The sequence below is a fragment of the Nomascus leucogenys genome, chromosome 5 (assembly GCF_006542625.1).
Source record: "Nomascus leucogenys isolate Asia chromosome 5, Asia_NLE_v1, whole genome shotgun sequence".
NCBI lineage: Eukaryota > Metazoa > Chordata > Mammalia > Primates > Hylobatidae > Nomascus > Nomascus leucogenys.
This window is the reverse complement of record NC_044385.1, coordinates 17,613,784-17,750,857: the sequence shown is the minus strand read 5'-3', so window position 1 is coordinate 17,750,857 and position 137,074 is coordinate 17,613,784. Positions and strand designations below refer to the sequence as shown.

Here is a 137,074-nt window from a genome sequence, read left to right as displayed (position 1 = left end):
AAATCAACTCGGGGGGGCCATACTTAGAGCTCTGTGCTCTCTCAATTCAAATTGCACTTTTAAGAAGGGACAACGACCTCTGAATTTCACGTTGCCTTGTGTATTTTCTAAGTGGTTCCATAGAATGAAAGCAGGTTTTTCCAGGTTGGCTAAAATCTACCTGCAGCCACATCTTAGCCATGTGGTGTAATAACTATAAGTATGGGCCATGGAATCAGGCTGCTTGGATTCACATCCTGGCTTGATCACTTATGAGCTGTGTGGTTTTGAGCAAGTTACTTAACCTCTCTGTGCTTCAGTTTGCCATCTGCCAATTAGTGATAATAAGAGTGCCTACCTCAAAGGGTTGTTGTTAGGATTAAAAAGAAATAACGTGGCCGGGCGCAGTGGCTCACACCTGTAATCCCAGCACTTTGGGAGGCCGAGGCGGGCGGATCACGAGATCAGGAGATCGAGACCATCCTGGCGAGCATGGTGAAACCCCGTCTCTACTAAAAATACAAAAAATTAGCCAGGTGCGGTGGCCGGCGCCTGTAGTCCCAGCTACTCGGGAGGCTGAGGCAGGATAATGGCGTGAACCCAGGAGGCGGAGCTTGCAGTGAGCGGAGATCACGCCACTGCATTCCAGCCTGGGAGACAGAGCGAGATTCTGTCTCAAAAAAAAAAAAAAAAGAATTAATGTGTGTTAAAGCCTTTAGTAGAATGTGTGGTTCTTAATAAGTGGCATTAAAACAATGTCAGCTGTTGTTATCTTTAAGCTTCTCTGCAACCCCAGAGTACCCAGAACTGTGTTGAGCACCCACTGTCTCCCAATCAGTAATCATTAACAGGTCCAGATACTGTAGCACCATGTGAAAGCATTCAGGTATCTTAATACAGTATCTAGTCTCAACTTTCATCCTAAGGATGGTGAGTCTGGGGTCACAGTAGACCTCACCATCCATCAAGTTGGCCATCACTTCCTTTGAGGGCAGCCCCTCTAAAACACACTGACAGCTCACCATCTGGTGAACAGATTCACAGCTGCTGGAGTGGTAAAGCTCATTGCAGATTGTTCAGACCATTAGACAAAATTTTCTTGTATGGATCCCAAATCTGCCTCTTGTATGGATCCCAAATTCTGACCACTAAACTGTATATTCAATTAGTCCAAGTCCTCTCCTCATGGAAGGTTCAAATCTTTGACACTGAGGAACTCTTCTAAAAGCCCTCGGTGGTGCTCTAAGTGACAAGGCAAGACGAAGTGACTTAAATAAGAGTAAAGGACATTGTGCCACTCTGGAAGTGAGGGACTCAGCTTCTGACCCCAGCCTGCGCAGACTCCCTAAGGCCTGAGAATTGCCCTTTCTTACTCTTTCCTACGAAATAGATCCTAGTTTATGAGTTTCCCCCTATCTTCCTCAGTGAGTCCAGACCCGGCGCTGGCCTTCTCATGCCTGGTGGGAGCAAGTTGGGTTTTCTGCAGCCACACTTGCCTCTGTTCCATACGTTCTCCACCTAAGAGTTAAAGTAAGGTTTGTTTGTTTGTTTCAGGTGGGGTCTTGCTATGTAGCCCAGGCTGGCCTTGAACTCCTGGGCTCAAGTGGTCTTCCCGAGTAGCTCAGACTACAGGGATGCACCCTGCACCAGGCTTAAAGTGAGTTTTTGAAAAGAGATCTCACATGAAAAGATGCTTGACATCATTAGTCATCAGAGAAGCGCGAATTGAAACCACAGTGAGGCACCACTTCATACCCACTCAGAATCAAAGGGACAATAACAACTGTTGGCGAAGATGAGGAGCAATTGGAACCCTCATTCGTTGCTGGTGAGATTGTGAAACAGTGCAGCCGCTTTGGAAAACAGTCTGGCAGTTCCTCAAAAGATTAGCTGTGGAGTCACCACATGACCCAGAGATTCCACTCCTGGCCGTCTACCAAGAGAAATGAAAATATATTAAATCCACACAAAAACTTGTACACAAATCCCATAGCAGCACTATTTGTGATAGCCAAAATGTGAAAATCAACCAAATGTTTATCAACTGATGATGGGTGGACAAATAAAATGTGGTGTATGCTTACATGGGAATATTATTCAGCCACAAGACTGAAGTACTGATGCACGCCACAGCATGGAAGAATCTAAGCGAAAGTAGCCAGCCATGAAAGGCCACATGTTATACAATATCACATATACGAAATGTCCAGGGTAAGCAAATCTGCAGGGACAGAAAGTGGATGAGCTCTTCCCAAGGGTTAGAGGGTGAGGGAATGAGGGGTGAGGAGTGGCTGCTGACGGGGATTATTTGGGGAATAAAAAAAGATGTTCTAAGATTAGATTATGGTGATGATTGCACAACCTCGTAAATATACTAAAAACCACTGAATCTTACACTTCAAGTGGGTAGGCTTTTTGGCTTCTAAATCATGTCTCAATAAAGCTATTATGTAAAAGTGAATTTTTAAGCTATTTTTTATTTTACGGTTTATACGTTTGATAGTACAATTTACACAATTTATCATACATGTTTATATCTTAATAAAAAGATGAAAGAAGAATATATTGGGCCAGGCTATTAAGGAGCAGCATAAGGGAGTTTCTTTGGGAAGATAAGACAGTTTCGCATCCTGACTGAGGTGGTGATTACTGGAGTCTACATATGTGATTAAATGTCATAGATCTATACACCAAGAGGAAGGGACAGAGTCACTTGAACCCAGGAGACGGAGGTTGCAGTGAGCTGAGATTGTGCCACTGCACTCCAGCCTGGAGACAGAGCGACACTCCATCTAAAAAAAAAAAAAAAGCCAGACATTCTAAAAGCTTATCAATGGGGGAATCATTTTGTTATCTTTGTACATATATACTATGGCATATATTACATCATTTAAAAATAGCATAGACACATATAAATAAAGATCAATGATAAGAGAAAAAGTGGCAAATACGTATAATCTGACCCAATTAATGTTTTAAAAAAAGAAAAAGGCTGCGTGTATGTAAAAAGGCCTAGAAAGAACTCTGTATGAATCTATTTTGTATTGCTATAAAGGAGTATCGGACACTGGGTAATTTATCAGTAAAAGAGGTTTATTTGGCTCACAGTTCTGCAGGCTGCCGAGAAGCATGGCACCAGCATCTGCTTCTGCTGAGGGCCTCAGGGAGCTTCCAATCATGGCGGGAGGGGAAGGGGAGCTGTCATGTCACATGGCAAGAGAAAGGGAGCAAGAGAGAGGGGGCAGGACATGCCAGGCTCTCTTTATTTTATTTACTTGTTTTTGAGATGGAGTCTCACTCTTTCACCCAGGCTGGGGTGCAATGGCGTGATCTTGGTCCAGTGCAACCTTTGCCTCCCAGGTTTAAGAGATTCTCAGGTCTTGGCTTCCCAAGTAGCTGGGATCACAGGCACCCACCAAGAAGCCCAGCTAATTTTTGTATTTTTAGTAGAGAGAGGGTTTCACCATGTTGGCCAGGCTGGTTTTGAACCCTTGACCTCAAGTGATCCACCTGGCTGGGTCTCCCAAAGTGCTGGGATTGCAGGCATGAGCTGCCAAGCCTGGCCCCAAGCTCTTGTTTTTTGAGACAGAGTCTCGCTTAGTCACCCAGGCTGGAGTGCAGTGGTGCAATCTTGGCTCACTGCAACCTCTGCCTCCTGGGTTCAAGCGATTCTTGTTCCTCAGTCTCTTGAGTAGCTGGGGTCACAGGCACCTGCCACCAAGCCCAGCTAATTCTTGTATTTTTAGTAGAGATGGGGTTTCACGATGTTGGCCAGGCTGGTCTTGATCTCCTGACCTCAAGTGATCCTCCTGCCTTGGCCTCCCAAAGTGCTGGGATTACAGGCGTGAGCCTCCACACCCGGCCTTGGTAATTAAAAAAAAAACAAAAAAAAAAACAGGTTGTGCCAACAGCAAAATGGGGAAGGCAAGGATGTTTATTGACAGTCATCTACAATGACAGGAGTTTAATTTGTTGGTCTCATGGGGACATCAAAAGCATCTCTAAGTAGAGGTGATGTAGCCTTCCAAGTGTGTATCCCCAAACCTCACCTGTAGCCCAACATGAAGCGTCACAAACAAGTCAGTGCTTTTACAGTAAACATCCCTTAGTTTACTGAGAAAAAAAATTCAAAGTCTGGGGCAAGGACACTTAAGCTTAAACAGTTGCAGGGTGATGGAACCTTTGTAACTCTGATGAAATCGATGGACTTCTTCCCAGAAAGAAAAAAAAGGTCACATGTACATACACAAAACAATATCTTCCTTACAAGTGGAGCCCTGAATTCCCGCCCTACAGAAGAAATAATGATTTTCCTGCCCATGAGGCCCTTCGGCACTGGGGCTTAATCCACTTTTTTGACTCGTATCCAACTACTCCCCCAACCCCCAACCCCATTCATTCACTGGCTCCCTCCCGACACCTTCGCTCACTCCCTGTCTGTGTCCAAGGCCTTCCCTCCCTCCACTTTCCTGGCTGGCTCAGCTTCCCTCAAGTCCTAGTTTTCTTCTGGTCACTCCCCTGGAACTCACCACAGCACACTCTAGCCAATCATTTCTGCCTCTGCCTGGGTCTTACTGGTCATGGCATGCTGGCATTCAGGAAATAGTTAAAGCTGCTTCTTCCTTGAATGACTAACCAGGTGAATGAAAATGAATGACAGCAAGCAACTAGTTGTCATTAAACAGTTAATGGAAGAAAGTTCATCTGTGTTACCTTTGGGGATAGTTTTAAGTAAGAGAGGCTTAGAGAGTGAAAGCAGAGAGGATCTAAGGTGGGGGCAGTGGTGGTAAGTGTCTCTTTTGGGTAGAGAGGATGCTCAGGGTCCTTCAGATCCCATCAGGGGAAGCAGTGCCTACCGCCTGGGGTTCCTTCCAGCAGGCACTTGACCACAATGTCGATCAAGTCTACTGCCTGCAGGGGCAAAGGAAGAATCCATTATTTGTAACTCACTCCTCCTGTGGGAGCCAATCCTCAGATAATGGAGAAGCCCTGAGGTGTCCCTCTATCTGGGCTGCTATTTCTTGGCAAGATTCACCTGGACCATTCTGGAAAGAATGCTGTTTACCCTCGTACCAAAAAGACATTCAGAAAGAAAGATGCATCATCCTCCCTGCAAAGTCCTCTTGGGCTAACCACCCTTGGGCCTGTTCCTCGCTCTGTCTCCCTGGCGTTTAGACCTGTGCAAAGGCGGAAGAACCTTGCGATTTAGTTGCAAGAGCCAAGCGGTGACTGGAGGAGTCTAACATCCGGCTGCCAGGTGGCCGGCAGCCAGGTCCTGTTTCCTGATGTCCACTCCCTATTGTGGTACAATCTTAGTCATCACACCTAGTCAAAGCCTTCTGGTCTGACTTGGAGGCAGTGCCTCCTGGATAATCACTCGGACGCGGACAGTCAGCTTTGGGCCCGCTGGGTGTGCTGTATCCCTCTCTGGAATATCTAGCGAATTCTCAGCCCCTACTCTTGAACCAGGAGATTTTCAGGCATTAGTGAATCACTAAGTAGCAAGTGTCCCTTATTACCAAAAGGAAGGATGGACCCTCCACAAAGAGGGGCAGCTGGTGGCACACACAGATTTAAGAGGAGAGGGATTTCTTAGGATTCAAGTGATCTTGAACCCTGCAGGGCTAGGGGTGGGGAGGCGGGAGGAAGGAGGGATGCAGGACTGGCTCCCGAAATCTATTCTGCGCCTCCCAGCTCTCCCAGGCCCTAGAGGAGGTGCTTTCAGTGAGTACTCTAGTACCTGGGCACTCCAGTTCCTCATGTCTCACAAGGACCCTGGGAAGAAAGCTAGGCAGGTATTCTTATGCCCTCTGTATAGCGGGGGAAATGAGGTCCAGAAAGGCTGTTGACTCCTTTAGGGTGCAGAGCATGTGCGGTGAGGCGGAACCCGAACTCAGGGCTACAGATGCAGTCCTGAGCACTGCCACCTGCACGCCCAGGTCATCCAGGTATCGAAAGGCACGTGCGAAACCCTTGGGACACCACGAAACACTGGGAGTCAGCACTGTGGCTTGACAAGGCCCCAGGCCACCTGCACTCCATGCCCCACGGTTTCTTGTGCATGGCCAGAGGCACCAGAGGCGGTGCGGGTCCTCGGAGAGCCCTGCAGCCCCCAGCCCGGCTTTGCTTCTCCCTATCTCACAGCAGTTTGTGGGGGCCTCCAGTCTGTCTCCCGCACATGCCACCACATTGGCTAAGTAAAGGCTTGCAAGTGAGACGCGAATTCGCCAATTAAGCTTGCTGGAATTGTGCCCCAAAATAAAGAAATTAATTAAAGTCTTTTTGCCAACATCAACTGGGCTGGAGGTGGGCTTGGACGCCCCATCTTGGAGCTCACGCCTCCTTCTGAGAGCGCATCCTCAGCTCCCTGGCATCTTGTGCATTGGAGGCAATAAAGGTCCAAGGCAGGGAAGACCTCAGAAGCTTGGGTGGCCCCACTGTGTCCCTGCTGCCTGTTGGTGGCCCACAGTGTCCTATGGGTCGGGGGAAGGCTCAGCTGTCCCAAGTCAGGAGGCACAACCTCCTTACCACCTTCATTGTGTCCCTACAAGTTAACCAATGACACAGAACAATCCAGATGTTTGTTGGGTGTAGTGGCAGGAAGAGCCCTTTGCTCCTAGATATTTTCCAAAAGAGAGATGAGTCACGTGGTCTGGGAGAGGGTGTGATGCCGAGGAAACACGGAAGCTTTGGGTTCAAATAGTTCTGGGTTCAAATCCTGACCGCCCTTTACTTAGGGAGGTGTGAGCGTGTTTGAGCATCACTATTCTCATTTGTAAAAGGAGAGGAAGGCAGGAGGGATGAGAGACGGGGCTGCCCAGAAGCCTTGCTCTAGGCCAGAGGTCCTCAGCCTAGGCCTCGGGTGGAACCCAGGCACCCGCAGTGATTCCAATGTAGAACAGCTGAGGACCAGACTGTGGTGGGTCCTCGGAATCACCTGGCAGTCCCTCTTGTCAGACCTTGCTCCAATCTGGCCTCTCAGGGAGCCTGGCTACACCAGCCTGCTGCTCCCACTCCTTGACACTCCCCAAATCCTGCTCTATGCTTTCCTTTTCCGTAACACTCGATGTCCTTTAAAACACTCTGTTGAGGCCGGGCACGGTGGCTCACACCTGTAATCCCAGCACTTTGGGAGGCCAAGGTGGGTGGATCACCTGAGGTCAGGAATTCGAGACCAGCTTGGTGAACATGGTGAAACCCCGTCTCTACTAAAAATACAAAAATTAGCCGGGCGTGGTGGCATGTGCCTGTAATCCCAGCTACTCAGGAAGCTGAGGCAGGAGAATCACTTGACAGGAAGCCGAGGCAGGAGAATCACTTGAACCCTGGAGGTGGAGGTTGCAGTAAGCCGATATGGCGCCATTGCACTCCACCCGGGGGGACAAGAGCGAAACTGTCTCGAAAAAAAAAAGATTCTGTGACCCTTTTTGTGTTTATGGTGCTCTCTCCTCCTGCTGGAACGTAAGCTCCATGAAGGCAGGGGCCTCTGTGTTGGTGACTGTCCCCAGAAGTGCCTGGCCCCTAACAAGTACTGTAAACACTGGCTGGAAGCCAAAATGTGGAATCAGCAAGCCCCTTTTCCGTTCGTGTCCCCATCACTTTACGGTGCTATAGTCGCCGTGACTTTGCTTATTGTTCTCTCCCCTTGCTCTGGATCAGCAGAGACCTCGTCTGTCTTATTTAGGGCAGTGTCCACAGTGCCTGGAACACTGTCCACTCCAAACTCAGAACGAATGCGCTATTGTGTGCAGGGGGCGGAGGCTCATAAGGTGTCCTCTGCTGCCCTCTGCTGGGAAGCCATGGGAAAGGCTTCATCTCAAAGAAGGTGGACAGACTGAAAAGGTGGAAAGGTGGAGGGTGAAAACTTGGTTTGGGAGCCTGAAGAGCAGGTTGTTAATTACAAATTTTTTTTGTTTTAACACTGTTAAAATCAGACAAAGCTGCCTACATCTTTCCACTCTCCTAGGCCCTTCTTCATTCCATCCATGCCAGGACAACAATCCTGGATTTTTATTTTTATTTTTTTATTAAGACGATTTTTAATTGATAGCTAATAGATGTATATTTAGTTTCAGGGCATCCTGGATTTTGAAGTATTCCATCCTGCTAACTCCATGAATACACTTATTCCTGCAGGCACTGGCTGTCCGTTTTGGGGTTGGACTCCCCTCTCCTGGTCTCTTGACGTTTTGCTTTGCTGGAGGGTGAGTGTGAACAGAGCCACTGCCAGCATTGGGCCTCACTTAGGCCGCACAAGGTCAGACTGCTGCTAAGGCCTGAGGCAACTCGGGGAAGGACAACTCTCCATCTTTTTCTAGTTCTTGGGACTGGGAAGAGTGTGAGAGGGGGACAGAGAGGGCGAATCAGCCACAGCCTAACTGGGAAATTCTTGGCACAGAAAAATCCCGTGTCCAGTTACCTTTGGCTTCTTCAGGATCGAGAGCCTCTTCCCTCCAGACTGCTTACTGTTCCTTTAGGCAGATTTCTCTTTTAATTTTTAAGTTTTAGAGGCAGGGTCTCACTGTGTCTTATCTAGGCTGGAGTGCAGTGGCGTGACCATGGCTCACTGCAGCCTCGACTACCTGGGCTAAAATGATCCTCTTGCTCCAGCCTCCCCAGTAACTGGAACCAGAAATTTTTAAATGTGTATGGATTTCACATTCTCTTGCCTGGTACTGTCAGGGTGGTTTAACTAGGGCAGAATTTTCAGGCTCATATCAATTGGCCCAAGATCCTCCCAGTGACAAATTCCTGAGTTTTTTGGCCCTAAATCAGCTAGTGTCACATAGGTTTGTTCCAAAAAACGAGTCTACTCATTTTGTAGAATAACATCCACACCTGACCTCTCTCTGGCCATGTCAGTCTCCCATAACAATTACTTTTAAAATATTCTGCCCCAGAGAAAGAACACGATTCATGTATCCCCATTTGTGGTTGAGAAAATACGGGCTTTATTCCTTGATTAATTTTTACATACTACTATTACTCTGGCCACATGAGATACTGTGTTTGTGTCTCTCCCACTATTTGACAGCCCTCGATGGAAAAGACTGTCCTTGCTTATACCCTTAGTGTTTAGCATAATGCCTACTGATTTGGAAGAGCTCAATTAAATTTTTTTAAATGAATGACTTAGTCCACTTGCCCTGTACTATTCTTCTGCTCAAACTAGAACATATTTGTTTTTGTGTGTGTGTGTGCATTCCTGTGCATGTCCCCAAAGGCCCACACCCCTGGGAGATGGTTCTGTTTTTTTGTTTGTTTGTTTTTGTTGTTGTTGTTTTTAAACAAACAGGGTCTTGTTCTGTCACCCAAGCTGAAGTGCAGTGGTGCAGTCATCGCTCACTGCAGCCTTGAATTTCTGGGCTTGAGCGATCCTCTGCCTCAGCCTCCCAAGTAGCTGGGACTACAGGTGCATGCCACCATGCCCAGCTAATTTTTTTTTTTTTTTTTGGAGACGAAGTCTTGCTCTGTCACCCAGGCTGGAGTGGAATGGCGCTATCTCGGCTCACTGCAACCTTTACCTCCCAGGTGCAAGTGATTCTCCTGCCTCAGCCTCCCTAGTAGCTGGGATTACAGGCGTGTGCCACCACGCCCAGCTAATTTTTGTATTTTTAGTAGAGACAGGGTTTTGCCATGTTGGCCAGGCTGGTCTTGAGCTCCTGACCTCAAGCATTCCACCCACCTCAGACTCCCAAAGTGCTGGGGTTACAGGTGTGAGCCACAGCACCCAGCCCAGCTAATTTTTTAAATTCTTTTTTTAAAAGACAGGGTCTCACTATGTTTCCCAGGCTGGTTTGGAACTCCTGGCCCCACGTGATCCTCTTGCCTTGGCTTCCCAAAGTGCTGGGATTACAGGCATGAGCTACTGCGCCCCAGCACCACTGGGAGATGTGATCAGCATTCAGTCAATGTGGCAGGGAAGGCTGGGCCCTGGGATCAGTAAATTAAATCCCATCATCCTATTCATCTATGAACGGTCTTTTGAATCCTCCTTGTTGAAGTTTTTCCTCATTATAGATGTCTCTACCCTCAAAATGTCTTGGATACAAAAGGTTATGTCCTCACCCTACTGCTGTTGAGAGGGGAAGGTCCCTGTGCACTGTGGGAACCCTGAGGCTTGAGAACCTGTATGCCAGGTGAGGGACTGGGGGACAGGCATCCAGAGGGGGACATCTGGGGACATGGATTATCTGTGCTCAGCAAAGGAATGTGGGGGAGGGGAAGAGGGGAAGGGAAGAAGAGAGGGAGGAAGAGGAGGGAGGGAGAAAGAGAAGGTACAGATATTTGCAAAGGACAGAGTCAGAGGCCATGAAATGTGGAAAAGAAAATGAGGGGAAATCATATAAAAGATAGTGGTGAAGGGAAGGCTCTGATTTTATAAAATAAATCATTACATCAGGAATAAACACAACAAAAGTAAAGGTAAATTTAGTGCTTACTAAAGGGTCTGCAAAGATTTGAAATCATTAACATTTTAAGAGTGTTTGAAAATTATTTTTGGCTTGTAGAAAAACAAGGCCTAATGTTTGTTATAATGTGCTGTAAAAACACTTGAATTCCTATGTTAGATGGAGAAGCACAAGCTTCTCAAAATCTTCTCTGTTTTGTAGATATGGGGTCTCACTGTGTTGCCCAGGCTGGTCTCAAGCTCCTGGCCTCCAGCAGTCCTCCTGCCTTGGCCTCCTAAACTGCTGGGATTACAGCTGTGAGCCACTGTGCTCAGCCCTCAAAATCATGTGTGATTAAAAAAAAAACAAAAAAACCCTGGAAAGTGGGATCCGTCATCTCATTTTATATAGAGATTTTCTACGATAAGAAAAACAATGTCCACATTGTGACTGTCAGGATAACGCTGCTAAGGCCAATATCAGGCCCTTTGTGTTTTCGTTTTGAACTGCAATCATGAAAGCATCTGACTAGGTGGCATTTGCTGGCAGAGCCGGGGACATGGTGAACGTCCACAGTTACGAGCGGGCAGTTGCCGCTCTCCTGGGGTCCTTGGCATTCTGCGCACACCAGTGCTCTTGAACGTTGCTTCCTCCTGTTCCAGCTTCTGACAAGAGCGATCACCCCAGATTCTGGAACCTTTTGAGGAGTGGGAGGAGAACGGCGGAGGCCCATAGGGCCGTGGTAATGACAGCAGCCACAGGAGGTACAGGCTGCAGAATCCAGTCTGACGGTGGAGGGAAGATGGGAGGGGAGACGAGGAAGACCCCTGTGGGGATCCCCTCGACTTTTCCCAGGATCGGGGGCAGGGTTGAGGAAGCTAAGCTGTTAGCACAGGCCTGAACCCCCTGAAGACCCCCCTGCCCTGTCATTCCCTCTTCATCTTCCAGAGAGCCCGGGGGTGGGTTTCCCAGGCCTGGCCGACCTCCCTCGCTATTCATTTCCAGCAACAGACCCCATCATACGTTCATGAGCATCCTGTCCCGTATCCTCCCTCCCTCATTAGCCACCCACAAAGAAAAGCCACCAGAGAGAAGCAAACAGAATGTATTCGACTGTATTTCATAGGCAGTGACTGTAAACAAACTTGGTTGAAGAAATAAGAACCACATGACAAAATGCCTGAATTAAATCTTTTTTTTTTTGTGCCACATTTCACATTTGAGAACCCAGAATTCAGCTCCTGTTATACAAAATTTGTAAAAATGTATTGCCTTGGCATAAAGTCTAAAAAAATCATGCCTTGGTGTAAAGTCAAAATCTTCACAGAAGGGTATGCTTTGTGTCACCAAATGGGGGTGCAGCTGTGTGATATCTGTGCAGTTTTTGATAAAATTAAAAATTTTCTGTGAAAGATTCTTAACTGGAAATTGGAAGGGAAAACAAGAAGAAACAATGTAATGTAGCGGTGGAAACAAAATTCTCACAATGAATAGCAAGTCTTTCCAGCTTCTTTGACACGGATTTCCACATCGTGAATGGCGGCTCTCCTGAACTAGGAGCGAGTGTGAATCTCCATGTGAGGAAGGGGAAGAAGAGCTTGGAGGGTGACAGCCTCCCCTGAGAGAGCCAGTTGTGTTCATGATTTTGGTTCCTTCTTCCTCCTGATTAAGCATCTGCCCAGGAGCCCAGGAGCCAGGGCTTAGCTTCCTGGCTATTTTCAACTCTTCTTAGTGAAGATCAGCATTGCCAGCCCACTGACCCCAGTAGGGTCACCCCTGCCCACTGAGAACCAGCACCCCCCCACCCCCCACCAGAGTTCCCTGCAGGAACCAGCTGCCTCTAGTGGGAGACACTGAGTAAAGGCAGAGGGGCCCCTCCTTTCTCAGGTGCCTTGTACTAGTGTTAGGCAGCTATAAGGTTGGAAACTGCTTTCCCCACTGAGCTGAAGGCTGCCTCCCGGGATATGCACCCAGCGGTCCCCATTCAGCCCCGGGAGCCACTCGGATCAAGTCTGGCTGTATCCCGAGGGTGACGAGGACTGCCCTGTGAGTGGCAGGTCCCCTCCTGGAACACTGCTTTGCCAGCCCATCAGCCCAGTCCTGTGGACTGCTCCTCCCTCACCTGGTTTCTATGTGGACCCACTATCCTTGCCCTCCTGGACCCCTAAACTGGCCCATGTGTTTTATTGTAGAATGGGGGCCAGGACTGGATGTGTGGTTTGATTGCTAAGGACCCAGCAGAGGCTCATCGTGCGGTAGACTCTGTATTTTATCGTGTGTGTGTGTGTGTGTGTGTGTGTGTATATACACACACACACACACACACAAGATATATATATAAAGTGGACACTATGTATATATATGCATATATATGTACATACATATATATGTGCACACATTGCACGTGTATATATACACACACATGTATTATATATGTATATATGTATACATATGTGTGTATATGTATACATGTGTATATGTATGCATATGTGTGTATATATGTATGCATATGTCTGTATATATGTATTAAGTGGACATTGTACTTCTGACGTGGATAAGGTGATGAAGCTAAAAAGTCACACTATCCTATGACATTATGTTTAGATGGAGCAAAATAACTAAAAATTGCCTTAACCATCCTGCAACTCCAGATCTTCAATTTACACTGAACACTGTACGCAATTGTTCTGGGCCCATCTTTCTAATCTATTGAAATAATAGGGACTGCATCCCCTGCTTCCATTCCCTGTTCATTCTTTCTGTGGTCTACCCACTGGGAGGGAGCTCTCAAGGGGGACGCTAGAAGAAGTTTTAAAAAGACAGGAAAGTCTAGAGAAAGAACCAGTCAAAAAGCGAAAAATCCTCATCTGCCCAATTATTGTTTTTTTTCCTACCACGACTCTTGCCAAAATTTGGCTGTTTCTTAGTGGAGGAAGGTGGGACATGAGATTTGAGCTGGGAACAAGGAACCCTCACATGGATTGTCAGGCTGGAGGAGTAGGTGGGCACCATACTTCCTTGGAGAAAACAGAAGCAAGTATAAGACACTGTGGAAATGAAAGGGATAAACTTATTCGTGTTTAAGAGCTAGAGCCTTCCTTTTGGCTTGGGCAGGACCTCTCGGATAGCTGGGAACACTGTCCCTGCTCATGTTTGGGGCATGCTCCCCAGATACACACACACATACCTTGCTCTCAGGGCGAGTTGCAGGTTGGCAAGTCCTGGTCAAACGCAGTGTCACTGCAGCCTCTCAAGGAGGCTCAGACTCTTGTGTTTGCAGGGATGTGCTAAGCCAGGTGCATGTGACGCCTGCCAAGCAAGGTGGAGGGTCTGGGGGTTGCTGAGTCCAGCAGCAATGGCGACTGCGACCTCCCCCATACGGGGTCTCGGCCCCTGGTTGGAGCCTTCTTTCGGTGGAGAATCAGCTTGCTCTGTGCCCCCAGCGTGTTTCAGTCATGGCACCCTCAAGGGCACAGACCACATTGGGGTAACATGTGCCCAGTTCTTAGCACAATGCCTGGCCTGTAGCAGTTCAGAAGCAGCAGTGGCTGAGAATCAGGAAGCCCTGGAGCAGAGGGAGTGAGGGTCAACCTGGCTCCACACTCTGTAGAGTCACCACGGCTCTCAGAGTGCCACTTCCCCATCACAAAAGGCGGACTGATGGTTCTCAGCTTCCAGGGCAACGCTGAGGACTCAGCAAAGGAACCATACAGGGAGACGTGACCTGCTGGAACAGAAATGCTCCATGTGCATTAACCATCACTCTTGAGTCCAGCGAGGCCTGGGTGAAGATGGCAGAAGAATGAATCACAGACTAGCGAGACGCACCAAGAACAGAGGTGCAATGCCGGGGGGTGACACTTGGGGAGGGGAGGGCCAAGGCCGATTTCTCTGGCGGGCTCAGCCTCACCCTTCACTCCTTCACTCCTCACTGAACTTCCTTGGCCATAAAACGCCCCTTCCACCTGAGGGAGCCAGGAGGCTTGACACGGGAGCGAAGCCGCACACACTCCTCCATCGTCTTCCTAGGTGTTTCACACAAGCTGATGTCCTCCCTGCCCTGTTTTCATCTCCAAATACACGCACACAAGGTCAAGCTTACAAGCAACTAAGGAAGAAACCTGAAGAATGGTATCTGCTCGTAGAGTAGCTAGTGACACGGAGTGCACAATCAAACCTCCCGCAGGAGTCTCCTCATTACGACCTGAACATGGGTATACACCGAAGGGTGAAGGTGCCCCACCCCCGTGGAACACAGTTCACACAGAGCCGCCATCAGTGCCAGCACCACCGCCCTACACTCAAGAGAGGCTGCCCGGCCACCACCAAACAGGGGTCAGAGCCAGGAGAGTGTACCTGGGCTGCTGGAGAACTGGGGTGTGGACTGGGCACCCCAGGGAGGGAGGGACACAGAGATGGCTAAATGGCAGCGAGCTGCATGGCCAGAGGGCATGCTTACTCTCTGGTACCATTTTATGGCAACAGCTCTAAGTGCCACTTTGGTACCTGATACTCTTCATTTCTTTTTGGGAGAGAATGACATACCTGCAAAGGAGGCTGAGAAATACTCTCGAAGATGAGACACACAGAAGCCACGGAGAAAAAGGGATTAAGTGATGGAGTCAAAAGTGAGAAGCCTCAGTCATGTTCCTGATAAGGATGGAAGGTATTTGGGCAGACAGCCAAGCCCGCATTGATTGACACAGGGCCGTAACAGGAGAGATTTCTTCACAGACAGAACTGTTTTCCAAAGCAGGCTGCAGAGGCCATTGGTGGGGAGGGGGCACTGGGGACACGTTCCCTGGCCACTACCTTGTGAACTTCTGGGGGCTTCTTTCGTTTGGAACTCCCACTACACAAGGCTAAGGCTTTCCACAGCCAAGGCTTGGCAAGCCCTTGCTTAAGGAAGAGGGACCAGAACCACAAAGCTGGCATGTGGGTGAAGACGGCGCCTCTGGCCTAGATCCCAGGGCACTCTGATGAGACTCCATAGCTGGCTCCACTCCCCCACCTGATCCCACTCTCCCATGCTGTGAGCTGGGGCCGTCTGGGTGAGGAAAGTGCTGTGGTTCTGGCTCAGGGTCTGGCATGGCCAAGGACTCACCCTGTCCAAATGCCCCCCAGAATAGTGGCTCCCTACCAGGTGAACTTTAGCTTCAGTAGTTAAGCTCCAAAACACCCACCTCCATCTAGGACAAGAAAAGGACCCAGGCGGAGGGGGATGTCCCGGAGCTCATAATGATTGTTTTCAGTATTTGGATCAGCAGAGAGGATTGGATATGGAAAGGAGAAAATCCCCTAGAAAGTTGTCAGGTAAGTCAGGGATAAAATCCCCCGTCCTCGTGATGAATCGGGACAGCCAGTGCCCACAGCAGTTAGGACGCAGCCTCCTGCATCAGGCAAACCCGGGTCAGCTTACCTGGGCGAGCCATTGCACCTCTGCACCGGGGCGTGGTGACAGTCCATGCCTAACCCACAGGGATCCCTGTGAGGAGTAAGGCTCTGGGGCAGAGGGGCCACCCCAAGCCGCCTGGAAGTGTGCCTGCCTGTTAGCCACTGCTGTCACACCCTTCAGACACACCACCCTCGAGGATGCAGGAGACAGATCTGGGAAGTACCACACCCAAGGTCACCTTTCTACCCCATCAGTGTGTCATTGACTTGTTCTAGCCCCAATCCCAGGCCAGTGGGGAAATGTTTTTTTGCCATGAATGCAGACTGGAGGAGAATGTGTGAGGCTTGCCGAGTCGCAAGGCCCCATGGCCCTCCTGGGTCTGCCCTGCTTCCTCTCAGCCTGATGCTTGGCAACCCCCTTCACTGTTGGGGGCTGAGCCTGGGTCCCTGGGGAGGATGGTGACACACGGGCCACGCAGGAAGGATTCAGAACCTTCCAGGCTCTGTCCTGGGGGCCTGCGATCTTCTTGCCTCTTGCACGCGGCAGCGTTAACTCAATTTTGGTGACCAGGCCTCATCTGATTTAGTCAGTAAACTGGACGCGTTTGTTCAGAATGACCCAGCCACCAAGACTTTTCCATATGACTTGCCTGACTTTTGAAAGATGACCCTAGTATAATGTCCCATGGACCACGGGAAGACGTTGTTCAAACTCAAGGCTTTTTTTTTTTTTTTGAAATGGAGGCTCGCTCTGTCACCCAGGCTAGAGTGCAGTGGTGCCATCTTGGCTCACTGCAACCTCTGCCTCCCGGGTTCAAGCTATTCTCCTGCTCAGCCTCCCAAGTAGTTGGGACTACAGGCATCCACCACCACACCCGGCTAATTTTTGTATTTTTAGTAGAGACGGGATTTCACCATATTGGCCAGGCTGGTCTCAATCTCCTGACCTTGTGATCCGCCCGCCTCGGCCTCCCAAAGTGCTGGGATTACAGGCGTGAGCCATCGTGCCTGGCCAAAATCGAGGCTTTTTAGGGAGCAGAGTGTGGGGAAAGACAATGAAAGTCGAATATGAAACCTGATCAAGTAGGCACCAAACAGAAACATACATTCACTCAATGAAATTAAATTTGCCTAAGAAGGACCTCACCGGACCCCAAACACAACTACACTAATGGGAAGGTCTCATAAGCCCTGTGAAGCTCAGTGCAGGTTCAATTCCCTGTGAGTTGCAGGGAAATGCAGATTCTCTTTGGAGAAACTTGGAAGTTTTTGTGGGTGTTTTGTTTTGCATAAGGCTGGGAAGCTCATTGCTCCATCTTTTTTTTTTCCAGAGCCTATAGCAGAGACATCCTGCAGGGGATCGGCTTGGCTTAGTGGCTGGATCTGAGTGGAACGGGCTCTCACTTGCCATGTGTGCAGTGGTGCTTGCCAGCCCCATATACTCGGCCAGGGCCACGCTGGCTCCCTCTGTCATAAGACCACTTACGATGCTCTTTCCTGATCCCCAGGGATGGCCAGCTACTGAAAAGCCAATCAAGCATCAACCTGGGGGCTGTTGAACCCAGGGAGTTACTGGAACCAGATGCACTTCAACTACAGTCACTCCAAAAAGCCACTTTGAATCACATCTCTAAGGCAAGGTCCAGGTCCCTGGAGGTTCTGTCAGTCAGTCCTACATGCTATTCTGTCCTTCTGGATGGAGAAGAGAAACTCTTCTCAGTCAACACCATTCCTCCAGAGACCTGGAGTGGCCACTGCAGCCTCCACTAGACCTGGCTCAACAGCTGCCTTTTCCCATCATGTATGAGACAACAGGTGGCTGCCATTTTAGAAACAGAGCACTACAATGGTGCAATTATTCTCTCATGACTGGGGAATGCAGCCACCCACTGCCTGTCAGAATAGCACGTCTTCCTGCTCATTTGGAATGACACACGACACAAACTAGAAGAGGGAAAACCACCAGGCTGGAAGGCAGGCCTGCTAGTGTCTTCAATGAAACAGGCACCTCAAATACAACTGCACTCATACAACTGCAACATCAAGATGTATTTCTATTAGCCAAAGCTCAAAAAAATTTCTTTTATAAACTGCTCAGTGGCTTGAGACACCAAGAACAGTTAATATCATATACACCAGATTATATAACAAAAAAAAAATAAAGTCTTTAAAAAAGTAGCTTGTATTTTTGTTCCTTGACCTTGTTTTTTTTTCTTGTTACAGGGTCTGGCTCTGTCACCCAGGCTGGAGTGCAGTGGCTCAAGAGATCCTCCCACCTCAGCCTCCCGAGTAGCTGGGACTACAGGCATGTGCCACCACACCTAATTCTTGTATTTTTTGTAGAAATGGGCTTTCGCCATGTTGCCAATGCCGGTCTCAAACTCCTGGACTCAAGAGATCCGCCCGCTTCAGCCTCCAAAAGTGCTGGGATTACAAGCACGAGCCACCACACCCCGCCTGTTCCCTGACCTTTTAAACCAATTCACGTATTAACAGAGAATCGACATCTAAATAGACTTTTATTTTTATTTTACTTGTTTGGACAGAAAAGAAAATTCATCGGCTTTCATTAGAGTCTCCTTAAGTGTTGGAAACACATTAAACTCAGAAATAGTGGACCTTGTAGAAAAGCATCACAAATTAAAAATATATTTCTCCATGTGGTAAAAGTGCTTTCAATCCAATTAAAGGGCACGGCAAGGGTGTTTGGAAACACAATCTAAAATTTGGCCTGCAATCCGTGGCATCGAATTCCAACCACAGGGCGGGGGAGTCACCGTGATCTAGAGCACAGGAACCACGTGGGGCCCGGAGCATGCGGACAGCAACACTCGCAATAACTGAGTGGGGACGAGGAACAGAGTCCCATAGCCTGAGTAGAACAGATTCTGCATTTGTAAAAAATGAGGTGGTTACATCAACTGGGTTGAAGGGGGACCGGGTGATCCCAGAAATTCCTTGTCTCTGGTCTGTGGTGACAGTCAGATCCGCCCACCACTCTGGCACCGAGGCTTCCCTGGAGACGCATAAACCTGGGTTGGGAAAGAGCCCAGATCTGCCTGGGGGACACACGAGCCTCGCTGCCAGTGCCGGGCATGCAGCCTCTCCAGTCCTGCGGTCAGCAACCGCCTCTGACCCTCTCATGTCAAATCACACCTGACCAGGGTTGTCACCACAGTCCTGTTTTGGGGTTTTTCCAAGGCCAGCCCTGTTGTTCTGAGGGGCCACTCTGTGAAGGCAAACACTGCCAGGGTCACTCACTACACACAGAGAGGAAAGACAATGAGCAAATGGCCATCATAGAGAATTCGGCTGTGTGTTTCAGCAATGCTACTTATTTTTCAAGACAAGTAATTCTGCCAATGACGACATCTGCGACAAAGCTTAGGGCCCACGGGCTCCCCATGGGCCTCGTGGAGAGCAACCACATCTGTTTGGAAGCCAGCGGCCCTTCCCGGCCCTGCCACAGGCCAGAACACAGAACTGTGATCATGCAAGGAGGCGTGACTGAGGCCGGGGTTGGCGTTGGGGGTGGAGAGGAGGGGACATCTGCCTTTTACATTAGATCTGAAGCAACAGTAAGAAAATAACCTGAAGATATATTTAAAAATAAAAAATAGCATCATCCTTCACTCCAAGTTTTTGGCATTTCCCTTTCTCCCCTGCCCACCAGCTAAGCAGAGGGAATGAGCAGGAATGCCTCGTTTTTCAGAATGGGTACCCACTCCCCATTTCACTACTGTACTCCCAGGATGTGTCTTCTTCTAAGAGACCGGCTCAAAGGTGCTCGCATGAGGCAAATGCTGGAAAGCCCTCCGGCCTCCCCCGACACCCGAGCCATTGTAACCGTGCAGAGCATCTTTGCTTCCTTCAAGTCATGAACTTGAACCACGTCCCAGATTGCTGTAGATCTTTAGGAAGCAGGCATCTCTCTTAGAGCATGCTCCAGCTCATTCTACCATGGGGGCCTTCCTTCGCAGTCACCAGTCCACGCTGCCTCGCAAGCTCCATGGATGTCATGAGAGAATCTGCCCTTGAGAACGTGGATGTAGGTGCTCACCATGCCGGCGGCACTGTTTCTCGAGGGAGGACATGCTCTTCTTGGAATGCAAATGAGGACAGCAACCGTCCTGTGACCAGGTCCGTCCTGTCCCTCCAGAGGCCCTGTGCATCCCTCCCAGGCAGCAAGCCACACACCAGGCCGTGTCCGGGTCTCTGACGGGCAAGTTGGAACGGCAGGCTCTCCTCCTCCTCTCACCCCTCCCCAACCGAGTCCTGCACCCCCAGCATCAGTGGGTCGGAGAGGCGTCCTCCAAGCCCAGCAGCTCTCTGACGAGTCTCTCTCCAAACTGCGCCCGGCTGTACCTCTTCACGTGGTAGGCGTCTGACATTTTGTACAGGATGTAGGCATTGTTGATGGCGATGCTGATGGCGAACCAGAACACCTGCTGCCAGGTCTTGTTTGGTTTATGAGAAATGAAATACCTGAGGACAGAGGGAATAAGAACGGCTGACCCAATGGTTCATGGCACCCAGAGATGCATCCCAAAGGCCTCCCTCACCACGGCCCATGCGACGCTGCAGGTTCGCCCCCGACAGAAGCAGGAGGGCTGTGGGGGCAGGAGTCAGGCTTGGGATGTTTGGTGAGCTCTAGCTGGGGGCTTTGTCACAATGAACTTCATTTAAGACCAAGGAAGTGAAAACAACAAGGTTGCTGGAGGAGACCCCGAAAGCCAGGTGCTAGGTGTCCTGGGGTGGCGCACAGCCCTGGAGTGGACAGGCGCCTGCCAGCCCCTCCAGCTTCCCTGCTTGCTGAATGCTCCTTGCGAGGCTGTGTTCTGCGCGTGCTGTGCAGCTGGCACTCCCCCAAGGCCAAGCTTTTCCTCAGCTCCAGACCCCTGCAGGGCACTCCCCTGTTCCCGAGTGTACCTTTGCCATCCCTGCCATCCCTGCAGATGAAGGTACAGAGGTCGCCCCTCCGGGAAGCCCACCCGGACCCTGAGGACACTGGCCTTCTTGGGAGCCCCAGCCTCAGGCCTCACTCACTGCACTGTCTTCTCCATTTGTGAGTTTGCCTCTGCACCGTGTATGAAGTACGGGAGGATCGGTATCCTCAATATCTCACTATGACTGAAATGCCCAGCACAGAGCAGGCACCACAGACATCTACTCTACAAATGCCAGCTGCCTTAGAACAACCTCACAGAACACAGCAAGGTGCCAGTACATAGTAGGTGCTCAGTGAACTGAATGCCAATGTCTTCGTAACAACCTCATGGAATTTAGAAAGGTGCCCAGCAAATAGTAGGCGTTCAACAAGACTTGTTCAATGAATCCCTAAGGAGTGGGACTACCTTTCACACACAGGCTGAGTTTTCCACAGAGAACCAGGTCCTTGTTTTTCCCTCTTTATCATGAAAAAGGCCAGGAAGTACAGGTTACCCTCAAAGAGGGTTCGGTCAATATCCAATTTTGAGTTAGTCCAACTCTGTTCTAAGTGGTAAGGCTCAATCCCAGGAATTTAATAGTTTCAATGTTCAACAGCCGTCATTTTTTGAGTTCCCATCATGGTGGCTATAATGGCATGAGGTCACGGGTGGCATCGTGGGTGTCTGGACGTCCGCACATTGTGGCTCTTATCTACGCTGTGTGTGAACTATGCATACTATGTGTATATTGAACATGAGACCACATCTGGTGATCTAAACAGGCATCCATATTTGAGAAAATTAAGGCACCCGTGCTAGAACACATATGACTTGGGGTAGAAGTGCCCGAGCTGATGCCCAGTGTGTTAGGGATGTGGGGAAGGAGGACAGCAATTCAGGACAGAGGACTGGGGCAAGCGATGCCAACGGCTGGGGTCTGAGCTCACTGCTGAGGGACAGCTCGGTTCAGGTAAGCAAAGGAAAGGGTGCCTCTAGGCACAGGGAATGTGAACCCGGCATTGGGAGAGTGGAGGACGCAGAGTATCTGGGCAGAGGACTTCCAGGTAAAGCCAGGTGTGCACAGGCGAGGCCCAGAAGCCCAGGCTGAGGGCAGGATCTTACCTCTCAGGGTCTTCATCCTGCAGTTCTTACACTGGGGAAACTAGTGATCATCTGCCAATACATCTATTCCGAGATGGCACAACTACGAGAGCCCTTCTGTGGTGGAGGCGCCCGGCCACTTACTTGCTGTATTTGTCATCGTATCTGCAGATGTAGCTCAGGTGAGCAGCAAACGCCTCCACGGCCAAGGGGCATGGGATCTCCCCACTCTTCCTTTTGATGATGACTCCTGAAGGTGAGAGACAAGAGAAGCCCCTTCCTCAGCACCTTCTCCTAATGACAATTTGTAAATGTGCCTATCTTCGTCCAGCTTAGCTGCCCCCAACTTAATAAAGAGCAGAGGAGGAGGAAGACGAGGAGGAGGAGGGGAGGGAGAGTTGAAGAAGAACAATCAGCACCAACCACCAGATGCTTCAGAGGGATTGAGGAAAGCATCAGAGTCAGGTGAGTGCCATGGTATGTGCCGGCCCAGACACAGCACCCCAAGTCATGGGGGTTCACAGGCCTGTAGGACCCTGGCAGGCCTGAAGGGGCTCTAAGCAGCATGGGGAAGGGTGCGGCACCCGACTGGGCCCTGAAAGAGTGAAAGCGGGGGCAGGACTCATTCTTCCCTCCCTCCCCCTTCTGCCAGGCTGGGTGAGGGGGTGCTAGGAAGAAGAGGTGGTGGCTGAGGTCAGATAGCACCACAGAGCCCTTTCCACCTGCCTTCATCAAAGCCAAACGGTGTCGGCAACTCATCACCCCACATAGGGTGACTACAGAGTCACCCCGCACAGAGCACTAGACCTCACTCCTCCCATCTACGCTGTGGTTTCGCATCCTTTAATAAATCCCCCGATAAGTGTGTGAGATGATGGATATGCTAATTACCCTGATCTGATCACCATCTATTATATGTATCAGAACATCACTATGTGCCCCGTGAAAATGTATAATTATTGTTTGTCAATTTAGAAAAGCAAAAGGAGGCTGGGCACGGTGGCTCACGCCTGTAATCCCAGCACTTTGGGAGGCCAAGGCGGGGGCATCACCTGAGGTCAGTAGTTTGAGATTAGCCTGGCCAACATGGCAAAACCCAATCTCTATTAAAAACACAAAAATTAGCTGGGCATGGTGGCAGGCGCCTGTAATTCTAGCTACTCAGGAGGCTGAGGCAGGAGAATCGCTTGAACCCGGGAGGCAGAGGTGGTGGTTTGCTGAGATCACTGCCATTGTACTCCAGCCTGGGTGACAAGAGTGAAATTCCATCTCAAAATGAAATAAAAAATAAAAAAGCAAAAGAGTGGAATTATTATCATTATTTTTTAGATACGAGGACTTGCTCTGTCACTCAGGCTGAAGTGCAGTGTCATGATCATAGCTCACTGCAGCCTAAAATTCCTGGGCTCAAGGGATACTCCCACCTCAGCCACCCAAGGAGCTTGGACCACAGGTACATGCCACCACGCCCAGGTAATTAAAACAATTTTTTAAAATAGAGACTCACCATGTTGCCTAGGCTGGTCTCAAACTCCTGGCCTTATGTGATCCTCTGTCTGGGCCTCCCAAAACTCTGAGATTACGTGTGCGAGCCTCCACGCTCAGCCAAAAGGAATTAGAGGCTCAGAAGAAGGAGGCGGCTGTCCTTTTCAACCCTCCCATCCCCCAGCTCCATCCTTTCATGCCTCCTCGAACTTTGGGGGCCCTACACCCTCAAACACCTTTTCCTCTACTAAGTACAACTGGGAATGCATCCCAGAGGCACCACGAAGGTCATGGCAAGATGAACAAATCCTACCAGCAGGGCCTGAGAAGCACACGGAGACCCCTGAGCCCTCCTTGCCCCGCTGCCAAGCCACTGCTTGCCATTCTGGCTTCCCAGGCCTGCCATATGCGCCACCCACCGCAGACAACACGGAAGATGGGAAGGACGCGTTCTTCCTGACAGCCGCGGCCATTCAAGCGTGGTTGGAGTTGACCTACCGTTTCCTTGAACTGGCCTTCCCTCACAGCAGCAAGGGACTACGGGCACAGTGCTATTTTTCTGTATTTTTTTTTTAAGGGATTAGCTCACGGGATTGTGAAATTTTAGCAATACTTAAATGGACAAGGTCAAAGTCAAACGGGCATGTCCTTTGCAGGTCCACAGGAGCTTCGTCTGGGGCCAGCCCCCTCCCGCCCCCACAGCTCTCACTGAGGGACTGTGGCTGAGGAGACGAGGGCTGTGCGGATCTGCTTACATACCCTGAGCCGGGCTCTTTCCTTCTTTCCTCAGAAACAGCAGCATTTCACACGTAAGAAACACTGGCCAGCTTGTGGGAAATTGAGCTGCCAAGGCCTTCCCTAGAGATGCAGGACCGGGGAAGGGGCCCCGGCAACGCGTTTCCTAAAGCTCTCTCCAAGGGCCAGAAAACCATGGCAGCCCCCACACTGCAGCTTCCTCCTGGCCGGAAGACTATAGGCTCCTTCTCTTGCTGATGGAGCCCCTCCTCCTGAGAGACGTTCTGCTGTCGGGAGCCCGCAGTGGGGGCGTTCTCCAGGGCTCAGCGCACCAGGCGCCAGGAAGGGCGTGCGGGCCTGCAGTGCCCAAGGACTGCTGTCTCTCTCCAACGCCCCTCCTGAGGGTTCCTGTCCCCGGCCCCTTATCTCAGCTGCCTCCGCCTCCAAGACCGAGCGGGAGGAACCCCTTTTCACACTCGGGGCCCCAGCACATGGCCCGTGCCGGTCTCCCATCCCCAGCTCTGTTTTGGTTTGTGACCTCCAATGACAACCTTCTCTGGGTCTCAGGAGGCTCTGGCCTCTTTAGGGTTCCACGTGGATGTGAGCAGGTGAGATCTTCCCTATAAAGAAATGGAAATCCCCTTAGTTCTTTTCCCGGAACTCAGGATGCCCGGCTCTGAGTCATTAGTGTCTCCAGTGAGTCAGGGCCGCTCTCCGAAGATCTCGGGGTTTCCCATAGCCCCGTCCCCACAGCCACCGACCTTGCAGCTTTCCACCTCCTGATTTCAGCCCAGTAACAGCAGAGGCTCCTGGACTGTCACTGTCCCAATCTACCTCACCACGGGACATGGGAGACCTTCTTTAACTCTTCATTTTTTTTTTTTTTTTTTTGAGACGGGGTCTCGCTCTGTCGCCCAGGCTGGAGTGCAGTGGTGCAATCTCCGCTCACTGCAAGCTCCGCCTCCCGGGTTCACGCCATTCTCCTGCCTCAGCCTCTCCGAGTAGCTGGGACCATAGGCGCCCGCCACCACGCCCAGCTAATTTTTTTTTATATATATATTTTTAGTAGAGACGGGGTTTCACCGTGGTCTCGATCTCCTGACCTCGTGATCTGCCCGCCTCGGCCTCCCAAAGTGCTGGGATTACAAGCGTGAGCCACCGCGTCCGGCCTGCTTCCCATTCTTTTTCATAATTTTAAATTTAACATGGGGATTTCAGCTTGAAACTGAGCTGTTTCCACATCAGATCTGCATCCTCTCCTTGAGCATTTCCCCAGTTTATAAACCAGATCACCCTCCTCTCCCTGTGATATTTTGGATTCTGAGACAGTACTCCAGTTGAAAAAGGCAAGGCAGCTGTCCTGTGACATCTTCTGATTGCTAACATTGGCAATATTAGCAAGAGGGAATCTGATAGTGACTGTCTTGACTGAGTGAATCACTGAGAATGGCGTGTATGTCATGCACAGGCTTGTGGTGGACGCTGTATTCGAGCTATATGGGTCTGCACACAGTCTATCTTCTCCACGTCTGTCTCTGTGATGCTCAAGATCGACATGGCCCTGTCTTCCCATTCTAACAGCTGTTCTGTCTTAACACCTTCTTCGACTGTTAGCGGCTTGACTGACATTCCTGCTACCCTTCTGCAAATTTAAGTGAATGAATCAAGACCTGACTCATATTCATATGCAGACATTCTGCCTTCTCACTAGTCCTAGTGAATGTGAATCCTAAATGGGCAGACGCCAGGAGGAAAATGACAGACCCAGGGTGGATTTTGGAAGAAAAGCAAAAGGGTTTGGCTCACAATGGGAATATCCCTTGACATGTGACAGCTTTTAAAATGAGACAGTCTCACTCTGTTGCTCAGACTGAAGTGCAGTGTCACGATCTCGGCTCACTGCAGCCTCTACCTCCTGGGCTCAAGTGATCCTCCTGCCTCAGTGCCCCACCAACCCCCACCCCCAGTAGCTGGGACTATTACAGCTACGCCAAGCCCAGCTAATTTATTTTGGGGGGGTTGGTATTTTTTGCAGAGATGGGGTTCTGCCATGTTGCTCAGACTGGTCTTAAACTCCTGGACTCAAGTGATCCTCCCAACTTGGCCTCCAAAAGTGCTAGGATTATAGGCATAAGCCATTGTGCCTGGCCTGCATTTAACTTTTTAAAAAGCCTGTATGCTCATACTCTGTGACAAAAAGGTTCATGTTGCCTTAGAATCTGGAGTAAAAAATAATAAACCAATTCCTAAAATGTTCATACCTAGTTACATATTTCCTAAAACTGGAAATTCTGCTCAACTTCAACCAGAGTATATACGGTCATAATAGAACAGAATATAACATAGAGCTGAGAAGCAGTCTTTAGAATATATGATGTTTCAGTTTATCATCTGATAAATAAACATATATATATACACATGTTTGAGACAGAGTCTTTCTCTGTCGGCCAGGCTGGAGTGCAGTGGCACAATCGCGGCTCACTGCAACCTCTGTCTCCCAGGTTCAAGAGATTCTCCTGCCTCAGCCTCTTGAGTAGCTCGGATTATAGGCACGAGCCACCTGGCCCTGAGTGAGATTTAAAATAAATAGGAAAAGGATGAATTATTCAATAAATGGTTTAGGCACAGAGGTGCAGCTGCTGGGTCAACCCAGCCTGCCCACTAAACAACAACAACAAAATAGTAGAGGCCCACTTGATGCCATGCATCAAAATAAATTTGAAGTGGATTATGGTAAAGAGCACAAAATTACACCATGAAACAGCCAGGTGAACTTATACTTATCTGGCCTTGGGGCAGAGGAGAGACCTAAAGCATGAGAGCAGAGAAGATATCAACAGATCTGCCTATGGAGAAATGAAAACTCTTTTTTTATGTTAAATAATACTAATCATAAATAAAAACAAAAGGAAATGAAATACAGAAAACAATGTGCTATAGGCAGAAAACTTCCTTTCAAGTGAATGAGAACATGACAAATACCTCAAAAGGAAAATTGTAAGGAACATAAAGAAATCACTCGAAATTAGCCAATCAACACATGGAGAGATGTGCAACCTCTCCAGCAGTCAGAGTGATTGATATTTAAAATCTGGGGGCATCTTCACCTGTCAGAATGACAAATACAAAATAAAAAGTAGTGCTGGTAAAGCTGGAGGCACACCCTGTGCCCACTGCGATCGTAGAGAAGTACAGCCTGCGGCAACACATCACCAGAAACCTTGACATCATCCCACCCTTTGACCCAGCACTTCCGCTTTTGGATTTATCCTGAGGAAATGATCAAAGATGTGCCCAAATGTTTATGTATGAAGAGATCACTGTATCATTATTAATGTTGTGAAAAAGTGGATCATTGATGGGGGCTGAAGAAATTATGGCACATCCAAAGGGAAGGAATTCTGGGTACAGAAGACAATCTCTCTTCGTGAGAAAAAGAACTCTAAGATGTGAACCCCAAAACAGATTTCCTGGGGAGGAGCAGCTGCGAACCTAACCTTCCCCTGGGCAATTTCCCGCTCATTCCAGCTACACCCAGGTCTGTGCCCACCTGAAGCACCCACCTGAAGTGCTCACTGAGCAAGTGTGAACTTCCCTGGGAGTGCTTTCTAGAGGCACTGGGGAAGGGGACCAGGGCCCCCGGAGTGGGGAGGGGGGCTACAGTGATGCTGTGGTCATTCCTTGGGATTTTTAAGGGACACTAGGATTCTGAACTTTATGATGTAAAATAAAATACTTTGGATCCAGAAATTGTAAGTGCATTAAACACGAACACTAAATTTCAACAGATTCAAAAATCAATTGCCCCATCAATAACCTCCTTACATGCTCCTTTGGTGTCTGCTTTAAGAGCTCCAACCCTTAAAATTAGCCTTTTAAACATTTGTCATCTTAAATCCTGGAGAGGATTTTGAACCTCTCCAGCCGCATTCTTTTCTCTTCATTATCTCCTTTCACTGAGCTCAGATGAATGTGATGTCCTGCCTTGAGATACCTTTTCAGAGGTCATCACTTACAGTAATTTGGTGGGGCTGGGCATGGTGGCTCATGCCTGTAAACCCAGCACTTTGGGAGGCTGAGGCTAGAGGATCGCTTGAGGCCAGGAGTTTGACACCAGCCTGGGCAACATAGTGAGACCCTGTCTCACAAAAAATACAAAAAAAACATTAGCCGGGCGCAGTGGTATGCACCTGTAGTCCAAGCTACTTGGGAGGCTGAGGTGGGAGATTTGTTTGTGCTCAGGAATTGGAGGCTGCAGTGAGCTATGATAGCACCACTGCACTCCAGCCTGGGTGACAGAGTAACACCCTGTCCCAAAAATAAATAAATAAACAAAATAACTTGATAGGAAGCAGTTCCTGCCCCTGACTCTCAAACATGTTCCCTGGAAATTCCCTCATCCTACACCAAGACCCTAATCACTGGAGTCTGGGAGTTCAACCCAAACTCTAGCCTTCAGCTTGCAAGGCCAATTCCAAGCCTTTCTTTTTCTTCTTCATCTCCGTTCTTCTTCTACTTCCTCTTCCTCTTTCTTCTTCGTTCTCCCTCCTCCTCCTTTTTTTTTCTCTTGGTAGATAGGGGTCTTTCTATGTTGCCCAGGCTGGCTTTGAACTCCTTGGCTCAAGCAATGTCCTGCCACAGCCCCTTGAGTAGCTGGGACTCCAGGTGGGTGCCACCATGCCTGGCTCAAACCTTTCTTCAACTGATCCTAGACACAGCACTCAAGAGCACAGCTCCCTGCAACCCTCTACACCCAAATCGAGTATTGACGCCCATCTGCTGGGGTCCCTCGATCGCAATCTCCACTGAGGCATGATGCAACTTAAGCTGGCGGGAGGTGAAGGATGGGAATAAACTAGCAACATACATTAAACATAGATGCACAAACTGTACCGCAGAAACATACACACCACACACACAACACACACACACACCACACACACACCATACCCATAACATAGACATGCACGTGTATACACACCACACAAACATACAGACTACACACACCACACCATGTAAATATACATATACACACACCACACATACAGACCACACACAGCACACCATGCCCATAACATAGACAAACACGTGTATACACACACCACATCAACACACAGACCACACACCACACCATACAAACTTACACACCACACAACACACAAACAATACACACACCACATCCACCATACCACACATACCATACCACATACACACTCCACACCACAGTACACCCACACCAATATATATACACACACCACACCCACTATACCACAAATACATATCACATACACACTCCACACCACACAAATATATACACACACACGTCACAGAAACATACATATCACATACTCCACACCACAAACAACACACCAACATAGACACACACACCACACCCACCATACCACACATACCATAATACACACTCCACACCACAGTACGCCACACCAATATATACACACACCACACCCACCATACCACAAATACTTATCACATACACACTCCACACCACACACACAAATATATACACACACACGTCACAGAAATATACATATCACATACTCCACACCGCAAACAACACACCAACATAGACACACACACCACACCCACCATACCACACATACCATAATACACACTCCACACCACAGTACGCCACACCAATATATACACACACACCACACCCACCATACCACAAATACTTATCACATACACACTCCACACCACACACACAAATATATATACACACACGTCACAGAAACATACATATCACATACTCCACACTGCAAAGCCACACCAATATATACACACACACCACACCCACCATACCACAAATACTTATCACATACACACTCCACACCACACACACAAATATATATACACACACGTCACAGAAACATACATATCACATACTCCACACTGCAAACAACACACCAACATAGACACACACACCACACCCACCATACCACACATACCATACCACACACACACTCCACACAGCAGTACACCACACAAATATATACACACACACCACACCCACATACCACCAAAAATACATATCACATACACACTCCACACCACACACAACATGCCAGGCAAGCTTACACACCACACACACGTACATGAGAGCACAAATCCGCACACAAACACCTGGGCTCCTTAGCAGTGTTCCTTTACAAGTGAAGGTGAAAGAGGCCTTTGTTTTCTACCTCATTCATCGTCATTTGTCTTGAGGAAAGCCTCCGTGTGAAGGCAGGGGAGGCTGCCCCCAAGCACGGCACAGCTGGGAACGCTTGTGCAAGGGCCCCTTTGTCCTTTCAGTGTTCTTTTCAGTGGTTTAGTGATGATTTCACTGTACGTTACTTTAAGCATAGGCTCCTTGCTAAGTAAGTCCCTTTGTTAAGAATGGATTTTAAATCCTGAGTAAAATCAATGAAGAAATCAGGGAACAGCGGATGAACCAGACAGCGCACATGCTTAACTTCTTTTTTTTTTTTTTTTTTGAGACGGAGTCTCGCTCTGTCACCCAGGCTGGAGTGCGGTGGCGCGATCTCGGCTCACTGCAAGCTCCGCCTCCCGGGTTCACGCCATTCTCCTGCCTCAGCCTCCTGAGTAGCTGGGACTACAGGCGCCCGCCACCACGCCCGGCTAATTTTTTGTATTTTTAGTAGAGACGGGGTTTCACCGTGGTCTCGATCTCCTGACCTCGTGATCCGCCCGCCTCGGCCTCCCAAAGTGCTGGGATTACAAGCGTGAGCCACCGCGCCCGGCCCGCACATGCTTAACTTCTAAGGAAGACGTTGAAAGATAAGAACGGTGGATTTTTCCTTCCATCAGAACAGATTTTTCACAGAATCCCAGACGATAAAGTGAAATGCCATTCAAATGCAGCCCATTATCATACCCCGTGTACAACCTGGGGGCTTCCAGGGGCTGCTTGAGCCACCTGCAAACCCCGTCAGCCTGCACCGCTCAACAGCTTACAGCGAACGGAGAGCTCTTTCCTCGCTGCTTACCCGCTGCTTCCACACAGCCGCCACACTTAGGAGCGCGGCCCCAGACGCTGGGGAATAACCGAGGGTAGTCTGACCCCAGAGCAGCACAGCCCACAGTGGACGCCACATCCACTGCAGCGCTGGGCTCGGCCAAGCTCAACCAATCCCAGCACGCCCCGCTGTGTCAATGGCGGGCCTGCACTCACCCTGCTGCACCGGGGAGTAGGCGTTGGTCAGGAAGCGGAAGTGTCCTTTGTTGTACCAGCAGATCAAGGACATGTTCCCCTTCATCTTGATTTGGTACTGGCCCCGGGCCGGGGGCGTGGCTGGGTTGGTCAGCATGGACAGTGGGAGGCCGGTGCAGTCACTCTTCCGCGCGCTGAGCAAGCCGCAGCAGTAAATCCCTGGGGGGAGAGGGAGGAAGGATCACACACTCACCATCATCGGAGACGCCAGCGGCTCCTGCGCCCTGTGCATCCCCAAGGAAAGGACGGGACTGCCTGGTTCTGAGGCTGATGCTTGGGAGTCAGACCCTTTAGAGACCCCTCTAAAAGAGACTGCTGAAGTTTTGAGGTCTCATATCCCTCTGTTGTCTCTCCCCGTGACAATCTCCCCAGGCCCCTCCCTAAGAACATACAGTATGCTAAGACTGCATGTAGGGCTACAGCACAAGCAATGGATCGGCAGCAGCAGCAGGAGCTGTCACCTGAACCCTCACTTGGGTGTCCAGCACAGCACTACGCACGTGCACTCATCATCCCATCTACTTCAAGGAACTTCTGCACTCCATAGGTTATGGCACGCACATCAGAGAAGAAGAACTGAGACTCGACAAGGGCGAGGCCCCCAGACTCACAGCTGGGAGGGCAAAGACAGGCATGAAGCCCAGGACTGTCCAGCATCCCAACCTGGCCATGGTTACATCATCCTAATGGTCTCACTAGGACGTGGCTGAACGCGAGCCCAGTGCTGAGCCAGTCCACACTGCACCCCAGGAAGCTGTCAGACGGAGCCTCCATCTCCTTGGGAAGCTATATTTGATGCGAAGGAAAGAATAATCCAAGAATGTGAACTAAACCAAGTGTCCTTCCATGAGTGGGTGGAGAGCTTCCTGAGGGAGGAGCTTGCGCTTGGTCTCTCAGGCCTGGAAGATTGGCATGGGTGACTGGTGGGCGGTAGAGACCAGTATGAACAAACGCCCACCGCGGACTTGCTCACTTCCACCCTGGACTCAAGGCCTTTCAGGTCCTTCCGCTTCATGGGCCCGCCCCACCCTGCTGGGACAGAAGGCCACAGGGGCCACAAGCACTCAGCTGCTCCCCAGCAGCCTGGAGGGGACGCAGAGACCCTGGGAGCAGTCTCAGCCTTTACTCTCTGCTCTGCTCCCGGAGGACCGACAGTGCCATTGGTCACCTGAACACATCACATATCCCATGCATCTGCTTTCCTCATCCCCGCATCCCACCCTGCACTAGAAGAAGGACAGTTGAATGAATCTTTCACTCTTCTGAATTCCTTTCCTTGTGGCAGGTGGGAAGGAAGATGCACCCAGAGGTGCTTTTGAGTCTGGCTGCTGAAAAGAGGTGGGGTCTGCTGCTCGCAGCTCCATTCCTAGCAACTGCACGTGACCACTCAAGCTACTCTCATCTAGAGATGTAAAAAGGAGACTCTGTTCTTAAAAACAGGGAGGAGGATGACATGAACAAGGGTAAGGATGCCCAAAATCACCCATACGGGGCTCAATCTACACCACCAGCCAAAGAGAAGCTGCATGTTCGTAAGAGGGAAAGAAGAACATTTCAGCAGCACTCAAGTTTCCATGAATCTATCCCTTCATAAACACAGAAATTATTCTAGGAATGTCCTTTCTGGCTTTTATTTTACAACAGTCTGTGTGGCCCTAGGAGGGACAACCAGACTCTCAGCTCTGATGCTTCTCCTCAACCTTGGCTGCCTGTGAGAATCCCCAGGATGGCGGGACAGTGGCCCAGACCAATGCGATTTGTGTCCTGAGGAGGCGGGGTGCAGCCACTAGTGACCCTCCCCGTGGACACGCTGGAGGACACTGCCCTCAGTCACGGCAGAGGAGGTACATGATGACGCCCCAGGTGAAGAGCTCAGTCACTTTAGATGCTTCTAAAAATAGGCAAGGAGATCTTTTTTATCTCTTACCTAACCTTCTCTTGAAAAAAATCCAAATTCCGTATCTAAATATTTTCTTCCAGCTAGAAGATTCTTTTCCCGTCCTCCTAATTCTCTGAGCCAAGAGGCATCCCCTTCTCAGAACCACAGGAGCAGCACACTCAGCTCTTTGGGAACCATATCGATGTCCCGGGATAGTCCTCTAGCATCCCCACTCCACCTACCTTGTCTGCACGGCATCCACCCCACTCGACACAGACACACACACACACAGGTACACACACAGACACAAACACAGATGCACACACACAGGTACACACACAGACACAAACAGATGCACACACACAGGTACACACACAGACACAAACACAGATGCACACACACAGACACACACAGATACACGGATACAGACACATACACACACAGGTACACATACAGACACACACACACAGACACAGACACACAGACTTATACGCAGACACACACAGACACACACAGATACACAGATACAGACACAGACACACACACAGGTACACACACAGACACAAACACATGCACACACAGGTACACACACAGACACAAACATAGATGCACACACACAGACACACACAGATACACAGATACAGACATACACATACACACACAGGTACACAGACACACACACAGACACAGACTTACACGCAGACACACACAGACACACACAGATACACACAGATATACACATACACACACAGGTACACATACAGACACACACAGACACACAGACACACACAGACACACACAGCTACACAGATACAGACACAGACACATACACACATAGGCACACACACACAGACACACAGACACAGACGCACACACACAGATGCACACAGACCCACACATACAGACACAAACACAGATGCACAGACACACAGACACACACACACAGATACACAGACACACACAGAAGCACACACACATAGACACAAACACAGATGCACATATGGACACACACAGACACACACAGACACAGACACACACAGACACACACAGACACACAGACGCAGACACAGCCAACATAGACACACAGATGCACACATGGGCACACACACACGCAGATGCACACTGAGGCACAAAGATACACATAGACATACACATACACTGACACAGACATACACATACACACACAGACACACATAGACACACACACAGATACACAGACACACAGATGCATACACAGACACAAAGACACAGACACAGACACACAAAGACACAGAGACACACATACACCCCTTCTACTTTCAGTCCAGGTTGACGGTGTGAGGCAGGGAACAGGCCCTGGAACACACATAAACATCACACTAGCAGTACCCGCACTCGGCCTTGTACGAGTGGGCAGGAGAGATGGCAGTCCCGGTTCTCACCCTGTGCTCCAACAGAGAGCCCACCATTCTTCCAAAGCAGCTGGGTACTGTGCTCCAGGGCCAATTTTCTCTCACTTTACTTTCACAGCCCCACTTCATGTCATCGGATCTCTCTACCCTTGATTCTTCCAACAAATAACTATTAAGCCCTGGGCTTTGCAGATGAGTAAGATGCAGCTGAGGCCAGCAAAAAGTGAAGTCCAGGGCTGCGGCCTCACTGCAGCTGCCAGGGCTCCAGGATGTCAGCTGTCTACACCTCGTTACTGAAAAGGGTCTAGTTTTAAGGCCAGATATCTGACTGCTGCTGAGCAAACGGTCTGCAATTCTAGTCTAGTGGCTGCTGCAGGGGAGCAGGCACTTTTTGTGCTGCTTCTGAGTGGACCAGATCTAAATCCCCAAAGGCAGGACAAAGCGAAGGCCAAGGCAGCTTGCCACGGGGCTCCCTGAACTGGTCCAGATCTTCTTTTTCTATAGCCCCTGTTTCTTCCAGAGTCACGGAAGGCTTGCCCAGTCTTTGCCATGCATGCACCACGCACCTGAGCACCCGGAGTACCTAAGACTTTTCTGAGGCTCATTGTACTGTTCCCTGTCTTCACACAATTCTTGTCTGTCTCCTGGGAAGGGGCCACATTATAGATGATGGGTGAGTTCTGGAGACTTCCTAGAGCCTTACTAGAAGCTGTGTCCAGGGAACACAGGCTGTTGATGGCTGCAGATTTCCAACAGGGGGCACACAAAGAAATGCCCCGAAGACCAGACAGAGCTTTGCGCCGACATGTCCTCTAGACCTTGAGCCCATGGCTCACACACCTTGCAATCTCTAGTGCCCAGCGGGGTCCAGCCACGCAGGGTGGCTGAGATGCATCTGCTCCCTCAAGGAAGGGCCTCATCACCTGGCATCCTGTGGTTTGTGCTGGCCACCACGCATCTGTACCACCACCTGGACCTCTCCCACCACTTTCCCAGGGGAGGCTGGGCCGTGTCCCCACTGGCTCCCCACTTGACTAACCTTGCTTCTCAAACTCTTCAAACAGGGTCAGGCTGGTGATGCTGGGCCCCGTGAAAATGATGTAGTTCTTGCCTGCCGCATTCCGGCACAGGCTCCTGGCCACCATGCTGTGGAGCTGGGGCTTATTCTTCAGCGCGTCCAGGCCATCTGGGCCCCCGCCTTCCTTCAGGTGGACGTAAATCTTTAACAGAAACACCCAGAGGTTAGCATGCTCACAGCAGTGTCAGGCTGGGAGCCCGAGTATTCAGCATGCATGGGTCTCGTGGGTCTCAGTCACCCAGCTGGGAGCCCGTGGAAAAACCCCCATCATCTTTTCAGCTCACAGGGGCTCTAGGTCACCCCCAAGCACACCCCGTGGCCTTGGCGACTGGTGACTCAGCCCCAGATGCTTCAGTTTGGAAAGGTCAAGGCGGAGGAGGAAAAGAACAAGCAGCTGTGGGTAATGGGACCGTGCAAACACATTCCCTGGCTTTCAAACACAGGAATGATTTAAATTCACTATAAGTAAAATTAAAGGCAACCTCACCTGTTAGGAATACACGTATCTGTGTATTTTCCATTTGAATACAGCTTCTTAATTTACAAGGTATGTTCATAATGACTGTTTAATTTGTTCTTTACAGTAACCACCATCAGGCAGGCAGAATAGGTATGATTCCCCTCACGGTGCAGAGGAGACAGGTCTGAGGGCTAAACATTTGCCCAGGAGTCCAGGGCCAACAAAGAGGATGTGTGGGACTCAGGGAGCAATTTTTAAACATTGTTTCATGCTGCTTCCATGAACATCAACAAAGGCGTAGAGGCAGGAAAGTTAATGGATTGAAGAAGAGCATGTTCAAAAAATCAACTGCCTCCAGTACAGGTGCAAGAAATGTGACTTAGCGAGAATATCTTAAACAAACAAAACACAACACAAAATGTGCTGTTGGATGACAGTAAGTCACTGCAAACCAGAACTGCTAGAGAAGTTCATAGATCTGAGTCCACCACAGATTATTTTTACATTAACACACGCAGCTGCATGTTGCCTGTGGTTTCTATACAGATATCTACACTCAAATTTTTAAATGCTGCTTATTATGTTTTTTAAATTGCTGCGTCACAAATGACCACAAACTCAGTGGCTTCAACAGGGTCCATTTATGAGCTCATAGTTCTATAGGCTGGAGGTCTGAGCAGGGTACAGCTGCTCAGGGCAGCACAAGGCTCAGGGCTTTTCTGCTCAGGGCAGCACAAGGCTGCAATCAAAATGTTGACTGGTGGGTTCTCATCTGGTGCTTGGGATCTGCATTCACGTTGTTTCCTTACGGCTGCAGGACTGAGGTCCTGTGTCCCTGCCGGCTGTCAGCCAGGGACTGCGCTCAGCTCCTGGGGGCAACATGTAGTCCTTGCCACATGATCTCTTCCATTGTAAAAGCCAGCAATGATTGGCCAGGCACGGTGGCTCATGCCTGTAATCCCAGCACTTTGGGAGGCTGAGGCGGGTGATCACCTGAGGTCAGGAGTTCAAGACCAGCCTGACCAACATGGTGAAACCCCGTCTCTATTAAAAATGCAAAAAAGTAGCCAGGTATGGTGGCACGTGCCTGTAATCCCAGCTACCTGGGAGGCTGAGGCAGGAGAATCACTTGAACCCAGGAGGTGGAGGTTGCAGTGAGCCAAGATCATGCCATTGCACTCCAGCCTAGGTGACAAGAGCGAAACTCCATCTCAAAACAACAACAACAACCCCGCACTGGGGCCTCTTCCTGAAGCTGCGTCCCTCTCGTGCTTTCTGTCAGGAAGAGCCTGGTTCCTTTTCTAGGGCTTACTTGGGTAGGTTGGGCCCATGCAGGATAATTTCTCTTTAACAGATTTAGGACCATAATACATTTGCAAAATCCAAATTCCTTCTCATCAACAACCACATTAGTGTTTGAGCGAATAACGGGGAAGTATGTGCACACCAGGGGCAGGAAGCCTGTATCTTAGAGTTCTAACACACATTGGGGCACACTGCTTCCACACCAGGCACTTCTATGCATCTGAAGAACTGCAACGTGATAGCTGAGAAATGGAGTGCTTCCCCCACCTTATTTAAACCAGCAGAGTGGAGATGACGTCAGTTTTACTCCCTGGGAAATAGACTGATTCAATGTACTTTCATGAAGACCAACAGTGAACAACACCTTCCCCATCCAAACACTCAGCGTCAGTGAGGACGTGGGGAAATGAGCACTGTGTTGATTTGGTATAAATACACATAAACTTTCCGGAGGGAAATTTTGCCCATGAATCAAAGACCTTAAAGTATGGCTGTTACGGAAAACAGTATGGAAGTTCCTCAAAAAAATTAAAAATGGAACAACCATAGGATCCAGTAATCTTACCTCTGGGTACACACCTGAAGGAACTGAACTCAGGATCTCTAAGAGATACCTGCACTCCCACGTTCACTGCTGCATTATTCACAGTCGCCAAGATATGGAAACACAAGTGGCCATCAGTGGGTAAGTGGATAAAGGAAATGTGGCATATACACAAGATGAAATACTATTCTGCCTTTAAAAAGGAGGAAATCTTGCCATTTGCAACAACATGGACCTGGAGGGCATTAAGCTAAGTGAAATAAGCCGAGCACAGGAAGAGAAACACTGTATGATCCCACTTACATGTGAACTTCAAGGTGAACTAATAGGAGAGAGTGGAATGGTGGTTACCAGGGGCTGGCGGATGGAAGTGGGAGTTGGGAGGTATTGGTCAAAGAATTCAAAATCTGTTAGATAAGAGGAATAAGTTCAAGAGATCTATGGTACCACATGGTGACTACAGTTACTAACAATATATTCTTGGAAATTGCCAAGACGGTCGATTTTAAGTGTTCTCACCACAAAAAATGGTAACTATGTGATGTAATGCATATGTCAATTGGCTCGATTTGGCCATTTCTGTGTGTACATATTTCAAAATATGTTGTACACAATAAAGATATACTATTTTTATTTGTCAATTAAAAAATAAATTTTGTAAAAACCTTAAAAATATTCATGCTATTTTACTCATGAGTTTCACTTTTAGGAATTCAATCCAAGGTAACAATCAGAAATGTGTTAAAACGATTTATATATAAAATACCATGTCCATTTCAGGGTTTTTTATAATGGTAAAAAAAGTTAACAATGACCTAATTATCTTACATGAAGAAGAGACTGGTTAAAATTATATATGTAGGTATAATGGAATGTGGTACACTTTAAAAAATCATCATGTAGAAAAAATGTTTAATAACATAGAAAATGTTCACAATATCATTGCAGTAAAGTAGCCAGACTATCAAACAGTGCAAGTGTGTGTGTATGTGTGTGTTTATACAGATATGTTGACTATACACTCAAACGGCTATTTCTGTATAAAAAGTATTCATTAGAATGACAGCTATGCTGGACTTTTGATGTTTTCGATGCTAAATATGTAATACAAGCTTAATCAGAAAAAGACCCACTAAAAATAATTATAAAATAACTTCCTTATCAGGATTACCCAAGCATAAGAGTATCTGGAGTTTGCAGTGTCTGTTGGGTCTGAGTGAACGGTTATTCATCATCTCCACGCCTGGAGATGACGATGACTCTGAGAATCAGGGTAGCCTCTTGCTGTCTTGGAATTAACACATTTTCCCAAAAGCCAGTGATGTGCAGCTGAGATTTTACAACCCCTGGGTAGAATACGGAAGGCAGTCCTGCTGCAGGACTGTCTTGAAATTACTCAGCCTCGTGTCCACACATGCACCTCTGAAAACTGCCATTTTTCCAGACTCCAGCCAATCACTTCTGAAGAAGTGGACGCTTAACTGGGATGTCACAGGAGAAGGGGACAGGCACTGAGCCAAGGGCACTGCGCCAAAGGAGACAGGCACTGAGCTGAAGGTCAACGATTTCTTATTAGGAAATCTGGAAGAAGGATGCGGCCAAAAAGTGGCACCAATGAGAGTCCAAAGAGAGTCCCAAATGTGTGGCACTCATTGCTATAAAATAATGAGTTTCTAAAAGTGAATATAAAATAGGACCTTCATTTAAATAAATACAAAAAAAGGTAACCTTGAAAGTCGCAGTTAAGGGCATGATTTAGGAAAAACTGTTGGCAAGGCAGTCAAAATCTGGCCAGGAAAAGGCTCAGCCCAAGAGGTACTGCTTGGTCTGATGGCCAGGCAGGTCCGGTACCTGACTGGTCCTGGTGTGCTTTGACACAATAACGTCAGTGGTCAAAGGCAGTAACTTGTTTCCCTTAGCTGGATGAGCAACCTCCAGTGAAGTCTTATCCCATCCATGCTCTATTGCCACAAATGCTTAAGCTATACAAGCTATGCTAATGATTGCGTCCAGGTTTAAAAGACTATCCTAAGGAATCCTGCCAGTAATCTGAGAAACAGCAGAATCACTGGGAACCCACACATGTATTCAGACACTGGGTTGGGTACTTTCTACAAGAGCTCCCCAGACACAACACGGAAGGAAATACCATTCATTTAGATGTGTGACTACTTCCTGGTCTGCTTTTCAAAAAGTCAGGTATCTCCCCAGACATATCTAGAGAAAGCACTATCATACCAATATGGTTCCACCAACGTATGTAGACACAGGTGACTTCCTATCACTGTGCAAAATGCAGCCAGTTATAGACACTTCTGAGCTACAAGACTGTTTGACAAGTATCTCTAGGGCAGGAAAATGTACCATTTGGTGGTTGCCAAGCTTTTCACTTTTCCTAAACAGTTTTTTTTGCTCCTATGATTTATTAATTTTTAAATACATCTATTTAGGAAAGTAGGCATGCAAGTTTATTACTATATGGCATTATACTTTGCCCCAGGGTATTATTCCTAATGTTGCATATTTTATACTGACATTACAACAAAAAGGATCTTAGGAAATATGGATTATAGCAGTTAATACCCTGAGGGACACACACAGCACACGGCATTTATCTTAGCTCTCCTGAAATGCCCCCACGACCTCCAGAGGCAGGATCTAGTTCATCTTTTCCCTCAGCTTCTCAAAAGGACAGTAAGGCTGGTGGCAGTAGCTGCTGACTCGTGCCAGCTGATAGTTCCACTAAGCTATTGCTGGGATCAGGGCGCCCTCCTGCCTCTCTAACACCAAGAACTGGAGGAAGCCCAGTTCAGCTATACTAGTCTGGACCAATGAATGACCCTACTTCTTTTTCAGCACAGAAGAGAATCAGTTTTCTCAGTGAAGAGCATATTTGGGGGAAGGGTATCACATCGTAGGGACTGGTGATCCTTTGCTTGAGTCTTTTATCGCTATCGTGCAAGGAGCCATGAAGGTGGAAGTAATTCAGCTGTGGGGAAACAGCACAGCGGTGCCCGATCTGCACTCACTGAAGACGCAGAATGAGATCACCGGGTGTGTGCGGCTGTCACCTGGGACATCTGCACGGGACAGCCACTTGAGAGAGCTGTGAATTGTAAATGACAGTCACTTGTCATGAGAGGAACTGAGGCAGGGAGGGTGAGTGCCGGGATACATGGGCACGGGCTCTGTCATTCACTGGCTTGTGGGTTTTGGACAAGTTACTTAATTGCTCTGAGCCTTGCTTTCTTTATCTGTTAGGATAACACCGCCATATGCACCTTGCGAGGCCATTGTCTTTAAGTGAAAATTGTGCACATAGAAGTGATTTTTTAATATAGCAAAGCTCTGTAACTGTGCTCCCAATGTGGCTGCCTTCAGCCACATACGGCTGTTTTCATTTACCTTTAAATTAACTAAAATGAAAAATTCAGTCCCGTGGCCACACTGGTCACAATGCAAATAGTCAACAGTCACATGAGGCTAGCAACTGCCATCATGGAGAGCACAGATATGAAACATTTCCATCATTGCAGAGAGTCCTGCTGGACAATGCTGCTTGTGCCATCTCTGTGTATTAGCTGGGGCTTCCAGCAAAGTCTCTAAGCCATCAACGTACTGATGACTTTCATCTCTTATTGCCCAGTTTCTCTCTCAGGCCTCTCACCGTGACCATGCTCAGAAAGAGCTCATGTGCTGAGTCTGTTCTTGGTCCTTCTCCTCTCTGGCTGCACCTTCAGCATCACTGACCCCTGTGTGAGCCTTGCCTTCATCTCATCCCAAAGCTCAAAACCTGAGGTGGTTCTTTCAAAATGACAGGTTGGAGGAGGGATACGTATCAGCATGTGGGCTCTCTGTACACACTCATGTCTGTGCAGTTGAAGATTCTAAGTTCTTTAGGGAGAGGGTTGAATCTGATCCACACAGTACCTGGTGCACTTACCTGAGCACTTAATAAATACTTTATTGTCATCTTTGAAGTCCTATACAGTAAAGAGGTATGGGTGGATTAACTTCATTCAAAAGATGGAGAAAGAAGGTCGTTCTCAGCTACTTGCTCAAGGACACAAAGAGGTCCACGGTTATGTCTTCTACCTCAGCCAATCCCATCCTCAACTCACCGCATCCAACCTGGACAGGATCTCATGCCAGCATCCTCCTCACTGCACAGTTAAACAACTGGACACATGCCCTGCCCTGCCCAGCTTCTGAATCCACAAGCAAAATTCACTCTAGCCAATTAATTCCACGGTGGCCCTCACTTTTAGAGCCAATTCAATTAGTTATAGGTCAAGAGCAAAATATTTCACTTAGTATGTTAAAAGATTGAGTCAAATAAGGAAAAAAAATGCTTTAGTGCACATTCCTTAAATTCTTTCAACATAAATAGTATGTCTCAAAATATGGGAAATTAGTGACGTGGATGCTAGACCACTGTCCTACCAACAATCGAGTTGGATAAAAGATACTTGGCTTTTTGTCTAACTTGGGAAAAGTTCTCTCCTTGGGGGAGTCAACATAGCCTAGTGGTTAAGAAGGTGGGATCTAGAGCCAGAATGGCTGGGTTTAATCCCAGGTCTACTGCTTTACAGATGTAATTTTAGGCAAGGCAGCAAATCTCTCTGTGCCTCAGTTTCCTTACCGAGAAACAGTGGCAGTGACATTACTTGCCCCATAAGGCCCTTGTGGAGAAAAAATGAATCCTGCATGTGAAGTGCTTAAGCACAGAGCCTGGCCCACAACACACACTCTGTAAATGTTCGTCATTCTTTCCTGAACGCCAGAAGCAGCTGCCAGAATCCACAGATGAGACTGAGGGAGGGAAGTGGCTTCCAGGTCAGCAAGCTTAGCAGCACGGGGCACACGGACCTCATTCACAGTATCATGAGGACTCTGCCTGGGCAGATTCCATGATGTGTACAGGGGGTAGGAAGCAGGGCTCCTTTTGCTTGGGGGTTACCACCTTGAATTCTGGCTTCTAAAGCCCATCTCCTTCCAGAGTATGTCAATGCCCAGCGTGAACCTGAAGCCCTGCCTCCACTGAGCAGGGCTGTCATCCAGAATTGCCTCCCTGACATGACAGCAACCCAGCCCTCTGAAGACGGTCTGTCCTGTCTTCTTAAGGTGACACCTCCCTACGTCCCTCCAAGCCCACTCAGGACGCCACTCAGGACACTTCTCAGGCATCTGCTCCTCAGCCCCTCCTCAGTGTTCGTCCATCTGTCAACATCCCTCGCTGGGAACGTTGGTCTCATGCTGCAGAGGCAGGTGCCTGGCCCAACGCGTTCCAACAGGAGAAATCTGCTCTTTTAGACTATACCATTAAAAAAAAATATAGTGGACCTTTTTTATTTCTCCTCCAAAGAATCTTGGGGCTCCATTAATCACTAAAGGTCAATAGAACATTAACCTGTTGGCCAATTTTTCCCACTGGATCCTTGATCTTTTTGACATTGTGGAGCCTGAACAGCAGTCTCTGCAGAGAACTGCTGGAGAGTTTTCTTTCCACCCACAGAGAGGGCACAGGCTTCCAGGATGAGCAGCCTCAGCATCTTGGATCGAGGAACTCCAATCGCTCAATTAGGTGGCTTTCCCCTATACTGGAAGATTCCTCATCTATATAAATCTCTCCTTTTTCTCCTCCTTGGCTCACAGAGGAGCCTGCAGATGAGGGGAGAGGAGGGGAACCTTGGCTAGCTCCCATGCTTACACGCCCTCTGCAAACAGAGTAGGGGTGGAGGGTGTTTTGGGGTCTAGGTTAGTCCTTAGCAGACCTGTGACAGAGAATAAATACAGACAGTCTCCAATTTACACTGGTTTGACTTACGATTTTTTGACTTCATGATCATGTGAAAGCAATAGGCATTCAGTAGAAACTCCCTCAAATTTTGACCTTTTCCTCGGCTAGTGATATGCTGTGCAAAGCTGGGTGGTGGCAGTGAGCTGCAGCTCCCAGTCAGCCAGGCGATCACGAGGGTAAACAACCATGAAATATTCAACACTTTATTATAAAAGAGGCTTTGTGCTAATTTTGCCCAGCTGCAGGCTAATGTAAGTGTTCCTGGCATGTTTAAAGTAGACTAGGCTAAACTATGCTCTTTGGTAGGTTAGGTATATTAAATGCACTGTTTTTAGAGGCAGGGTCTCACTATGTTGTCCAGGCTGGTCTCAAACTCCTGGCCTCAAGTGGTCTCCATCCTCAGCCTCCTACATTGCTGATACTACAGGAACTCGCCACTGCACCCAGCTTTAAATGCATTTTTGACTTAAGATATTTTCTGTTTTTTGAGACAGGGTCTCGCTCTGACACCCAGGCTGGAGTGCAGTGGTGCAATCTTGGCTCACTGTAGCCTTGACCTCCCAGGCTCAAGGGAACCTTCCTCCTCAGCTACCCAACTAGCTGGGTCTACAGATGTGTGCGACCACACTCAGCTATTTTATATTTTTTGTGGAGACAGGGTTTTGCCATGTTGCCCAGGCTGGTCTTGAACTCCTGGGCTCAAGTGATCTGCCTACCTTGGCTTCCCAAAGTGCTGGGATTACAGGTGTGGGCCACTGTGCTTAACCTGACAAGATATTTTCAACTTACTAGGGGTTTATCACAGGGACATAACCCCATTATAAGTTGAGGAGCTTCTGCATGCTGTCTTAAGTGCACCATGGTATCTAGCAGTGGGTAAATAGCAGTGGGAAAGCCAAAAAAGAAGGCGTTGGCTGTGGCCTCATATATACCCAGCATTCTGGACCCAAGGAGCAAGCATATCGCAAGATTTCCTGAGCCCTACCTTATAAATAATTCCCTGCCTGCTTACTCTTGTCTTAAGTGCTGCTGTTAAAACGTTGGGTGTCTTGCTGCTTGGCCTGTGGCAAGAGCTCATGGCTACTCTCTTCTTTGCCACACCACATACCCTACTGTATATGCCTCTGGGGGTGTTTCTTACCCCTACAGGTGCCTTCCTGTAGCCCTGCGATGTACAGACACACCTCCAGTATTGCACTTGCCACGCTAGGTCGATGAATATTTTTAACTTGTCCATCTCTCCTACTGGAGAGGCAGTGAGGGCTCCCTCTATCTCTAGTTCTGAGGGGCCAAGCATGAAGCTCACTCTATGGTGGTATGGTTAACCAAACAGTCCATGCCTAGATTTGCATTGGTGCAGGTCTTATCTTCCCAACTCTTTATTGTAAAACTTCTTGAAAACAGGGACCTGTCCAACTCTTACCAATAAATAAATAAATAAAATAAAAATAAATAAGTATTCTTAGGATCTAGAAAAGCAACACTGAAGAAAGCATTGCCCCAGCCATCTAGTTCAGACTCCCAGGTGGTCAACAGCAGTGAGAATCAGAGAAGCAAACAGGCCTGAATAAACCAGGTGGGCCAGAGGAAACCCCCTGTGGTAACCAGGATTCTCCCGAGACACAGAAGCACTAGTGTGAGTGTAAAAACACAATTATCTATGGAAGATGGAAGGCGGGAGAGTGGGAGAGTGGGAGGAAGAGGCAGAGGTACTTATTTTAAGGAACTGGCTCATGCAAATTACAGAGGCTGGCAAGCCCCAAATCAGGGAAGCCCAGCAGGCTGGGCGCCCAGGGACAAGCGGCTGCTGAAGCCCAAAGGCCCTCTGCTGGCAGAATTCCCTTTTTCTCAGGGCACAGCAATCATTTTCATTTTCTTTTCTTTTTTTTTTTTTTTTTGAGATGGATTTCCACTCTTGTTGCCCAGGCTGGAGTACAGTGGCGCGATCTTGGCTCACTGCAACCTCCGCCTCCCAGGTTCAAGCAATTCTCTTGCCTCAGCCTCCCAAGTAGCTGGGATTACAGGCAAGTGCCACCATGCCCGGCTAATTTTTTTTTGTACAAAGCTGGGGCAACAATGTCTATGCATAATTTGGGCTCTCCTGGAACACACCTGGACCTCCACCATCCCTTCAACACCTTATCTCGGTCCACAGTAGATAGTGGCTGGAAGAAAGTTATCTGGTCAGCTGTGCAGACCTGATAGGCTCCTGGGTCAATTACAGTGAGTCTCAAACAACTACAAAATCAATGTGCCATATAATAAACCTTTACTAAGCTCCCAGGTTTTCAGGACTCAGGTGATCCATCCTGGTCATTTTCTCACGGCCAGGGCAGAGAAGCCAAAAAAGGAGAGGTATGCACTTGCCCCTTCAAATCTTTTCACATACCACAGCTGCCTGCATCCTACGGGCCAAAGCCAACCTCAGAAACAGGAGGGCGTGGGGCAGATGCTATGCTAACGAGCGGCACAGCACAACGGGAGAGGACCCTTAATACGGCCAGCTGCAACTGAGCTTCTCCGCTCAGGAGAGCTCAATGCATCTGAGGAACTACAATGAAGAAAATGTCCTGTGTACAGAACCCTACATATGACATTTACAAAGAAGAGAGTCATAGACTGGCAGTAGAAGGGACCTCACTGGTTACCTGATCCCATCTCTTTAGTTTCTAGATGACAACTCCATATTCCAGAGCAATGACTGAGCAGCTAGTTCACGTGGGAGGTAAATACAAGAGCAGGGGCTGCTGATGCCTTGGCGATGGACAAGGGAAGAGGCAGGTTGAGGCCCAGGGGAGAAGCCAGCTCTGTGCTGACCAGCTGTCTGGCAGGTAACCCCTGTGAGCCAAAGCCACCTCATGTAAGAAATAGGATCAATACTGCCTGCTCTCTATGTCTTACAAGGCTGTGGGGAGGATCAGGGAACTGCGGCGTGAAAGCTCTAACGGTGTAAGGTATTGCTCTGCCCCAGGGCTGTGCTTGCCCAGGCTACTGACCTTCAAAAGCTGTCAAACCAAGATTAGCATCTGGAAAACCAAGAAAAGGGGTGGTACACTAAAAAACAACTGTCCCTGGGCCATGTGGCTCCTCCTCTGCATCTCCTGGCTCCTCACAGGCAGAGATGTCCTTTCCCTGCTCTGTGCCTGCCACAGGCACCTTCAGTTGGACCTAAGAACAAAGAGAGGGACTGCGGGGGCTGAGAAAGCTCTCACGCCAGTCCTGTCACAGCACAGCCTGAAACTGAAGGGTAATTAATTGCCTCCTTGGCTCTGCATTTCTGAGCACATTTTGAGGGCTGCCCCGGCAATGGTGGAAGCTACACTGCTTTTGACTGGGAGTTGTCAGCTTCAATTCTGGCTTCTAAAAACAAACTTTCACGCTGCTGCAAAACCTCCTAGAATCAAGAGTTTTAGAAATGAAAGGAAACTTCAAGGTACCAACCCAAACTTCTTATATTATAGATGTGGGTTTTATAGATTTTATAAAATTGGGAACGAATCTGAACTGAGAGAGAGAGATCTGTGGCCTTGCCTGGTGACAGATGTGATTTCTAGCTCCTCACTAACTGTAGAGGGAGAAGGAAGTGGTGCCAGATGCACACAGGATCCGCATGTAAACATTTATTCCAAAGCTACACAGGGCCGGTATGGTGGCTTTTGCCTGTAATCCCAGCATTTTGGTAGGCTGAGGTGGGATGATCACTTGAGCCCATGAGTTCAAGATCAGCCTGGGCAACACAGTGAGACTCCATCTCTACCAAAATGAAAATAAAAATAAATTAGCCAGGAATGGTGTCACACATCCATGCTCCCAGCTACTTGAGAGGCTGAGGTGACTGGATCACTTGAGCCTGGGAGGTTGAGGGTGAAGTAAACTATGATCATGCTGCTTTACTTCAGCCTGGGTGACAGAGTCAGACCCTGTCTCAAAAAAAAAAAAAGCTACTTAGGCAGATCTCAAGGATGGCGGGACCATGTTTACATATCCCAGTGCCTGGCACAACGTGTGCAGGTAGCAGGTGCCCACTAAATATTTACTGAAAGAATAAATGAATGTCCCTTGGGAAGGTTTATATAAAATGAACCCAATGCACCTGTACCTGTGGAAGTATCATCACAAAAGGCACTATAGAGATGGCAGAGGACTCTGGAGAATGTGAGGGGACAAGGAGCTGAGGCTGCACCTCCAGGAGTGAGGGAATTCTGCTCTGGGATAGGTCCAGTCTGGCAAGACCCCAAACCATGCCTATGCACAAGAAGAGCCCCAGAGTCTGGCTGGAGATCCTGACCCCAGCTCAGAAGGAGTGCAGATGGTGCTTTGGAGGGAAGACATTTTCCCAGAGCAAGTGCACTTTCCCCACTGTGGTTCTGGAGTGGATGTGGGGAGGAGATGTTTGGCGGAATCTTTCTACGAATCCTGCTGTAGTTCAGGGAAAGATGGAAGCGCAAAAACCCTGTGCCTTGGGGCCTGGAGATGCGGTTAAGTGAGGGCAGCAAGTGAGCGTGCGGTCAGCTGTCACCACAGGGCTGGCCTGCCTGTCTGATGAGAGAAGGTGTCGCTGCGCAGCACGCATGAAAAACTAGACTAGGCAGGGAGATGTCACTTAGGAGCCACATTCTGGTGTTTATCTGTCCCCACCATCTCCCTTTGTGTACCCTACTGCTCCTGGCAGCTCAACCTTGGATGCTTTTCCTGGGAGTATCATCACAAAAAGCAGAGCTCAGGCACCTCTTGTGAAACATGCAGCCATGTTGGCCAAGCTGGCTCCAAGGGCCTATGACTCGGGCACGTGCTCCTGTTGAAGGCTATTCATAATTTCACCAGCGGGCTGTTGGTGGTGGTCTGTGAAGAAGGCATCCTGGAAACAGGAAGGTTGGGCAGATACCTGGTGGGAGTGGGGAGGCCTTCTGGGACAGCCTTAAGTTTCAAAGCCACAAGTCCAAAAGTCTTGAGGGACAGCCTCCAGGGAGATGGTAGAAACCTCGTATGACCCACTGTTTGGGTGACACTTCTAGCCAACATTGCTAGGGCCTGAGCCTTTATGAGTCATTTACCCAGATGGGCTTAAGTCTGGAGGAAGAATGTGCAGGGAACGGGGCCAGGTGTGGCAGCAGCCTCTCCAGGGCTGGCTACCCGCTGCCTCAGTGAGGAGGGGGCAGCCCAGTCCTGGCCTCTGCAGGAGCATCTGGGTGACTTGGACACACAGTGAAAAGAGTACGTGAACAAGTTCTTGGGTGCCAGATGAGCCCAAGTCCCCCCGATTTTCTTCCCCGATGCTCTTCGCCAACCCTCCCCGGGCTCAGCCCAGGGCTCACCTGGATGATGAAGCCAGTGGAAGAACATTGTCTGACCCAGAGGCTGAATTTCCGCTTTTTCCTCTTTCGCAGCTCCCGCTCTGTGCATGTGGCAATGAATACAGGATCCTCGTCAATCAGGGGTTCATGTAGCACCTGCCAGGAGGAAAAAAGCGGAGGCTCTCACGGAAGGCAGCATGAGCTTGAGGGCTCATCAGATTGGAGCTCAAATTCAGCCTCTGCCTTTGAGCAGCTCTGTGACCTTAACTAAGTTACTTTACCTCTCTGATCCTGACCCTTCTTATCTATAGGAGGGTAGTATCAATATCTATACTACTGTTTCCAGAAAGGGTGCAGTAAGAAAGGGTTCAGTAAGATTCATGCAAAATAGTTAGCACTGGCCCTGATACAGAGTAGATATTTCATCAATGGAATTTTTATTATTATTGGCCTTAGGTCCCTTGTCCCAATTCTCACTTGGTTGAGGGATCTCTGGCACGGGTCCTGTGTCCTCTGGCTGGACATGCCTGATGATGGGCACCCACTTCTTTTCACGGAAGCCCCTTCCACTCCTGGAAAGTTCCAATTGCTAAAAAAGTCTTTCACTGATCCACAATTTACCTATATTTAACTTAAACCTAGGGATGTGACTTCTGTCCAGTGAGAAACAAAGAAAAACATGCTATTTTTTTTTTGGATTTTCAAGACAGCCCTCGTGTTAGCCCACAACCTCCTTCTTCCAGGCTGAACCTCCTCTTTTTACAAATCATTCATCAAATGACCCAGTTCCCTGTTGGCCTGTTGCAACACACAGCCTCTGGTTCTCCTCTAGGTTGTCACGTCCTTTCTGACAAGATTCCCAAGGCAATTTTAAAACTTATTTCATCTATTTCAACTTTTTGATAACATGATTATATGACTTTTTCCAATGATAAGACGATAAAGAAAAAAGAAATGGCATAATAAAAATAGGCTCCAAGGAGTGGCCATAAATCTGCTTCTTCAAGGTAAAGCTCTTTTAGGAGGCTTTAGGATAAATTTCAGGAACATGCTACACTTCCCTCCCTGATCCCATCTCAAGCTTAATTATGAATTAGAGTGTGCATCTGTAGGGAACTGAAATGAAGAGTGCAGGCAATGATTCCCAGAACTCTACTCGATGCCCTAGATCAGGGGTCAGCAAAGTACTGCCTAGTCTGGCCCATGTCTGTTTTTGTAAATAAAGTTTTATTGGAACACTGCCATGCTCACTCATTTAAATATTGTCTGTGGCTGCTTTGGGGCTACAATATCAGAACTGACAACACGCAAGAGCGACCACACCCATACAAAGTCTAAATACTTACCATCTGGCTATTTACAGAAAAAGTTTGAACAAATTAGTCACCTGAAGATCCTGCTAAAATGTGGATTGTGATTCAGTGAGGCCGGGCCCGAGACTGTGCATTCCCAACAAGCTCCCAGGTGATGGCAGAAAAAGATCTTCCAAGGACGGAACGGAGGATGATACCACGTGTGATGTGGACAATAGCCTTCCATTCTTCTAGTAATGGAAGGTGGGCTGAGGTTGAATGCAAATTGAATGCAAGGTTACCTTGCATTCAATTTTCGAAAAGTGACAGCCCTGCACTGTTCAGTCTTAGCAGTGCATATCTGCCTCCTCAGCGTTTCTACTAATGGACACATGGGGACATCACATGTGGTCTCCCCTGTCTTGTGAAGGGGAAGGCTGGGAGGCTGGCCTGGCTGCAACGTCTCCCCTGGCCCTCACCCTGGCTTCTTGCACTCGCTGGCTCTTCGTAGCTCATAACACATTCAAAGCCCCATTTGGAACTATTCAAGTGCAACGGACAAGTCCCTCACACAGTGCGAGAATGGGAGGGGATGGAGAAGGGAACAGATGGCATAAAAAAGCCCTCTGCCTGTCCTTTCCCCACCCAATGATCCTTGCCGAAGACGTGCATCCTACTCTGTCCTCTGAGGCCACAGCAAATGAAAATTGCCCTCTCTCATTCTCTTCAGAAGGAAAGTGCACCTCTGTTCCACTTGCATTGAACATATGATCAGTTGCAAATTTATATTTAATCACATGCCTCATTAAAGCAAAAGGGCCAGCAAGAATTTCTGACCCTCAATTATCTTTTTCCTTTTCTATCATCATTAAATGAATTATGAATATGTCATTACTAAATGCAGCATGGAACAGCATGCTCCCCAAAGCTCCAAAAACTTTGCCTGCCAGAAAAACCACTGCTTCTCCTCCAGGCTACACATGGGTCAGCATTTCTCTGTTACACAACTGTATCTCCTGAGCCTCCTCCTGTGCTTGACAAGCTCGTTTTGAGGTGTGGAGCGTGGTATGTATGGTAGGGGAAAGACAAAACATCCATTTATTGATTTGCATAATCCCTCCCTGAAAATATTTCTGTAATTAATCTGGCTCCAGTTTTGAGGAGATGCTGTGTCTCCCCATTTTGTATTTGTGTAGAAACACACACACACACACACACACACACACACACCCCAGCTGCTTTGGTTATTGCTACATTCTGGGAATCCTCTGAAGACTCTAAGACCAAACTCGTACCAAAGGGTCACAGCTGCTGGAATAAAAAGGCTCCCAAGACTGCAGGCTGGAGGGTGCGAGTGAGCTGAGTGTGTGAGGTGAGTGTACTGTGTGTTTGGAGTGCAGCCCTGAAGGATGGTGTAAGGGACGGGTGCAGAGTGATTCCTGGGAATCTGCAGCAAATCCATCCACACACACACCTGATGAGGGCAACGGGAAAAGAACTGTTCCAACTGGTGTCTGCAGGCAGAGACGATGACCCTCCAAGAAAGCCCTGAGGCTTACAAGTAAATCATTGCCTCTCTGTGAGCTGAATGTTCCAGGGTCCAACAGGGATTTTCACAGAGCAGGAAAGCTGGGAATCCAAGCCTCCTTTAGAGCCTCCAGCTTCTCCAATCAAGCATCGGGAGAAGAACCCTCTTCCTTCTTTAAGTGGCAGATGTATCTCTGAGAAGAGCATAAATGCAGGGCGGGCCGATGCTGGCAACCCAGGGACCGGCAAGGCCTGCAAGCCCCTGGGAGAGCCAGGCCCACCCCAACTAGAAAGCCCAGGGCATCCTCAGCAGATGGGGCAGGCTGCTGCTCCAGGGAATGGAGGGGCACAGGTGACGTACAGGAAGCCCCAGGAAGCATGAGGTTCTGGTCATAGTAAACACCCAACCGTACTCTGCGGTTATGGCTTCATCTCCTTTGACTTACCTTGCTCTACACCTACTGACACAGAGCTGGTGCAACAGGCTGCGTGGCACCAGTCGGACCCTTTGACTCTCCTGGACCACATGCCCCAGGCTGTACGATGGAGTGTGCTGGGTGTTCTCTGTTTGCCCCCCAGGGTCACTTTCCACCCTGCAGACCCTGCACTGAGGCCTGGAGGTCAGCTTCTTATAAACTACCCCACCCAGCTTCTTTGCCCCTAGTTTCTGGCTTGTTCAGCCAAGTGGGAGTCATCAGCAAGAGGCCAGAGAGCAAGCGAGTCAGGGAAGGGACCTATGATCAGCCCCTTAAACTTATTTCGAACTTATTTCATCTATTCACTTTTTGATAACATGATTATATAACTTTTACCAATGATAAGACAATAAAGAAAAAAGAAATGGCATAATAAATAAATGGCATAATAAATACAATATATGTATTGTATTCATAAAATAAATGGCATAATAAATACAACATATAATAAATATATGGCTCCAAGGAGTGGCCATAGATCTGCTTCTTCAAGGTAAAGCTCTGCCCGCCTGCCCTGAGGCCTCTCCCTGGGCTACAGCCTTCTCTGCTCCCTTCGGGTCTCCCTTAACGCTGATCACACCCCTAGCAACAGTCCCTGCATCAACATCTCTTCGGCTGCCCTTCTAGATAGAGCTCAGCAGCTGTGTCCTGCTGGGATCCTCACTGCCACATACGGGCACTGAGTAGAAAACATAGCAAGAAGAAAATGTAATTTCCCAAACATAGTAAAATAAAAATGAAATACAAAGTAATAGAAAGAGAAGAGAATGAGCTGGAGGAGAGAGAGGAGGAAGAGGTGGAAAAGTGAAGGCAAAAGTAAAGGGGAAAAAGCCCCAAATATGATCTGAGAGCCCTTCCCCGGATTGAGCCTCATCTCAGGCCTTGCTTCTGCAAGCCTCATCACCTGGAAGCAAATACAAGAAGTGAGCGGCAGAATAACACGATCATCCTTCTAGGCTCTCCCTGTTCCTGGTACCCCGGTATTGCCCATCTGAGCCATGTGCTAAGGAGGGCAGAGTTGCTCCCTTGGACATCTGCCTACTTGTCCACCTGCAGTCCAGCCACTGCCCACCCAGCCAGGCTCAGCAATGCTGCTGGGCCTCCCCTCAGGGCACTTGTACCTGGGAGCTGCAGAAAGGCGAGCCCACAAATCTCAGAATTCCTAGTATGCGCTACAGTGTGCCAGAGAGGCTGGGCACTCACCCTGGACTTACATTGCAGATACCTCTTGAGAGATAGTTAGGCACAGTGAGCACAGAGCCTTCTGCAGCACCTCTCCAAATGTTTGACCCCAGCATGGTCTGAATGTGCTGTTTATTTTTCCCTTGCATCCAGGCAACTGTGTCTCATTTGCTTCATTTTCAACCAAGCAAGTATTTAGTGAAAGAAAAGATAATGTGCTCAGGCCCGTCCTTGGTACCACAGGGCCTGTTACAGGGCAGGGCTCATGTCCTCAAAAGTCTCCACTTCTTGTTAGGAAGGTAAATGACACACTGGAGGATGAGGCGCAGTGGCTTCTGGCTGCCCCATCAATAGTGGGGGGAATTCAGACAACAGGGAATCCACATGGGACTGTGGGCCTTACACTGGCCCTGGAGACTGGATGCATTTGCAAAGCAGAGAGAAGAAGGCAAGGCGTTCCAAGGGCCAGAAGGCACGCTGCAAACCCTCGGAAATCATAACGAGCCTGACATGTTCACCAGACAGTGGGGAGAACGATCCAGAGAGAATGTAAGGCTCCCACAGACACGAAATAGGGCACTGTCTTCCCCACAAAAACCCTGTGATTTTCAGCTGTGTGCGGGGAAGGCACACTATAGAGAGTTAGAGAGAGGACTTACAGGAGAATGTCAACAAGAATTGGAGATTTAGAAGAGCCTTAGAAGCAGCACAGGACAGAGAGATGTGCAATGGGTCTTTAAATATATACATAAAATTGAACTGAACTTCTGTTGCCACGCAGACCAAGTCAAAGGGAATGGGGCTCACATGGACCAAGAACTTCCTGGTTTGGGTTAGAGACATCTCTAGAAATTAGCCACCTCATTGGTTTGCTAGACCAGCAGGGCACGTTTTGAGGAAGACTCTGGCGTTCTATCTCCCCGGGGCCAGGTGCAAGTGGATACCAGCGGAAGGCAGGGAGGGGCTCGGGAGCCGAGAGTAGGCAGAACCTTTTTTTCTGGAATTGGTTGGGGAAGGTATTAGGGAATCAGACCAGTGATGCCTGGAGCTCTGCCAAACCCTAATCCAATGGCTCTGACTCTGCTCTGTGTGGGCATAAGTAACCCCCGATGATCCGAAGAATGGTCCTAATTCCAGGCTCACTCCCTCTGCCACCCAGGAGGCTTCTAGCCTCCTTTCTTCACCAATAGGTGAGGTCATACTCAGAGAATATGACAATAAAATTAATATTCACCTGAGCAAAATATCATTTGGAAAGTATAATTAAAGGAAAGGAAGGATGGGGAGAAATGAGGAGAAAGACTGCCTCTCAGAGCAAAAGACTGAATTCTGACTTGTCTGAGGGCTGGAGCTATTATTATTACTCCCCTCCGATCTCATTTGGATTATTGGAAGAATAGCAGAGGTGACCTTGAAGTGAACTCAGAGGGCAGGCAGGGCAGGAAGGACACCCCGAAGCCCTGCCAACAGACAAGGCTAGGCTGAGAGAGCGAGGACAACTGGCCGAGCTCTTACGTCCTGTGCGGGCCTCACCTGGGTTTGGGAAGGCCTGAAGGCAGAGTCGAAGCTGTTCTGCAGCGAGTCAAGGAAGGGCTGGACCTTGTAGAGCCCGTGCGTGGTCTGGCTGGAGCGGAAGGCCACGACGTGGAAGTACTTGAGGATCTTCTCGAAGCGGGCCTGGCTCATGACGAGAGCAAGGCTGCGGTTGCTGTAGAAGCCTCCGCTCCAGATGCTGAGGACGGACTCGCAGTGGGAGATGCTGGTGGAGATCATGTAGCCTAGGAACGCCTTCATCTCCGTCAGCGTCACCTCCACCCAGGCTCCGTCGCTCCCAAACCGCTCCTGGAACTTCTTGGCATACATGTTTGTCTGAACCACCATGTTCTTGAGGACGTTGTCTGGGACAAAGAGCTGGAAGAAGTCCACGGCACTGGCGCTGGGGGGCATCTTTCGGGTGGGACCTGAAACCCAAACACAGGTGGAGCGTTCCTTAGGACGGCCGCCACACCCTCACTCAACACGAGAATGGCTGCACTTCCAATCCCTGGGTCCCTGCCCAAGTGCCCCCGCTGCCTCCAGTGCTACCGCCTTCCCCTCCAACCTTCCAGAAGCTGCTGCAACTACCTGACAGTGCCGGCTCCCATAGCTTTTGCATGCCCCTTTGCTCCAAAACAGCCAGCTCTCCTGCTCTCTGTGTGTGGGAGCACAGCTCCTCCCAGACACCATGGGAACGAACAGCCCTGACACCTGGAGTGCAAGGTGCAGCCTGCATCTCCACACCAGACCAGAGGACAGCCCTCGGGGGGCACAGCTGTGTGGAATCCCTGCTCTCCAGAACCCGTGTGGCACAGGGTGTCGGCCTGGGGAGTTTCACACACTCGGGGCACAAGCCGAGTCTTAACTAGAGATGTACACACACATAAATGTATATGTTTAGATATATATCGTATAAATGTACACATCAACATGTAAGTTTTAAAATTAAAATATGCATATTTATACGTATAAATTAACAGCACTGTCTGCCAGTCTGGGGTACTTCTCTGTACAAGGAAGAAAGCATGCATATACATACATATATACACATACATATATACACATGCATACATACATATATACACAAGCATACACACATACACATACATACATTTAAAAATAAATACAGACATTACAAATATATCAATGTATAAATGTTTATATATATATGTATATATATTTAAAAACAAAAGGCACTCCAGCACTCCCCGCAGACAGCAGTGCACAGCCCCTCCTGTCTCCTGCCATGCCATCACACGGGGCTCCTCCCTCCCCTGCAGACCCCACTCTTTCCCTGGGAATGGGGGGCAGAATGCAAGTTCTTACAAATCTGGCACATTCGGTAAATACTGATCTGAAGAGAAAAGGACACATAAGTGGAGGGAGGAGACGCAAAGATACGTGGAGTTTCTAACACAGGGGCATGGCTACGGCTTTCTGGCTTTGGTTTTCTGGTAAGTTGAGGCGGTTTTGTAAGTAAAACGCTTTCACCACTTGGGGCTTGAAAAATTCCACCTAGGAAAAAGCAATTTTCATTAAGCATTCCCTATGTAGTCACGTTATGGTGACGGGACTAAATCTGAAGGGGCTTATTCATATAATTTCACATATAGGATAAAACCTCACAATTTTTGACTAATGCAGCCCTTTGAATACACACACACACACACACACACACACACACACACACCAGGATGTTTCAGTCAATAATGAACCACATATAGGATGGTGGTCCCATATAATTATAACACTGTATTTTTCCTGTACCTTTTCTATGTTTAGATATGTTTGGATGCACAAATACTTACCATTACGTTACACTTGCCTATTGTACTGTGTTCAGTACAGTCACATGCTGCACAGGTTTGTAGTCTAGGAGCCATAGGCTATGCCGTATAGCCTAGGTGTGTAGGAGGCTGTGCCATGTAGGTTTGTATAAGTATACTGCATGATGTCTGCACAACAAAATTACCTAATGATGCATTTCTCAGAATGTATCCCTGTCATTAAGTGAAGCATGACTCTGTGTGTGTGTGTATGCACATATATTTTTAAAGAGCTATGGCTTACAATTCTATGTAGTAACCTAAGATACACTAAGTACATGTATGTAGAGATTTGTGGGAGACAAAATTTGCTTCTATTGCATCTGTATATCGATTTTTCTTTTCTTCTTTTTTTTTTTTTTTTTTTTTTTTGAGATGGAGTCTGTCGCCCAGGCTAGAGTGCAGTGGTGCAATCTCAGCTCACTGAAACCTCAACCTTTCGGGTTCAAGCGATTCTCCTGCCTCAGCCTCTTGAGTAGCTGGGATTACAGATGTCCGCCACCACGCTTGGCCAATTTTTGTATTTTTAGTAGAGACGGGGTTTTGCCTATCTCTGGCCAGGCTGGTCTCGAACTTCTGACCTCCCTCAAGAGATTGGCCCGCCTTGGCCTCCCAAAGTGCTGGGATTACAGGTTTGAGCCACCGTGCCTGGCCTGTATATCGATTTCTAACAAAAGTTGTTCTCATTCTTCAGATTTTAATCATGACTCTCTCCAATCTTCCTTTATTACTGATTTAGACAGTTTCTGAAAAACAAGTTTCTGCAGAAAAATTAAGAGATAATGTGCATGAGACAGCCCAAGTTTTAGAATCAGATTGATGGATTTGGGGCTCTGACACCCTAAATTTACTTCTAGCTAACTGCACAGTCTTGGAGGAATTTCTTAATCCCTCCTAGCTCTAGTTTTCTTGTAAAAATGGACACAAATACCTACTTTGAAAGGTTGTCATGCAGCGTGAAATAAATAAGATCATGTGAATAATGCACCTCGACTGGTGCCTGGCCCTAAGGGAGGTTCCTGAGGCTTGGTAACTTTTACCGAGATATCATCAACAGAAATTCATTGACAGCCAGGCTGAGGGCTTTCCAAGGAAGATTCTAACTGTCTGCATTTTACAGAAGCAACAGAGGCCTGGAGGGCAAAGTGGCACCACATACGTCACTTTCACCAACCGTTTTTTGGGCATCAAACAAGTCTTGGAGGAAGAGGCCCTGGCTGGCATGATGATGAGGCCAGGAAGAACGAGGGCGGATTCCGCAGGTGTAGCCTGAAGCTCCACACCTATTCCTAATGAAAATCATTTTATTTCAGCACAGTCTTGCAGCCTCCGGTGGGTGTAGCCATCAATTATTCAAGGATAGTGCTCAAAGAGGAGGAAAACCAGCATTTTAATTGCTACATCATGCTGACGAAGCAGAATGGAATTTTCTCTGCTTAAAGTTATGTTTAAAGTAATTTTGCCCCCCAGTCCATTTCAAAATGAATTCACATGGAACCCCTGGCCTGGGCCAGCTGCTTCATGAAAGAACTGGGAAGCAGCCGGCTCCCTCTTAACCATTTGGTTTTGATTTACAAGCATTCTCTACGGCCTCTTTGAGTTGCTGAGATTACTGGGATCTGAGAAGTCCTGGCACAGGTGAATCATTGTGACCTGTGGAGGGAAGGAGGGAAGGAAGGAAAGAAGTGCTATTCAGGAATCAGTGATATGGTCTGGCTCTGTGTCCCCACCCAAATCTCATCTTGAATTGTAATCCCCATGTGTTGAGGAGGGACCTCATGGGAGGTGACTGGATCATGGGGGCGGGTCCCCCATGCTGTTCTTGTGATAGTGAGTGAATCTCACGAGATGTGATGGTTTTATAATCATCTGGCATTTCCCCTGCTTGCACTTCTCCTTCCTTCTGCTCTGTGAAGAAGGTGCCTTTCTTCCCCTTCTGCCATGATTGTAAGTTTCCTGAGGTCTTCCCAACCATGCGGAACTGTGAGTTAATTAAACCTCTTTTCTTTATAAATTATCCAGTCTCAGGTATTTCTTCATAGCAGCATGAGAACGGACTAATACAGTCAGTCCTTATCAACAACATGATTTAACAATATGGCCCTGGCATGGGCAGCACCCCCATTGAACAATATGGCCCTGGCATGGGCAGCACCCCCAGCCAAGATAAGACTCGGATCCGTTTATGAGAGCTTCCTAGATATTACCCATGTAATCCTCACAACATCTACGTGAGGCATCATCCCATTTGGCAACTGAGGAAACAGGACCTCAGAATTGGAAGGATGCAGCCCAAGGGCATCCACTCTAAGTGACTCACAGTTGGGGAGGCCTTCCTCCCAGGCCAGCCTGAGTGCACCTGCTGCGGTTATTAGCAGCAGCCCTTCTGTCCCTTCTACGTGGCTCTCCTACACATGGCACCTACATATGACTGAAGTCACGGGATCACTTCAGTCTTCCCATCACCTCCTCCCTCTTCCAAACACAAAACTTCCCTCCACCTCCACAGTGCTCATGTGTTGTGGGGGATAACGCAGGATGAAAATGCATAGCTACAGTAACTCTGAAGGGGAAGGGAGAACCTATGTGGGTTAAAAAAAAAAAAAAAAAAAGCAAAGGCAGAATGGAATTGGGAAGGAGGAGATGGGGGAGACCGAGAGGAGGAAGAGGAGGTGCTGCTTGGGTGTGCCTCGGTCTGGGCTAGGATGAAGGGTTGTGCGTGCTGATGGTGCATTGCCAGACAAAACTCATACTGCCATGTCCTTTCCTTCCCCCGCCGCACCAGGCCATTCATGTCAAGGCCCCCATCACACCACCTACCTGGGTTCCCCACTCCCTCAGACCCACGACAGCATGTATAGTGGCTTGGTAATGCCCAGTCCCACAAAGGGATCCCCTCTATCCCTGTTCCCAAGAGAGGAAACAGATTCCCTCTTCTCAGCAGTGACTAGAAAAGGAGATGATCAATTTATAAAGGGGATTGTAACACAAGGGCAATTAGGGAAACCACTCGTTCAATGGACATTTGATCCTGAAAGTTGAAAGGAGTAAGACTCGATATTCCCTCCCCAGGAGCTGACTGGGTAGTAAGAGGAGCAGGCAGCAGGAGCTGGGACCCAGTCTCGGAGGACAGCTGTGCCCACAAGAGGGGCCCCAAACCCAGGCCTCAGGGGAGGCAGGATCCTGAAGGCTTCCTGAAGGCCCTGTCTGAGATGGGCTTGAAAGGGTGACTGGTGAAAAGCCATCAGCCCCAGTGGGGAGTTGCAGGGCATTTCCAGCAGTGAGAGCATCTCATGCAAATGTCCTGTGGCCAGACAGACTGCCTTGAATTTAGTGCAACTGAGCAGGAAGGGGAGTGGGTGGGGCTGGAGGCATCAGCGGGGTGTGAGGGTCTGGTCGCTGTCACAGGGCTCTTGCCCAAGGGAGCGGGAAGCCAGTGAAGGGCTGTGAGCACCACGTGACCATGCTCTTGCAACTTCAGCAGGCTCGCTCTGCTGCACGAGGGGTCGGGGGAGGATCTGATGGCTGTTCCCCAAGTCAGGTGAGACCTGGCTGGGATTTAGCTTCCTCTACCGGCTCCTTCACCTCCATGCTCTGCACTAAGTTTCCCTACAGGTGTGCAGGGCACGAGGAATGGATTATAGGGCGGCCGAGTCAGGCCCGTTGCCTCCATCCACAGCTGTCCCTGCCTCTGGCCTGGATGACAGACAGTCGTGGAGGCTTGCCGGGGAAGCCTGTGTCAGACCTGGACCGTGGCAAGCTCTTTCCCACCTCAAGGCCTGATCCTCCTGGAAGGAAGCTCTCTTTGGGCTCCAGCTTCATGAAGCATCACCTTCTGGGGGACCCTCCTGACCCCCAGGCCAGCTTCTTCATCTCAGCCCCGACTCGGTGCCTCTCCTTGGGTTTAGCACAGTTCACAGCTGTCCCATCGGCCACTCATGCTCATTTTTGGTCTGCTTATGTGGCCTGTCCCCTGACCCCAGCTAAAGTGTGAAGGCAGAGGTCACGGTTGGTGTGTTCTGTGTCCTTGGAGCCTCGTATACAGCAAGTTTACCTCTTAAACCTGTTGACCGTTGGATAACAAAGGGGAGGGGAGAGGCCTTGGCCCACCCAAGGGGAGGAGCATCTTTTCTGTGTTCAGTGGGAAGCACTGGGTCTCTATGGCAACAGTCCCCGTGCTAATGCCTGGTGACAAGGTTAGGTCAGCCAGGGACACCTGTGTGTATGGGGAGGCCTGAGTGGATGCGCGGGATGAGGAGTGAAAGCACAGTGGGCACACCTCTCGGTCACATCCCTGAGGACGCCCACGCCATCTAGGAAATCAAGTGGAGGTGGGCCTACTGAGGCCCAGGTAAGAGACGGCCTGAGAATTCAGGACACACAACCTCTCTGCATCTGTTTCCTTATTGATCAAGTGGGAACCACCACCCCACAGCGGGTAAGAGGATCACATGACCTCGCACACATAGGCAAGACGGCAGCTCTGGGCCTTAGCGATGCAGGTCCTGGGGGCTGCTCCCGCTCTCTGCCTTCATTCAGATCTGGAGGCCAGCTGAGCACCCCACAGGTGGGACTAATCCCCACTCTCGCCCCTTTGGGAAGAAAAGGATGGCTTTGGCCAGGCGTGGTGGCTCACGCCTGTAATCCCAGTACTTTAGGAGGCCTAGGCAGGCAGATCACCTGAGGTCAGGAGTTCGAGACCAGCCTGGCCAATATGGTGAAACCCCGTCTCTACTAAAAATACAAGAATTAGCTGGGTGTGGTGGTGCATGCCTGTAGTCCCAGCTACTCGGGAGGCCGAGGAGAAGAACTGCTTGAACCTGGGAGGTGGAGGTTGCAGTGAGCCAAGATTGCACCACTGCACTCCAGCCTGGGTGACAGAGTGAGACTCCATCTCAGAAAAAAAAAAAAAAGTGGCTTTATGTGCCTTCTAAACTGCAACCTTTTAGAGCCTCAAGCACTGGTTTTGCAGGGGTCAGTGAAAAGGGCATTTTGCATACGCTGATATTTTTTGGTACAAACTGTCAGCCGTTTTGTGATACAGATAGAATCAATTAATATTTTAAATGAAGGGCTTAAGAGGATGGAATCATTTATCTCCAGGCTAAATCAAACAGGTACAAAAATATAACCAGAATGTCCTGCAACACCACAAAAATATTCCTATCATTTGAGACACGAAGTTACACTCCATAAAAGGGCAATGTAGGAAACAGCCAATCTCATTGTTTTCTCAATGCCAGCTGCAGCTGGTCCTTATCTTCAGCTAAAGTAATCACCATTTCTCTCGCATCCCTTTTTCCTTCCCCCATGTGGCTGAGATGAAGGACAAGCCTATTGTCTAGTTAGTAAACACCTGGGGTCCAAGTCTCAACTGTAGAATTCAGCCACTCAGTCACGAGTGCTTCAAAGACTTTTTCCCTTGTTCAATCTCTTTGTTCATGACTAAGGACCAAAGTGAACAAACTTGATTCTCAGCTCTATCTGGGTATTCCCACGGGGGTAGGTGCCCATGGGGTGAGTCCTGGCTCACTTCTGGACACCACTGGGTTTGGCGCCCTTTGATCTGGGTAGCCAGGTGAAATAACTTATACCTAATTCACTGGATGGCTGTGAGGAGTGTGAAGGCTTCCCCTTTCTGCATAGGTCTGACCTACATGCCTACCAGTATTCCAAAATTATGTTCAGATTAGTGTTAACCTCCTAAATGGTATCTTCCAGACAAGGACATCTGAAGCTGCTAACCATTCCGTACAGCCCTTAGAAAACATGCAGAAACTGCCAGAACACCCCAAGTACAGCTTCAGTTGCATAAATGTATCAAGCAGCAGGGCTTTCTTGTTAGGAATAGAGAAGATACACTCTGCGTGCATGTGCATGTGCACGTGTGTGTCTGTGCACTTGGAGGGTATTCCTCATGCTAACACAGTGGTGGGCAAAGAAGTTAGCAATAAAAAGAAAATAGCTTTAGAATCAGCATCTGAGCTGAAGTTGTTCACAGGAAATATGAACCATAGAATAGTTGCACATAGTCCCTAAAGGTTTAAATAAAAGCTGGCCAGGTGCAGTGGCTCACACCTGTAATCCCAGCACGTTGGGAGGCCAAGGTGGGCAGATCACCTGAGATCAGGAGTTCGAGACCAGCCTGGCCAACATGGTGAAACCCTGTCTGTAATAAAAATACAAAATTAGCTGGACGCAGTGGTGCGTGCCTGTAGTCCCAGCTACTCAGGAGGCTGAGGCTGGAGAATTGCTTGAACCCGGGAGGCAGAAATTGCAGTGAGCTGAGATCATGCCACTGTACTCCAGCCTGGGTGACAGAAAGAGACTCCATCTCAAAAAAAAAAAAAAAAAGGCCAGGCACGGTGGCTCACGCCTGTAATCCCAGCACTTTGGGAGGCCGAGGTGGGTGGATCACGAGGTCAGGAAATTGAGACCATCCTGGCTAACACGGTGAAACCCCATTTCTACGAAAAATACAAAAAATTAGCCGGGCGTGGTGGTGGGCACCTGTAGTCCCAGCTACTCAGGAGGCTGAGGCTGGAAAATTGCTTGAACCCGGGAGGCAGAAGTTGCAGTGAGCTGAGATCATGACACTGTACTCCAGCCTGGGCGACAGAAAGAGACTCCATCTCAAAAAAAAAAAAAGCTAATCAATTGGCTAATACAGATATTAAATCCATAACCTTGACTAGAGGTCATGTGACAAAGGGCTGGTGGACAGAAAAGGGGTGACAATGCCCCCAAAGCACAATGTACCAACGATTTAAAGGCAGCTAACCTTCAAAACCATTTATCATACAAGGAACCCATACACATAAAAGAGCCACTCTCACACGACACGTGAGATTTCATTTCTGTGTGATGGCCAGCTCAACTGCCTTCCACCTGCAGATAACCTACTTAAAAACATCTCTCGGGAGTGCTCTGCTAGGCAGAGGTGGGCTTGACCATCACTGAGGGCATGAAGTTAACCATGGAGCAGCGGAAAATAAAGGCTGGCTGAGTCTTCTCCAAGGTGAGGACTACACTGCCACATGTTCGGCCCGAGGGCCCTTCAGTCAAAATCCCCGTCACATGTACCTCCTCCCATGGGGGTCCCACGTCTATGTGGAGTAGCAGCATTTGACATTCTATGTCATGTGGATGAATCTTTGGATGTTGACAGTGGGCAGAGATCAGGTCATGTATGTTTATATATATGGAACAAAGGATTTTTACCCCTTCAGCCAGATCTGGGGCTCAATGTAAACAGCAAGATAACACAGGAAGGGCTGCAAACATTGTGCCTAGCACAGGGATGACAGCAGGGCAAATCCTGTAATGTCAAATGTCAGTCAAATGAATGAACACCTGCAAACAGAAAGCCCCACTGTGACTTGATTCCCTTAGCAGCAATAAACTAAAAGGCCAGGAGGGGACAGGGCTAATCTGTGGCAATTTGTGAGTCCTGCCATGCCTATGTGTGCTATGGTTCTCTTCAGTCCAGGCTGCTCATTAGAAAGCTCATCTGCTCTCCTCTTGACCAAGCTCATCCAGTAAGGTATTAATACTTTGCTACCCAAACCATAGATTTCACTCATCCTTAGTACAAAGCTAAAACATAGTGCTGTCTGTAGGGATGAGAGATGGATTACCTGCAGATGGGGCTGGGGGGTGGTGGGGCTGGATCCCGTTCCTGTTTTTTTTCCACTATCTGTCTGACTTCTGAGAAGCTGCAGTGTCTCTAGGTTTGTTTTTTCACTGGTAACTTGCCTATCTACCTAGCCTTATTTACCTTCTGAGACTAATTATAAGACAATCGTAAGTACTTTGAAGAATGTAAATTATTATGCAAAAGCCTCACATTATTATTCTGAACTAGTTGCTATCCAGCAAAGCTGAGGTCCTGGACCAGGCTCCAGCTCCTGGATTCATGAGATGTGTGACCTTGGCCAAGTTACTGTACCTCTTTCAGCCTTGGTCTCCTTGTTGGTAAAGTGAAGACAGCCATGGTGTGGAATTCACAGAGCTGGTGTGAGGATTAAGTGGAATGAGGGGGCTTGCATGGTGCCTGATTTCTAGTAATGCCCCGTAAATGGTATCTGATCACGCCCACGACAGAATTGCTAATCCCTCATCACAGGCTTCTGTCCCCCTTCCCGGGAGCCGACGTACAGATGGCTGTTACGAAACAGCAGCCGTAGCCACCACAGTTTATATTTCATTTAGGCACTGTGTCTACTTCTCACGAGTTTGTATTTTTAAAGCCTCTGCTTGGGTACCAAAAGGACGGCAGAAGTGTTTTTCCCACTTCCGTGGAACCTGACGAGGAGGAAGGTGGGGGTGAGGAGAGGCCCCATTTCACACACAGTGACCCGCTGGGATGGGAGGGACCACCCAGGTAACTTGCTAATTTCTTTCTCGACTTCACAGCTTTCTCCCTCCCCGCTTATTGCTCCAGCTACACCCTCTGTAGCTCTTCAGTCACAATCAAATTGGGTCTATTTCAGTTGTCCTTCTACTTGGGCTGCTGTTTCTTCAGGCTCCTTCCCCAGGCCTGCCTCCTTGTTCACTGGGCCCCAGCTGAGGCCACCGATGCCTCCAACTTGCCAAACCACATACCATGGCACACGTCCTCCTGCCCTCCAGGGACCACCCTAGTCCTTCCTCCATGAAAGGCAACAGAGAAAGGGACCATGTCACCAGCCATGTAGGGAGCAATCTGAGTGATAAAAAGGATGCTGGCCGGGCACAGTGGCTCAGGTTGTAATCCCAGCACTTTGAGAGTCCAAGGCAGGGGGGCTTCTTGAGCCCAGGAGTTTGAAACCAGCATGGGCAAGATAGTGAGACCCCATCTCTATAAAAAAAAAAAAAAATAGTCTGGTGTGGTGGCACACGCCTGTAGTCCCAGCTACTCGAGAGGCTGAGGTGGGAGGATTGCTCAAGCTCAGGAGGTTGAGGCTACAGTGAACCATGACTGTGTCACTGCACTCCAGCCTGGGCGACAGAGACCCTGTCTCTTAAAAAATAATAATAAAATTTCAAAAGGGTGCTCCGTCATCTAGGCTTCAAGAATTACACTCCAACAACGTCCTTGACAGAATAAAACACTCCGGCATACTCCATGGAGGCTCTTCATCATATCAACCACTACAAAGAGCATTCTCGCGTCCAATTTCATTCTCACAACAGCCAAGCACAGGGCTACCAGACTCCCGCTCTGCAGGTGAATGCAGAGGCTCGGGGAACAGAACTTGCTCAAGGTCACCCAAGCTGGCACACCAAGGAGCTCAAGGTCCTGCAAGCTGGGCGCCAAGGAGCTGGGGGGGTTCTCTTCACACCACACCCCACATAGGCAGGAATGAATACTCCCCGGAAGGCTGCGTCTTTTTAGCTCTCTGGTTGCTTCCGATTTTCCACAGATGTGCTCAAGTTCTGACCACGCAGATGGTGGTGGTGAGGAGGAGGCTGCAGAGGAGGAATAAGGTGGAGGAGAGAGAAGGCTTGGGGAGATGGAAAAAAGCTGAAAGCTGACCACTGAAATAGACATGGACTTGGGATTTTTTCCATGCCTAAAATAAATTCTTAGAAAGAAATGTGTGCTGCTGAGGCCAAGTGGCCCCTCCCCCAAAAGCAACCGGGAAGAGTGTGGGGCCTGGCAGGGCAGGACCAAGGAGTCTGACTGCTAAAGTATAAACATGAAATTCTGAATATTGTTAGAGGAAGTCAGCAGGGATTCTGTCATTTATGGTGAATCCCTAGGGAAGGGTTAAAAGAAAAAGTGTGTGTAAGGTCCACACTGTCTGTCCTGTTCCTGGCTGTATCTTCAGGGCTTAGAACAGTGTCTGGCCCCTGGGGCACTTCTTGCAGAGTGAGTGAGTGAATGAGTGGGGAAATGAAATGACGCAGGGGGATGACGACTCTTCAGAGCTTGAGCGTAGTCAGCAGCATCCCTGTAGCACACAGAGAAAGTCACAGGCATGAAGGTGCTTGCTAGAAAATGATGAGGGAGAGAAGAAAAAGACAGAGGGACAGGGTCCATAATGCCCGGGCCAGGTCTAGGGTGAGGAGCCCCTTCTGGCAGCCTGAGATACAGGCAGGTCCTGCCCTGGTGAGGCCGGGGGAACATGTGTGTGTGTGAGGGAGCATGCACGTGCAGAGGTAGGGTGTGCGCTGGGCCCAGGCCTCTTGATCCCCAAGATCTTGGAATGCAGGCCTTTGTTCTTATACACAAGTGAGGTTCAACACATAGTCTCAGGGATACACAGAATTGGTTGGACATAAAAATGTGCTACCATTTTTGTAACCCTATCTTAGCACTGAACAAATATTGGGAGCCCAAAGAAGCAAATGAACAAAAAGGAAGTGGCACAAGCCCTGTCTTGACCTCTGGAAGGCCTTGGCCACAGGCCAGACAGAATGAGAGTCTCATGTGAGGCCAGAAGACTGCAAGGCCCCAAAGGGTCTGGCTCTTTCGAACCCAAATGAAAAGGTATGTGTCACATCACGAGGTGAACCCAGACCATGCATGTGGAGGAGAGACCTGAAGACTTCCACCCCAGGACAGGAATTCCGCTTAAGCAGCAGCTCCTTGGGAGCAATGTCAAGGTTATACATTAGGACGATGAAGACATCAATGAAATCCACGTGGAGCCACACCTATAAGACAGACTCACGGGTCAGGGGGACTGCTTGTCCTCTGCTCACCCCTCCACGACCAGGGGCATGGGCCAGGTCACAGGCTCCCCTCCCCATCCTGGGCAGCTTGCGCTGCCTGGCAGGTGCATCACCCTCAGAAACACACTGCACAGGGCTGGAATCACTGGTGCAATCCATTACCTGCTTTTACAGGCATGCCAGTCACCTGCCGAAGTTGCGCAGCCCTGCTCTGATTGACCCCACACACCTGGCTCCATCTCTTCCCCCATCAGGCCCTCTGTGCTTACTCCGAGTGTGTGTGTGTGCTGGGGACAGGGAGAGAGTGTGTCACAATATATCTGGGGTCAGAGGCAGTAGGGAGGGTCCATGGGCAGGGTCCTGATCCCTTTCCACAACCCTGGGGTACTCATGGCATCCCATGGACAGACAGTGCTGGTCCTATCTCGGCACAACTGGTCCAAGAAAAAACGAAGGCAGGCTGGAGTTGCTTTCTCCCTGGCTACTAATTATATCCCTAGAATTCCCTGCATACCCACCCACACCAGGATGGAAGAAAGAATCAGAGAAAAGAAGGAGATAAGGAAAAGGGTAGCTAGGATGGAGACACAGATACCAGGATGATGGGAAGGAGAGAAATAATGCACCCCAGCCACTGTCCGCCCAGGGGCAAATAAGTGACAAGGGCACAGGGCTCAGCTTCCTCATCTCACAAGGAGAGTTAGGTTGATGACAGGGACGGGAGCCTCTGCAGATGCAGAACGTAACACGGAAAAGGAGACCAGAGGGAAAGGACGGGGATGGAGCTGCAGGGGAGCAGGAAAGATACTCTGCATTCCCCTCCAGCCACTGCAGTCAAGACGGGGCAGGGCGCTACCTGCCTTGCCCTGACACTGCTGGTCCCATCATGGCCTCCAGGCTGTTGGCACCATCCTCTTCATGTTCCCCGTGGAAATAAGGGAAAGGTCAGCGCTGCGGTTCGTGAGCTGTGGGGACTCTGCCCTTCAGGTCCCACTGTCCCCTCCCCTTTCTCAAGGTTACGCTTCCAGAGCCCAGCTCCAGAAGTGTTGCCAAGGGAAACATCCTATTTATTTATCAATAAATAGAAGCAAATCATGTGTATTTATTTTGTAGAACCAACATGCATATGGCTCTACGTGTTTATGTGCAGGCTTGTGTTCTGTCTGCTTTGCACATAACTTGATTCACTTATTCCTTGATGACAAACCTATGAGATCTACACTATTCTTAACACCCATTTATCCAAAGAGGAAACTGAGTCAGAGAGGTTAAGGGATGTGCCTTAACTCTTAGCCTCTAACAAGGTCACAGAACTAGTAAGTGGTAGAACTAGAAATAGCCCAGACGGTCCAGCTCTGGATTCTCTGCCCCTGACCACCACACTGTGGTCTTACTGGGAGACTGTGCTGTTCCAGTGCCCTCACAGCCTCAACGCACATGGCTAAGAACTGAAGGAGAACTCTATGGAAATGACACGGAAAGCCAAGAGCCCCTTTGGTGTTCACATATGCCTCTCGAAGCTGCCCGTCTGTGATCTGGTCCCATGTATTAGATAGAACGAAAGCCCTCAGGCACAGAGAGTAGTCACTCAAAACATGGTTGGCCGAATCACATTTCCTGGCGTGCCCTCAGGGCCTCCTTTTCTCTTCTGAGTCTGGACAGGACTGGGGCACTCACAGACTCTCTCCAGAGGCTCAGTCTGGTCCCTGCTCACTTCAAAAGGAAGACTGATTGTTATTTGTCTAAACTCACCTCAGCTCCCCAAGACTTCTGTTTGCAAGAGAACAAGCTCGGACAATTGTCTGTGCATACTTAAAATGAGTTTCAGCTTTCAAACACAAAAGCTATTCTAATTCTGCCCCATCTTATGGCAATTCTATTTTTTTTCTAAGCTTGAAATTATGCAGTTTCCGGATGGGGTTTTCATAAAAAGGAATGTAGCAATGGGACAAGGTGCCCTCGGATGAGAGCAGGCTGCTGGGCAGGAGGGGCAGCTTTCTTGAGATAGTTGGGCCAGGCCATCGAGCCAGTTCCAGGAGCCAGTTTCTGGCCAGTGGAAGGCAACCAGCTGGGACTTGAGTTCTAATTCAATCAGGGCTATTAAGAAACACCTATTCTTGGAAGAATTGAAGACACAAAGGTTACTGCCACTTGGCTCCTGGACACAAGCATTTCACTGCTTAAAAGAGCAGATGAGCATAAACCCAGCAGTTGTTTTGCTCCCAGTAAACTTGTTCAACTTGGACAAGAGTCAGATTATTCCTCTGGAAGGCAGCCTCCAAGGTGTATTCGTTAATTCTACAAGGTACTAATTTTGAGCTGTCCAGTATGTGAAGGGAACACTGACCTTAATTTGGAGCTGCCACACCACTGGGGATTTATGTAGGATAACATATTTTCAAGAGAAATTCTACATGTGAGGAAACAGGCACAGAGCTTGCACAAATCATTCAACATCATCCACCGAGTGACAGAGCCTGGGTTCGAATCGTGATTCCTTCCTGCATGATGCTGCCCTACCGCGGAAGCTCGCCACCTCAGTGCAGTACCTTAAGTGCTAATAAAACTTGTGGGCAAGCTACCTGAGCCCAGAGGATGAGGAGGCTAGTTGGGAATGGAAGAGGAGGGGATGGGAATATAAAAGGTTCCCGTGGACAGGAAGCCCTACCCAACCAACACTCAGCGGCCCGTATCTTCTAAGCGTTCCAATACAGCACAAGTGACAGCAAGCAGGTCTTCTAGGCAATGCCCAAGAGAACTGTCCATGACACACAAAGCAAATGCATTTCTAATGTCATCAGCCCAGAAACGAACAAGCTGAAGGCGTTTATGATTGAAAAAGCACGGTGCTCTGCAGCTCACTTTCACCTTCCAGCAAGTCAAATCACCCAAGTTGGATTGCACTGTGAGCCTGTTTACAGAGCAGTTTCGTTGCTGCTGAATTTTTCTGTATTCTCTTCCTGTTAAAGGGGATCCCACCTTAGACAGGTCAGTTGCAAAGCATAACACAACCGTTCTTGATCTTCATACAAAAAGACAAACAATCTAGAGTGAAAAATCGAAAGTGAAAGCTTTTGGATGCAGAACACTACAAACCATACCTAGCAACATGCAAGATAAATGTCCCCCCCGCCATCATCCCACGAATGCTCTCTGATCTGATAAAGAGCTGGCTCCTGGAGAGCATCCCCATGTAAATGCCAAGAACACAGAATACTCCTCTCCAATGGAAACCCTCCAACTGATGTGGATACAGTGGGAAAGGCTGCCCCACTTCTACATAAATCCTAATTATTTCACAGCCTCCTTAGATTTGTTCTCTGCTAACAGACTCCATGAGGGAAACAGTGACGGAGATGGAAGTTATTTACTCTACTTAACCCTCGTTGCGCCACGGACTCATTTCCTGGACAGAAGATGGTCAGAATAAATGATGTGTGAGTCCCTTCAGAGATCCTTGCTGTGGTCAACCTAGGTGCTGGGCAATGACGTTTCAGGGCCCTGCAGGTGGCCTTCTTCCTCCCACCTCCTGCCCTGGCCCAGCCTTCCTCTGTGGTGCGTCCCCCTCTGTACATATCGCCTCCTTCCAGTCTAACTCTGCAGCTCTGCCAAGATCTTGATGGAGAATGAAACACCAGTGGATAAAGCCTTCAGGTCCCTTCCCAAAGGAGTTTTCACTTTAATAAAGGCTTCATGAATATCAAAGTCTTCAGCTTCCTAAATCACTCCAGTGGTAGGGTGAGAATAGAGTGGCCACTAGGTATGGACAATGCCAATGAGTAGGGTTACAATTTGTGCATTTCGGCTTTTGCTCAGGTGCTCACAGGAGTATCACTCAGGGTGTTTCCAAAACCACTCTGTGCAGGTGCAACCCGTGTCACCCGCACCTCACACACTCACCTCTTCAGGAATGAGCACAGCAGGACTTTGCACATCACTACAGAATAGGTGTCAATCCCTGATCCAGAGATGGCAAATAGGTTTCGGGTCTTGTGTCGGCCCTAATAGTCAGTAGCTGCCTGTGCACGCTGTTGATGAGGGTTCTGAAGCCCTGCCTGGGGCCTGTGACTGCTGAGCAATGACTGCCATGGGTGAGGGGGACAAGGGTGCCAAGGGCCATGGAGCTGCCATGCTCAGTGGGGGAGGACAAACCAGGAAGACACTGTTTCTCCCCAAACATTTGAGCATGCTTAAAAGACCAGCTCCCAGTGTTATTTAGAGCTCAAGAAACATATTTTGTGTTTGTGGAAATATAAACAGGTACTAAATTTTTAAGGTGAAATATCACTTTGTAAAATGTTCATATTTTTTGAAGTTATTCTGAAGGAAATAATCAGCGATACATGTGAGGTTTTTTCTTTTTTGATTCAGTGTCTTGCTGTGTCACTCAGGCTGGAATACAGTGGCTCAATCATAGCTCGCTACAGCCTTAAACTCTGGGGCTCAAGCAATTCTCCCACCTCAGTCTCCTCAGTTGCCGGGACTACAGATGCACACCACCATACCTGGCTAATTTTTAGTTCAATTTTTCATAGAGATGGTGTCTCACTATGTTGCCCAGGCTGGTCTCTAACTCCCAGACTCAAGCAATCTTCCTGCCTCAACCTCACAGGTGTGAGCCACCACGCCTGGCCACATGTGAGTTTTATAATAGCAAAACAGTGCAAATAAATGAAATGCCCACAAATTGAGAATGAATAGAAAAAAGCCTGGAACATTCATGATATGGAACTCTCTTTACATTAAAAGGAATGTTCCTGAGGAATATCTAAGAATATAAAAACACTTTCAGCCAGGCAGGGTGGCTCACGCCTGTAATCCCAGCACTTTGGGAGGCTGAGGTGGGCACATCACAAGGTCAGGAGTTTGAGACCTGCCTGACCAACATGGTGAAACCCTGTCCCTACTAAAAATACAAAAATCAGTGGGGCATGGTGGCAGGCGCCTGTAACCCCAGCTACTCAGGAGGCTGAGGCAGGAGAACTGCTTGAACCCGGGCGGCAGAGGTTGCAGTGAGCAGAGTTCGCACCACTGCACTACAGCCTGGGCAACAGAGTAAGACTCCATCTCAAAAAGGAAAAAAAAAAATTTCATGAGAACACCTTTACAGAGATTACAGAGCAATACGAATCGTATGATCCAAACTTAAAACTTTTAAAAAGTGGGCATGCAATCAGAACGACTGGAAGAATCTAAAGCTAAGCATCAGCCATGAAACCCCTTCCTGTGGCAGGATTATCGGTGATCTCCGGTGTGTTCTTTATGCTTTTCTCAATACAATTTCTGGAAATAATTGATATCATGAAATATATGGCTTTTATGAGTAGAAAAAGAACAACAGGTGCTATTTTAAAGAAACAAGCACTAGAGGTCCCAACAGTCTTCTAACCTTTTTCCAGATAAAGGGCCAGTTTCATTTGCAAAACCAGAGAGCAGAATTAGGAAGTTTCTCTCCCTCCCACGGCTGATATTCTGTGTATTCCACCTTATCTGCCTCAGCGTCAACTTATACTCCTTAAACAACATTTAGTCCTTAAATAAGCTTTTTATTCCTTAAATAGGAGGCCACAAGAGCCCATGAGGAGAGAGCAGGCATGGGGGCCAGGCCGTGGCCCTCCTTGAGCCCGCAGCCCTCAACTGGAAGCAGCCCACTGCCCCGCTTAGGGGGTGAAATCTCTTCATACGTTTCCAAAGGATGCCAGGCCCTTTTCTTTGGACTTTCCCTCTTCCCTGACCAAAGTTTCCAAGGAGGAATAAGAGAGCAGACAAGCAAAAGCACCCACACTTGTGGAGACTGAAAGCAGCACAGATCTCTAATTTCTAACAAGGAATTCCTAATCAGGAGATGAATTTCTAATCAGGCTGCAAAAAATAAAAGAAACCCCCAAATGTTAACACCGTAGTCAAATACTTGTCCTTTCCACTGGTTGTAAATGCTTCCCTCTGTAACACAGGGTATTGCCTGTCAAGTCTCCGGGAAGGAAAAGCAGCTGTTGGCAAAACACAAGCAAGGTCCCCGATTAGACGGGAGTTTATACAGATGAGTTGCTGACGGAGGGCGGTGGGGGGACAGCAGCTAAATGCCAGACACACAAGGAAGTCACTCTCTCCTGCACTGCACTCTCGTCTTCCAATTAGTTGTGAGCTGGTCCTAAACCCAGAATGCAGTTGAAATTTCTGTTGGATTGGATGCTTCAGATGTACAAAGGAAAATAACTCAGCATCTTCCTAATCCCTTATATGCAAAATAAATAGATGGTCAGGTTAGATTTTGACTTTTTAAAGACACAAGCTCATCTGAGCTTCCTATTTGACTCTTTTTTTTTTAATACATGGAAGAACTTCACAAGGAAAGAGGAAAATATCCAGGAGGTCACTGGCAGACAGAAGAGAGCTTTTCTTCCCTCCCCTAGACACGTACCAGTGTCGGCAGCTGTCGGGAGCACTTCTACAGTTTTTTTTTTTTTTTTTTTTTTTTTTTAATCCTTCCACCCTCCCACACCAGCTAGAGCGGCTGAGAGTGGATTCTGGCACCAACAGCCGGGGTGTCAATCTGCCCTTTGTTGGTTGTGTGCCCTGTGTGAGATACCTCAGTCCGCCTACCTTGCAGAGCTGTAAGGACTGGGTGAGCGCTTATCAGCACATGCTTGGGAAACAGCAGCTATTCCTACCGTTGCTGCTGTTGCTATTTTCATGGTCAGCCCACAGCCTCTTTGTTTGACAGGGAGCAACAGAGAGAGCCGAGCATGGGCAGAGTGTCACAGGGTGTCCAAGCTGGGATGCGTGGAGTCCTTCCTTTCTATGCAGGCACAGTTCCAAGAATGCTTAAGAGAGCTGATGTGCTGTGTAATTTATTAGCACATTTCACTAAGAAGAGGACTCCAAGATGGCAAGAGGCTGCTCCCTGCCTCTCATCAAACCTGGAGCTTGTCTCACCTGTCTCAGAGGAGTCCTGTCTCTCTGGACTGAGCCGGCCTGACCTGCTCTATCCAAGCTCCAGAGTTCCACACTTGGAAGCCCAGAATTCTACAGAAAGTAGAATTATCATCCAACACCACCTCAGAATGATCCTCCCACACCAACTAGAGTGGCTGAGTGGATTCTGGCACCAACAGCCTGGGTGTCAATCTGCCCTTTGCTGGCTGTGTATCCTGCATGAGATGCCTGAGGTCCTGGCCTCCAGCTTCTTGTTGGATGGTTCCTGCCCTCTGCAGAGCTGCCCCCAGGGCAGTCGCTGTCACTGAATGGTCTGCTCCTATCACCATTGTTCAGGATGTTCATTCTACCCCAAGGATCACTGCAAACACACAACTCCAGGGTCAGATCCTGAATGCTGTGCCCGAGGCCTGGGGCTGAGCTGGGCAGCAGCGTTGTGTGCTCAGACAGCAGGTGGGCAGAGCAGAATGAAGGCAAGCACCAGATGGAGACAGGAGGGCTCAGGTCCAGCTTCACCTCCCATGAGCAGTGAGACACCGGGCAGATGACTCAGTTTTCTCCTCTACAGAATAAAGGGGTTGGACTAAGGATGTCTAAGGTTCTTTCTGGCTCTTTAAAAAAAACTAATTGCTTTCTCCAGGCAATAAGCAGGTCCTAACTTCATTGCTACTATTCCTACTGTAAGAAGGGTATAATCCTCCTTTGCTCACAAAACTGTCAGAAGGAGGCCCGGGATGGCATTTGTAAAGTGCTTAACACAGGGCCAGGCACTGACTAAGTGCTTAATAAACAGCAGCTACAATTATGGTCAGCTAGCAAGTAAGGGCCCACTCCTAGAGAAAGAGCACTTCTCTGGGCATAGAGCTTCCTGCCTTTGGTGCAAAGCAGAGGTCAGTCTGGCTGGGTGCAGAAAAAGGCCCTTCCTAACTCCAAGTGCATACAGCCCCTAGATGAATGAGCTCCTAAATGCACAAGTGTAAGGTGCTGAGTTTGACTCCCTTGAAGCAAATGCCTTGAGATAAGAGGGAATGGTGGTTTACCTCCAACAGCAGAGAGGGACAGATGTCCTGCAGATGACTTAATCCTGATTCCAACATTGTTTGCCACTGTGGTTTGCAGAATCAGAGAGGTGAGCAGTGACTGTCATAGGCACAAAGAAGCAATGGCCATCCAGGTGAAATGCTGACGTCAACACACGATAAATCCTTCATAAAGGCAGAAGCTGTGATGATGATGATGAAGATGCCAATAACACATGGATCAAAAGATCTCTTGCCCAGAGCTGGAAGGGCCTTACTAAGACAGCTGTACCCGTGAACGAATCGCTCGGCTGCAGATCCCGGCCGAGCACTATGCTGAGCAACTGCAGCTCAGGTCCTGCAGAATCCCCGAGAGTACTTTGCACGAAGAGAGCTCGAGTTCTGTAGTCAGGCATATCTGACCTACTGAACAGGTGCCCTGGTCAAGGTACATAATCCCACACAGCCTTCATTTCCCCATCTGTAAAATAGCAAAGATGAGAGTATCCACCTCAAAGAGTCATTGTGAGAATAAAATGAAATACTGTGCATAAAGCACAGTGCAGCATCCAGCTCATACATTTGGGATAAGCACTGGCCATCATTATGAATGCCATCAGATGCAATGCTAGCATTTTGGGCATGTGCCTCCCATTGCAGACATGGTAATCAGGCTCTTTCTTAAAGACCAGTGAGGCCAAATAAGAATGCACCTCTGGCTTGAGTTTGAGTCTGAGGAGGAGCAATGTGATATTTATACAGACTAAAAATAGAAAACATGCACTCCTCATTGAGATCTCTTTCTGGCTACTCCTTTGAGTCCAAGTACAGAAAGTTCAGCAGGTGAGATGTCACAGGTTAGCAGACAAATACCAAACACACTTTTACTTCTGGAATCAAGAGCAGCAGAAGTTATTCTGGGGATGTTCATGTTCCTCCTGGTTGTGATGAGGATTTTATTTTATTTTATTATTATTATTATTTTTATTTATTTATTTATTTATTTATTTTGAGACGGAGTCTCACTCTGTCGCCCAGGCTGGAGTGCAGTGGCGCAATCTCGGCTCACTGCAAGCTCCGCCTCCCGGGTTCACGCCATTCTCCTGCCTCAGCCTCTCCGAGTAGCTGGGACTACAGGCGCCCGCCACCACGCCCGGCTAATTTTTTTATATTTTTAGTAGAGACGGGGTTTCACCGTGGTCTCGATCTCCTGACCTCGTGATCCACCCGCCTCGGCCTCCCAAAGTGCTGGGATTACAAGCGTGAGCCACCGCGCCCGGTGAGGATTTTAAACTACCACATGGGACCTAGTATTGGACTGCGTCTATGCCCACCTTCCCTGGCCTCTCCGGTAGACACAGGATCTAACACAGCACAAAGAAATCACATCACTGCTGTTGCAGGGATTATAATGAAATGGTCATCAGGTGGTTTCTTCATAAACAGGATTTGCTGTCAAGTTAATGCTGAGTACAAAGATAAAATAGCCTCCTCCCATCTTCCATCCTCTAAGGTCATAACTCAATCCCTTTTCTCTCTGTATTCAGAGATCTCCCAGTTACCTGGAGCTACATGGCTAGTTCATATATGCTCACCTACAAGCACCTGGGCATGCCTTTAGGGTCTGGGAAGAAATGACATCAGTAGTACAGCTTGGAGATGGGGGCTGGGATTTCTCCTGATTGTGTGTAGTTCTCTGAAGGAAGGTGCCACCTCTCTCTCCATCTCGGTTTGAACCACCGCCTACTTCTTGCCTGTTCTCTGTAAACCCTGCAAGGACAAATGCCCCCGTAAAAGCTCTTCTCAGAGCTGCCATACAGCCCTGGGCATGGAGGCTTCCCTTGCAGCCTGCAGATCTCAGCATGACCAACATTTCCTGAAATGGGCAAAGACCATAATGTCTGGATGAGATAAGAAACCCTTTCACAGGCCTTCAGTCCTTCAGTCTTCTCAATAACCCTATGAATAGGGTTGGTATTACTGTCTTTCATTAAGACACTGATGAGTCAACCCAAAGAAAGCAGCCATTGCCTGAGGTCCCAAGGTGATGTATGTACAAGGTGAAAGGAGCTGATGGCCAAGTCATGAGCCTGCAGGGCTGCAGCCACCTTGAGGGGACCTTTTCTGCTCAACAAAGCCACCCCAAGGACTAGGGGGGGCCTAAGGGAACCCATCTGATGCCTCACAACCAACCATGGCCTCACTCACATGACTTCCGATTCTTATTCCCAGTCCAGCCGCTGTCCTGAGCCAATGCCTAGATGTCCAACTCTGGGGGAGGAAAGACTGCACCCAGCATGCCAAACCTCACCCACCTGCTGCCTGCCCAACCTGCTCTCCTGCTTTGTGACCGGCACCCCATTCACTTCGTAACTCATGCCACAACCCTGGAGACCTCCTTTCAACCCCTGCTCCTCACCTCCACTTCCACATCGCATCCATAAGCTCCACGTTCAAATTACTCTCTCCAAGTCCCATCTGCCCATTCCAGGATGCCGGCTCTCCACCAGGTCCCCTCAGCATCTCCTCAGGCTGACTGTAGTAGCCTGCTAATCAGACTCTGTTTCCATCATCATTAGAATTAACTTTCAAAAACACAATTATCATCATACCACAACCCTCACTGAAATGCCCCACTGACTCTTCACTGCCTACCTCCACTTTCTGTACCTTTTCAATTTCAGCTGTACTAAAATACTCATGTTCACCAGCATGCAATGCCCTTCAGGCCTCCTTGCTCTTGCATTGTTAACTGGTCATCTTCCACATACTCATTCCTACTTCAATATCCAGCTCAACTAGCCTGTCGGCACCCCATAGATAGTTCCTCCTTCCTTGGCACCCTTGTAGTGATCGATCCACCTCTCTGATTTGATAAACAGAGCCAACAGTTACCAAGCATGTCCTCTACAGTGCCAGGTGCTTTTCTAGGCACTGACACATGTTGGCTCATTTAATCTGCATCCTCCCCTCTGAAATCTTATCATCATCCCCATTTTACAGATGAAGAAAACTGAAGCCAGAGATTCAGGGACTTGCCCAAGTGGCGGGATTTGAACCCAGGAAGTCTGGCTCCTGCACCTCATTTCTTCATTACTACCCTCAGCATACTGGATTGTAATTACTGATTTCATGTTTATCTGTTGTGCAGAGCTGGACAGGGCTAGGCAATTCCACAGAGCAGGGGCCGTGTGCTACTTACATTTGCAGACCCAGAGCGCAGCAAATGTCACACACCTGGTAGGAGTTTGTGACGCATCTGTCCAAAGGCAGATGGGAGGCCAGCTCCAGATGAATGGGTCTGCTAGATACTTTCTAAGTTAATTAAGTCAAATGGACTTCCCTTGTAATCACAGGATAGAAAACAAAGCCCTGTGTGGAAGAGACAGGCAGTACTTTCGTGCCATTTTCCTTTACTTAATTACATACAGAAATTAATCCTACTGCGAGTTACTAATTCAGATGCCAGACCAGTGTCATTGGCAGCCACAGGGCGCTCTGCCTCCCTGTGCTGGGCCCTCTGGGCAGCGCATACCTAGGTGGGGCCCTGCAGGGTTCCTTCCAGGAGCTCACCCTAAAGGCTGGTCACTTGCGGAGGAAACTGACATCCACCACTACTGTCTTGGGCAGAACCAGCACCTCCTTCCCCTCCCGGCTCTCCAAGTCAACATAACCAACAGCCCCTCACTCTTGCTGCCAAGAATCTGTGCATCTGCAGGAAGGAGAAAGGTACTATTCATGCAAGGTACTATCCACGCCAAGCCCAGGTTATGGCTTTAGGATTTCTAAAGAAAACCCTGTAAGCAAATGCACACCTGGTGAAGAGGGACGCTGTGTAGGTCAGCACCCACACCTGTACTCAAGAACCAGGTGCATCAGTCTCTGCTTTCAAGACCATGTGTCTTGGGCTCAGTCACAGCTTGTGCAGGGCTCTGTCCACCAAAGGGCTCAACAGTCAAGAGAAAGCTTAAGTGGAATAAAGATAGGAGCAGCTGAAGTGGCCCAAGAGATGGCAATGGGTGGAATCAACCCAGAAACAGGAAAGGGAAGAGTCAGAGTGCTAGGCCCTGTGGACAAAGATGGCTCTGGGAGCCCAGCTCAGGAGTGGGTGGCCGTCTGCGGCCATGTTCTCCCTAGAGAGTGACAATGAGGCAAACACCATCCATGTGCACAGTGCTTACAGTTTATAAATCCGCTGCCACACACATTCCTGTCCTTCTCCCAGTGAACCTCTGAAATCCCTATTGTTTTGACCATGTTATAGATAAGGAAACTGAAAGCCAAACTAGGTTGCAAAATTTACTGGACTCTAAAGTTAGAGCCAGCACTGAACCCGAGCTCTGTCTCCAAGCCCAGAGCACTTCCTTTCTCAGCATGTCCCGCTACCAGCTTGTGAGCACACTCAGGTATAGTATAATCCTGGCACCAACAGACTGGCATCCCAGGCGACCAGCCTACTCTCTGGGTGTCCCTGGGGAACATGCACACGCTGCTGCTGCCTGCACTCTGGAGCAGCCTCCTTCCCGGACGGCATGCCGTGATGGAGCTGCACTTCTCAGTCTCAGCATCTTGGCCAGGGGCCGGCACTGGATGTCTCCTGCTGCAGTGGACCAGTTGTGCACCCCAACCCTGATCAGAGGCTGGACCCTCTGCCAGCCTAGGCTTACCGCATCCCTGCCTGAGCAGACTCCCTGGCTGGCCCAGGCACTTAGCAGTGGGATGAGAAAACCACCCACTACTTTCTTCTGTCCTATTAGTGTCCTTACTACTAACTTTGCTGAATTCCTTGTTCCATGAGCAGGGGAGGCCTTTTGTGCCTAGTCCAAGTCCCAGTCACCCTCCACGCCCAGGGTTCCCGGAGCCGCTGTCTGTGTTATCTTCCCTTGCAACTCTGCAGCTGGGCATCCGGGACAGAGTGTGAGCCGCCCCTCCCCTCATTTCCTTTCTTCCCTTCACCCCAGCATGCTGGGATCACGGCATGCTGTGCCCTCGGGCTACAGTACCCACTCCTGTCCCTCTTCCATCCCACATCCACTCTCACAGAGATTGCAAAATCTAGCTCAGCTGCAACCCTTTTCATGAAACTTTTGTCATCCACAGCTTTAAAAAAAATTGCTTCCTTCTTCTGGATTCTCAAAGACTTTACATCTTTCTCATGCAAAGTTTAACTTGCTACCGTGGACTACTGTTGAACGTTAGTACTGTAAGCTTTAGTCCTGCCCGATTCTTCCCTGTCAGCCCGGTGGTTACTTCCTACCGCAGTTCCTAGGCCAGCAGCAGCCCAGCATGTAACCACGGAGATCGGACATGCTCAGAGACAGCCCTGAGTGTCTCGCTGCAGAATCGCCTGTGGTTGTTGATGAAAGTACTCACTAATGATTTGTTCCTCTACCTGGGCATTTTGAAGTATTTTAATTTTTAACAGGACACAAGGGTCTTGTAAAGGAATGACATCCTAATGATGGAATTTCAGGAATGTCCACTCATGGGGACTTTATTTCCACAGTCATGTAAGGAGAAGAGCTGTTGAGTGCCAGGCCTGTAGCTGGCCAACTGTGAGCACCTGAACTGCACTGAACAGGCCACACTGATGACAGGCAAGGGAAGCTCTGGCTTTTGTATGCTGGCCACCCCGATCTCAGGGAACTGGCTCACTGATCCACTGGATATAGGGTGACCAGCTATTTAGGTTTACACAGAACAAAGGGGTTTCCTTAGGCCCTGGATTTTCAGCTCTGAAACCAGGGCAATCCTAGGTAAACTAGGGTGGTTGGTCACCTGACAGGAGGTGAGTCTGTTATGAAAACACTTGCAAGGTGTTCAGGCATCTTTAGATTTTATAGGAGAAAAAGCATACACATTTATTTAATGTATATACATGGGAGTCCAGAATGAAGACCCAACATTTCAATGAGTAACAGAAGCTTATATACTGTCTTGAGGTTACAGAAAGAATGGGGGCATGGGTCCTAGGAAAAGAGGTTATGGGAGGGGGGAGAAGAGGAATGCTCAGGGAGGGATCTTTAAATGTCAGATGTTACTACTTCATTGAAAGGATGCAGGCTCTCTATTTCAAACTTTCCCTGACTAGAATTTGGTGGGGCAGCTGTCCGGGCAATGGTTCTCTGCCATCTCGCTATTTATTTTCCCTGCCATCTCGCTGTCTCTATTTTATGTATGTATCATGTACATATGTATGTATGTAAATATTTGAGACAAGGTCTTGCTCTGTCACACAGGCCAGTGTGCAGTGGAGCAACCATGGCTCACTGCAACCTTGACCTCACAGGCTCGAGCAATCGTCCCACCTCAGCCTCCAGAGTAGCTGGGACCACAAGCATGCACCACCATGCCCAGCTAATTAAAAAAATGTTTTTTGTAGAGATGGGGTCTCACTATGGTGCCAAGGCTGGTCTCGAACTACTGAGCTCAAGCAATCCACCCACCTCAGCTTCCCAAAGTGCTGGGATTATAGGCCACCATGCCCAGCAATTTTTTTTTTAATTTTTGAGACAGAGTCTCACTCTGTCACCCAGGCTGGAGTGCAGTGGTGCAAACACACATCAGTGCAACCTCGAACTCCTGGGCTCAGGTGATCCTCTTACCTCAGCCTCCTAAATAGCTGGGACTATAGGTGTGCCACCAAGCCTGGCTTATTTTAAAATTTTTTCTATTTTTCGTAGAGACAGGGTCTCACTATGTTGCCCAGGCTGGTCTTGAACTCCTGGCTCAAGCGATCCTCCCACCCCGCCGCATCCCCTCGGCTTTCCAATGTGCTGGGATTACAGGTGTGAGCCACCGTGCCGACCCCACAGTCTCTCCAGAGACTTCCAGTGCCTCCAAGCTGGACAGCAGTGGAGACAGCACCGGGAGCCAGTGGCTTCTGAAGGGGCCTGAGCCCCATGAGCTTTGCCTGGCTTTTGTCTCTATTTCTGGCTTCCCAAACAAAACCTGTTCCAGCGAAAGTCACACTGTGCTGATGCCTTTGGACAAAGCTGTGTGGGTGGGCAGGGTGAGCAGAGGAGGAGATGAAGCCAGTGGCGAGAGAAGCCCAGGTGAAGACAGTAGATCCGGCTCGGTCCTCCCCTGTGACTTCGGGTATAAGCAACAGTGGTGATGGAACCCGGAGAAACAGAGTGCTTGTCCCATCCATCCAAGCACGGTTGAAAAGCTTTCCAACTTAAAACAAGCTGGTTTTCTGCACAGACAGAAAGATTCCTGATTTCTTTGGGGGAATACTTTGTGCAAAGAGGGTCGGAGCAACCGGGGAAGTATTGGATGTTATATATTTCAACCATTTAGGTTACATTTAAAAGTACTACTGAACGTCATGTTAATAAAAACAACAAACAGGAGTAGTAAAAAGAGGGAACATTTGCCAATACTTTCAATGTTGTGACTCTGGATCACTGGGTGAAATGTACATTTTGACTGCATGGGGTGGGAGATAGGGGAGGGAGAGGAGATCTGAGGGATATATGTGCGGAAACGGCCAGCAGGTAGAGAAAAGTGTGGTGAGACTGTGTAGAGGGACTCTGGGGAGAGACCAACCCAGGTTCCCTGGCATGTGAAGCTGAACGAGGTGTGCTTGGGCAAAATACGATCCCTCCTAACATGAGTTTCCTACCTGCTGAGCACCCACCGAGCACTGGGCACGCGCTGGACAGCAGCCATAGATGCCCTCAGTTCCCTGTGGGAGCAGGGGAGGTAGTTTTATTATCCACATTTCACAAATAAACAAAACTTAAAGGATAGAAGGAACTCATTCAAGGCCACACAGGGAGTAAGGAGCAGAACAAGAGCACTAGGTGTGTTTGACTCTCACGACACCACGCTGCCTCTTACCTCAGTCTTCTCATCTACAAAATGGGCATTGTGTGTGTTAAATTCTCTGCACTCAGGTGCTTAATTAAATATCCGTTCCCTTCTCTACCTCCTTTTCTCCTTTTAGTAGTGCCTAACCCATTGCTCTAAAAAGCTGTTTCCAGAAATACTGGTGTTGGTCAAGGGCCTGCTGACTTCTTAGTTGCTGTTCGCTTTTCCCGGAGCTGTAGCAAGGAGCCTGGTTACAGGAGTATTTCAGTAAATATGTTTTTAATCATCGAACTCAACTTTGCTTTCAGCGAAGGTGACAGTTAAAATTGCTGCCTTTCATTTTGCCAGTCAGCCCAGCATGCCACATGAAGAGGCGTGTTTCCCCCCCCTCATATGATATATTCACACCCAGCGTTGGGGCTGAAATTTCAGTCTCGCGCACGTGTTATTTTAGGATTTCAATGTAGATCCCCCCATAACTCACTCTGTCCTCTTGTTTGCTGAATCACAGTGTCTTCTGGCTGTGGGGCCTTGACTTTGAATTGAGAGACAGATGCTTGGTAATTACAAGGTTTCCTTCCTACAGCGGGGGATTGGCAAGTAATTGCCTTGTTTTTTAAGGGAGAATTTTAAGCAGTATTTTAAAGAGCCAGACCCACAGCTTTTACGTGACAGGAAAAATGAAATAAGTCCTTAAAGTATTTCCACCTCCCTTCCTAATGCAGAAAGGTTTTTGGAAAAGGACCCACGACTGAGATTCCACTGAAATGAAGGCAAGATAAGAACGGCCTGTGTGGATGGGCACCAGGCGTCGCAACAGTGCTGAGTCAAAGCTGATTTCTGCCTCAACTCCTTTTAGAGCGCACAAAAGTGACTCATCTATCATAGGGAAAATTAGAAAATACAAATAAGCAAAAGGAAAATACCATAAATCCCCAGCACGCTGAGCTATATACTGTTTGCATTTTGGTAAATATCTGTCCAGATAAAATGAGGGAGTGTGTCTATATTTTACATTTAAAATATAAAAAAGAGTCGGCCCTCTTTTTTATAACCTGATTTTGCCCCCATTTCACATCACATAGTACACAAGTGTTTTGTCAGTAAATGCACATCTCCTCTCCACCCTGGCTACTCTAAGAGTGTTCCCTTAAGCAGCAGCATCACCCAGGAGCTTGCTGGACATGCAGATTCCCAGGCCCCACCCTAGCCCCGCTAAATCTCAATCAGCATTTTAACAAGCTCCCCAGCAACTTGTATGCACTTTAGAGTTTAAGGAGTATTGTATTATCTCATTTTAAGTGGCTCCCTCATATTCCATGTTATAAATGTGCTATGGCTATGCACGATGGCTCATACCTACAGTCCCAGCACTTTGGGAGGCCAAGGCTGGAGGATCGCTTGAGCTCAGGAGTTCGAGACTAGCCTGGGCAACACAGCGAGACCCCATCTGTACAAAAAATTTGGCAGGTGTGGTGGTGCATGCCTGTAGTCACAGCTACTTGGAAGGCTGAGGTGGGAAGACTGCTTGAGCCTAGGAGGTTGAGGCAGTAATGAGCCATGATTGTGTCAGTGTACCCCAGCCAGGGTGACAGAGCAAAACCCTATCTTAAAAAAAAAAAAAAGCAGTATAATTTAGACAACCAACCTCTTATTATGTGAATATACGAGTTTCACTTTTCTAATTAATACTGTGACGTGTATTCCTATACCAAATGTCTCTGTCTCCCTGTCTGGTAATCTGCCTAGAGCACAGTAGAAGAAGATGCTCTTCTTAAGACCGTTGATGGAAGTTGCCAAATTTCACTCTTGTCAGTACTGGGAGTGCCCATTTTCCATGCAAATCCTAGCAGTTGTCTTTATCAATCTTTGACAGTTTGATAGAAATAAATGGTACTTCATCGCCATTGGCTAACTTATCTGAATATTAGTGTGGTTAAACATAAATTCACTTACTTATTGGCCTTTTGTTTGGATTAAACAAATTGTTTAGATCCTCTGTTGGTTTTGCCTTAGAGGTGATTGTCATTTTTCTTCTTGATTTGGTAAGACATCTCTATATATTTAGACATTATCTCTTTGAAATGTGTTATAAATATAGCCCCGATTTCAAACATGGTGTTCTGCCCAGCACTGGGCTACGTTTCAATGGCAGGAAAGGATTTTGGAAAAGGAAGCCTGAATTAGGGGAATATGTATGGCATCACTATCTTCCTCCTTCTACCCACATAAATACCATTGCCTGTGGAAGTGAGTTCAAGTTCCTAACCTAACGTTTCCAAACTGAGATGATGTGTCCCTGCTACTTTAGGGGCCCGGAAGAGCCTCACTGAGCTCTGAAAAGGAGCATTCCCACTTTCTTCTATTTTTAGACGCTGGATTGTTTTAGAGCATGGAGCTGGAAGCACTTCTTTTTAATAAACCTTATAGTCTAGCAGATAGGAAGTGGTATGTGGAGTGTCACTTACATAAAATTTTAACTTTCTAAATGGCAAGCAGGCAGAGACACAACGAGAGATGTGCTTTAAAGCTTTTCATGTTTCTAAATGGCCTTCCTCATAACCTCATTTCCAGGATTCATTATTTCTGAGCCAACAATAAATTAGGCTTACTGATAGTACCTTTCTCTCCTGACCCTGATTCAATTACTTATTAAGGAGTCAGCATGGTTTAGATTTAGAAGCAGAATAAAGAATAAAGGGGGCAGAATACAAGGTGGCCCCAAACAGGCTGCAGGCTTGGGGAAGTGCCTGTGGCCTCACTGAGCTGTATGTGCATACCCAGCATCCAGGAGGCCAGGCTGGGGGGAGGTTCCGTAGGCCATTAGGTCAGGTGACTGAATCCAGGCCTGGTGGGAAAAAAGAGACTCACCTTGTTTCTTGGCAGGTACCTGGCTGGGCTCTGCTGTATGCAATACTTTCCAGCTATTCAGAGACACAGAGAGGCCATGGCTTGCAGAAGGGTGGTGATTTGGGTTAGGGATGTCCACAGCCCCCAGGGAAGAAGTGGAATAGCCATGGTCTCAGCAGCACCTTCATCATTAGTTTCAAGCCTGAAGTGTCCAACAACCTCATTCTGAATGTTCCCACAAGCTCCTAGGCTCGGGCCTGCAATTGCATTCCAAAAGGTAAGGAGGTATCGGCCAAGCAGATCACATGGTGAAGAACATTTTCAGGAATCCGCCGTAGGGTTACATAATTGGAGGGGAAGTTACAGGGAGGGATGTGGCAGCAAAGGAGGGGCTGTGTATTTTGACACAGGCTTGTGAGAGCAAATGTGTGCCATCAAGGGGCTGCTCCCTGCGTCCCCCAGTGATGGACGTAACTCAGTGTGAAGCTCTCTCTACTGCTCCCAGCAGCCCCCGCCAACCAATTCATGTTGGCCCCAAAGCTGAAATGTGCATCCCTGCTCTACTGCAATGGAGAGCCACTTAAGGGCCGTGCATGAGGATGGCCAAGAGGGTAACTGTAGTTTTAGAAGATCACAGACTTAGGGAGACTCAACACAGGGTGGCTTGGAAAGGACAAGAGCGGACACGCCTTGCCAGCTGAGGCGCATGGATTTCCCACAAGGCTGAGAGCAGGGCCCTGGCCTCCTGCAAGCCAAGCGGCGATGGGGTTGAGTGAGACAGGCACAGCCCCTCACTCAGACACGCGCCGAATCGTCCTCTGGCTGCACAGGACAACTGCGGCCACTTCCCCTTGTTGGCCATTTTTTTTTTTTTTTTGAGATGGAGTCTCGCTCTGTCGCCCAGGCTGGAGAGCAGTGGCACAATCTCGGGTCGCTGCAAGCTCTGCCTCCTGGGTTCACGCCATTCTCCTGCCTCAGCTTCCCGAGTAGCTGGGACTACAGGTGCTCACCACCACGCCTGGCTAATTTTTTGTATTTTTAGTGGAGATGGGGTTTCACCATGTTAGCCAGGATGGTCTCGGATCTCCTGACCTCGTGATCCACCTGACTCGGCCTCCCAAAGTGCTGGGATTACAGGCATGAGCCACCGCGCCTGGCCTGTTGGCCACATTTTTAAATGCCCAAGAATAAACTGCAGAGAGGGTGAGGCTGGGAGGCTGCTTTCTTTGCAGGCCACGTGTTTTACCTCTCAGGGTGGCCATGACCCCCCTGGAAAGAAAAGCAGAAAAGGAGCTGCTAGCACCTTGGGCTCTGGTTGACTCAGGCCACAGAAATGGGGAAAGAAGGAGGGGCCTCCCGGGCTGGAGACAGGAAAGGGCAGAAGCCAGGGGGGCCTTCAGACACGAGGTCTTGTCGAGTGGGCGCTCTCCTACGCCCACCGCTAGCCCCAATGCCCTGGGAAGACTGGGAAGAAGCTGCCTTGGGCTCAGACCGCTGCTACAAGGAGACAAAGCATGTGGGCCTAGCCCTCCAACTGACCATCTTCCCCTTCCCTCAAGCTCCACATCTGACAAGGCTTCGATGCAAATCTCTGCTACGATGCAAAACCCTTGGAGGTTCTACGCAAGTGATGACATTTTTCTTTTTCTCTTTTTTTTTCTTTTTGAGACGGAGTTTCACTCGTGTCACCCAGACTGGAGTGCAGTGGCGCGATCTTGGCTCACTGCAGCCTCTGACTCCGGGTTCAAGCGATTCTCCTGCCTCAGCCTCGAGTAGCTGGGATTATAGGCACATGCCACCATGCCCGGCTAATTTTTGTATTTTTAGTAGAGACGGGGTTTCACCATGTTGGCCAGTCTGGTCTTGGACTCCTGACCTCAGGTGATCCGCCCGCCTCAGCCTCCCAAAGTGCTGGGATTACAGGCGTGAGCCACCATGCCCGGCCGACATTTTTCTTATAAACATCAATGAGCATGTATATGTAAAACTTTCCATAAAATATGAAGGGCTCCTAGGAAACTCAAACCTTGTCCCTGGACTTGCAGGATCTCAGCCTTCAGGATGTCTGTGAGAGAGAAGCATAGCTTTTCCATTCCTTAGACACTGTGGGCACAGTACCCAGAGAATAAAGTTTAGAGAGCTGTGGAAATGTTCAAGCCCGGAATAAGGTTGTATTAACCCCATAATATAAAAAGTAGGTTGAAAAATCCATTAGTCTATGTTTCATTAAAATAGATAAGGTTTAGCCTTATGCCAACTGGCCAACAGCAACTCAACTCATACACTATTTAGAATGTAGAGGTGGTGTAGGATGTGGAAGAATGGAATATTTGCAATGATTTGGGATGGGACCTGAGGACATTACCCTGTCCCAAAGTGACACTGCCTAGGGCAGAAAAGGTATCATCCTCACTCCCCTCCCTTTTATAAAGGAGGAAATGGAGGCCAAGAAGATAAGTGACTTGCCTGAATCACACAGCCAGAGGGTGGGAGGGTGAGAAAATAGAACACAGCTCTGGAGTTAGAGGCTGAGAGTCAGATTGGGATAGACCCCAAAATGTACCAATCATCAGGCAAGGCTGCTCTGTGACATGGTGGGACACAGCAGAGAGGGGGGAACCCTGCAACCAGAACCACTCAATACCCCTCGCTCTGCCCACCATAAGTGGGTGACCACTGCTTCTTTACTGCTGCCAATCCAGTTCCACGGAGAGTCTCTATCTTCCAGATGAAAGGGACCCAGATGCTCTCTCACCCACCCATGCCTTTGGGTCCACACAGCCTTCCGTCAGAGCTGGCTTCAGCTTCCTCACACCCTCCTTAGAATCACCAGCAGAAGCCCAAACCCCATTCTTGGCTCCTCCCAACCCCTCTCACCTCACCTGAACATCTCACCCCTCTTCTGGGGTGCCTCCTCTCTGGCTGCAGCAAACTAAATCAGCCTACGTTTGTTTGACAATAGTTGTATTACTGGTGGTCTTTCCCAGTGGGCTTTCAAACGGTGAGGGCGAACTCAAGTCTAAGGTCGGGCGTCTCACCCAGAGGGTGGAGGTGGTGTCAGAATCACCTGCAGCATCTCCAGGCCCTGCCCATCCCTACCTGCCCACTCCAGGGAGCCTGGATTGCTCCTGCAGCTCAGAATCATGGGGCCAGGGAAGGCTTGCTGGGATATCTCGAGAAGCCCACTTGTTGGGTGTGTGTTTCAGCGGAGGCTCATTGCCAGTTTTTTGTTTTGTTTTTGAGATGGAGTCTCAAAAAAAGGCTAGAGTGCAGTAGTGTGATCTTGGCTCATTGCAACCTCCGCCTCCCGGGTTCAAGCGATTCTCCTGTCTCAGCCTCCCGAGTAGCTGGGATTACAGGCATGCACCACCATGGCCAGCTAATTTTTGTATTTTTAGTAGATGCAGGGTTTCGTCATGTTGGTCAGGCTGGTCTCAAACTCCTGACCTCAAGTGATCCACCTGCTTTGGCCTCCCAAAGTACTGGGATTACAGTCATGAGCTACCACGCCCAGCCTCATTGCCAGTTTTTATCCACCTCCATTTCATACTGACTGGTCATAGTGACTGAGCTCAGTCCATCAGGAAAGCACCAGGGCACGTCGCCAAGGCAGGATAGTTTGCCTGTGTGTGGGGGGTGGGGCAGGAGGGAGCTGCTACCAGCCTGTCACCGTCGCTGACATCTGGAACAAAGCAGATGGGGACTTCACGGTAACATCACCGAGTGCCTGAGACATGGTCCCGACTCACCCTCCTTTTAGTCATCAAAACATTTAGGAAAGATTCAGAAATTGCACATGGGATTATAGTTTAGCAATTTTCCGATTTTGCCCCCTCATTTTCTCCCCTAGGAAAAAATATGAGTTTGCTGTCTCCTTCCCTGCAGGGATGTAAAAGAGGTTTTATGGATAGAGAATTTCTCAAATTGCATCATTACAAAATGGTATATGCTAAGGTATACCTTATGTGTGAAATTTCCTGGAATCAGGGAAAAGTATCACACACAAAGCAAACGTCAAATTAGACCCTTTCTTGTCCCCCCTCTCCCTCCTCCTTACACCCTAAGACCTCAGTGACAAGCTTTTGCTTCCCATAGTAAAACAATTTCCAAGACCAAACTGCAAGGTACCAAGAAGAGAGAGACCTGTATTTGGCCATCCATAAAGCACAGCTCCTATTGTATTTTAGTGCACTTAGGAGGATGTGCTATTTCCAGAAAAATACACCTCTTCCTCACCATTTCTAGTAGCCAATAAACAGCAGAGGCTTTATAATTATTAAGCAGCCCCAAACGCCTGGCACTGATCTTCGTTAAATTCAATAAAAAACGAGCCCCACGCTGCAAGTCTTTCTTCCATGCTCAGCAGTGGCCCGAGCCTGCCCCAGAGAAGGGGGCCAAGCTGCCCTTCTCCCGTAAAGGGAGCCCGACACAGGAGTCCTGCTGGGCGTTTGCTCATTTTAATGATGCGGTTAGAAAGGAACAGAAGATGAAATGAACTTTTTATAGGAAAAGGCTGGACCAAGGCTTACTAGGACTGTGAAGCTTCACTACCAGATCTCCAAATGAAAATCCTACTTGCTTTGATTTTTTTCTCTTAAGAGTGCCTTGGTCATGTGTCATGGGGCTCATCCCCAGCTGCCACCAGCTTCAGATAACCTCAGTGCTTCCTGGCCACATCCCCCCACACAGGGGCTGCCCTGAGAGGTGTGGGGAAAGTCACGGGTCCTTTGGGGATCAGCACTGACCCACGGCCCTAGAGGGGCATCCCTCCAGGATAAGAGGATGCCTGTGCCCCACGTACCCCTGCGTCTCCCCTCCTTCCATCCCATTGGGTGAGAGTCAAGCTGGGGAAGCCCAGAGCCCGAGGCCCGGCTGATGAGCCCCAGGCTTTGATGACAGGCCTGCTTGACAGGAAGCCTTCAGATGTCAGTTCACTCCAGGCAGATCTCCTCCCCCTCCAAAGCTGAGTTACAAAGCACCCAAGCTTTGTCATTTTATCTCCGGCTCGCAGGAGCCCTGGGAGGGCAGCTGCTTTGGAACGTTGAGGCTGCTCAGCCCCTGCCTCCTCCTGCCTGTCCTCCTTCCGGGGCTCCTTGCAAGCGTGTCCTTCACCAGAGGACTGTCTGGACTTCCCACCACCAAAACCTGTGCTCCACGCCCACTCCTCAGCAGCGGCCTGCTCTCACCCAAGGAGACCCCCGTGAGGCCCTGAGGATCCACCTCACCGTGGAGATACAACCCCCACAGCGCTTGGCTCTCCGGCCTGGGAAGCAGGGTACGAGCTAGAGAAGTTCAGCCCAGTGGCATGAAGGCAGGCCTGGCTGACAGCACGCCAGACCCCGTTGGGCTCACCCCTAGAACCTGGAGCAGCAGGAGGAGACAGCTCTCCAACCCCAGCTGCAAGAGAAGAGGAACTGGAGGGAGAGGCGGAGGAAGGGGAGGAGGAAGGGGAGAGCAGGGCAGAGCAGGGGGAATGGAATCAGGGAAAAGGGAAGGGGGAGAGGGAGAAAGGAAGGAAAAGAGGAGAGGGATAGGAAGGGGAAGGTGGAGGAGGAAGAGGAAGGAGGAAGAGGAAGGAGGAAAAGGGAAAAAGAAGGGGAAGGGGAAGAAAAGAAGAGAGGGTAGGGGAGGAGGAAGGAAAAAGGCAAGAGAAGGGGAAGGGAGAGGGGGAGGAGGGAGGAGGGAGGAGGAAGGAGACAGGGAAGCCAAGAGAAAGGAGGAGAAGAGGAGGAAGGGGGAAGAGCAGGGAGAAGGGGGAGCAGGAAGAGGAGGGAGGAAAAAGGGAAGAGAATAGAAAGTGGAGGGGGAGGGGTGTGCTGTGCTCAGGGGCCAGTGCAGCCACTGAACACAGGAGACTACTGGCGGGAATGGGAGGATGAGGAGAGGAGACAGACTCCAGGAGGCTCACCCTAGGACACTTCACCATCCCACCTTTAGGGAGGTGATTCACAGATTCTCACAGGACACAGGAGGGTCTCTGCTGCCACAGGCTTCCGCCCAATCGTAGCATCTGCTTTAAGATCCTCAGAAGGAGCTCAGGAAAGAAAATAACAGGCCCGGGGCCCGCCAGCCCATAGTCTGCTTAGAAACAGACGCGGCTTCGCAAGGCTCTCCCTCACTGGCTCCCCGCCCTAGAGTCCACCACTCCTGCCCCGGACTAGCGTCCTCTGCAGACTTCCAGCTCTCCCACTCTTCTGGCTCATTCTGCCCCTGTCTGGGCTACAAATCTTACAGAAACATGGACTTCTTTATCCAAATTCTACCTATGGCTCCTCAGAGAACGCTGCCCCATATCCCATACTCATATTTCAACAAACCATGCCTATTTTATCTCCCAGGAGATTAGCCACTCCTGGATGGGGATCATCCCACAGGGCCAGGGAGGGTGCTCCCTCCTGTCTCGGGCCTGAGGACCAGGGCAAAGCATGCTAGATAAACGTGCTCAGTACCCTCAAGAACTTCCGTTTCGTTTCCCCTAAAAACCTCCACAGGGACCAACTGTGACTCTGCCCTTCTATTGCGCTACAGGAGTGGCGGTTTTCCAGTATGAGGGGGAGCCTACTCCTAGGATTTGCTCATTGTCAGGCACTGCTAATGGTGCTCCTCCCCTGCTGCCCACACCCCACCTCTGCTCCCCAAGCCCCTCCCTGTGCTGCTCCTCCCCCCAGTTGGTCAGAGTCCTCCAAGTTCCTCCCGCTGTGCTTCTTCCCATCCCCAAGCTCCTTTCACTCCCTGCCCTCCTCTCCTAACCCCAAGCTCCTTTCATTGCCCATCCCCCTCCCCTCCTCTCCTCAGGCTCCATCCCCGAGCTCCTCTCTTGTTCCTACCCTCCTTCCCTCCACTCACGCTCCTCCCAATCCCCAAGCTCCTCTCATTCCCACCTTCCTCCCTTCCTCTCCTCACACTCCTCCCCATCCCAGCTCCTCTCACTCCCAACACCCTCCCCTCCCCTTATGCTCCCCATCCCTGAGCTCCTCATTCCCACCCTCCTCCCCCCTCCTCACACTCCTCCCCATCCCTGAGCTCCTCTCATTCCCACCCTCCTCCCCCCTCCTCACACTCCTCCCCATCCCTGAGCTCCTCTCACTCCCACCCTCCTCCCCCCTCCTCACACTCCTCCCCATCCCTGAGCTCCTCTCATTCCCACCCTCCTCCCCCCCTCCTCACACTCCTCCCCATCCCTGAGCTCCTCTCATTCCCACCCTCCTCCCCCCCTCCTCACACTCCTCCCCATCCCTGAGCTCCTCACTCCCACCCTCCTCCTCTTCACGCTCCTCCCCATCTGAGTTCCTGTCTCACTCCCACCCTCCTCCCCTCCTCTCCTCACGCTCCTCCCCATCCCTGAGCTCCTCCCTTTTACTTCCCACCCTCCTCCCCAACCTCAAGCTCCTCTTTCACTCTCCATCGTCCCTTTGCTTCCCTCTTTCTGCTCCACCCTCCATTCTCCTCCCCTTTACCCCCATCCTCCCTTTTATTCCCACACTCCTCCCTTTTACCCACGACATTCCTTTTTACCCCCACACTCTTCCCTTTTACCCACGACATTCCTTTTTACCGCCACACTCTTCCCTTTTACCCACGACATTCCTTTTTACCCCCACACTCTTCCCTTTTACCCCCACACTCCTTCTCCTCTACTTCCTATTCTTGTTACTCTCTTCACCCTCCTCCCCTTTGCTCCCCAAGCTCCTCCCTTTCACTCTCCACCCTCCTCCCCCATCCCCACCATCCTCCCTTTCACTCTCTATCCTCCTCCTCCTCAACTTCCCCCTACTTCCGCAGCCAGGGTCCTCCTCCACTCACCCATACTCCTATCAGGTTCTCCTTCCAGCCCCCTTGACAGCTAAGGTACATTTTGGTACCCCCCACCCCCCATTTATCTGGAATGGACCACAAGCTACTGAACATGAGACCACACTTAACTCAGAGACACACCTATCCTGAGGCACCTGAAGACGGCACACATGGGGGCATCATAGGAAGGGCCTGGCTTTGGAATTACAAAACCACGGTGTCCGCCTGAAACACTGTGTACTGACATGAGATCCTGGCTGGCCACTCTGCTCTCAAAGCCTCCATTTCCTTGCATTTAAAACCAGGAGGATACACTGTCGGAGAGGCACCCTCCCCATGGGATTGTGTGCAGATCAGACCAATGAGTGTGACAAGCCTGTTAGCAAGGTGCTATGTACAATGGCCACTCACATTTAAAATCATGCTGGAAGTCAGAGCACTCCTGGAAATGTCCCACACCTATGGCTCTTTCTAGGGGTTTGGAGTCACACCCTGGGGTTCCTTTCTAAGGACAGCTGGGAGGTGCACTGTTGCCACTGGAGAGGGAGTTCACCTTGGTTTATGCCAAATCCTCAGCTCTCTGTGACCCGATTCCAAGAGCTGGGAATCAAGACTCCACTGAGGCCTCCCATGGCCCACCTGAACACGCGCCTGCATGCTCACACCACACCCTCACCCCCGCCGCTGTGGAGGAATTCCTTCCCACTGTTCCCGCTCAGAAATCTGGATGCCCACCTTGCAAGTTGTACTGATTTATCACGTGGAACTACTACCCTGGCTTTGCTAACCTCACTGGCTACATTTTCTAATTGTCTCCCTAACTATGGAATTCAAAGTAAAAACACCACCATAGCATTCCAGTAGCAAAAGTAAGACTCTCATAATTTTGAAGTTGTAAAGCATAACAAAACCAATATAGAATCTAGCTTTGCTTGTTTCCTTACATCTACCCAGTCTTCTAATTCCTAGTTTTTGACATATAAAGTGACATTTTTATAATGATGAATCTTTAAATGGCAAATTAATCCAAGCAAGAGGAGATTTAAGAATATTTATCAAGTTCATGCCTAAGAACAATGATATAAAAATAATTTTAATTACCCAAAAATGTCACTGCCATAAAAATAGCTCTGGGATATTTTTCCCCAAATCTCCTCAAGGAATGCCTGGGCACACACAGATGCAAAAATCGTGGGCCCGTGACTTAAGATAGTGATCTCTTCCACAGCTCACACACACAGCGAAGTCAGACCTCCTCAAGGAAGATCAGCAGGCTCAGAGCTTCTGAATCGGATGACATTTTCCTTATGTGTCTTGCCTTCTCTAAAGCTTAACCACAAGATGTTGCCAGGAAGAATCCAGCTCCATGTGAGAGCACAGAGCTGGCTTTTGGGGTGGCGTCCCCTACATGGGCACAAAGATGCCTCTTGCTCAGAAACCATCACCACCCAACTGGTGGCTGTGCCCTGGAGAAGGAGTCATTCCCCTCTCACAGATCTGCAAGGCCAGCTTTAATGGGTTACCTTCCAGTCTGAAATGGCACATCTGGCACCCAGGAACTCCTACAGGACCCTGAAACAGTCCCAGTTGGCAAAAGGCTGAGCGGCACAGAGCTGAGACCGCTCCATCTGAATCCCCAGAATCCAGCCTCCCTGCCTTGCTTTCCTGTCTAGCCTTGCACATCTCGTCTTGTAGGATGGTACATTCATTTGCTAAGCAACCATAACAAAGTACCACAGAATGGTGGCTTAAACAACAGAACTTTATTATCTCGCAGTGCTGGAGGCGTGAAGTGCGAGATCAAGGTGTTGGCAGGCTTGTTTCCTGCTGAGGCCTCTCTCCTGACTCGCACAGGGCGGTCTCCGTGTCTTCGCATGGGCTCCCCCAGTGTGTCTGTGTCCTCCTCTCTTCTTACTGGGACACCAATCAGATTGGATTAGGGCCCACCCATATCATTTCATTTTACCTTAATTACCTCTTTAAAGACCTTATCTCCAAAGAAGGTCACATTTTGAAGTACTAGGGGTTAGGACTTCAACATATGAATTTGGGGTGGACACAATTCAGCTCGTGACAGATGGGAGGTGCTGTTCAGCAGAACTATACAGAACTGGGCAGTTCTAGGACAGAACTAGAGACAGGGGTCTTGGGCAAGGCCCTCCCCAGCAGACCAGACCATAAGCCCTCAGTAGGCAGAGCCCACCCAAGACCTCTGGGCTCCTGGCAGTGACCCCACCCCACAGCTCCCAGAACTGGGTTTTCAGGGGGTGAAGATCTCAAGCATCAGCACATTGCTCTCAGTCCTCAGCACCACCTCCCTCAGGCCCTGCACTGTCACATCGGTAAGATTCAAAACCCAGCCATGGGCCGGCATGGAGTGCCCCAGAGCAGCTGGTCTGAAACAGAAGCGGAAGGGCTGGATGCAGAGTGGTCCGATGAGCTCGAGACCAGGCTCCAACAACGGGGAAAGACAGACCCAGGAGCCCGGCAGAACCTTTTCCCCACAAAATTCAATGGCTCTTTCAAAGTCTTGTTTCTTGGCAACCCTCACAGGTTACTAAGGGGGCCGGCTAAGCCTCAGGTGCAGCTCATCAGTGAGCAAGAACACACGGAGACAGGAGCCTGAGTCGGCAAATTAAAATACAGGATACCTAGCGCTATTTGGATTTCAAATAAACAAGTAATTTCTTTCATATGTAAATACGGCCCATGTAATATGACCAGGAAGCTTAAGCTGAACAATTATTGTATATCTGAAATCTAAATTTTGCTGGTGTCCTGTATTCTGTCTGGCAACCCTACTCCATGAGAACAGCCCCCACTTTGCTGATATACACTTGGTGTCTTCTCAGGGAGTCCGTTCTCCCACGGAGCCGACTGCTCAGAGCATGAGGCCCAGCCCAGGGATGCCCTGGGGAGCTGATCCCCACAGGAGGGGGCCACCTGCAGACCTAACCCCTCACTGTGGCCCCACCCTCTTCCAAAGCCCTCCCATGGGTCTGGTAACCCATATGTTTACTTTACAGGAGAAGGCAGGTACGTGCCATCTCCTCGACACCCCTGAATTCAGCCATTATGGACCATGTAGAGCCAGCCTTCTGGTCTGGACCTCTCTCAGACATCTGATACCAGTGCTGCTCCCACCGTCACCAGTTGCGACCATAGGAATGTGCAGTGGGGGTAGGGTCAAGTGACTGAAGGATCCCCATAGACCGGAGGATGCTGCTGAGGGCACATGATACTCAATCCAAACTCACAAAATGACGCCTATTTCTCCTGCCCACGTTGCCGGAGATCCTTCCAACGCTCAGTTCCCACGGCCGAAGCACGCAATCTATCAGGGCAGCCAGCTGGTCCTAGCTTCAAAACACGTCGGGAATCTGAAGGCGTCTCATCGTCTGCACCATCTCTTGCCAGGTTATGGCGGGAGCCAGATCCCACGCTTGTCCTCTTAGGGTCTGTTCTCAACCTGGCACTCACAGCATCTCTTTAAAACTTACACAGGGCTATGTTATCCCTTTGCTAAAAATCCACCAAAGACTCCCCACCTCATTCATTTTTTTTATTATTATTTTTTGAGACAGAGTCTCGCTCTGTCGCCCAGGCTGGAGTGCAGTGGTGCGATCAAGGCTCACTGCAAGCTCCGCCTCCCGGGTTCACGCGATTCTCCTGCCTCAGCCTCCCGCCTAGCTGGGACTACAGGCGCCCGCCACGACGCCCGGCTAATTTTTTGTATTTTTTAGTAGAGACGGGGTTTCACGGTGTTAGCCAGGATGGTCTCGATCTCCTGACCTTGTTATCCACCTGCCTCGGCCTCCCAAAGTGCTGAGATTACAGGTGTGAGCCACCGTGCCCGGCCGACTTCCCATCTCATTCAAAGTGCAAGCCAAGTTCTTCCCACAGCCCACAAGGCCCTCTGTGCCCCGCCTCCACCCTGCAGCTCTCTGAGCGCCTTCCTCCTTCCTCCGCACCTCGCCCACCAGGCACACTCCCGCCTTGGGCCTCACACTGCCAGTCGCCTCACCTGGATGGGAGGGATCTCCACTTCCCAGAAATGCACTGGGCCAACTCCTTCACCGCCTGGGAGCTTTGCTCAAATCTTACCTTCTGAATCAGGCCTGCCCACCCTATTGAATTCTGCAACAGATGCCTTACACCCCTCCCCCACACTCTCAAGCCCCCTAAACCTGCCTACTGTTTCCTTCTCCTACGACATTTTCTTTCTAACATGCCATGTGCTTATTGGTTCACTGCTTATTGTCTGTTACCCACTCTAGAATGTGTGCTTCATGCAGGCCAGAATCTATTTGGTTCACTGATGTATTCTAAAAGCCCAAAACAGTGCTTGAGACATAATGGGTGCTCAGTAAAGACTTAAAACCTGGGTGCTTCACTATCCACTGCGTGGTCACCAAGAACAGTAAACGGTATCTGTCTCATGTGCCAGACACTAAGAGGTTTTATAAATGTTGCACAATTTAAGCTGGACACGGTGGCACATGTCAGCAGTCCCAGCTACTTAGGAGGCTGAGGTGGGTGGATCACTGACCAGAGTTCTAGGCTGTAGTGTGCTGACTGCACTTGTGAATAGCCACTGCACTCTAGCCTGAGCAACATAGCACGATCCCATCTCTAACAAAAAGGCTGCACAATTCAATGTTCACAACTGCCTTGTAGTAAGTCAGGTTGAAGGTTCTCTACTTTATAAATGAGAAAACGGACTCAGAGAACACATAACTACAAACTAACAGGTCAGAATTCTGACCTAGATACTAAAGCCCATGAGATTCTATCACCACCGTGAGAAGCACGCATATTATCTACAGTTATCTGGAGACTGTCCTTATCCCCTTCCTCATTCACTGTCCCTCCCACCTGATACCTAACATTTACCAGAAGGAACAGCCCTACGCAGACGGTCAGGACAGGCATTGGGCCGCATTCACCGTTAGGGGAGCTGCGTGGTGGGAGTTAAGGATGCTGGCCTTGGCACCTGGGTCACGGGCTCCCTTGGGTCATAGGAGCACATCCTGGCTCCACCCCTCACATGCTGTGGGGCATAGACAATGCACACTGGACACAGGTGGCGCTCACAGCTGGTCAGCACATGCGCATGTGTATAACACGGCCTCCAGCAGGCAGTATGTGCTCCGGGACTGCCCAACCCCGTTGAGGTGGCCCTTCTCATGGGGAACTCCCAGCTTGTCACATGAGGGCCTGATCTGGCCTGTTGCCTGGGGCCAGGGAGAAGCGTGAATAGCAAACAGCACTAAGGAAAGATCCGAGAAAGGACCCTCGAGCAGACCCTTGTCCTATGCCAAGATCAAAAGGCAGCAAGACCTAGAAGGAAAAAATAATTCTTTTATGAAATTTTCACTCACCTCTGACTTCCTGTGGATTAAAGAAACACTGAAAACACACTGGCCTCAGCAAGTAATCAGGTTTTACCCTTCATAATCTTCTAGAGTTTCTGCTGCCCGGGCTTTCCCTGCATCAGAGCCCTCAGGCCTCCGGCCACATTCGCTGACCTCTAGTCACTGGGCTTCCTTTCCTGGGGTCAATTTTCTCCTGCACCCGGGCTTGGAGGCGCCCTGGCAACACAGGCAGGTGCACTGCTCACTTCCCCATACGACACACCACACAGGCAGGTGTGCTACTCACTTCCCCATATGACACACCTCCTGGCACACCTAGAGCAAACGGGGCTGACATCCACAACTGCTCCCAGGCAAGGAGAGGCAGGGCTGCTGGCCTTTGAGAGCTGAGGGACTCTGATGAGCTGTGGGGAGAGGGAGGGCAAGGGCTCCTAAAGTGTCTCACACTGTAAGACAGCAGCAGCCCCAGATACCAAAGCTGCTGCCAGGAAGTGGTGGGTGACAGGGAAGGGGAGGGAAGGGAGTTTTGCCTTTGAGTCCAGATGAAGCCTTTCAGGCTCAGATTTTTCCAGTCTTTCCATAAAAAAAAAAAAAGAAATGATCATGCCAAGCATTACTAAGTATATTCTGTAACCACATTTTTTGTGAGCTACAGATTCCATTGTGAGTTGATTCTAAATGAAACTGACATCTGTGGCCACACACAAGTCATCACCCTAGAGGGAGTGGGCCTGGGAGTTTGCGGCCTAGGCAGGCCCACAGAAGTCCACGTGGCCTAACGCCTCCCCTCGTTGCCCTCGAGGAAGGTCCAGGAACAGTTCTCCAGACAGAAAGTGAGACGCTATCTCTAAAGACCCAAACGAAAAGCTTTTAATGATAGCAATAGCAACATTTTAACTGTTTTTTTTTTATAGACAGGGTCTTGCTCTGTCACCAAAGTTGGAGTGCAGTGGTGCGAAGAGAGCTCACTGTTGGGGGAGGGGGCTTTGCCTTTGAGTTCAGCCTGCAGTCCTGCTGCCTTAGCCTCCCAAGTAGGTAGGATTACAGGTACATGCCACCACTCCTGGCTAATTTTTAAAATTTTTTGTAGAGATTTTGCTGCCCAGATTGGTCTCAAACTCCTTGGCTTGCCCTCGCTATGTTGCCCAGGCTGGTCTCAAACTCCTTGGCTCAAGCAGTCCTTCCACCTTGGCCTTCCAAAGCACTGGGTTTATAGACACAAGTCCCAGTGCCCAGCCAGCAACATTTTAATACGTCTCAATGATTCTATATTTAGTCTGGTAGAACACATGTGACTCTCTGCCAATGATATGGTAGCTTTGAGCAACTGCTTATATGGCCATTGAACTTGATGTTCCAGAATGAGGTTTGTTAGGGAGACCTGCTTTTAATGGATCCCTGTCTTCATTCAAGCAACCGCAAGGTCAAGTCTTTGTAAACCGCACATCACTCCATCATTTTCTTCCCAGCTGCCCATCGGTGTGTAATTGTGAGGTTGTTAGCGTCCTACCAGACAAGAACAGCTAACACCGAGTGCTTAGTCTACGGCGAGCATGCCTCCAGGCCTCTTCTCTAACAGAAACACGGGTGGATGCAAAAGCACCTTAGAGTTTGACCAAAGCACACCCCGTTCAATTCCTGACTTCACCACTAATACTTACTGTCAAAGTTTCTTAATCTCCCAACAACTGTTTCATATGTGTAATGGATCCCCATTACTCATACCTAAGTGTGAAATAATACCTAAGTGATCCCCAATACTCATACCTAAGTGTGAAGTAAAATAATTTAAGTAGAGTGCTGCCCTGTCAATGTTTACTCTTCTCCTTGAGATCAAGCCTTTCAGGTATCTGAGTGAAGATGGATGAGCCCAACATCACCCCTCACCCTCCACTTGTCCCCCTTCTGTCTCTACAGCACTGAAAAGAAGTGGCTGGGTGCACTCAGTGTAGTTCCCAGTGGAGAGGTCCAGTGTAAGGCTTCCTCCCTCTCAACCTGGAGGGACCAGCCCCAGAGCCTCAGGATGAGGATCTGAGAGCCAAAGGCCTCAGGGGAGGCTGGCCTGGGGAGACCTGCGGGCCCTGGAGGAAAACCAGCCCCATCCTGAGTGCTCCGCCTGGATTCCTAGGCTCCAGGGGCAAAGCAGCAGGTAGTGCTACAAGTCCCAGAGCCCACAAGTAAAGGGAAGGTCATGCGGGGTCCACTCTGGACACAGGAAGAGCCGCCTTCTCTCCCACCATGGCAGGCCCACTAACCCCATCAGTGCTCCACCAGGCCCAGGCCCCCTGAGCCTACAAAGAGTGATAACCCCTTCCAAGAGTCTCAGCAACACACAAAGAGGACCGCCCAGACCCCCAGAAAGAGGGAGCTACTGGAGGATACAGACAACTTGAATTTTAATTAAAATAATTATAGTGCTCAAGAGGATTCTACTGCAACATACAGAGGAGGAAAAAAAAAAGATTTCCTGTAACTAGAAAACATTATCTCCCAACTAAACAACTTTTCAAAGAGAAGAAAGGTGGGCACATAGGATTCTTGAGTTACTCACTCAGAAGATCAAGACCAGGAAAGAACAGAGTGGAAGATGCTGGGTGGAAGGCGTCAAGCTATGAGACTGTGAGGGTGCATCCTGAGATCTGGGAGGAAAAGGGACGGATGAACAGGGGCAGTGAAGACACCAAGCTCTAGATACATGCCATGAGAAAATATGCACACCAGTTCTCAGCTCGAGACTAGCCTGGGCAACACAGGGAGACCCCATCTCTACAAATAATTTAAAAAATTAGCCGGAAGTGGTGGCAGATTCCTGTGGTCTGAGCTACTTGGGGGGCTGAGGTGGAAAGATTGCTTGAGCCTAGGAGTTTGGGACCAGCCTGGGCCCCCATCTCTACAAATAATTTAAAAAAATTAGCCAAGTGTGGTGGCACACACCTGTGGTCCCAGCTACTTGGGAGGCTGAGGTGGGAGGGGAGGATCACTTGAGCACAGGAGGCTGAGGCTGCAGTGGGCTGCAACTGTGCTGCTGTACTCTAGCCTGGGTGAGACAGAGCAAGGTCTTGTCTCAAAAAAAATATATATCTATATATATAGATAGATATTTGGCCTGGCACGGTGGCACATGCCTGTAATCCCAGCACTTTAGGAGGCTGAGGTTTGGCAGATCACCTGAGGTCAGGAGTTCGATATTAGCCTGACCAAAATGCAGAAATCCCGTCTCTACCAAAAAATACAAAATTAGCTGGGCGTGGTGGAGTAATCCCAGCTACTCTGGAGGCTGAGGCAAGAAAATCACTTGAACCGGGGAGACAGAGGTTGCGATGAGCCAAGATTGCGCCATTGCACTCCAGCCTGGGCAACAACAGCGAAACCCCATCTCAAAAAAAAAAAAAAAAAAAAAAAGGCTTCCCAAGGCAAGGTATCACTCAGCTATCATGATTTTTTTTTTTAAAGATATATGAAGAGGTGAAACCCTGTCTCTACTAAAAATACAAAAAAAATTAGCTGGGCGTGGTGGCGGGTGCCTGTAGTCCCAGCTACTTGGGAGGCTGAGGCAGGAGAATGGCATGAACCCGGGAGGCGGAGCTTGCAGTGAGCTGAGATTGCGCCACTGCACTCTAGTCTGGGTGACAGAGCAAGACTCTGTCTCAAAAAAAAAAAAAAAGAAAAAGATATATGAAGAAAAAAATTCAGAGTGCAGGTGATCCTTGAACAACAGGGGTTTGACCTGTGTAGGTCCACTTATACCCGGATTTCCTTCCTCCTCTGCCACCCCTGAGACAGCAAGACCAATTCCTCCTCATCCTTCTCTCCTCAGCCTTCCCAACCTGAAGAAGGCATGGATGATCCCACTTCCACTAAATGAACAGTAAATATATTTTCTCTTTCTTACGATTTTTCTTCATAACAGTTTTTCTCTAGCTTATTTTAAGAATACAGTATATAATACACATAACATACAAAATATTTGTTAACTGACCATTTATATTATTGGTAAAGCTTCCAGTCAACAGTAGTCTGTTATTAGTTAAGTATTTGGGGAGATAAAAGTTATACACAGATTTTTGACTGTGTGGGAGGTCAGTTCCCCTAAGCCTTGTGTTGTTCAAGCATCAGCTGTATATACCAATAGCCCCCTGGCTGAGGACAACAGTAAAAAAAGGTCTCTAAAAATATATGGACCAGAACCAAGACCCTACGGTAAGAAAAGAGGAGAAAGAACTGATGACCAACGAGCCGAACGGTCTTGGGCCTTCTCAGGGGTGAATAGTTGATGCCTATTTCAATGTTGTTTCTGACACCCTTGATTTGATGGGTGATCGTTGTCATTTAATCGTGTAGATTCCCATCATGCCTAAGCAGAAAGCATCTCAGTGATATGCACAAGACATGCAATTCAGTTTTTAAATTAATGCCACAGTATTTACTTTTACAGATAATTCTAAGATGCAACTCAGACTAAAAATATGCTAAGATGCTTTACAGTTTGAAATTCTGTTAGTTGGCCAGGAGCAGTGGCTCACGCCTGTAATCCCAACACTTTGGGAGGCCGAGGCAGGTGGATCACAAGGTCAGGAGATCGAGACCATCCTGGCTAACATGGTGAAATCCCATCTCTACTAAAAATACAAAAAATTAGCCGGGCATGGTGGCAGGTGCCTATAGTCCCAGCTACTCGGGAGGCTGAAGCAGGAGAATGGCGTGAACCCAGGAGGCAGAGCCTGCAGTGAGCCGAGATCACACCACTGCACTCCATCCAGCCTGGGCGACAGAGTGAGACTCCGTCTCAAAAAAAAAAAAAAAAAAAAAGAAATTCTGTTAAAGTAGAAATGTTTAGTTATTACTGCAAGAGTAAAATGTTGCAATAATTAAAGACTGTAATAGCTACTAATTTTATAGGCAAAAAATATTAAGAAATTAAGAGCCTTCAAGTATATAAATTGAGAAACAGAATGACAGTTAACAGAAATATTATGAGTATGTTGTCCAGATAACTTTAGAAAGAATATTTATCCTTTTAGAAATGAGAGTTATAAAATTTAAGTAATAATGCAAGACAGAACAATAGAGTTTAGATTAGATCATAATTATAATCTTTGGAGAATTATTTCATATATTAGCTTTCATAATACTAAATAGCCCTTAAGAACTCAGTGTAATTTTATAGTCATTTAATTTTATTCAGGCTATAACTATTTCAAGAAACATTCCTATTTGGGAATTCTTCATCTGGTGATGATGAGTTAAAAGCAAAAACTCAACTATACCACTTTAAAAATTCAGGGATAAAAATTTCACAATCAAGTTTGACAACATCACTTTTTTTGAGACAGAGTTTCACTCTTGTTGCCCAGGCTGGAGTGCAATGGTGCAATCTTGGCTCACTGCAACCTCCGCCTCCCACGTTCAAATGCAATTCTCCTGCCTCAGCCTCCCAAGTAGCTGGAATTACAGGCGTGCACCACCACACCCAGCTAATTTTTGTATTTTTAGTAGAGACAGGGTTTTGCCACGTTGGCCAGGCTGGTCTTGAACCCCTGACCTCAGGTGATCCGCCTGCCTTGGCCTCCCAAAATGCTGGGATTACAGGTGTGAACCACCATGCCCAGCCCAGAATACGTCACTTTCAATCTGGGATTAAACAAGAATATTCAGAGCTTGAAGAAAAGAGTTATAGAAAAATGTTTGTTTTCAGTAACAGACCTCTTAAGAATGTCTTAGGACAATTCCTTGTAGTTTTAAGTCTATGGAGACTAAAGCGACACTCAAAATGGCTGTTAAAATGATTATCATGAACAAATTATCATTTTCAGTAGTTAGAAGATGAAGAATTGCTGAGATTTGCCCAAGCTATGAATCCTGATTATTAAGTTCCTCCTGGAAACCATATTATGGAAAAAAAAACTCTTCCCTGAATTAATGTGCTCCTTCTGTATCTTGTACAGCAGACATTTGGCTGTGCAAACACATCCAGGCCTTTGAGTCTGACAGCCTGCCTGCTGGATTAATGAGGAAATCAGCCATGTTTCTCCCTCCCTTTCTGGCTGGCTGTCCCAGGGAATTCTGGGTAATCAAACTGATGTGTCATGAGAGCGTGTTTCTCACATGATATCTATTGTCTCCTCAAGGAAGACATCAAAACTAGTGTTCATAGAAAAAAAAATCTGAGATGCAGACAGAAGTTCAAAAATGATTTTATCTTGAAAGATAGACATATTGCTCCATTGACACATTCCTAGTTTTTCCTCAAGTGATTGTGAGAGGAAACAATTGCATGCAGAAATATCACAAGTAAAAATTATAATGGGGGCAACATCTGAAATTTACTCCTAAAAATATTCAAAGAATATCTTTAAGCAGTGAACCAAGGATTTGTTCATGGGTTTGTGTCCATGAAACTGCATCATCCTGTGGATTGGTCAAATCCTCAAGTCTAGGAGATGAAAAGAAAGTAAGTCTTTACCTTAGAGAGCTACTGTTGGAGAGGATGGTGGAGATGTCACTGGCAGAAGTACCCTGTGTTCCCAGTTGCAGCCAAAATTGCCTTGCCCAGTCCCCAGTCCCAACTGAATCTCTCTTAATTTTCACAAATGTGTGGTAGAGTGACTACAGGTACAATCAAGCCACTGACAGCATGAAAGGTTATTATATCTATACTACATTGTCAACCTTTATAATTTTGAATCTAATACAGTATAACATTTTTAAACAAAAGTCCAGGCAGTACTCTTGTATCCTAGAAATTCCTTCCATAATTGGCTTCATCTTGACTTAAGCAAACATTTACCCACTTGGACAAAAATGTATATTTGATGTATCTTGTATGTATATATGCATGTAATGTAAAAGAACAGCAGTCAATCTCTGGGACTGAGTATGATAAAAGTTAAATAAGAATTCCTGATATACAAGATCTTGTTGGGGGAAAGTAGTCTTACCTGGGGAAATAGCATACTGTTTTCAAATGACTGTAGAGCAATACACATTTTATTGCGAAGTAGTCAGGAAGAAAGGGACAGTTATTAAAATAGAAAATAAATTACAATCGATTGATTTTTGACATAGGTGTCAAATAATTCAATGGGGGAAAAGCAGTTTTTTTCAATTAATGGTGCTGAAGCAACTGAATATCCACATGCAAAAGAAAAAATGGAAACCTTACATCATATACCAAAAAAACTCAAAATAGACCAAAGATGTAAATGTAAGCATAAAATGATAAAGCTCTTAGAAGAAAACATAGGGTTAAATCTTAGTGATCTCAAACTTATCAGTGATTTCTTAGCTAGGACACCAAAAACACAGGCAACCAAAGAAAAACAGATACATGGGACGTCACAAAATGTACAACTTTTGTGCTTCCAAGGACATCATGAAGAGAGTGAAAAGACAACCCATTAAATGGAAGAAAATATTTGGAAGTCATATATCTGATAAGACTATATAAGGAATATTCAGAATATATAAAGAACTCTTACAACTCAATAAAAAGACAAATGACTCAATTTAAAAATGGGCAAAAGACTTTGATAGGCAGTTCTCCAAATGGGATATGCAAATGGACAGTTAGAAGATGCTCAACATCATAAGTCATTCAGGAAACACAAGTCAAAACCTCAATGAGCTTCCACTTCACACCTACCAGGAAGGCCGGAATCAAAACAACAGGCATTAACAAGTGCTAGCAAGAATGTGAAGAAACTGGAACCTTCATACACTGCCACTGGGATTGTAAAATGGTGCAGTCACTTTGGAAAACAGCCTGGTAGTTTCTCAAAATGTTGAACACAGAGTTATCAGATGACCCAGCAATTCCACTCCTGGGTATATACCCAGTGGAATATTATTCAGCAAAAAGGAATGAAATACTGAGACATGTGACAACATGGATGAAGCTTAAAAACATTACACTGACTGAAAGAAGTCAGTCACAAAAGTCCACATATTATATGATTCCATTTACATGAAATGTCTAGAATAGGCAAAGCTAAAGAGAAAGGAGATTAATGGTAATTTAGATGGCTAAGGTTTCTTTATGGGGTGATGAAAATGTTCTAAAACTGATTGTGGTTAATAGTTTCACAAACTGTGAATATACTAAAAGCCACTGAATTATACACACTAAATGGCTGAATTATTTTATAATAAAGCTGTTACTAAAAAAAATGGAAAGTGAAGAACTTCCATATTATCAAGTAAAAAAAAAAGGATAAACAACTTGATCAAAACATCAAAAATGGGGAAATGAGAAAAAAAGCTGAATCAATAAGATGGAAGAAATAAAATCAAGCCTGTTTGTTATCACTTTAAATGTGTACAGATTGATTTATCCAACTAAAGGGTTGTGTATAAGGTTGTGTTAAAAATATATATAACATTGTGTTAAAAATATATATAAATTTATGCTGTTCAAGAGACATACCTAAAAGGACAAATAGGGTTGAAAATAATACACAAAACAAGGAGATACCAGGCAAATGCAAAGAAGAAGGCAAGGATGGCAAAATTAATAGCAGACAAGCTGGACTTGAGCTTAAAGGCACTGATGGATAGAGTGATATTACTAAATGCATGGTTTTGGAAGAAATATAAAATGTAGACGTATGTATGCACCAAATAATACAGCAACTAAAAATTCTTAAAATTCAAGAACATGACAAAAAGTTATTTCTCAAATGAGAACATTTCCCAGAGAGAAAATAATAAAAACATGAAGAAGAGAAATAGATCAACAGATACCCCTACTTCCCTCAAATAAGAATACACATTTTTTCTTATGCCTATGCCACATTTTTAAAGATTAACTGCATATTTGGCAACAAAGAAAACCTTTGCAAACCTTTAAAATTAAAAATTTAAAGGATACTTCGTTGATCACAATCCAATAAAATTAGGATTAAATAATCAGGTAACCAAGAAATCTTAACTACTTAGAAATTAAGAAACATATTCTTAGATCAAAGAAGAAATCAAAAGGGGAACTGGAGGATATCTTGAAAGCAATGGAAAAGAGAACACTTCATATCAAAATTTATAGAACGTTCCAGAAGATTTACTCTGCAGAGACTTTAGTGTCAAATGCCTTCAATATTAATGAAGGTATTTTACAAATAAAAAGGAACTTTGCACTAATCTTAAGCAATTAGAAAAGGACAGCTTCTACTTCAAAAGGAAGGTTTTACAAAAAAGATAAAAGTTCAAACTAATAAAAAATAAAAAAGGACATATAAGCCCAAAGCTGGCTCTCTGAAGAGACTAATAAAATAGAAAAACCCCTCAAATGCCCAATTAAGGAGAAGATAAAGAAAAGGTGAGTGTGGTGGGGGTGGTGAGGGGAAAGGCAGGGGAAAGAGTAAAGGAAAAGGGAGAGAGGCCAGGTACAGTGGCTCATGCTACCTGTAATCCCAGCACTTTGGGAGGCTGAAGTGGGAAGACCGTTTGTGCCCACGAGCTCAAGACCAGCCTAGGCAACATAGCAAGACGCTGTCTCTACCAAAAATTGAAGAAAAAAAAAATTAGTCAGGTATGGTGGCACATGCCTGTAATCTCAGCTACTCAGGAGGCTGAGGTGGGAGGATTGCTTGGGCCTGGGAAGTAGAGGTTGCAGTGAGCAGTGATCATGCCATTGCACTCCAGCCTGGGCAACAGAGCACAGACCCCCATCTCAAAAAAGGCAGAGGGGGAAGAGAGGGAGGATGTGCAAAAACAGACAAGATTATGATTGAGAGCAGGTATAAAAAAGCAAATGCAGTAGAGATTTTTTAAATCATTAAAAATATATACTGCATGGAACTTGATGTCAACAAATTTGAAAGCCTTAGAAGAAACAGATATTTCCTAAGAAAATATAAATCATCAAACTGATTCAATAAGAGGAAAAAATAAGAAAAAGGCACCATGAGCAGACAGGTTCACAGTTGAGTTTTATCTAACCCGTAATTCTACTATTAAATGGCAAAAGGCAATTAAGAAATAATAAACCAACTCATTTATGAAGCCAAGCATAATTTTAATTCCCAAACTTGAGAGATGAGAAATTATTAAAAAATCTGGCTTATGATTGATTTGTTATAGAAACTCTGAACTAATATTAGCAAATAACATAATTCAGCTGTATATCAAAGAGAGCTACAAACCAATCTGAGTTTATCCCAGAAACATAAGGGTACGGAGTACCTCAGTACCAGGAAATCAATAAAACTCACTTCATCAACAAATTAAACATGGAAAAAACTATAGAATCACAGCAATAATAGCAACAAATGCTAAAAAGGCATTTAATAAAAGTTTTTAAAAATGAAGTAAAATAGAAATAGAAGATAGTTATTCATGAGAAGAGCTTGACAAAAGGTATATAAAACAAACCCGTATTTGTTAAGCAATGAACTCCCCCCCAAAAGAAAAACCCTACACATGTACGTGTATGCAAAAATGTGTTCATGTATGAGCACCAAGTTTTCTACATGGGTTATGTGGACAGAGATAGAGAAGGAGAAGGGAAGGAAATTCCAACAAAGAAGGGAAAAGGGTCAGAAAAAGGACTCCAGTCAAGAACCATGTATATTATTATATTAATGCTTATCAACAAAATCACAGTTGGCCCTTGAACAATGCAGAGGTTGAGGGGTTGACCCCTAACACAGTTGAAAATCTATGTATAATTTTTAACTTCCCCAAAACTCAACTACTAATAGCCTACTGTTGAGTGCTATTAAGAAAATCATAAGGCAGAAAAAATGTATTTACTATTCATTAAGGGGAAATGGATCATCCTAAAGTCTTTATCCTCATCGTCTTCATTGAGTAGGCTGAGGAGGAGGAGGAGGAAGAGAAGTGGTTGGTCTTGCTGTCTCAGGGGTGGAGGTGGAAGAAAATCTGTGTGTAAGTGGACCCACACAGTGCAAACCTGTGTTGCTCAAGAGTCAACTGTATGTATTTTCACATGCATAATTTTAAAAAAGATTACACGCAATATTACAACTACTAATAAAAAGTCCTCCTTGTGTTTTTAACTCCACAACTACCACCTGCCTTCCCAGTCCAAGTTTCAGGGTAACATACAGTAAGTCATTAACAGGTTCTTGGAAATTGTGACTTTGAGCAAAATAATGTGAGAAAACTAGTATTTTTTCTCATCAACATTATAACAAAAAGACATTATTCAAGGGCCTGCTGTACATTGTTTTGCTTAAAGTTGCAGAAAAACCTACTGATGATATTAAGTGAGGACTTACTGTACTCTGTGGTAAATATTACCTTTAGTTGCACTCCCTAACGGAAATATGAATCAGACTACTGGTGGCAGGTCAGAACTCAGGCACAGCCATCCACACTCCCATCCAGAGCCAGCCTCCCGGCTTGCCAACCTCCCTATTCTGTCTCAAAGGGAGACATTCTGGAGCTGTTAGGGAGCAGAATTGCGAGCAAAAAATTAGGTATGGTGGCACACGCCTGTAGTCCCTGCTACTCAGGAGGCTGGGGTGGGAGGATTGCTTGGGCCTGGGAAGTAGGAGCTGCAGTGAGCCGTGATCGCGCCATCGCACTCCAGCCTGGGCAACAGAGCACAGACCCCCATCTCAAAAAAGGGCGGGGAGGCGAAGAGAGGGAGGATGTGCAAAAACAGACAAGATTATGATTGAGAGCAGGTATAAAAAAGCAAATGCAATAGAGATTTTTTAAATCATTAAAAATATATACTGCATGAAACTTCATGTCATCTTTTAGTTTCCCTTGGTACCATCTGCATCTATCATGTATTCTGTGGCTCTAAAGATGACTTCACGCTGTCTCCTCCTGGGTGTTCCCTTAGGACCTAGGACAACCTGCTCCTGTCAGCACCTCTTACACTGCATCACAATTATTTGTGGATCGGCCATTTGTCCTCACCACCAGGAGTTATGCTGTTTGAGGGCTAGAACCTCTTCTTATCAATCCCCAGTTTTTAACATAGTGCCTGGAGCAGAGTAGGCACTCTATAAATATCTGCCAAATGTATGAAATGTATTTGAAAGAAGATATGAAGCCTACACTCAAAAACTTTTCTTTTCAGGGCTGTTCTACTTTAGTTTCCTGTTAAAATTTCTACCTCTGCAGCTGATAAACTGATGGGGTGAAGGAACATTGGCACACCCCAAGGTGCACGTGACTTAGGTTAGTCCTTTGGGATCATGAACATTGGATCACTCTTAGGAGCCCAACAGAGACAGTGCAAAGGGTACTTGGCTGAATGTCTCCTGTGTAGGACCCTATATAACCCCATCTGGTGCCTGGAGTCACCCCTCTGGGAGATGACAATCTAGAGGCAGAGCTGGGACCAGTGTCTGTGTGTCTCCAAAGCTCTGTGCACATCACAATGCCTTTCTGAGAGGCAGAACCAAAGACAGCTGCAGATCTTCCCTCCTTCCCACCAAAGCATCCCACACACTATCTTCAGAAATGGGGGCTGCACTCTTTCAACTATTCCAATTTCCCCAATGTCATTTGCCTTCTTCCTAAATTTACCTAAACTTTTTCAAAATGTTTGTATTTCTTCTCTGCTACACTTCTGGAAGAGACAGAGTCTATACATTTACAATACAAGGTGTGAGTTTACCCTTGCTATTATTTACCTGTAATTTACCTCTTCCGATCTTAAAGAAAAACAACTGTTGTCTCAATTTCCAATGAGGTTCTGTTCCAGGTCTCCACTGGCACTCTGAATGCACATCCCCCTAAGGTGCCACTGGCTGTGCTCCAACACCCCAGCTCGCCTAAGAAAATGCAGCCAAGGAAAACACACAGGCAATTCAGCTGAAATACCAGCACTAAAGAGCAAACCAAATAGGACATTTGTATTTACCTTTGATGCTGGGACCTGAAGAAAGCAAATGTCATTACATCAGATAAGGAAGGAGATGGAGACTGCTTTACATGTGCATTCTGAAGTGAATGTCTACTCACAGAACCTCACGTCTTCATGTGATCCACACCCACAAACTCAGCAGTGGAATTCCTGGGAACACTTATTTAAGATGGCACTGGTGGAAGATGTCACCTTCCCCAAACGCATAAAGTGCTCAAATAAGCCAGGTGCAGTGGCTCATGCATGCAGTCTTAGCACTTTGGGAGGCAGAGGTGGAAGGATGGCTTGAGCCAGGAGTTTTAGACCAGCTTAGGCAACATAGTGAGACCTTGTCTTTACAAAAAATAAAAAAAATTAGGTGGGCATGGTGGCGCCTATCTGTAGTCTCTGCCGAGACTGCAGTCTTAGACTGGGGTGGGAGGACTGCTTGAACCCAGGAGTTCAAGGCTGCAGTGAGCTGTGATCACACCAGTACACTCCAGCCTGGGTGACAGAATGAGACCCTGTCTCAAAGAAAAAAAGTGCTCAAATAAGAAAGATGCCCACTAACCACTCTCCAGGTGATTCCACTTGTTGACAGTCTTTCCTCCCAGAAAAATCTCCCTGTATCCTGATCTTTTATATTCTCTTTGTAACCCTGTTTCTCAAACTTGAGAAAATAGATCTCTCCTTCTTCCCCCTCTGGTTACTCCTAAGGTGACAGATTCCATTTGCAGTTGCTTTTGCCAGGGAAGCTTGCTGGAGGCTTTGAAACACCAAAATTGAATTTAACTACTGGCTTCCTGTCTGCTGCCTGGCAGAGATGAGTGCAGTGACCACTTCCCACTGGGGCCTGTCATCTGCCCATGGGGTCTCTCTTCCCCCATGGGCAGGCAGATGACAGACCTCAGTGAGAACATCTGCTTACGTTGCACTGTTCAGAAACCAGGCAGCAGTCCCATCTCACTCCAAGAGGTGCAGCCATTGCCCAGAATACGAGGCAATGGGGGAAGACAGGTTTGCTATGCAATGATCATCTTTGGTTCAGAGCCCTTTGCAAGGGACTTGTTATAGTTGATCTGACCCACATAGGAAGAATCATATTAGAGCAATGAGTGTGGAACTCATTGCTCTAATATGATTCTTCCTAGTCCTCTAATCAAAGGAACCAGTCTACTCTTGAGCACTCTGTAGCTCCACTTCCTCATTTTAAAAATAGGGATAATGACAGTATTCACTTGACAGGATGGTTGTGAGGATTACATAAGTTAGAAAGTGCTTAGAAAAGCATCTGCATATAGTAAGTGATATATAAGCATTTGTTAAATGAATAAAGGGGTGCAAGCAGCTGGCTTCCCTGTAAATTCCTGCTAGATTCCTGCCTATCTTGGGTGTCTCTGGGCCACTAGGAAGTGAGCAGGTTGTAGAAGCCCAAGATTGTATTAAATTCCCCAGTAGCCATCAAGTTTGGTCTTCCATCCAGGACAGAAATCCTCATATTTCGTGGCATTGGTGCCTCCGGGGTAAGAAACTCACTCCTTCGTGGAGCTGCCCCATTAACTCTTCCACTATTCTGGATATTGGAAATGCTCAGCTTGTGAACATTTTTTACTGGCACCGAATCCCGTACCCATTTAAAAATCTACTTCTGCGTCCATCTATTCCTTTGTTCAATCATTCAAAAAAAACTAAGCACCTGCCACATTTTTACTATATACTGCGACCAGAATGTCCAAGGTCTCCACACATGATAAATAAATGAGCTTATGCAGGTGGCAATGAGTGCTAGGAGAGACCAGAGGGAAGACAGTGATTTTACATGGGTAAAGACAGTGACACTGGAACCAAGACCAGGCCAGCAGGCAAGGGCTGCCGTTCGAAAGTCAGGAAGAACGTTACAGGTAAGGGCCTGGCAGACAGACGATCACGTGGCCAGAGACGATGGTAGGACGCGTGCCACAAGGTGACAATAGAGAAGACCGGGGGGGCCTACAGACCTGGAGGCCACACTAAGGAATCTGGATTTCCCTTCGGTTTGGATGGGAAGTTACTGGAGGAGTTTAAGCAGAGAAGCGAGTATATGAACTTGTGTTTGTAAAACATCCCTTTTCCAGCACAGCCTGGGGAAAGTGAAACCAGGGCAGGGGCAGTCAACAAAGGGGGAGGCTGAGAATCCAAGCGGATGAAAGCCCCACCAGCCTGGCCAAGGGGTGATACTGTCTTGGCTAAAGTTGGCAGCAATGGCAATGATATAAGTGGAAGGCTTTGTAGTTCTAAACTTTTTCATGAAAGTAACTTCTTAAATATATGCGTAAATGTGGCCAGTTTTTCATTCTTTTGTAATAATTCTTCCTGCAACTCACAAATGAGGGGAAGGAAAGTTCTTTATACCCTGTGGGAGGATAGGCAAGCATTCCTTCTCCATAGTCAGATATTTCAGGGATTCCAGTATTCTTCCACCCCCAAGACCATGTTGTATTTCCTCTCACCAATAAAGGTCTTATCCCATTCCCTTCTGCTGTCATTTTCCCTCCTCCTTCCTTAAAGGAAGGACTCCAGCGCTTCTCCATGGATTCTGCCCTAAGTACTCATTTCTCAACATGCTTGGCAAATCCCCCTCCCTGTGGGATCCAGGGTTTGCTAAGTAAATCTACACCCATGACTGAACCTGGAGTTTGGATTCTAGCTATAGTTACTTGCAATAGTAATAATTATAGGTGTTAAATTTTAAGATATTTTCACTAAGAAAGTCTCAAGTAAGGAAGCTCAGTTTAGGGGCCAGTGCGACTGCCCACGGGCAAAACGGCATGCCTTCTCTCCCTTTTGCTCAAATGGCTCTCTTGTTTGAGACACTTTTCCTTCCTCTTCACCTGACTAGTTATTTGTTCTTCAAGGTGCAGCTCAGGGGCCACCTCCTCCAGAAATGCCGCCTCTTCTCCAGCCCAGCTGGAGGAAGTAAGGCACCTCTGGAATCCCATAGAAATCCATGTTTTCCCTGATCACAGCATTCACCAGAGACACTTATCTCTTTTCCTTCACTCTGTCTCTACTATTGGACCCCAGGGGACATGTCTAACTTATCGTTTTATCCCAGCAGGGCTCAATGTGCTGGCTGAATTAATATGAGGCACATCTCATCCATTGCTGGTGGGAGTGTAAATTGGAAAACTGCTTGGTAGCACTTCCTAAAGCAGTGGTTCTCAATACCTGGTGCTTTTGCCCCCCAAGAGACATTTGGCAATGTCTGGAGACATGTCTGTTTGCTACAACTGGGGAGGAGGGGTGCTAGTAACATTCAGTGGGTAGAGGCCTGGGATGCTGCTAAACATCCTGCAGTGCTCAGGACAGTCCCCAACCAACAAAGAATTATCTGGCCCAAGTTGAAAGACCTTGTACTAAGGGTAAATATACACTGAATCTATGGCCTAGCTATCCCACTCCTAGGTATATATGCCCAAGGAAGTGATGTATACAAACATCAAGAAAATATTTACAAGAACGTTTGTAGCAGCTTTTGGGTTTGGAAACAAACCAAGTCTACTGATAGGACACCAGGTAAATCAACTGTAGTATATCTGTACAGTGGCATACTACACAGCAATATAAAGATAGTACTGCTCTATGCGATATGGATGAATCTTACAGATAAAACAATTAAGTATTGGTGATGAACTCAGAATAATGGCTACCTCTGGGGACAGGGAGGTACTGATGGGGAAGGGGCAGGTAGGAATCTTCAGGATGCTAAGAATGTTTCTTTTCTTTTTTTTTTTTTTTTTGAGATGGGGTCTCACTCTGTCAGCTTGTACCACAGTCTGGAGTGCAGTGGTACAAACACAGCTCACTGCAGCCTCACCCACCTCAGCCTTGAGAGTAGCTGGGACTACAGGCATGCACCACCACACTTGGCTAATTTTTCAGAATATTTTTTAGGGAAGGCGGGCTCTCTCCGTGTTTCCCAAGCTGGTCTCGAACTCTTGGTCTCAAACAATTCTCCCACGTCAGCTTCCAAGTGGCTGAGATTACAGGCTAGGCATGAGCCACTGCATCTGAAACTAGGAGCATTCTTTACCTTGCTCTGGGTGGTAGTGACACAGGTATACCCATGTAAGAATGCACTGTGCTGTGCACGAATGTCTCACACAATCTATGTGTGCTACGACACACATAAGCTTCATTATATAAAGTAATCCGCTAGAACACTTAATCATTCCACTGTTGGTGGGAGTGTAAATTAGTGCAGCCACTGTGGAGAGAACTTTGGAGATTTCTCAAAGAACTGAGAGTTGAACAATTTGACCCAGCCATCCCATTATTGGGTATACACCCAAAGGAAAATAAATTGTTCTACCAAAAAGACACATGCACCCGTACGTTCATTACAGTGCTATTGACAATAGCAAAGACACAGAATCAACCCAGGTGCCCATCAATGGTGGACAAGATAAAGAAAATGTGGTGCACATACACCATGGAATACCACGCAGTTATAAAAAAGAAGGAAATCATTCCTCTGCAGTGACATGGATGCAGCTGGAGGCCATTATACTAAGTGAAGTAATGCAGGAATAGAAAACCAAACACTGCATGTTGTCACTTAGAAATGGGAGTTAAACATTGGGTACACATGGACATAAAGATGGCAAAAATAGATACTGGGGACTCCTAAAGGAGGGAGGGAGGGGAGCAAGGTGCGAAGAACTACCCATTAGGTACTCTGCTCACCACAGGGTGATGGGTTCAATCAGACTCCAAACCTCAGCATCACACAATATACCTTTATAACAAACCTGGACAGGTATCCCCTGAGTCTAAAATAAAAGGTGAAAAGTAAATACAAATTAAAACAAAATACTCCTCTAAGAGCCATCTTACTGGTGGGCATCACATACTGGTTTGCTGCCTTGTAAGCAGGATGTTCTAATGGACTCTCTGGGGTACTGCTGGCAGAGGCATAAAAAGGTACATTTCTGGAGGACTGTTTCACAACAGATACCAAAACCCTTTAAAATACGCAAAATCCTTACCTCAATATTGCTTTATCATTTGATGCTAAGCAGTAAATTGAGGATGTATATATAAGCTTAAGCTTCGGGCTAAGTGTGGTTGCTCACACCTGTAATCTCAGCACTTTGGGAGACCAAGGCAGGTGGATCACCTGAGGTAAGGAGTTCGAGACCAGCCTGGACAACATGGTGAAACCCCATCCCTACTAAAAATACAAAAATTAGCCAGGCGTGGTGGTGCATGCCTGTAATCCCAGCTACTCAGGAGGCTGAGGCAGGAGAACCACTTGAACCCAGGAGGCAAAGGTTGCAGTGCACCAAGATCATGCCATTGCACTCCAGCCCGGGCAAAACGAGCAAAACTCCATCTCAAAAACAAATAAACAAAAAAACAAACTTAAGCCTCAACAATGTTCACCACAGCACTAATTTAACAGCAAACAAAGGGGAGAGAGAAGTGGGGCAATCAACTCAATCCTAACTAAAGGGAACCCTAGAGTATTACAGATTCAATGAAAACATCTTTTTAAAATTTAAATGGAAAATGTTCACAATATATTAATAACAATTAAAAATCGGGTCCCTCAACAAAATGTAATGTAAGATATATGAAGCAAATATTCTGTATGTCAACTGTGGTTATCTCTGGGAAAAGGAAGATAATTTGATTTTTACAATTTTTGATGTGGTTTGGCTCTACGTCCCCACCCAAATCTCACCTTGAATTGTAATAATCCCCATGTGTCAAGGGCGGGGCCAGGTGGAGATAACTGAATCATGGGGGCAGTTCCCCCCATGTTGTTCTCGTGACAGTGAGTGAACCAAGGTCTGATGGCTTTATAAGCATCTGGCATTTCCCCTGCTGGGAAATTCTCTCTTTGCCTGCCGCCATCCATGTAAGATGTGACTTGCTCCTTCTTGCCTTCCACCACGATTGTGAGGCCTCCCTAGCCATGTGGAACTGTAAGTCCAATAAACCTCTTTCTTTTATAAATTGCCCAGTCTTGGATATGTCTTTATCGGCAGCATGAAAATGGAGTAACACAATTTTTATCCTTTTTCTTATTTATTTTCTAAAATGAATATATATAACTTGTAAATAAGAAAAAAATGTACAATCACAGTCTTTAAAAACAAAGGCGTGAGCAAGGTATAGTGAAATGCACCTTCAGTCCCAGCTACTCAGGAAGCTGAAGCAGGAGGATCACTTGGGCCCAGGAGTTTGAGTCCAGCCTGGGCACACAGTGAGACCGTGCCTCTAAAAAGAAGTCTACAAAGTGAGTTTTAGACTCTAAAACTGGGTTAGACCTCACCACCTGTTCCAGTGTATTCAAAGTCCCACCTCCTGAAAAACAGCTCTGAGTACTCATTAGGACAACCCGGGACAGCAAGGATTAAACAGGGAGCTAGAGAAAAATCCAGATTCTCCTCTTCTGGAAGGCAGCTACGCCAACCACTATACCACCAACACCCTGGCAAGATTCTACTCTTCTGTATCCTGGTTGTGGTATCGATTACACAAATCATGAGTTAAAACTCATAGAACTGTATCCGCTTCCCCCCAAAACTAAAAGTAATTCATGTATAACTATAAAAATAAATATTTTTTACTGAAAAAGGTTCTAGTAAAAGAAAAAAAAGGCACCACATTTCCTGAATTATAGAGTCTGACTAGTTAGATGGTGATCACTTCACCTGGTAATCTCACCACCCCCAGGAAAGTGGAGGCAGCAACTTCCTTCCCCAGTCACATGGCAGTGGCAACTTCTCGGCCACAGAGTCCTTGTGAAGACTGAGTTTGATAATAATGCATGAAAACGCAAGTGACAAATGAGAACTGAGGGTTAGCAGCAGCAGCTCCAGTTTCACCCCCTACGTGAACAGACTCCTGGGAAAAGAGCAAAACAGCTCTCCCAGGAAGCTCCCTTCTCTGAATTCTGTGCAGCCACTGCAAGATGACACACAGTCTTGCACTTGATTACTATGTAGCTTTGCCTAAGATTATCTTGCAGCTCACCAAGATTGAAAGTTCCTCCTGGAGCCACAGAATCCTGCACAGAGCTAAAGTTAGGAGCAGCTTCTTATACTTAACACCGTAGAAAGGGTTCCAGGTCTCTGAGTTCACAAACCCCTTTAGAGCCAAGGGTCTCAGTTTAACTCTGGTTTTGAGAGAAAGATTTTTCTTTTCTTTTTGTTAAAAAGGCTTTAAACCAACAACAAACTGTAAAGATAAAACATTCAACAATGTTAATTTCCAATGCTATATGTTTCTCTCCAGCTGCTCAAGGTCATACCTCCCCACTGAATGATTAGAGGGTTGCTGATATGGTAAATGGGGGGAAAACACACACATACACACGCACATATATATATTTTCTCTCTCTCTCTCTCTTTCTCTCTTCTATGAAGTCTAACCTCTAATAGAAAGAGTGAACAGCTCAGATCCCGGCCAGCCATGACAAAGGACTGACAAACCAAACAGACGGGAGCCCTTGAGCATCTGCGAAATCTGTCTGTTCCTCTGCCTCCTCCGAGAAACGAATCACAAGACTGCTCAGAATAAGAAACCAAAAGGGCAGAGGCTCAAAAAGCAGCCGGGCCTGAATTTCATTCTGTTTCCAAAGAGTGAGCTCACATGCTGTGTTGGTTATTTGCACAGAGGGCAGGCAGGCTGACAGCTTGAGGGGGCTATTTTAGGGGGATATATGCTGCAAGTCTGGTTAAGAGAGGGTCCTAGGCTCTGCACTCCCAGTAGGCGTTTCAGCTCCCAGGCAGATCATGCATCTCCACAGGGGTAAGAGCCCAATAGCTAGCCCTGCAAGCACGGCGTGTGCACTGAAGTCATCCCGAGGGGATCCACACCTCAATGCACAGTCAGAACCTAGAGGGAGGTGAGAGAAGAGACAGAGGAGTGGGCAAGGGCCCTCTCCACCCATAACTACCGGCCGCACTTCCGGAGTGGCTGATCTAGGAAGCTAAATACGCTGAAAAACAGAAGGAAAGGGCTGGGAAGACAAAAACAACCTGAAGAATGGCTAAGATTTCCAACCTTAACTACAAAAATGTTGCTTTTAGGGCTGGTACAGGACCTAACACTGCTCCCTTCCCTGCCCCCCCAAAATGGGCACCAAGTATCTCCCTACTGTGTGCCCTCCCTTATGGTGGGGGTGGGGGGATGTGGCAGCTCCGACCACAACTCACAATGGTCCCCAGTGTCTACCTCCCTCATGCACAGCGACTCTGCAAAGGTTTCTAAGTCATCAGAGTTATCTCTTTCTGATTTAAAAAAAACCCAAAAACCTAGCACAAGCAATACACATTTGCATACAATACCCAGTTACATACACACATTTGCATACCCGCACATTTCCATAAAATACACATTTATGTATATACACATATACCTGTTTTTACAGTAGGAGCAAGGCAGGAGGCCTCTATCAAATCTCGAATTCTGTGCTTTCCTCATCTGATTCCAGCAGCAAGAGCAATTTGAATTATAAATTTTCCATTATAAAGCCTGATTAGAGATCAAAATGCCACCTGCTTACTTTCCTCCCCACCCCACTCTACCCACGCAGTGAGATTTGTTAATAAACAGGGGAACAAAGATGGAAGAGAGATCCAGGCTGCATTCTTTGCAAGTGGGGAGCGCACGCTTCTCAGAGCGTTTTAGATACTGTGCTCTGGTAAACCCTAGCAGGCTGATCCTCTTTGCTCTCTGAGTGGCCAGGTTGCAGCTCTCAGCCTCTTAATAAACACATCCATCTCCCTCCACACTGGTAGGCGCAAGGATTTTCTCTGACCAAACCCACACTTCTGCATCTATTTTCAGCCCCCATAAATCATATTCCATTGTTTTGGGGAAATTGAATTCAAGTTTAACAAGCCATCAACCTCATCCCTCCATTCCCCACCACTCCAAATTTCCCTCAGGGAGAAATTTGCAAAGAGGAATTTCTAAATCAGATGTGGAGTTAAAAGGCAAGCTCCCACACAGGGCAGAAAAACAAAACTGGGTAAAAATACCGGCAATAACCACTAATGTCTTTGGTTAAAGGACCTGATTCTTCCGTCCAGGTGTGAACTCAGTGGGCATCTGCAGGAAGCAGAATTTGAACCTAACGCTAAATGACACACGATCCTGCTCTTCATGACCGTAAGTGCTGCGGTGGCTGGATTAAATGGCTCTGCTGCAGAATTTCTCCCATTTCAAGGTTACTAAGAAATACAAGATGGATTTAAAATTTATTTCAGTGTGCTCACCCTTCTCACATCAACACATTCAGGATTCTTATTCATAACTAGGCTTGACCTAGCACAAGTTCTCTATTTCGCCCTGAGACACGCAGAGACTTGCTGTGCAGTCCCAGGTGGACCTGGATCTCAAATGTTCCAGGATCGAAATTAGATCACAGATGCTCACGGCATAAAGTCTGCCAAACCAGGTCTGTGGACTAGTACAATTCTTAAAGAGCCAATACGGAAAACAGCTGTCTAGGGCCAGGAGACCTTAATGACATCCTGGAAAATATAGGACAGTATAAAAGGACTATACAGACACAATGATTTTGAAAATTCCCAAGCTCTTAACTACAGCCCACACGCACATGCTTTAAAATGTACCCACCCCCAAAGCAGTGCACAGCTAACTGTGACTTTGCAAGCCCAGCTTTAGCTCCGCGCATCCACACCGCAGCCTGCCAGAGGTCTGCAGACCACTCCCTACTGAGAGTCCAGCTAACCCTGCCGGCCTCCCAGCAGGCTGCAGCATGATGCCCAGATCCAAGTCCAGCCACCAGCTGGAGGTCCCTTGGGCCTGCCTTCCCATGTGCCGTGTTCCTGACCGGTTGAACAATAATCAGAGAAGGCCACAGGAAAAGCCGCATCATGCCCACCGCGGCCACTCCCTGGCCCTCATCAACACCGGTTGCGCGCACTACGGAAGAACACAGCATGCAGGAGCACGGGCCTGCTACAGAAGGCCGTGGAACAAGAAATACCAGCATGAGAGGGCGGCTGGTCTGCAGCTTTCAAAGAAGGCAGAGGCTGCGGAGCTTCTGCAGGGAAGTGGTGATATTTCAACAGCCAACTCCCACAAAAACAGGCAGGGAAAAGGAGTGGGGCAGCCGCAGCTGCCAGCACCCCAGCCACCTTCTCCAGGTATTCGGGGCTTGTCTGTGACCACAGTGGTAAGCAGGACACACCTGAAAGTACCTTCTGGCGGAAAAGCAAGCACCTTAACGCTGCCCAGTCGGTCCCTCCACTCCTCCCAATTCTTAACAAGAGATCTGGAATGGCGCGGACAAGGAAAGTTTCTCAGATTAAGGAGAAAACTAAGCCGAGTCAAGACGCCGCGGGTGGCCTCTCCCTCAACTCTCACTGGGCCAACTCCTACCTGCCTCGTTCCCGTCACCTGCTGTAAGGCTCGCTCTTGGGCTGTCAGTGAAAAAACGACTCCCCCTGCCTCCACCAGCCACGCCGGGCTTTCAGAAAAGTCCCCTCAACTAGGAAAGCCTAACTTCAATCCACCCCTAAAGTCCGACCCACAGGTGTGACAGGCTTCCCGTGCAGGGGCTGGGGTGCTCCCAGGAAGTGAAGGAAAAGGTCCCCGACGACCTTGTCACTGGAAAAGTGCTGGCCACGGCCTCCGCCTCACCCCCTCCACTCACGGGTTCGGAACCCCCAGGAGCAGTCAGACCGATCCCCGCTCCTGCAGCCTCATCTGTTTCCGGAGAGACACCCACAAGCCAGCCCACGGAGAGTCTGGACTCGCCCGCCCCAGCACCCACGCCTCACCCGCGCCCAGTTCCAGCGCCGCCCCCGACACCCACCCGCGGGCCGCCCCTTACCGCCGGTGTCCTCGAAGCGCGGGGGCGGACGGTCGCGCAGCGCGGCGCTCCAGCCCGCGCCGGCCTCGTCCTCCTCCGGCTCCTGAGCGTCCGGGGCACGGGGCGGTGGCGGGGCGGCCCCTGGGGGTCCCGGTGGCTCGCGCTCGTCGTCCGAGGAGGCGGCCGAGGAGGAGCGCGAGGCGGCCGAGGTGCTGTAGAAGGGGTTCCCGCCGCTGTCCGGGCCAGACTCGCCGAACACGTCGTCCGAGATGTGCAGGCTCTCGTAGCGCGCGCGGGCAGCCTCGAGCAGCGCCGGCGCCCTCCTCCGCGCGCCCCCGCCGCCCTCGGCCATGGCCCCGGCCGCCGCCCGCGCGCCCGCCCCCCACAGTGCCTCCCAGCCGCACGCGCCGGGCCCTGGGCCCGCGCCGCGGCCCGCCGCCCCCCACCAGCGCAGCCCGCAGCACAGCGCCCGCCGCCCCGTGCCCGGCCGGCCCGCCGTCTTGGCCGCCTCGGGCCCAGCGCCCGGGGAAGCGCCCTCGGAGCTCGGGCGCCGCAGTCTGCGGGCCGCGGCGGGAGGCGAGCCGCGCGCGGGGCTGGCAAGGGCGACCCAGCGCGGGCGGGACGCAGAGGCTGCGGCCGAGACCAGGCGCCGCCGCCGCCACCGCCGCCGCTGCGTCTCCTCGGCGCCCGCCGCGTCCCTGCGCGCCCTCTCCGCGGCCTCCGGCTCTCGGCTGCCGACCTTCCCGGGCGCGAGCTGCCAGAGGCGGGCCCTGCCTCCTCGCACCTCCCGCCCGCCGGCCAATGGGGAGCCCAGCCCGGACGGCCGCGGGGGAGCTGGGCGGGCCCGGCGCGGGGAACGCCCCCACCTTCCTCAGCGGGGCGGGGCGGGGCGGGGCGCGCGGCCGGGGCTGGCGGGAAGGGGGAGGGCCGCCGGCGGCAGTGCCGGTCTCCTCCTACAGGGACGCGCGGCCCGGGACCGCCACGCGCAGCGTGGGGTGGGAAGGGCGGGACTGGGGGACAGGAGGGGAGGGCGCCCCGGATGCTTCTAGCGGTCCGGGTCCGCGGACGGAGCGCGGACCCACCCCGCTCACGGTCCCCTTCCGCAGTCCGCGTGCGGCTCCAGGGAGCTGTCCGCCCCGGTGGTTCTGAACCAGGCGCCGCCGAAACGCTCCAGGTAGGCGGAGGGCCCGAGGTCACCACTCCCGCGGCGGCTTCTGCTGCCGAGGCTTCCTGGGGGTCACTGCCAGCTGCGCCGCATGCTCCCATAAATACAGGGGCTGTCCAGCTTCTGGGAATCTCGCTCTGATTAGGAGCCCGCCTCGCCGGTCCACTGCTGGTCGCCGGTCAGATGCTAACTCCGTCTCGCTTCAGTATCCCTGTAATTTAAGGGTGCCAGCACTGGAGTTAAGTAGCTAGTCATTCCTCGTCATCGTTGACGTGTGGCATCTTTTGAACTCAAAATATCCATTACTTCCAAATATTAATTACTCTCACACCTCTATTTTAACATCTCCTTCACACACACACTTGAAACACTCATCTAGTAAAATATTGCATGATCACCCATGCTTCAGTGCTCTCATAAACAATAGCACAGAAAGGTTGCATCCGCCCCTCTTCCTTGGGCAGGAATGTGTGGTGGTCATCCTGTTAATGGCGTTACACGTAACGGAGATTGCCTTGTCTTCTTGCTCCCCTCCTCCTCCTTCGAATAATGCAATAAGTCACACTAATGGTAAATGGGCCATAAAGTCACTTTCACTCTGAAATAAAATAAATCCTCAGAGATGTGAAGGGCTTACAAATCCTACTGGGCATTAACTAAATTGTAGTTACGTGAAACAGAAAGGCATGTTGCAATTTCTATGAATGCATAAAGGATGAAGGACCATTTTGCCGCCAAGTGGGGTCAGTTCTAGTGTGGAGCAGGAACCTTCACTCATGCCCTCCTCTCCCCAGCCCCTGTGGTTCCTCCTTCCACATCAGGGGCTCTGCACAGGCATGGGTTCATGATCATCACTAACAGACAATATATCAAAAGGAAAAGATTCATGGAACATTCCTTGCTATGTGGATTGGCTGAAAAATGAGGAAGTGCTGGCAAAGCGTTTTTACTCCCTTGGAAGAATTATGCCACAGAAAATATCTGGTTTCCAACATACCTATATACTGTGCTAACCAGCTGAAAGATGTTGAAGAGGGTACAGGTAATCTGACTTATCAAAAAGGGTGATAGTAAAGCATAGGTTGAAGATGCAAGAAGAAGAATAAGACTCCATAGCTCAAGTTCAAATTCTGCAATTAGGAATTGTGTGAGGCTCCTGCAAGATTTCATGTTATCTATTTAAAATAGTTGAATGGAAAAAAATAATTGAATGGAATTCAGAGAGTTAAAATCTGTAAGAAAGAGTTCCTTCTTTTCTTCTCCAGCTAGCCAATAAAAAAGTCAACAGCTAAGGTATGTGTTTTAAAAACAATGAATTGCTTTGCTACCCATAAGGAACCAAGGAACAAAACAACAGCAGTGACAAGGATGGACAGAGTCTTCCAGTGTCCCTAATTTGCATTTGTATGGTGCTAATCCCCAGGAAACCTTGGGGCCTTGTGCTTCCTAGGCTCACAAATGCTTGTAGCTCACACCGCATGCAACACTGAGGAGAGGATTATATGGACACAAAAGAAACACTGAGAAATCACATTGTTACTTCAAAGCTTGTCCAATAAAAATTAGATGAATATTTCAACTTAGAGTGAAGTATTTTATAGCACTTACATTTGTTTAAGCCAATGTTTCCAAACAAGAAAAGTAAAAACATTCCAACCTTTGAAAACCGGTGACTGCTTCTCAATGTGGTAAGAGAAGGAGTGAGGGGATAAAACAATTGGAAAACAAAAAACTTTCTCCTCTGGCTGGCATCCTCCTATTTGGTAATGACCATTATGATTCTACCTCATTAACTTTTATTAGTAACATCATTTCTGAGAGTAATTATAGAATCAATATCACACTGAGATCTTTTAACTTTGAGTCATTTGAAAACATCTTCCAAATAATTTAATTATAAAATATAATTAAATAATTTTAGATTAATATTGAGCTTTTGGCTTTATGGTTTTCCCAAACAGCTCAAGGTAGTAAAAAGCAATTCATTTGTGTAGTAGATTCCTTAGGTTTTGTTAAACCAATGGTTCATGCTTTTATGTAACTAGGGCTAATCACCATATTTCATTAAGTCTAAACCTCCTTTCACAGTACACTGAACCATTGTTTTATGTATCACTAAAAAAGAAAAAAGTGCTGCCATAGGAAACTATGATACAATGGTTTCTTTTCTGTTCTAATTATAATTTAAACGTATTGAAAAAGCTATTCGATCATAATTTTTGGACAGATTTTTATTATGTATCACTCTATTGCATGCATACAGATAAAATATAAATTAATTGGTTAAAGTTTTCCGAATTTCACATTCAGAAAGGCCCTTTGTTTACTTTCTAACTCAGAGCTGTCAATGCCCAGGTTTTCTCCACAATATGTGCCTCCAAGTCACTCAGAGCATTTGGTATGCTGCATTTCTTATACAAGTGCTCCTAACTCATCCAAGCTACTGGCCTCCCATTCTATGTTTCCCCCAAGCAGGAGCATGCTAGCTGTGGTCAGTCAGCACTGAGGAGGCAGATGACAGAGCTGAGAGAGAAGTGGTAGCAGATGAAATCAAAGAGGAAGCTGGGTGGGTGTTAAATCTTGCAAGATTTTGGATTTTATTTGAAGTGATATGGGGAGCCACTGGAGAGCATAGAGCAGAGTAATAAGATCTTGATGCTGATGTTTTGTTTGTTTTGTTTTGTTTTGTTTTGTTTTACCTAATCCAAGGTTTTCATACAATAACTAGATTCAATTTCCTTCTTCCAGTGGTTCTCAGAAGGCCTGTGGCCTGGCACACCAAGGGGTATATGAAGTCAGGCATGTCCTAGGAACAGCAATGAAGTTGGCATAGACTTAGACTCTGTTAACTGCACAGGGATTTTCACTTGCCCAGCACCAATTATAAGACATTCCTGATGTTAGAGATGTGAAATGTGAAAAAAAGGAAGAGGGCATCTTAGAAGCCATCAAATACAGTATATATTTTTCCTTGGTAGTTTTACAAGTCTTGATTTTGCAAATAGTCAAGCTGTGGCAGGACACAGAAATGAACATGAATGCTAATGTGCCAGAGAATGCCCTGGCCAGCTCCAGACTGCACAGGCCAGACAAGGCTTGGGAAGTCTGTGTGTTGCTGGTCACTAAGGATGGAGAAGGCAGGGATGGTGTCGTTGAAGCTGCTGCTTCTCCCCACATTGCCTTCGTCATCCAAAAGGAAGGGGCTACAGCCAAGGAGAAGCTCCTGGGGCTGAGAGAGGGTAGGGGGAGAAAGAGTGCAGCTGCTGGACGGTGGCCCACATGTTGCGGAGGAGGTCGGAGGAGAATATGCATGGCACAGGGTGACATTTGGGGTCATATCTAACACAGGGACCTAAGGGTCCAACTTCTCTCACAGTGCTTTTATGTGGTAAATTTATCTAGGAGCCAACACAGACAGGCAGAAAGAAGGAAATAGGACAATCCTCTGGGAAACTCTCGAGAAAACTCCCTTGTGTTCAGATTGAAATGATCTGACTTTTTCATTGATTCATTCATTCATTCATTCACTCACTAATTCAACAAATATGTATTGAGTCCTATTATGTGCCAGGCTCTCTTCTAGGCACTGGAAATAAATAAATCAGAGAAAAAGAACGAAGACCCTGTTTTTATAGCATTTACATTGAAATGGTTGGGGTGGAGGGGAGAGAAGAGACAAAAAAATAAACAACCTAGTAAATATGTATATACCTGTTGTTGATAAGAGATAAAAAGCAGAGGGACAGAGACTAATGGTGGTTGTGATTGTGGTGGAGTGTGTGTGTGTGTGTGTGTGTGCACAAGCTTGTATAAATTAGTTGGGGGAAGTTGCTCTGATAAGGTGACATTTGGGCAGAACCTCGAATGGATTAAAGAAGCAAGCCATGTGCATTCAAGGATGAGAAACAAGTGCAAGGCACCCAAAGCAGGAGCACACTAGCTGTGGTCAGTCAGCAATGAAGAAGCAGATGTGGCTGAGACAGAGATGAGAGGAAGTGGTAGCAGATGAAATCGAAGAGTTGGGTGTTAAATCTTGCAATACTTTGTACTTTATTTTGGGTAAAATGGGGAGCCACTGGAGAGCATAGAGCAGAGAAATAAGATCTGACTTGCATTTTAAGGGCCTCACTTTAGCTGCTTAGAGAGAAATAGATTGGAGCAGAGGAAAAGTGGAATCAGGAAGACCAGTTCAGATACTATTGCGATAGTCCAGGCCATAAAAGAGGGTATTTGGGACCAGACTGGGAGTGATGGAAGTGATGAGAATTGGTCAGATCAGAATATGTCTTGAAGGTAGAACCCACAACTTTTATGAAAGAATTAAATGTGGACAGTGAGAGAAAGACATAAGTTGAGAAGGATTCCATGGTTTTGGCTTTGCTGTTGTTGTTTGCATGGGCTACTGCAAGAGCAGCAGGATTAAAGGGGAGGAACAATAGCTTGGTTTTCAACATGTAGAGTTTAACATATCTGAGTGGGTCTGGAAAGCAGGTTGTTGAAAACAGGAATCTGGAGTTCATCCAGGTCTAGGCTGGAGATAAGATTGTGAGTGCCATTAGCAGATAGATGGTAGATACATCTTGTTTGTTTTGTTGTTGCTATTGTTTTGAGACAGTCTCATTCTGTCAACCAGGCTGGAGTGCAGTGTCTTGATCTGGGCTCACTGCAACCTCTGCCTCCTGGGTTCAAGCAATTCTCCTGCCTCAGCCTCCCAAGTAGCTGGGATTACAGGCACCTGCCACCACGCCGGACTAATTTTTGTATTTTTAGTAAGATGGGGTTTCACCATGTTGGCCAGGCTGATCTCAAACTCCTGACCTCAAATGATCCGCCCACCTCGGCCTCCCAAAGTGCTGGGATTACAGGCATGAGCCACTGCACCCGGCAGTAGATACATCTTGGATGAAACCACCAGGGATGGAGCATAAATATGGAGGAAATGGGTCTGAGGGGGATTCCCAGAGCACATGATTTCTAAACATGAGGCAGATGAGTCATTCAAGGAGACTTAGAAGGCTGGAGAATTGAGACAAAGTAAAGTCCTGGTGGCTAAGAAAGTATTTCAAGGAGGAATACTTTCAAATAACTGTCAAATGTTGCCAAGAGATATAGGAAGAGGACTGAGAATTAACCTCTGGGTTTGTCAGTGAGCAGATAAAACTATGATTGGAGTGGATCTGAGAATGGGAGAAGAAATGGGGGTATTGAGTCAATATAAAGTTTGAGGAGTTTTGCTGAAAAGGGAGGAAGAAAGGGGAGGTGCCAAACAGAGCTAAGGAGTTGAGGGAGGGATTTTTTTTAAAAAAATCAGATGTTTGAATGATTGTGGGAATGTTTCAATATAAAGGATATGGGGGAGATGCTGGAGAGAAAGGGAACAATTGCCAAAGCAAAATCCTTGATTGCTTGAATGGTGGCGAGTTGGAATGCACAAGTAGGTTTGTCTTCTTGTAGAAGGCAGTGGAGTAAAGACTTCATGCAGGCATATTCCTAGATTTAGTGGAAGTCTGCTGTGGTGTTCTTTCCTTACTGATTTGATTTTCTCAGTGAAGTGGGAAGCCAGGTCATGAGCTCTACCTGATGAAGGGAGGGCGAGGAGTTTAGCTTCCATTCTTGGCTATACATTAGGATCACCTGGGGAGTTTCAAAAACACACTTATATCCAGGGCCCTGATCCACACCAAGTAAATTATTATTATTACTATTATTTTTGAGACAGAGTTTCACTCTGTCACCCAGGCTGGAGTGCAAAGGCACGATCTCGGTTCACTGCAAACTCCACCTCCCGGATTCAAGCGATTCTCCTGCCTCAGCCTCCCAAGTAGCTGGGATTGCAGGAGCCTACCACCACACCTGGCTAATTTTTGTATTTTTAGTAGAGACAGGGTTTTACCATGTTGGCCAGGCTGGTCTCAAACTCCTGACCTCAGGTGATCTACCTGCCTCAGCCTCCCAGAGTGCTGGGATTGTAGGCATGAGCCACTGCACCTGAACACACCAAGTAAATTAGATTCTCTGGAGGTGGGACCTGGGCACTGGTGTGTTATAAGGTTTCTGGGTGACTCAACAGTGCACCAGAACTGAGGATCCCTGGGATAGGAGTTTGAGGAAAGAAGGTGTGGAATAGTCAAAATAGTTATCTAGGAGAGTTCAAGGATCAATGGACTAGAGAGAAACATATCTGGATTTGTGGTTGAGAATTTAACATGAAATGGGCCACCATCGTTATGTTTCTCTCCAACTACATTCAGTTGTCAGGCTCAGAAACAGGGTTGACAATGGATTGGGTTTTGCCAAAGTGGGGTTTTGACCCATGTGTATGGCGGAGTGGGAGAGTTTGAGAGATTGATCCTAATGATGGGCGTGGAATCTGTGCCAGCAAAGGAAGCAAATGAGGACTTGGGGAAAGAATTAAAGTACATTAAAATGGAGGTGGGTACAGTGGCTCATGCCTATAGTCCTAGCACTCTGGGAGGCCGAGATGGGCAGATTGCTTGAGCCCAGGAGTTCGAGACCAGCCTGGGCAACATGGTGAAACCTCATCTCTACCAAAAAACAAACAAAAATTAGCCAGGCGTGGTGATGCATGCCTGTAGTCCCATCTACTCAGGGGTCTGAGGTGGGAGGATGGCTCAAACCCAAGAAACAGAGATTGCAGTGAACCATGATTTCACGACTGCACTCCAGCCTTCTAGCATGGTTGACAGACCCAGTCCCTGTCTCAAAAAAAAAAAAAGGAAGTGGTTGGGAGGAGGTAGATAAATGGCTTCTTATCATGGGATTTTTTTTCTATTTTAAGTTGTTTAGATAATTAACATTTTCACAAAGTAATTTAAGGCAGCTAGACACCTGCAAAGCAGCACAAATAACTCTGATTAATGTTTCAACCTACCTTTTTTTCCCAGGGTTTGAAATTAATTTTTTTTTCAACAAGCAAACATCATGAGACATTTAGAGTGAAGAAAAAAAAATTTTGGAAATTATTATATATCTTCCTATTCTTAGATAATGGGGTAATTTAGTGAGCCACTGCTGATTCCAAAGCCCCTTTCCCAGTTTTGTAAATTTGTCTTGTGTCTCTTCCCTGTCCCCTTGGCTACATCTTCCCACTTTAAACACACCCAACCCCCACTCTACTTGTTCTCCAACGAAATAAAGGGATCTGATACAAGTACCAATCCCTGAAGTGCATTTGCCTGTAAAGGAGAAATTGCAGGTTGGTGCTTAACACAAATGAACAAAGTGCTTAGCAGTAGGATCCCAGGTATTCTAAGAAGCAGAGAGGGATACTCCTAGCTGGGAGCCTTTCATAGCACTCCTGAGTTCACAACCCCACGGATGGGACAAGTGCAACTTAAAGTCAACACTGGGTTTTTGTTTGTTTGGTTGGTTGGTTGGCTGGTTGGTTGTTTTTTGTTTTGTTTTTGAGACAGAGTCTAGCTCTGTTGCCCAGGATGGAGTGCAGTGGCGTGACCTCGGCTCACTGCAAACTCTGCCTCCCATGTTCAAGCGATTCTCCTGCCTCAGCCTCCCGAGTAGCTGGGATTACAGGCATGAGCCACCATGCCTGGCTAATGTGTGTGTGTGTTTAATAGAGACAGGGTTTCACCAAGTTGGCCAGGCTGGTCTCGAACTCCTGACCTCAAGTGATCCGCCCACCTCGGCTTCCCAAGGTGTGATTACAGGTGTGAGCCACCGCGCCTGACCAGCAGTGGGGTTTGAACTGACATATTGTTGTAGACTTAGTATAAAGTCACATCTATCCCTCAGGTTTCTTACTGTGAGAATACTGAAGAATGGCCCCTACAAAATCATCATCAAAAGGCTAGACATCTACAAAACACATGTAGCAAACCTGAGCCATCACCTAGGTGGAACACAACTGCACTCATGGTGGGAGAAAGAGAATAGAACCACAAGAAGAAACACTCATATTAGGGATTTCATCAAATTTAGTGAAACCTCCAACCATTTCTCTTTTACTGATAAACAATTCGGTAATTGTTTTTTATAGGCATTAATGTTGGGATTAATAATGCCCCTGATTACAATGAGCAGCTCAATTATCAGAGAAACATTGCTCCCTAATGTTTGTTCTAATTGCTAAAGCAGCACTACTAATTAATAGAGTTTAGGACATTTTCATCAAGGTTTAAACAAAAAGGATGTCTCACTTTATTCTAATAAGGTCAACACAGATACCTCTTTCTCATAGCATTCTAAGTAGTGGTGTTTGTTTGTTTGTTTGTTTGTTTGACAGAGTCTTACTCTGTTGCCCAGGCTGGAGTGCAGTGGCTTGATCTGGGCTCACTGCAACCTCCACCTCTTGGATTCAACCAATTCTCCTGCCTCAGCCTCCCTAATAGCTGGGATTTCAGGCACCCACCATCATGCTTGGCTAACTTTTGTATTTTTGTAGAGATGGGGTTTCCACCATGTTGGCCGGGCTAGTCTTGAACTCCTGACCTCAGGTGATCCGCCTGCTTCTGCCCCCCAAAGTGCTGGGATTACAGGCATGAGCCACTGCGCCCGGCCAGTAGTGGGTATTTTTAAGAAACAACATTTGGTTCTTTACTGAAGGCTAAAAAATGGAGGCCCATAAACATAATAATCATATTTAGTCAGACGCAGTGGCTTGTGCCTGTAATCCCAGGGCTTTGGGAGGCCAACGCAGGAAGATCCCTTGAGGCCAGGGGTTCAAAACCAGCCCAGACAACATAGTGGGATCTAGTGTCTAAAAAAAAAAAAGTAACGTTTTATGTATGCTTTATGTATACCAGAAACTGTGCTCGATGATTTACATAGAGTATCTAGTTTAACCGTCACAACAAACCCTACAAGATCAGTATGCTCGTGACCCTCATTTTGCAGATGACAACACTTACACTTAAGCGAAGTGAAGTCAGTTTTCCAGTGTTGTTCAACTAGTAGACAATGGAGTCAGCATTAGAACTCAGATCAGGCAAAGTGGCTCAAGCCTGTAATCCCAGCGCTTTGGAAGATCAAGGTAGGAGGATCATTTGAGGCCAGGAGGTCGAGGCTACAGTGAGCTCTGATTGTGCCACTGCTCTCCAGATGGGCAACTGAAGAGACCCTGTCACAGAAAAGGAAGAGAAAAGAAAAGAACATAGGCAGTCCAGTTCCAAACTGAGCTCTTAATGGAGGCTACCTATATAGTTTTTTGACTGTCACCTGCTCCCTCTCCCACTCCTACTTGGGGACTATCAGCAATCTCTAAATCACGGTGGCTGTGCCTGAGGGGTAACTGCTGGCTTTAATAATTTATACCCAGGGTGGAAGGGCTGACTCTACGCTTCAGCTGTTTCCTCTGCCCAAGAAAATATCCATCCTTCAAACCATCAGTATTCATTGTTGTTCAGGGATGAATTAAGCTGCAGGGGTCACACACAGTTTACTATCAACCATGTTTCTTTCAGGAAACCTAAACATCATAGCATTCACTTGCAGATGAGAAGGAAGAATGAAGAGGGGATGTTAAGAGCAACTCTCAGAAATATTTCTGGTCCAGTAATGATAGCCAGCCCTTACGTTACTCTTGGAGTCATTTTGCTGGTGCTCACAATGTATTAATTTCTCTTAAGGTTACTTGCGCCCTCATAATAATCAACAGCTCTAGGCATGGGTCAATGCAGCATGCCATTTGCAGAATTTCTGCAGTTTGGATGCACATGTCAGGCCTTTTCCTGAGAACCCTGTTTAAGGGGAAGAATGACAAGTGGGCAGAAAGCTATCAGGTGGGAGAGAGCCTACAACATTTGTAGAATGGAGAACGCAGTGCTCCCTACTGGCCAAGCATTTCCCAGGAGGGCCCACCCCCAATCCACAATTTGGAGAGTTCTGCTCTTAGATTCCTGCCCACTCCGGACCAGTGGGATGCCTCCTCCTCTGGGTGACAGGACTCTTTCTAAGGAACCTTCATTTAGCTGAAGAAGAACAATTCAGACTCCCCCCAACAACTCCACTCCAGTGTCTGCCTCTGCCTTCGTCTTCTGGCTTTGTCTTCCTGGTCAAGGAGACCCAGCCAAATCCCCCACTGGGGCTGCTTAACCAAAGCTGTAGGCCACATAGTTGGTGTATGACCTTAGGCAAGTGACTGGACCTCACTGAACTTTAATTGTAACATCCAAAGTGTAAGGATGTTGTGAGGGTTAATTAAGAGGATGTGGCTGGGTGCAGTGGCTCACACCAGCACTTTGGAAGGCCAAGACAGGAGGAATGCTTGGGCCTGGGAGTTTGAGACCTTTCCTCTATAAAAAAAAAAAAAAAGCCAGGTACTTGGGAAGTTGAGGCAGGAGGATCACTTGAGCCCAGAGGGTCAAGGCTGCACTGAGCTGCAATGGCACCACTGCACTCCAGCCTGGACAACAGAGCAAGACCCTGTCTCAGAAAAGAAAAAAAAAAGAGAATGTTATATTGACGTCATGAAGTTGGGAACAATGTTATCTTGACAAAATAGAGGGCGAATCAGTATTCTAAATAATATTCATATTTTATATTTATATATGTAAATATATATAAAGAAATTTAATATACATATTTATGTTTATCTCAAGATGCAGCACTGCCCTCCGGAGCTGTTGAAGAGGAGCAGGTGTTTGCAGAGACTCACAAAAAGGCCCGGCCCCAGTTGGAAGACCAGCCTTGCACTACTTTATAAGATGCTGCCAATGCAGAATTGTTCATGAAGCATACAGAGCTTTTCCACCTCAGCACAAACAGCATTCACTCTTCAGGTCACTCATCCAGGCCTGCAAGAGACAGTGAAGCAGGTTTATTCTCCAGGCCACTTAAGTCATCTAAAGTATCCCCTTTTTGGGCAGAGACAGGTGACATTAAGAAAAACTTGAAAAAATGTAGAGTGTGGGATCTTCGAAAGATTGGATAGCTCTGGCCTCCTCCTCTCCCAGCCACCCCCCACTCCCAGGCCCAAGTGTCTGCTCCACCAACATAAATCAGTGTTGAAATATAAAGATTGAGCTGGGCGCAGTGGCTCACGCCTGTAATCCCAGCACTTTGGGAGGCCGAGGTGGGTGAATCACTTGAGGTCAGGAATTGGAGACCAGCCTGGCCGACATGGGGAAAAAAGTAGCTGGACGTGGTGGCATGTACCTATAATCCCAACTTCTTGGGAGGCTGAAGCAGGAGAATCAGTGGAACCCTGGAGGTGGAGGTTGCAGGGAGCTGAGATTGTGCCACTGCACTCCAGCCTAGGTGACAGAGTGAGACTCCGTCTTAAAAAGAAAGAAGAAAGAAAGAAAGGAAGGAAAGAAGGGAAGGGAGGGAGGGGAGGGGAGGGAAGGGAAGGGAAGGGAAGGGAAGGGAAGGGAAGGGAAGGGAAGGGAAGGGAAGGGAAGGGAGAAATCTATGCATTCCTAAATGTGTTTGTTCCAGAGACTTCCCAAGGATCAAAGCAAGAGTAAACTAAAGGTAAACCTGAGAATGGAGAACAAACCTACTCTGTTTAATCATTATCACCTCCCTTACATTCCTGGAGGTCAGTAGTCCCAAATCAGGTTCCCTACACTAATGTCAAGGTGTCTGCAGGGCTGGCTCCATCTGGAGTTGGAGACCAGCCTGGCCGACATGGGGAAAAACCCATTTCTCTAGGGGAGAACCCATTTCCTTGCTGTTTCCAGCTCCTGGTGGCCACCTGCATTCCTTGGCTTGTGGCCCCTTCCTCTGTCTTCAAAGTGCATCACCCAATCTCTGCTCCCTCACCACATAACCATCTCCCCTTCTGTAGTCAAATGTTCCTCTGACTCCTTTTTATAAGCATTCTTATTATCATATTTATGGCCCACGAGGATAATCCAGGATAATCCCTCGTCTCAAGATTCTTAATCATGTCCACAAAGTTCCCTTTGCCATGTAAGGTCATATTCACAGGTTCCAGGGATTAGGATGTAGACACTCTTGAGGGTCATTATTAACTCACCATACAAGTATTCAAGAATTTTCTCTGTATTCTGGCTTTATCATTTGTTTTGATTAAAGAATATATTTTTAAAATATGCTTTTATCTCAAATATAATTTCTATCTTTCACATTTATGACTGTTCTCATACAACTGCGGTTTTGTGGTATATATAAAATGATCTTTGACCAATCTCATTAATTCCCAAGGCTCAGCCCTGGGATTTAGGGATTTGATTAAGACCTGTTTCCAGGGAAACCGCTGATGGCTGCCTTCTCTGGATTTCCCACCACATCTCCATGCTCCCTCTGCCTGGGAATTGTTTTCCAGTCTTGACTGATTATGTTTTTTTTATATAGAGAAGGGGGAATCTTGCTACGTTGTCCAGACTGGACTTGAACTCCTGGCTCAAGCAATTATCCTAATTCAGCCTCCAGAGTAGCAGGGACTACAGGCGTGTCTCACCACACCCAGCAAGACAATTTCTTTTTATCACCATGCTTTCTTCCAAATCTCTTCTCTATGCCACAACTCTTTTCCATTTACTGATGAGCCTTTGGAAGCTTAAAAATTGAGAATAGACTAAGTTTTCTCTGCTCTCTCCCCTCACCTCTATTCCCTCAGTCCTTGAGCACAAAATGTTATATCTGGTACAGTTAAATAAAGTAAAAAAGGTAAAACCTGGGGAATGTGAGGGGGTTGAAACATGCTGAGAACAACCAGTCAATTGATATTGAAAACATGCCATCCACTGCAGTTGTAAAACAACTGGACACATTCCTTTAGTTTTGACTCTGGTCTCCAAGCCTAAAGGTGGCTGGAGAGAGGAAGTGGAGAGACAGGCGGGGCTGGCTTTGGAGTGGAAATCCGTAGACACAGAGACCTGCCCTCAGGAGGGCCTGGAGCTGGGTCTTGTGCTCTGTGGTGGATGGGTTGAGATTTTCAGTGATTTTATCTTTGAACTTGTGTTTTGTGAGTAAAGTTGGTGGGACAGAGGAGCATGTTTCTGAGCATAAGAGGTAGGATGACGGC

The 137,074-nt window shown here is 47.9% G+C and overlaps 1 protein-coding gene across 1 annotated transcript; it reads right to left on the bottom strand.

The window, feature by feature from the left end:
• Positions 1-18,267: 18,267 nt before the first annotated feature.
• PGBD5 (piggyBac transposable element derived 5) lies at positions 18,268-123,326 on the bottom strand. Its single transcript, XM_030812713.1, has 7 exons — positions 122,964-123,326; positions 55,009-55,436; positions 49,020-49,154; positions 35,557-35,737; positions 31,209-31,406; positions 21,938-22,043; positions 18,268-20,249 (listed from the first exon to the last, which is right to left on the bottom strand). The coding sequence occupies exons 1-7, from the start codon at positions 123,292-123,294 to the stop codon at positions 20,054-20,056; spliced, it is 1,575 nt and encodes a 524-aa protein (XP_030668573.1). The 5' UTR covers positions 123,295-123,326; the 3' UTR covers positions 18,268-20,053.
• Between the last annotated feature and the right edge of the window lie 13,748 nt (positions 123,327-137,074).

What these genes read in the sequence shown, in the direction of transcription:
- PGBD5 (XM_030812713.1), bottom strand. Translation starts at nt 123,294, where the DNA reads ATGGCCGAGGGCGGCGGGGGCGCGCGGAGGAGGGCGCCGGCGCTGCTC. An exon ending in TGAAGAGTTTGAGAAGCAAG is followed by an intron (nt 31,407 to 35,556) that starts GTTAGTCAAGTG and finishes CTCTCCCCCCAG; the next exon opens with GGATTTACTGCTGCGGCTTG. An exon ending in TACGATGACAAATACAGCAA is followed by an intron (nt 20,250 to 21,937) that starts GTAAGTGGCCGG and finishes CTCTGTCCTCAG; the next exon opens with GTATTTCATTTCTCATAAAC.